Genomic DNA, 144,179 nt, shown 5'->3' with positions numbered 1-144,179 from the left:
TTAAATTTTCCCGGATTCCATTCTATTAAAGGGAATGGTTATCTATATAAATTACAACCTTGCCTGAACTCTCACTCTTCTAGTCTCTTGTTTTAGCTGTGTCAGAGGGAAGTATCTCCTCATTCTGAGGTAATATTTGGTGCAGCTGGATTCTGCAAATAGAAGAGAGAAGTGTCATTCTATTCTTTGCCTTGGGCAGCAAAAGCTCTATTATATATTTTCAGGAGTGAGTAGAGCCTGCAATTGGTAGAAAGAAAGTTTCCAGGGACTGTGCTCACAGAATAAGTTCACAGTATAAGCTAGCAGGAAATTGGCAGTGGATTCAATGGGATGTAGATACTAAGAAGAAAAGACAATTGCTGGAGAAGTGTGTCCTGAGGATTTCTCTGCACTGATGTGAGTAATTAAAAAGAAACTTTCTTAAATAACTGCATATTGCTAAAGAAGTGCATTCCAAGAAGTGCTTTGCAAGATTGGTTGGTTATAATATATCTTTATTTCAGCAAAGCATTTTACAAAATATACCATGATAGCCCAATTAATACATTTATTAAGTGTAAAGGTAAAGGTTCCCCCAGTGGTGGGTTTCAAATCTTTTTAGAACCTATTCTGTGGGTGTGGCCTATTTTGTGGATGTGGATTGGCAGTCATGTGACCGGGCAGGTATGGCCAACTTGACATCACTCATGCATGCTTAGTTGCATGACCCCCCCCCAAGCCATGTGACAATTTTTTTTGCAACTCCTATGAAAGGGGGGAGGGAAGAGAGGGGAAAACCTCCCAAAAATAGACAACTGGAGGATTAAGGGCCGAAATTAGGGAGATCGGAGAAGGCAGGACAGAGAGGAATCCAGTAGAAAGCTATCACAGGTTGGGGAAAGAACTTTGGGAGATCTGTTGAGGCAAGACAGAAGGGAATCCAGTAGGAAGCTATCACACTCTGGAGAAAGAACTTTGGGAGATCAGAGGAGGCAAGACAGAGGGGGATCCAGTAGAAAGCTACCACACGTTGGCAAAAGAACTTTGGGAGATCGGAGGAGGCAAGACAGAGGGGAATCCAGTAGAAAGCTATCACACGCTGGGGAAAGAACTTTGGGAGATCGGAGGAGGCAAGACAGAGGGGGATCCAGTAGAAAGCTACCACACGTTGGCAAAAGAACTTTGGGAGATCGGAGGAGGCAAGACAGAGGGGAATCCAGTAGAAAGCTATCACACGCTGGGGAAAGAACTTTGGGAGATCGGAGGAGGCAAGACAGAGGGGTATCCAGTAGAAAGCTATCACACGTTGGGGTAAGAACTGGGAGATCAGAGGAGGCAAGACAGAGGGGAATCCAGTAGAAAGCTATCACACTCTGGAGAAAGAACTTTGGGAGATCAGAGGAGGCAAGACAGAGGGGAATCCAGTAGAAAGCTATCACACGCTGGGGAAAGAACTTTGGGAGATCGGAGGAGGCAAGACAGAGGGGAATCCAGTAGAAAGCTATCACACGTTGGGGTAAGAACTGGGAGATCAGAGGCGGCAAGACAGAGGGGAATCCAGTAGAAAGCTATCACACTCTGGAGAAAGAACTTTGGGAGAAGTAAATGAACAAAACATATTTCAAAATTATATTTATATGCTAATAGACAAAATGTGAAGTTTTTCAGCCAGGAAATGGAAACCTAATGTACAGTTACAGGATGGCTAGGAATATTAAACGTGTAAAGGATATTGGAATTGTCCGAGATCACAAGTTAAATTTTAGTTGGCAGTATGGAATGGCTATTATGAAAATTAATGCACCTTTAGGCTCTATCAATACAAGTGTAATTTCCAAAACATCAGAAATAAGTTTCAGTATATTTTTCACTTGTCAACTTGAGAATTATGTTCCAGTCTGATCACCATATATTTTATAGAACATTCAGACATATTTAATAATATATTTAAACAAGATGGAGATGAACAAAGATTGATCAGAGGAGTGGAAATATAACATTATAGGGAGGGATTGAGTGAATTAATAGTGTTTAGCTTTTAAGATGACTAAAGGGAGATTTTGCAGCAATATTTGAGAACCTGTTATCTAAGAAAATTACATGCATACCTGGTCAGAGCAAGGTACATAAGGTATATACCAGCTAAGTATGGGAAAGCCTCCTTATTGATAAAAAAACCCCACTGTTTCTTAAAAAGAGAAACAAAACAAAATAATTCAAGCTGCTTTAGGAAAAATGAAAAATGGTCCCAGTATGGATTAAAAGCTTTTCTTCTCAAATAAATCATTCAGCTTCCCAAATGAATCATCTACTTCAACAACTCCATTCAAGGCTAATTGGAAGTTTGTGGTAAGGCTGGTCCAATGGTGTTAACAGGAAACAGTAGTTTTTGGTGACAATGATTGATGGTTAGTAGAGAATGAATGGCCCTCCCCTTTTCTTCTTCTTTCCCCATGTTTTTTCCATTCCCAAATGGAAGTGGATAGATGGGCTTTCTACTGAAAAAGACAATATCATTAGTACAGCTCTGAGGAAGTAGCAATAGCAATAGCAGTTAGACTTATATACCACTTCATAGGGCTTTCAGCCCTCTCTAAGAGGCTTACAGAGTCAGCATATTGCCCCCAACAACAATCCAGGTCCTCATTTTACCCACCTCAGAAGGATGGAAGGCTGCGTCAACCCTGAGCCGGTGAGATTTGAACAGCCGAACTGCAGAACTGCAGTCAGCTGAAGTAGCCTGCAGTGCTGCATTTAACCACTGCGCCACCTCGGCGCAGTCTGAGCCATGATAGTTCCCCATAGAATCTGGCAGAAGGGCTGATTACTGGCATTGTGAGAATGGTAGGTCCCAAAGTCTTATTAAAGTAGTGATGGAAAAGGCACTTTTGAGTCACAGTGTCAAGCAGTAATGGGTCTCATCATCTATTATGAAATGTGATCTTGATCAATGACTAGGAAAAGGAGAATACATGAATACCACATATATACTATACCTGTGATGTAATGGTCCCTTGCGTTCAAAGAAGACAAGTCATTGTGCATTTCATCTGTGAACAAAGATGGCTCTGCATTTCCACTGCAAGTTCAAAATCTAACACAATGCCTTTGCCAGTAAAGATGTCAATTCTATTCAATGAACTTCTTCTGACTTACTTCATGGCAAATATCATGTCTGTGGTACTCTTTTCTGGCTAAAAGCCACACTGCACCTTTGAGAGTTTTCTTTCTGAGATTGTGTCAAGTCTGTTCTGGAGAATGCAGGAAATGATCTTGCCTGGGATGGGTAGCAGTGAGATAACCCTGCATTTCTGCAGTCTGGCTTTCCTTGTTTTTATAGAGAACCACAATGAGGACCTCACGTAAGTCATTGGGCATCTCCTCTGTGGACCAAAAAGCTTCCAATATGTGTTGAGAAATGCCTCAAGATGTTTGGGTCTGGTGCTTTGCAGACCTCAGCAGGAATGTCATCCTGCTCTTTATTTTAGCTCATTTTCAAGATTGCTTTCTTGATCTTATTAGTCTCCCTATAGAGAGAGGTCTAGAACTTCTAAGACTGTTGTAAGACATCATGATGATCAACTGTGGATGGTCTAATGCCATGATGGTGAAACTATGGCACATGTGCCAGAAGTGGCATGCAGAGCCAGTTCTCCAGGCATGCCAGCCATTGCCCGCTCATTTGGGTTCCAGCGCACAGATATGTGCTGGCCAGCTGGACTTGGCATGCACATGCATGCCAGAAACTGGAATACCAGATGACCAGCATACATGTGAATGCTGGAAACTGGAAGCTCAGCTCTTTCAGTTTCGGTCGCTCCCCTGCATGCATGGTGGGGAGCTGCTTTTCCAGTTTCCGGCACTCTCCCCTGCGCGCACTCCCATTTTGGCACTCGGTGCCAAAAAGGTTTGCCAACACTGGTCTAATGAGTATGTTGGAAAAGTTGAAAAAGTATTCAGCCCAGTAGTTTTTTAGTTCTTTCTCATCTTTGATAAGGCTTGACCCATCAGATGACAGTTAAGAGGAAGTGTCCTGATTTAGAAGGACTATAAACAGTCTTTATGATGCTGAAGAACTCTCTGGTGGCACGCATGTCTGCATAGTGTCCCAACTGATGAGCCTTCCTCTGCCACCACTCATCCTGCATTTGTCACAGTTCTGTCCATACTTTGGACTGCAGGAGCTTAAACTTATCTTTCTTTGAGACAGATGATGGATTGTCCTGCCAGTCTGCATAAAGCTCATCTTTACAGTGGCTTAATTCATGTTCATGCTAAGAATGGTTTTCTGTTTTTATGAACACGTGAGAGGCTCCCCAGCTGCATAATTTCTCTGACATTTTTCTCCATTAATAAACTTTTCTTATGAATGCGCATAATATAAAGTCTTGTATGCCTCCTTAGTGAGCATTCTTGCTCTTCTGTGCATGGGCCCGGAGAAAAATGATTAGCAATGAGCAAATCCCTCGGTTTAATTTGAAAGTAGGTCACCAATTTCTATATGAATATGGTGATAGCTAGCGAAAGAGTTTTGCATCAGTTCACTAAAACTGGCTGTATATCATGTTTTCCAAATTGTTCATCTGGTTTTGAGTTTTGAAATTGCTACTCAGGCGAGCCCAGCAAATGCCACAAAGAGGTATTGCAAGGCTTCAATCATGATGGGTCAGATTGCAAGTTGAGTCTCGAGGGACCATCCGTCTCAGAATATGTTTGACAATGTCTCGGGAGCTACAAGTTTTGTGCAAAGAATTTATATACTGTGGTCCTTGTTAGCATTCTGATGGCCTATATTTTTTTTTATCATTTCCATTTATAGTGAGGTTAAGAAAAATGAGTCTGAAAAGTAATCATGAAACCTGGATTAAATGCAAATTAGAATACTTCATACAATAACATTTCAGGAGTTATTAGAAAATAGCAGGGGGTTGGGTAGGACTTAAAGATTAGCAGATCTGCCTTAATGCATGAAGTTTTTTTAAAGCCTTTTTCTATCTCATTCCTTCTGTGCTTTAACTTCTATGAATAGAAATTCTTTCAGCTACTTTAAAGTGTTTGATAGAGTGTTATGGCAGGAATAGGCCAACATTAAGTATATGGATCCTGTACATAAAATGCTTTTTGGAAGGCAAAGATCCTGATAGGTGAATGCCATATGGAGAAAGTTGTGTCACATAGGGATAAGTTGAGGACATGTACGTTCTCAACTTATAACCATAATTGAGCTCAGAGCTACAGTTGTAAGTTGTACCACTTGTTAAGTGGGCGCTCGTATAACTGCCCCAACTTTGCAGCACTCATTAAGTAAACACAGTGAAGTGGGTTTCTCGCCCCGTTCCAACCGGTTCGGTTGGAACGGGGCCTGCGGCGTCCTCGTGCACGTGCGCAGCGCACGAATGCGTACTAGCGTCTGTGCGATGCTCCAGCTGCTCCTGGAGGATCACGCAGGCGCTGTATGCATCCTGCGCATGCGTGGAAGCGCAGAACTCGTCAAAACCGGGTAAGGAACGCGGGCGGGTGGGTGGGCCCTTCACCGTTCCCGGAAGTTACTTACTTCCGGGTTCGCCGACCAACCGGTTCGGGGGACCGCTGCAAACTGGTTGAAACCCACCCCTGGTGCAGTGGTAAAGCAAATGTTGTGGTCATAAAGCAAGCCCCTTGTCCACAATGGGAATGCTCGCACTCACATTTGCAAACTGTTAGCGAAGATAAGTTGATTTCACCCCTGCATAAATGTGATCACATTACAGGGGGCATGCCACTGGAACTTTGAATCTAGGTTGCATCTTTTGGGGAGGTCTAAGTGACTGGTTGTAAGTCAGGGACTACTTGTATATTGGATTCATCAGGATTTTTGTGTGTGTTTGGTTTTGTAGCATTTATCCTGTTTTAGAGTTTACAGAATAGTTCAACCTAATGCAAAGCTGAAGGGCTGATTGTTATAAATATCAGAGTATGTTCTTTAGTTTCTTGTTTCTGCCAAAGAGATTTCTGATTTAGAAGAAAGTTTTGGGAATGGCAATTTCTCTGCTTTTTTTAAATATAGATTCAACAAATCCATGTTGGACTTTAGATGATGGCCATAACCTCTTTCAGAATACTTTGTACGGGGTTGCCATCTTTGTGCAGCTTAAATTCAGGCGACCATAAGAATATTTTCAAACCTTTTTATTTTCTACCATCTGGCCGTTATCCAGATTTCTACAGATTACGAATTATAATCTTAATTTTGTATAAAGACTTAGAATGCATTATAGGACATATGCCTTTTAGAAAAATATTTTCACCTTGCTGATCTTGTATAGGGTGGAAGCTAATGAAGGTTGTCAAGGAAATACCAATGTTGCAGGTTAGGGGGCAGAGGAGTCCTGTAAATAGGCAATAGCAGACCACTTCAATGTTGGTGTGAAGAAAACTGCACCAGTGTGTTATAAAATTGCCTTGAGATCAGCTGGAGTTGAGCGTAGAACATAAAGTTGGAAGGGACCTCAGAAGTCTTCTAGCCCAGCCCCTATTTGTCTCAAGGTAGGAGACTTAACACCCTGGTCAAATAGTTGTCAAGTCTACTTTTGATAATCCCCAGTGATGGAGCAGCCATAACTCCAGGAGACAGGCTATTCCACTGATTAATTATTCTCACTGTCAGAACATTTCTCCTTACTTCAATATCTCTTTAACAAGCTTCCACCCATTATTTCTAGTTCTGCTTTGGGGAATAAATCAGTCCCTGTGACAGCCCCTCAAATAGTGGAAGATAGTTATGATGTCCCACCAATCCTTCTCTTTAATAGTCTACACATATCTTGCTCTCTCAAATGCTCATCATATGATTTAGCATCTAGATTCTTAATCATCCTTGTTGCTCTTTTCTGCACACTTTCTAGGTTCTTAGCATTTTTTTTGTATTGTGGTGACTAAAACTGCACATACTGTCAGCTAGAACTCTGAGACTTTCAGCTTTCTCAAAAAACTTTTTTATTAAGTACATCAATTTGGCACAAATGAAAATGAAACCAGCTCCCACTGTTTCAGTATAATTAAAGAATAGATTATCCCCTCCCACATGGTCCCAGATCACATTGTCCAATTAGGTGTTCTGGCATCTCTTTGGCAACTCCCCAAAGTCTATGGCTAGCACCAGTGGAGATGACCTTGGTTCCCATGGGATGATCTGTTGTTGTCTGGTCTGACATTCCAGACTTCTCCCCTCCTGCAAACAGAACTGGGAAGATGGCTGTGGCAGGCTTGATCCATTTCAAAGTTGACACATACAGTATTTCGAGCGTATCCTCAGTAGTACAATATAAATTGGTGTATCACTTTATATATCTCATGACCTTGATATTATCCTACTGTTAATGCATCCCGGAACTGGATTGGCTTTTTTGGTAGCTACATCACACTGATGGCTCATACTTAAGCAGTGGTCCATTAATATATTTGGATGTCTCTCATAGTTATTTCTGTTGAGCCAGGTGCCACCAATTCTGTACCTATGCATTTGATTTTTCCTGCCTAGAGGCAGGACCTCGCTTTTGAAGGAGAATTTATTTTATTTTAGTGTTAGTCATACAGTAATAAAAATATCAGAGTATATTATGTGGAGAAATAGAGAGAAGCAGATAATGAAGGGAAAGTTGAGACCATAAATAAATAAATAAATAAATAAATAAATAAATAAATAAATAAATAAATAAATAAATAATAAATAAATAAATAATAAATAAATAATAAATAAATAAATAAATAAATAAATAAATAAATAAATAAATAAATAAATAAATAAATAAATAAATAAATGATTAAAACAATACTCAAAGCAAAGAAAAATAACCTCCCACTACTGGATGGGAGATTCTGATTGCCTGTGGAGAACTTTTAAATTAGTCAGTCCTGCCTAATTCTTTCAGTTGTACAAGCCAGCATGTTGAAGGAGGAGTTTAAAGAAATAGTTTCAAAGAAAATAAAAAGTACATATAAACAGAAATGGAAAGCTTTCTCTGATTAAGTCACAGGAAAATGGGAGAATGTATGAGTGCACACGAGAGAGATAGGTGAAGTAGCACTGACTATATATGAGCAACTCCAAAAGAAATTAATAGCTTTGAAGGTAGATCAAAAAGGAAGATGCAAGAAGCTCAAGAGATTGACAGTATTTACACTGGGAACTAGCATCTTGAATACAGGAAAATACAAGAATTTTCTATTTCTGAAATAGAAAGTTTAAAGCCTGTCATTAATTGCAAGGGAATACAAGTTTTTTTTGGATAGTACAGACTTGCTGATACACACACACACACACACACATACACACACACACACACACACACACATACACACACAGAGAAAGAGAGAGAGAGAGAGAGAGAGAGAGAGAGAGAGAGAGGGAGGGGGGAGAGATTTCTCTTTCTTTTGTGTTATTCCCAGATGTTTGTTTCGGGGAAGCTTTGTCTTTGAAATTTAGATCTTTCTTGCTTATATCAGTCTGCTAGGCATGGTGCCTCCCTTTACATTTCACTAGAGGACAAAAATTGATGTATTTTAACTTTGAAACGATGGGGGGTGGAATACATAAAAACATTTTTTTCCCTGGCACCTGCAGTTCAGAGTTTCTTGTAAGTAGGATCTCTTTCCTCTTTTTTCGTCTGTAATTCATCACTCCACCACCTTCCTTTAAGTCAGGTATAAGCAGTTGCCTTCCATTTATACGCCACAGGGGTATTATCACTGAAAAGAGTTGAAGTCAGCTTAAAAAGTCTCTTGACTTAATGCAGAAATTAGGGCAATGTATTAATGTAGCAACAGGACACCCTCCACTTAATACTTTAAACATGCCCTTACCAACATTAGAGAGGATGAAAAAAGCTGTTTATTGGGAGCAATTCTAGCTTTACTATGGAATAAGAAGAAGTGGCAAGAAAGGGAGACTTTATATATAGAAGGCATTATAGATACCTTATTGAATGATGATGAGTGTTTTGGATTATAGTGGATCTGATCACGTTTAGAGGATTAGATTTCCTTATACTGAGGAGAACAGTTTGAAAAGATCTTCTTTTTTTGGTCTCATATTTTTTTCAGAAAAATCCTTTCCCTACTATTGGAAGTGGCAAAAATTGCCCAGGGCATGTCAAAAAGTGCTAAGAAGTTTGACATTCTTAATTCTGCCAATTTCCACTTCCCTATCTTCTGCCACTTGGGTTAAAAGCACAGTGTAATTCTGTTCCTCTCCTGCCTCCAGATGTAATTTCAAAATAGGAAGAGTTTCAGTTCTTTCTCTGTGTAAGATTTATTTTCTTTTGTGACTCTTTCTTGGGCCATAAGAGGATTGGAATGCTATGCATAACAGATAAAGCATTTATAATCCTTTTCAACAAGCAGAAAATTATGTCTCCTAGTACCCAGGAATCTGACTAACACCTTGGCTTTAAATTTTTCTTACATAGTTAAATAGTTCTTGACAACTCATATTATCTCAGTTTGAAATCTGTATTGTATATTTTTTTAAAAAATATTTATTGTGTTTCTCTGTAGATTGTAGAAGTAGATTGTAGAAGTTTATTTATATGCCGCCCTTTTCCCTGGGGGGACTCAGGGCGGCTCACAACCCAAGGGGGAGGGGGAGACAAACTTTTAACATATAAGACAATACATAATTAAAAACACAACATTCATACCATTCGGGCGGGTTACAGTCTTAGCCCCAGGCCTGACGGGATAGCCAGATTCTGAGGGCAGTGCGGAAGGTCTGGAGGGTGGTGAGGGTATGAATCTCCAAGGGGAGATCGTTCCATCTAATGAAGAAGTTCTCTGCCTGTATGTACAGTATATTCTCTCTATCTCTATTACTTCCATCTCCATCTCTATCTCTACCTCTTTCATCTTTATCTCTATTTCTATCTCTATCATCTCTATCTCTATCTCTACCTTTACCTCTACCTCTATAGCAGTAGACTTATATACCGCTTCATAGGCCTTTCAGGCCTCTCTAAGCGGTTTACAGAGAGTCAGCATATTGCCCCCAACAATCTGGGTCCTCATTTTACCCACCTCGGAAGGATGGAAGGCTGAGTCAACCCTGAGCCGGTGAGATTTGAACCGCTGAACTGCTGATCTAGCAGTAGCCTGCAGTGCTGCATTTAACCACTGCGCCACCTTGGCTCTTATCTCTACTTCTATCTATCATATCTATCTGTCTGTCTGCCTGACTGACTGTCTAACTGTCTGACTATCTATCATCTATCATCTATCTATCTTTTTATCTATCTATCTATCATCTATCTATCTTTTTATCTATCTATCTATCTATCTATCTATCTATCTATCTATCTATCTATCTATCTATCTATCATTAAACTTGTATACGGTAAACCTGTACAAAAAAAAAAGAATATATATGTATAAAAATATAACACTTCAGATTCAGAACAACATAATGGACAGCATAAAATCTCAATATATAGCATAATTCCACAATTCTGAAACAACAAAACCACTCTGAAAATGCTTGGGAAAAGAAAGAAGGCATTCACCTGGTACCAAGTAAAAAGTTATTGTGGGTACAGTACTAGGTGAGCATAACTCACTAATGCCTAGCTAAATCCTTTTGCTTTGGTTCATTCTCTGTCTGCCCTGGATTCTGACCTATTGAATAAGAACACAGAAAAAGGTTCAACTGATGATCACAGACTCTTGGGAAATAAAAATGGGGAAGGGAATTTTCAGAAAGTCTAGTGCCATAATGCCTTGGTACACATTTGGAATACTGCATCCAATTTCGGTTGCCACAATGTAAAAAAGATGTTGAGACTCTAGAAAGAGTGCAGAGAAGAGCAACAAAGATGATTAGGGTACTCAAGAATAAAACATATAAAGAATGGTTGCTGGAACTGGGTATGTCTAGTCTTATGACAAGAAGGACTAGGGGTGATATGATAGCAGTGTTCCAATATCTCAGGGGCTGCCACAAAGAAGAGGGAGTCAAACTATTCTCCAAGGCACCTAAGGGTAGAACAAGAAGCAATGGGTGGAAACTAATCAAGGAGAGAAGCAAGTTAGAACTAAGGAGACATTTTCTGACAGTTACAACAATTAATCAGTGGAACAACTTGTCAGTGGAAGTCTTTAGGAAGAGATTAGATAACCACTTTTCTGAAGTGGTGTAGGGTTTCCTGCCTAAGCAGGAGAATGTTGGACTAGAAGACATCTAAGGTCTCTTCCAACTCTGTTATTCTATTCTATTCAACCCTTATTAAGACTAGCACTTAGAATTAATCTTGGAATTTGACTGGTAGTCAGTGAAGACTGTATTGTATGGGCATATTGACCATTCCTGCTTCATATTCCACTTGCCCTACTTTGACTCTTTGAAGTTTCACGTTCAAAGATAGCTGCATATATTGTGATACTAGAAAAGCATTGTTAATTCCTCAGCCAATCTTCAGCAGGGATTAGAATTATATTCTTAGTGTAACTTTTTAGCAGAGCCAACCATCCTTTTTAATAAGATTTTAGGTGAGAAATCCTTATGCGTGTAAAAATGCATTTATTTCCCTATAGTTCCCCACTGCTTTATTACTTCATTAGTGGATGTGAAAGGATGGATGATGCATAAAAAGATCTTAAAATATCCTGAAAGATCAACCAAATACAGAAGAAAAGTACAATAATTTAATTTAATTTAATTATTTCTATGCCACCTGTCTCACTATCCAAAAGTATTTGCGTGGCTTACAATACAATAAAAGCACTAATACAAAACATTAAGGTTAGCAAGTATTAGATAAGGATGTCTATATATTTGCTCATAATGGTTACTGATACAAACACAATCTGATACAAATCAGATTAAGGGGTTGGAGTCATACATGCTACTTGGGACAGAATATTTATTTCTCATAAAAAGATGTGAAAGGGAAAGATATTCCATTTGGCTCTTAGTTTTGATATCAGAAAAGAAATGTCCCAGATAGCAAATGATTAATTGTACTATCAGACGGCAAGCTCCATTCCGTTTGTTCATGTACGTATGAAAGAAGCAGAGCTTGTGATGCCATGACATTTGCTAACTCATTTTGAAAACATAGGTTTCTCTGTATTACTTTCTGGGAATTACTATCCTTCAACTGTATTGATTCCTACCAGATTCCTCAGGATTATTAGAAATATGCCTATCCCCAGGAGTGGTATTCACTTACCTTCCCTACTAGTTCGCAAATGTGAGTGCACATGTGCATGCCTTCCGCACATGTGCTTTTGGTGGAAAAATGACCTAAATGGGATACCGTAGAGCTGGGGCGGGTGGGTAGGGCCACCTGTGATTTCCGCAACCGGTTCGGCAAATCAGTCCGAACCGGTAGAATACCACCTCTGCCCATCCCCACTTAGAATTTGTTTAACTTTCTAGAGAACTTTCTACCAAATGCGTATGTGTATGTACCCTATGTAAAACTCACATATGGAATGGAAATTGGGGTCACTGAAAATGTTTGGTACAAGAGTTTTATTTTCAATAAAATATATATATATTGAAGCGATTTCTCTGTTCATAATTATGATTGACAATATCTCCTGCCCAGTATTTTGTGTTAGAACTTTGATTATCTCCAAATTTCACTGCTTTCCATGGTTTTCTAATTCAATGATTTCAGCTCTTTGTATCTTAAATCTTTTTCCTTTTGAATCATGATTTCTAAGTTTCTAATGGTTTGTCCATGATGGTTACTTCTTATGAAGTAGTAAATCATTTATTAACCCATTTTGTGAAACTTCTATTTGTTTTTCTCTTAGCTAGGTGTTGATTGGTAGCACAACTCTGGGATTCAGCTGTCTAACTGACTTTCCTGGGCTTTAGATGTACAAAATATACAGATATACAAAAATAATAACCAATTCTTACTTTTCTGAATCTTTTTCTCAGGAAATTATAGGTTTTCAAGGTTAAAATTTGGCATATAAAGATAAGTCCAAAATATATCACAAAATACACTCTGCTCTCCACACAGCTTATCTCTATTGATTGGCATTTTAGTAAAACATGAGATCCATCATGCCACCTGTTTTCCAGTGCGAATACTATATCCACAAGTGCTTCCAAGCAACATATAATCTTTTATAGAGAATGCAAGATCCCCTGAACTTATCTAACCTACTGTTTTATTTTGATTGACCCTCTTTTAATCCATTGCTGTTATCAGGCCATTTTGGGGGGGGTAACTTTGAAAAAGGAGTCTGGGTTTGGTGAAAGGGAGAGACATGGCTGGAAATCTCCATCATATTGATGAGTGCTTAGACTAGATACCCATTCAGATGGCCGTCTTGTCCAACTCAAAACCACAAATATAAGCTACAAAGCTTTGTGTAGCTAATATTGGATAAAGGTGATATTGAAGTGGACGAAAGATGTATGGACGTCACCTTTTCTTTAAATCAAGGGTAGTCAACCTTTTTATACCTACCGCCCACTTTTGTATCTCTGTTAGTAGTAAAATTTTCTAACCGCCCACCGGTTCCACAGTAATGGTGATTTATAAAGTAGGGAAGTAACTTTACTTTATAAAATTTATAAAGCAGGGTTACAGCAAATCCCTACCGCCCACCATGAAAGCTGGAATGCCCACTGGTGGGCGGTAAGGACCAGGTTAACTACCACTGCTTTAAATGAACCTTGTTTTTAAAGTATTATCTTATACATAAATAATTTTTATATAGACAGGAATAATTGTATTTAATTGCATGACAATGGGATGATAGTGTAAATGAATGGGCTCCAAAACACCATTTTGTTAAAAAAAGAGAGAGATTTTGAAAAGTAGCAAACAGGAGTCACATTTGATTCAGTGTGGTAAAATAAGTAGCATGATTGAGTATTCATTGTTATATAGAAATATGGCTCTTATGGGATAGATTCTTGCTTTTATTAAAAGCTGACTATGCCAAAGTAAAAATAGAAGTATTACTTGTAAAAATGTAGGCAGAAATATGGTCAGCAGCCCACTAAAGAAGAATTATTTTGCTCATGTCCTCTGACTATTTATTTCAATTAAATTCATGATCCCTAAAATACAGGGTCATAAAATGAATTTATTGCTGCTGTATTGAATTGGTATTACCATGATATTTTATGCTGATGTTAAGGAACTTAATATAGAAGATCTGAGTCAACAGGGTTGCTTTTTTGTAAAATTGCCAGATTAGGGCTATGAATACAGACATCTCATAATGGCTCAAATTTCACAAAGTCATAAAAGTGAAAGCTAGGACTGATTTCTCAGGATCAGTGAAGGTCTTCAAGAACTAGTTGGTGTCAACCTCAGTTTTGCTTGGTCTTTGTGTGGTAAAGTCTACATTACTCTATGAGTTCTTTTGCTTGTTTTACATTCTACTAGACATAAAAAAAACTCTGATAAAAATTGGATAGAATCTGGTATCATTCACCAGGGTTTTTAAAAATATCCTGGAAACTTCTGTTTGCTCAAACGAGAAAGATTCAGTTGTGTAATGCAGTGGCTAATTAGCTTCAGTAAGTACTGTTGATTCTCTGGATCCATGTATTAGTGCTAATCTGTCAGAAGTCTAGGCGAAGAAACACCAACACGAATACTAACACAACCTATTGTGTAGTGAGCTTCAGTTGGCAAGAACCAGACCAGCATAGCTACAACAGCATTTATTGACTTAAAATTGGAACTGGGGAACAGCAGGCAAATGCCTGTAATTTATACTCCAGGCCCATAGGGTCTTAACCAATCATAATGCTTGAAAAATCCATCCAAATATGAATGTTCAAAGTTTCCCTCCAAAACAGTTGGAGTTAACAGTGAGGCTCATCTAAAGGTTAGTCTCACTTTAGCAGAGCTTAACACAACCTTCATTGTACCTTTATTGTAAAGCTAAGTGAAAGTGAAAGTATATTTCTCCCCTATCACCTTTAGTCCAGAAGTCTAAGACTTTTGCTATGCTCCCACTGCTTCTATAGGCTAAATTCTTCTTATCTGACCATTATTTAAGCTGCTCATCCTTGTCACTCAAGCACATTGTTCATAGACCATTTCATAATCTTTAACATGCTGGATGACTCATGGTTTTCATGGAAATATATCTTTTCTCAGATATACTTCCTGGATAGTCCTGATTTATATATCATATTAATAATAGTAATAGTGGTCACCACACCTGATTTGGTGTTCTTGTCAGAGCAGTGACTATGTGACCTGAATTTGATGTTTTTGGCCCCCTTGTCATGGTCAGATCACAATCTAGTTTGAGTTTTTCAAGAGCTGTACACTCCCTGGGGAGATACAAGAGCTGTACCCCCCACCCCACAGGGAGGCAGGACCTATTAGATTGGTCTGCCCCCCATTGACGTATAGACCCAGATGGGTTCCAGAAGGAGCTGGGGGTTATAACTACAGACCTACTCTGCAGTCCAGCCAAGCTCTTAGTCACTGTTTGGAATAGGAAGGAACTGAGGCTCTGAATAGGATTGCACCCATGCGACCTCTCCTCACCCATAGACTTCTCTGTGCCCTTTGGTATACAGAGGAACTGAGAGGGATGAAATGCATTAGGAGACATCTAGAGCACCGCTGGCAGAAGATAGAGAATGAACTTGATCGAACATAGCTAAGAACTGCTACTAAGGCCTACCTCATGGCAATTCGTACAGCGAAGTGTAAATACTTCTCCATATTGCATCTGCAGATAATCACCCTGTGACCCTCTTTAAGGTGAGCCTCCTCCTCCTAGGATAGGAGGTGATTGAGGTCCACCTGAAGGGATGCACTGAGGAATTTGCAGATTTTCTGGAAGACAAAATTGTTCGACTTTGTTCCCAATTAGATGCTGGCGTAGTTGCTGGTCTGGTGGAAGCCATCATCTAACGGGGATCGAAGTCGAGTGATTTTGTCTTCCAGAGGCAGGCTCCCAGCACTTTAATGAAGCTGTGGTCTGCCCTCTTTTTAAGAAGCCATCACTGGTTGGATAATTTCTGACCTGTCTCCAATCTTCCCTTTTTGGGGAAGGTTGTTGAGAAGGTGGTCGCTCAGCAGCTCCAGAGATTTCTGGATGAAATGGATTATCTCAACCCCAACTGTCAGGATTCAGGCCTGGATTTGGGACAGAAACAGTATTGGTTGCACTTTTGTATCTCTGGTGGGAGCGGATGCGGGAATGAGGTAGCACATCCATCCTTGCTCTACTTGACATCTCAGTGGCTTTTAACACCATCAACCATGGTATTCTTCCGGGGTGGTTTTGAGGGATGGCAGTGGGAGGCCTTGTGCTATCCTAGTTCACTTCCCTCCTCTGCAGCTACTCTCAATCAGTGTTGATAGGAGGGGAGAGATACAGCCCTCACCCGTTGCTTTACAGGTTTCCACAGAACTCGGTAGTCTTTCTGCTCCTGTTCAACATTTATATGAAGCCGCTGGGTGAGATCATCTGTCATCATGGACTGAGGAAGACCTGGTTCTGCCAGTGGGTCCGGGGAACCCACAGCCAGATGGACCCCATTAAATGGCTCCTGTGATCTGCTGTCATTGGGGAGGTTGGTGGGCAGTGGGGGATACTATTATAAGATTTATATGTTATGAATTTAGCTAGTTTGACTGTCTTGGGATCAAAATGTAAAATATTTTGAATAGTTTTACTATAATATCACATCATAGAACATTATTTCTAGGAATTGACATGTTTTTATTCTTTTTCTCATGCCAAGTTGACCCGATATAGGAGAACCCAGATGTCAAATTAGTAAAAATCCCATAACATGGTACATTTGAATGGAAGCTAGGATTTATACTTTGTATCAATTGGTAAATAAAAATGATGAATAAGTAGCATTTTCTCTTTTAAGTGACAAATATTATTTGCCTAGGATTGCTCAGTGGAACTATTTACAATTACTTCTAATGACATGTCAATTTAGACTTTTAGCAATTTCATTGTTGGAACTGCTAAATCCATTGCAAACCTTATGCCACAAACACCCTATAATTACTCTTGTCATTATTTTGATGGCTTCTGGCATTAGCCACGGTTAATTCCTTGACATCTCCTTGAACAAGAGAAGATGACAATTGTTGCACAAAACAAAAGCCGTCCATTAGATCTGTTCTTCAAATATCTCCAGAGAAGGATAGATCAGGACAACTGATTCAGTGCTCTGAGGTCTGAGAAGACTATAAATTAGCAATCTCGTGTGTGTTTGAACACCAGAAGCTGAAGGAGATATGACATCTTTGCTCTCACGAGTGGCAAGAAGCTTTTATAAGAACATAAAGCCAGTCAAACTCACTTTCTAATAATTTTGGAAATGTTCAATGTAGTCACTTTATGGATATTTGAGACTGTCAGGTCTTCCATCTTCAGATTAGTACCTCGCTAGCATCCTGCCATCAAAGGCCAGGGACAAGGGACATGGAGGGACATGTAGGTAATTAACATGTGGGGAATATGATGGGAAATAGAGAGGGATGTGTTGATAATTTGACCAAGATTAGAAAGCATGGAACCTGTTTGTGCCAGCACTCAAGGACATGTGAAAATGGAATGTGGACTGTCTCAAACATCTCCGTGTTTCTCAAAACACCTCTATGTCTTCATTGCTGAAGACAAACTGGTCATGTGGGGGGGGGGAGGGCTGGGATGAGGGGGGAAATGTGTAACTTTTTCTGAGGGAAACTTTATTGCAGCCAGCAACCTTTGGTAAGAGAACCTATCACTTCAGCCAAATGGAGTTGAGAGCCTTTCTTTCCTAAGGGACCTGATTTGGGCAGGTCTGATAGAAACTTTCAAAATGGTGAACTTAATTTGACTCATTATGAGTTTTACATTCATTGGATTTCAAAAATTTCAAAGAGTCTCTTGAAAAACAAAAAAGAAAAGAAAGGATTTTTATTTATGAAAGTTTTAAATGGATTTGGAAACCACACACACACATGCACACACAAACACACAATCTATTCATGGGAGGAATTGCGACTTAACAAAGGTTGCAATTGAACACTAGAGGGAACCAAAGGACCAGGAAGAAAAGAGTTTAAAAAGTTAAGATGGCTGTAACTTTTTCTTATCTTAAAGTTTTTTTTTTACATAGGCTAAAATATTAAAAATGAATGTCTCAGAAAGTTACATATTTCAATGGATAAACTTTTAGAAGACAATGAGATTTTTTTTTAAAAAAAAACCTGTACTTGACACAGACATTATAGAATTGAAGGCATGGAAGAGAAGAACATTGGGACTACCAAAATGGGAATAAAAAAGACAAATCAAGAACAAGATCTGGACATGAAACTGTGCAGAAAATTCTGGATGATGCCTCTATGAGAACAAGAACATCTGGATGTGGAACAATTCTGCCAAGAAATCCTGGATGATGTTTCTTTATGGGATTTACAAAGTAGGCTCATGAAAGCTTTGAAGACTGCTTTTAAATGCCAAAGAGTGATAAAAGATCTAATCCCGAATCCTCTAATTCCTAATGCTATAGGAAAGATTCAAGATTGTACAAAACAAAAAGGGACTGTAAAATTGGACTTTCTGATCAGGGATAAATCATTGATTTGATATTTCTGGTAGCTTCTAGTGGACTTTTTGCTGAACCAGGATGAAAAAGATGAGGACTACTAGATTGAATACAAATAATAGTTGGCTATGGAAATATTTTTTTTATTTGTAACATTAAAAGGTGGTGAAAAGTTACTATGTTAGCTTATATTTGGTGTGGTGAAGGTTAGAAGCTACTTCTTTTATTATTACCCTTGTTGCCTTTTTCTTTTTTCATCTACTATTCCCCAGTTTTATTTTAGTTTACTTTGCACTGATTTTACTACATTTATTAAAAACTTTAATAAAATAATTCAAAAAAATTGATGAAAAAATCATTTTTATGTACAAATATTAACTAGACTTACAATAATTTCATTGTCATTTTGAATGTATGTTAATTGCATACATTAAAATGAAATTTTGTTGCATATAACATTCAAATGGTCACAACCTCCAATTGTTGTATGGAGATGAGTGGAGTGAAGAATATAATCTAATTGTTGGATGAGTGAAGAATGTTATATTATGGCGTAGACAATAGGAACATTTGTTAACAATAATTCCAGAACACTTCAATAGAATTTCATCTGGCGTGATCTCGTATTCTAAAATTACTCAGACTTATTGGATTCCAGTGGATTTATACGGAAAAATACTGAATAAATCAAAATATTAGAGATGCAAAATATTAGAGATTCATGTTCTATTTCAACATGCTTGTACACAGTAATTCTTATATTTCGGGAAGAAGTTATTGCATGTATTCATTTGAGACAAGATATAGTATTTTTATATTAATAATGTTCATAATCCTTTGAACTATTTTTTAATAATGTCACATTCTTATCACATAAAAGTCATATCAATAACTTTATTTTAATTTTGAATGTACACTAATCTGCATACATTAAAATGAAATTTTGTTGTATATAACTTTCAAAAGGTCACCACCTCCAATGGTTGGATGGAGATGGATGGAATGAAGAATATAATCTAATTGTTGGATTGAGTGAAGAATGTTATATTATGGCATAGACAATAGGAACAGTTGTTAAGAATAATACCAGAACACTTCAATAGAATTTCCTCTGGGATGATCTCATATTCTAAAATTATACTCAGACTTATTGGATTCTATTGGATTTATATTGAGTCCTTTGAACTACTTTTAGTAATGTCACATGCTTATGACATAAAAGTTCATATCTGGTCAAAGAAAGGAGATTCTTTGTTCTTCAGTATTGGAAAACTAAATACTTGGCTTCAGCTACTCAGTTGTCTGCAGAGATGACGCTATTGCTAATTCACAAATTATTAACTACTCATTGTAGATTATCAATGGATGGTACTAATAAAAATGGTCCCCATTCATTGAAATGCTTGTATAAAACATATACAATCAAAAATGGGTTTCCCACTTGATCGTCCAGTCTAGCTAAAGTCAACTACGTTTTGAATAATAATCTAAAAAAAAAACCTTTCCCTTTCTTTCTTTTTTCTTCCCTTCTTTGTTTTGCTAAACTACATCCAATCTTTTTCAAGCTTTGTCTCCTTGGTTACTATTCCTCCAATTACAGCTTTTCAAAGATTACAAGTTCTTTGGCAAATTATAGACATGAGATCCCAGCAAAGGGACAAGAACAGAGGTTCAAGAGTTTTGGAGTATGACGTTCATTCTACTCTGAACCGTTTTTTTAAAAAAATATTATTATTTGGTGGCCTAGATTCCAATAACCTCTGCTTTTCAGCTATCCCATATATGGGCTAGTAGGATAATTAGGAAGTAGTCTTTTAAATTCTTTCTCCTGGGGCGACTTATGCCTGCATCTTGGTCTTTTAATCCAGTCCCCTTGAAATGAGCCTATATTCTTGCCTTTTCCCCCCTTTTTGTATCTTTGATTCTTTCTTTCTCTGCAAGTTTATGATACACTGAAACGCATCCACAGTATATTGAAGAATCTTTTCTTTCCAGTATCCTTATATTTTTCAAAATTTTGCTCCTATTTTTGGCCTTGGGCAAATCCTTCTCTTTCTTCTTGATGATCCAAGGCAGACGAATGCAAACAAAAGCTCAAATCTGCAGTTACTTAAACCTTGTAACATTTTTCTTCTAATTTGAAATTTAATTACTAATTTGTCCCCTGCTAGAACCATTGGAGTTTTATTATTCTAATAATATTTTTCTATTCCCCATTGAATAACAAAATATTCTTTGGGATTCTCTGTGCTTTATGTGTATCCACCAAAACTCTTAATTGAAAGAGAATATTGGACATGTTGTAACTAGGTTCAATTTAGAGTTACTGGATGATAATATAAGATTTGAACCATTCTTCTGTCCTTTTCAGATATCAGAGCTATGTTGTGTTATTAAAACTTCACTGTTGTGACTTCTTGATTATTTATGTAGAAGTGGAATCAGGAAGTATCTTGGAGAGTTCAATACTAAAAATGTTCTATCCACTACATTATATTTCCCAAATGCCTTACAGAAATTCCACCAGCTCAGGTATATACTGATTACGCATTTGAAAAAATATAGAATGAGAGAGCGAGAAGGGGGAAGGGAGGGATGGAAAGAGGGAGGAAGGGAGAGGGAAGGTGACATTTCTTTTGATCATTTGATGATGACATTTCCAATTTGCAATCCAATTAAAATAAAACTGGGAGGGGGATTCATACATCATTACACTGTAACACAAGTATGTCCTCCAGGAATTACAAGCTCTGGAGCTTGCTCAGATGCATTCCCACACGGTAAAAATGAAAGCTACTTATAAATCAAGGGGTTAGTTTCATACTGCATATATTTGCGGTGAAAAACTCAGTTAGAATGTATAAGGTTGCCCTCAGACTTATCACTCAGAGAATCCTGCACAGGCACGGAGCATATTAATGGCACATAAATAAATTCAGAGCCATGAATTCTGTGAAGCAATAGCACTGCACAAAAGGATCCTCTCATCTTCACTTCCTGCCAATTTAAACTTCCATAGTTAAGAAATGAGTTCTACTGGTTGCTTGATTTACAGGGTACAGGGCAGTAATAATGAGAAAGTTAATTTCTTTAAGTACTTCTCATCCCTCCCCCCTTTTCCTTGGCATCTCTGTGCCTTGCTGTCCAATATTCTGATACTGTAGATTGAAGTCAACAGCAGCCAACTTCTGAATACAGCTAGTACAAGGCACTGTATCTATCAGTAAAGTTGTGCCTACGATTGTTTCAATATGAAATCAGGGTGTTCAGTGAAATAATCGGTTGAACAGCTTACATCAGTGGTTCCCAAACTTGGCAACTTTAAGACTTGTGGACTTCAACTCCCAGAATTCTCCAGCCAGCAGAGCTCGGTGGCTCAGCAGAGCACTGCTGGCTGGAGAATTCTGGGAGTTGAAGTCCACAAGTCTTAAAGTTGCCAAGTTTGGGAACCACTGGCTTACATCAATATATGAAACTCCATACTTTACAACTTGTTTTCATTGCCCCCTATCAGGCTGATACACAGTGCTGTTGCAATGAAGAAGCCATAACTTGCAGAATTTTGAGAGATATAAATCAAATCTGCAGAGGTGTTCCTGAAAGGAAGAAACAAGCATTATCCTTTTTTACATATGTATGATACCATGATGCATTATAAAGTGAAAGGACTTTGCAGCAAGACAGTGTGACTTTGTTTCACTTGGTGATATTTCTGCCCACTGTCCTGAAGCCTTCCTGAAGTCTGGCAAGCCTATTCAATTTAGGTGATCTGTAGTTGTGATCTGTGACCTGTAGGCTACCGTGCTGGGATATATCAGGGATAAAGTAAATGCTACCGGATTAACTTTCTAGGTTGAACCTGATACTTCTCTAATAGTAGAATAAGTTATGGAGTTCCTTGTGTTCTTTGAGCTTGGCTGCTTGTTTGCAGGTAGGTAGGTATAGCTTGACCCCCTCCTCTCTGTGGCAGCCCCTCAAATATTGGAACACTGCTATCATGTCTCCCCTGGTCCTTCTCTTCTCTAGACTAGCCATGCCCAATTCCTGTAACTAACCATTCATCGTATGTTTTAGCCTCCAATCCCCTAATCATCCTAGTTTCTCTTTGCACTCTTTCCAGAGTCTCAACATTCTTTTTATAGCGTGGTGACGGAAACTGGATGCAGTACTCTAGGTGTCTAGATCTCCTCTTTGAAGCTGGTTTCTCTCCATATATTATGCAGGTTTTATAAGATGCTGTTGTCTCCCCTTTACTAAATGTTCTAAGTTATGTATGTGTCTTAGAACATCAGGGCGAAAAATGTTATGTAGATAGAATAAAAATACTGTATATATTGCCTTGAAGAAGACAGGTTGAAACTATCACAAATAAAATCATTGTGTTTATGTATGTCATATTAAATCGTATGTTGTTGAGCCCATATTGCATGGGACAGCCAGTATATTACTTGGAAAAGTGTAAAAGTAGTACTATTTCACTGACATAACTTTTAGGTTGTTCTACAGAACTCGTGGGATCTCAGTTTTTTAGCGTTAAGATACGAATATTCTCCTCTGTGGTCCTTGTCTTTCGTTATTTGTAGGATTTTTTTCCCTCCTGTATCACTAGCATTCAGTATTGCCGTGGATGAGGAAATGATACTTTAGCTTTAGTGCAGACATTCACACAAATGTGTGACAAATTGCAATGACAGGGTTTCTTACTTGCCAAGCTTGCGATAGAATAAGAGAAATGTTGACTAGACAGCCCCCAAGGATATTTTTAGAAGAGTGCTGCTTACATATCTTGAAAAGTATTTCATAAGCATCTTAATCTCCCCTTTTCTGTTTGCTTCCATCAATATATTCTGGCATATATAAAAATAAATTAGAAGTCACCTCATACAAAAGACGTATAAACATTTCCTTTCTAAGGGTTTATATTACAGTATTACAGTATAAAGTATGTTACAGCAAGTTATTTCTATAAATTCACAAATGCATTTCTACACACACACACACAAACACACACACGCACTACAATGTATACAAACTGAAGTATCTACATACAGATACTCCTTGAGTTATGATGGCAGCTGGTAAATTTGACATCGTATGACTGCATCACTTAAGATGGCAATCCTGATAGTTCTAGTTGCTATTGTAACTCTAGGATCAAACTGGTCATTATGTGGGAAAAGGCTGAAATCCCAGGAAAAGAGTGCACATGGGGTACATGAGTACAAAGGCCAGGTAGACTCTGTGGAGTGCAGGCAGGGTGGGGAGGACTATGGGTGGATGCTGGAGAGCTTGGACAAACCAGTGATGTCCACATGTGAGCCTTGGAGAGTGTGGGTTGACTGGCGAAGGGTTTGGGTAGACTCTACACAGCATAAATTGACCAGCAGGGGCCTGGGTTGTGTGGGTAGATTGTGGGTAGCTAGGTAGCTAGGCAGATAGGCAGGTGGGTGCTGGAATTGGGCATGCATTGCAAAGTGTGAGCAGTCAGAGGGTTCTGTGGGTAGGCATGTGCTATGGAGTGTAGGTAAACAGTGGTGGAGTGCTACAAAGTATGATATCCCTGAGATCATCTTTCATAATAGGGTTCCTTGAGAGAAAAAGTGGTAGGAGCAACTTATAGGAGTAACTTGCTATCATCTGTGCCAGCTTTGACATTGGCATTGCTTGTGGGAAGCTGGCAGAGAATGTTGCAATGACTTTGACATTGACATTGCTTGTGACAAATAGGCAGGGAATGTTGCAAATCATGTGGCTGTGGGTTGGGTGGGGACACCATGATGACTGCAGCTTCATGGACTGGTTTTCAGTCCCCCTCATTCAGCATCATAATTTTGAATGGTAGTTGAACAAGTGATCATAACTTAATGGCTATCTGTATCATAACAGGCATGGTCAAGTAGATAATCATGACATTACATTTCACTAGCATAAACACACTCATACAATAAATATGAAATAATAATCACACCGGTAAGAAAACCAAATTAATGACACCTGGCACAACAACCAGTCTTAAATTTGACAATGAAGATATTGAAGGGGTAAATAGTTCCTGTATTTTAGGATCAACCATTAACAGTAAAAAAGCAAGCAGGGCAGAAATATGTGAGAGTCATGCTTAGTGGAAAATAGGGCACATGAAAGTGGACGTGCTTCATGAAACTTGGGCATGGCATGCTCTTGTAACACTATTTTACCATTGATGTGCCTATGTTCTCTTGAAAGACAGGTGATATTCGTCCATTGTTTTTGAAGAGGACCTTGACATCTAATGAGTTGTGGGCTCTCCACGGTGTGTTCACACCTGGCTATTAAGGCCTATGTGGGCACAAAATGTTCTGCCACACATGTCGGGCAGACATGTGATGGTACCACTATTGCAGCATTTGCAGCTCTGGCTTTGTGCAGTACTCGCTTCTCTTGTGCTATGGTTATCCTTCTGTCTTAAAATGTCTGGCAGCCTTTGTGGATCAAACGTGTGCCATGCCGATCGATCTTGTGCCAGGGTTTCCCAGGAGGGGTGTTGATATCCAGGGACTTGAAGGATGCTTTCAGCTTGTCTTAGTATCACTTCATTTGTCCCTCCCCATGTAATTGCTTTCCTTGAGGCAGCTCACCATAAGAGCAGCTGTTTGGGGATGCAGTAGTCTGGCATCCTTGCAACATGGCCTGCCCAGCATGTCTGGGCTTTAATCATCAGATTGTAAACTGATGACAGTCCTGCTCTGGAGAGGACTTCTGTGTCTGGCATCTTATCCTTCCACTGAATCCTCAGAAGTCTATGAAGGCAGGTCGTGTGGAAGTGCTTCAACATTATTGACAGGTATAACATTATGGAACATCTGATTTAGCTTATCCTCAAGGATCTTCAACACAGAAAAATAGAGTGCCAGGCTGTTGATTGAGCTCTAATCCAATTAAACTTCCTGAACCAATCATGTGTCTAGAGTGATGGGTTTCACAACAGTTATTTATCTATTTGCAATAATAAATTAAAGCTTATGCACCCAATGTCCCAGTGACATTCTGCAATCCTTTAAATCTGGATTGACCTGGGATATTTGAATCTTTGCCACAATGACAGAACATTTCATTCTGACTTGTTATTTTCAAGCTTATCTACATTTGCTTTTGCTCCTGACTGTAGCTCTACATTATGTGTACTGTAGTAGCTGCTTCTCCAATGGTAGTAATTTCAAATGCTGTCTTGTTAAATCTACCCATTAAGAGTTTTTTTTAAAAATGTTTTCTTTCAGAATTCCACAGCCTAGTTGATTCATATTTCAATGGATCATTTAGCCCTTCACAAAATTTGCAATGTGCCTTTTTAAAATTGAACTCTAGATGCTAGGTATTCTCGTCTTTAAGTTTGTACTTATGAAATCTGAAATACCTTGCCATCAATAATGGCTTTGGCATTATTATTATTTTTCTAGCTGAAATGAATTGTGAAGGCTTTTGTGGAGCAATTACATTTCTGAATAAGCTGTAATCTTCCCCTCACATAACACTCAGTAAAACAGGTACTCCCTTGCCAAAAAAATAATGATTTACCTCAAAATATTCTTCAAAACTGTCTGCATATAATGTCCAGTCATCTGTGGCACTATCAAACATGCTAAACTTCCCAATAAAGCTAGTCATTGCAGTGCAATCTTTTTCATGTTGCCTCTACTTCCTGTACAAGTCTTATTTGTCTGTTTGTTTTTATTGTCTTTTCTACTTCTCTGAAATATCCCAACATGGAAATGATTGTACAATGCCCTTCTTTCAGCTGTCTTGGAAGAAGTTAACATTTATGTCTTGTGAGTCTACTAAGTATGTTTTTTTCAGTGTTTGTTCTTTAGGGACACCTGTCATTTTCTTTTACTTATACTCAAAAGATTATCAGGTCATATAGCTCAAGGTCTGTTTATTTCCCCAGACTATATGCTTGTTATAACATATAAAATTGCTATGTTTTACACTGTAGCATTACAATTTCTGCACTTGCAGGAACTGACTTCCAGTAAGAGCCATCAGTCGAACATTTATTAAGTGACAGGCTGGATTTGTGCCTGGTATGCTGCAAACTCATGAATCATAGGGTAGAGATGGAAACACCTTTATTCTGTGCACAATAGGACACTTGATGGTCATCCGAGCCGAGGTGGCGCAGTGGTTAAATGCAGCACTGCAGGCTACTTCAGCTGACTGCAGTTCTGCAGTTTGGCTGTTCAAATCTCACCGGCTCAGGGTTGAGTAAAATGAGGACCCGGATTGTTGTTGGGGGCAATATGCTGACTCTGTAAACCGCTTAGAGAGGGCTGAAAGCCCTATGAAGCGGTATATAAGTCTAACTGCTATTGCTATTGCTATTGCTATTGCTATTGCTATTGCTATTGCTATCCAATAGGATGGCTGATAAGATGAAATTTGACATGATGTTAACCAGTAGCTGCCTTTTTGTTCCAAAGCTGCCACCACTGAATGTGGCTAAAAATCTGCAGACTGCTCCAAAATTAAGCTCTCGCCTTCTTTAGCAAGGAGCCAGAGCAGCAAGAAGACAAACAGGCCAGCCTTGAGCTACCATGTCCACTTTCAAAGAAAAATAAGCTACTGGCTGCTTCCAGCTGCCTAAAGTCTTAGTCCTCACTCATGCGGCTATCCCTCTTTGCTCATGTATATAAAACTGAAATGGCTTATCCAAGTCTGCTAGAATCCTGGATGTTAATCGGATAAATTATATTATCTTGGTATTTTCTAGAGGCAGCGTGAATTGGAGCATGACTGAAAAGTGATTTGTTTTTCTTCCTCAATAGATGATGCTACTTCAATAGGTATTGTTTTGGAGGTAATGTATTGAGTGTTTGACCAGCATCATCATGGCTATCTTGCAGAACCTGATAAAAGCTCAGTGACCTTGGATAAATATATGCTTCATTTTGACTGCTGAAAATCATACTTTGTTTTCTAGAAGAATAATTTTGGGACATGACAAACTGATCGGGATAGCTTTCTTGGCATGTCCCATGAAAAACACTGATTGTTCTCAGAATATCTGGATATATATATTTTCTTCATGGCCCACAGAATTTTGCCACTAAACAGTTGTGCAAATATAATCCATGTATTTGTAAATGAAGAAAATAGATGGAGATCAATCCTGTGCCAACCTCTATTGTGACATTTAAGTGATATCTGTTACTTTCAATAATATATTCACACTGTTCCATTTGGTTTTGCCTCTTAGCACTTTTCAACTTTTCCAAGTGTTAATGTGTTTTCCACATTGTGTCATGTTATATGGATTGTCCATTCTTTCAAAAGTGACTTTCTGTAATTTTCCCCATTGGCAGATCAAAGCAATTTTTGGGTACATTAGCACATTAAAATTGCTGCGAACAGTATCTTCCAATTAGCAACTTTTTAATCTGCTATATTGTTTGTCAGATTGTGACAGAGGGACAGGCTATTGTATGAATTAGCTGGCTTCTGGATAAGAAGAAAATTGTTCTTTGTTTGGCAAACATTTTTTATGGAGATCAGTAAAGCAGGAAAAGAAAATTATTAGCTACACCCTTTTCCAAGAACCAAAGTCCATATTTTTTGAAATGATTTCCATATAAAGGCTTAATAACACTTCTATTGCCCAATGAACTACTTGAACATATTAGGAATGAGTTGTTCTGACCTAGGCTTCCCAAGATCATGAAGCAGACTCCTTGTCCCGATAAAACCTCTTTTATTTAGGTTTAAGGGAATTCCTCTCCAGCAAAGTCCTGGCAAACAGTCTTTCATGAGATTTCACAACTACAGACCATTATCAGGCTTGGAGAGTTGCCAGGCTGGTATCTTCCGAATACCATGCTGTAACAGCAATTACTTGGCAAGAAGTCAGGAACAGATCTTCACCCAAATGAATTGAACTAATTGTTTCCTGCAAACTTTCTTCTCCTTTCACTCCTCTTTATTCCCTATGGGAGGGGCCATTCACTATCCACCTGTGCCTTTAGCCCAAGTCGGCCCTTGTTCCTTAGCTGTTCCGTCCTCCTGGCAGCTCTGTACATGCGCACATTGGGAACAGCCTCCAGCTGTTCTTCTGCCCCCCTGATATCTGACTCCAAAGGCAGCTGATAACTGTCGGATGGCCTTGGTCCCATCTCTGCCTCTGATGCAAAGCACTCATTAGAGCCTTCCCCAGGCTCCTGGACTGTCCCATGTTCCTCCCCAATCTCCTCACTGCCTGAGTCTGCCACCAGCTCTGCTGGAAGCTGCAACATAAGTAATGATTCTAAATCCAAGAACAGACTATATTTTGTATTTATTTGTAGCAGTCAAGGGCTAAAGAGAACATGAGCATGTCTGAGAGTTGTAAGAACAACACTTGGAAGTCACATTTGGCTGTTACGAATTGCTGGGGTGGCCTGTAATGAATTATATGAGTTTGTCTTAACTTCTCAGTTTATTTAAAATATAAACAGCATTGGCCCAACATTTCTCTTAGACTAATATTCAATTGAAATGAAGGAGGAAGAGAAACAAGCTCCTAACTAGAAAGGTAATCAAGTTAAATGTCAACATTTATAAAAAGTTTCCAGAGAAGAATAAGGCTAATATCATTATCATTACTGTTCACAGTGAAGAACATTTCTGACCGTGAACCTAATTCGTAAAGATAAATGGAGCCCTCTTCAAAGCATATCCTTGTTTAGTTAAAAATTCAGCCTCTGTCAATTGATCAGGTAGACACAGTTATATCATTTAATTATGTATTGTATATGCTATTAGTTACTTGTCAATAAACTGGACAATACTTGAGGTATAGCACCAGAAACGTTTAAAGCAAGGTGGATCAATAATTTGATGGATAAGAAAGAATATAGAGTTAAATCTTTGTCTATGTCTATGAAAGGCACAAGAAAGTAAAAAAGTAAGATTAGGGGTTTTGGGGGGAAATTCATGATTGATGGAGTAATTAACATTAAATGTACTCATGTATAAAGTATTGTAATAATTTAAGATTTAAGAGGGCAACGAAGTTGTTCTTACATATCAAGTCCAGAAGATTTGGATATGGTATGTTCAACATGTTATTAATTATGTAGCTGTGGAGATGGAGGGAAAATTTAGCAAACTATAGATGATAGCAACATTGGGTGGGATAATTGATATCTTAGAAAACAGAAATAAATTATAAAACAATAATGAAAAGTTAGACAAAATGGCTGAACTAACAATGAACTTTAACAGAGTTGTATGTAAATATTTTCTCTTAGGAAAGCAATCAAACACTTAAGTGTGGAATGGGGATAACTGGCTTGGGAATCAAATAAAAAATGCAACTTGAATACAATATCTTGTAAACATCCCTATATATAAGCATTGTAAAGTAGCTACAAAAGGGGAACTGCAATTTTAGAGAAATACAGCATAGAAAAATATGAGTCATATAGTTCCACTTCAATTTGGATTGATTAGACTCTGTCTTAAATAGTGTCCATTTTTGTCACCATATTTTGGAAAGTATTCAGAGAAATTGGAACAAGTTCAGAGATAAACAGTGAGATTGATGAAGGAGCTAGAAACTATAGTTTAGGAAGAAAGATGGAAAGAACTCAGCATGTTTACTCTTGAGAAAAGTTGACTGAGAGGGAATATTAGGCAACCCTTTAAATAACTAAAAAGATTTCATAGAAACCTCTTCTCTATCAGCACATTGAATGTAACCTACAGAAAGATGGATGAGAGATTGAGTATGAGACAAGAGTTCTTAAGAAGAAGAACAGTTTCATAGAGAACCAATTACCCACAGAAGTCAGCTTCCATTCATTGGATTGGATGTTTTCAAATGAAAGTTGGGCAGTGATCTATCAGAATGAATTGTATTGAGCAGTTAGCAAATGGAAAAGTCTAAATGCCTCCTTCCAAATCTATGAATCTGGAGACCCATTCAACTTTTAATATATTGCTTTAATCTTAGAAATTCACATGTTTTACTGGCTTTTTAGTCAAGATTTTTTAAACTTTATATTCATACCTGGTTTCATCAATCATATCCATATATGCCTCTCATAGAATCATAAAACCACATGGTTGGAAGGGATTTCAATGGTCATCAAGTTCAATCCTTTTTATCTTGCAAGGTTGACTACACCATCCACTATCAAAAACTATCCAGTCCTGTTTGGAACTTTCAATGATAATGAAGAAACCATTCCATATGGCAATCTATGCCACTGTTGGACAGCTCTTATCATCAGGTTAGAGACACCAGTGTCTCTAATCTCTACCTACATTTTAAGTTTCATACTGTTAGTTTTCTTAGCCTCTGGTGAGAATAAGTCCAAATCCTCTACAATGTGACTGCCCTTCAGATATTTGAAGACAGCTATTGTGTCTCCTCCTTTTCTTCTTCAAATTCAACATAGATAATGTAGGTCTTTGAGCCATTCCTTGTAGGATTTGCTCCCTTCATCACCTTGGTAGTCCTTTCTGGACTTGCTTTTATAGATTTTTCTTTTTTAAACTAGGCTGTGCAGAACAGTGAAGAACTGAACACATGATACCTGACTGTTGTGGCCCACCAGCTGCCAGCAGAGCTGGCAGCAGACTTGGACAATGAGGAGGTTGGGGAAGAACTTGGACCAGTTCTGAAGCCTGGGAAAGGCTGTGAGGAATGGTCAGCATTGGACACAGAGATAGAGCCAGGTTCATCTGGTATTTCCCAACTACCAGAGAGACAGCTGCCTTTGGAGTCAGAGATGAGTGAGGAGGAGGAACAGCTGGGGCCTGTTCCAGATACGAGTATGCGCAGAGCTGATAGGAAATGTGAACAACAAAGGACAATGAGTTGGTACAGGAAGCAAAACAAACATGGACTCTGAATGACCCCTCCCTGGCTGGGGAATAAATAGGAGAAAAAGGGAGGGGTGGTTGTAGCAGACAACAGTGGATGTTTCTAGAAAGTTTGCTACTTGTGTGTTTCCTGGGACGAAGACTGCCTTGTCAGAACTGAGGTTTGTCTATTTTTTTATTTAATTTGCAGCCTTCCATACAGGCCTTGCATTTATCTTAATGAACTGATAAGAACTATTGCTTCAGCTAACTCCTTGCAGGATTATTGTCAGGACTTTCTGTTGATGAATGCAGTTAATTCCTAAGGTGTGAAGGCCGGGCCAGAATACCTGACCAAGACAGAGTAGATACTTATGATTGTATAAGGGATGCAAGGAGCAAGATCACTGCCATGATGTTTGATTGACTCTGGTAATTAACACGGACAAAGATATGGTCAAAATAATTGTTCTGAAATATGAAACAGCGCAACTACCACATTGAACCAAGAATAGTACCATAGAGGGTTAGTTAACCATAATTTTTCTTCTCTCAAGGAGGGAGGGAGGGAGGGAGGAAGGAAGGAAGGAAGGAAGGAAGGAAGGAAGGAAGGAAGGAAGGAAGGAAGAAAATTCTTTCTCTTAGAAAACTATTGGTTTTACCAATGCAAAATATATTTCCAGATACTGGAAAAGTATTTTTATCCACTCTATGTTGCTGTGGCATTACAGATACTTTATTATGCATATGTAAGAAAGACTCTAAGCAGGGACCTTCTAGAGTAACTAGGCAACTAGATATAGCATAATTCATTTATTAGTCAGTGTTATTGCATCACTTATAACTTTGTGTGAAAATGACTATAAAAGCATGCCTGTGTGCATGTTCAGAGTTTTATCCTGGAATTATCAACTAACATATCCTAGTGCATTTGACATCCCTCTATAAACCCTTAATAAAACATTTGGAGTCGGTACTACTGAGTAGAAAGCTGAAATGAACCATGCCACTAACCAGCGAGAAGAGTGAAAGGGTATTAGGTCTTTTTACAGATTTTTCTCCTGTAGTGGAGAGGAAGTAGGACATAAGATCCATTCCTCATTTTAAAGCAGTACAAAATGCTGGTACAATATAACATCTGCACTCTGTAATATTCAAGTTTTAGTTTGATCTGCTTTTTCTTAGTAAAGTGTACTGTAACATTAAGATGAGCTGCTCAATTGATTTTATAAAATTATAGCACATTTTGCTTCTTGATAACCGTGAATCTCTATCTCCTGCATTATAACTGCATTATAAGGAAATTATCTTTATCTCCTGCATTATAACTTGGGTTCTATATTCTTCTATGCCTTCCTCCTCATTAGCAATAAAAAGAATTCTGTCACCTATCCTGCCAAAAGTAACTATTTCTTTATCCATGACAGAATGAATGCCAGATAGAATGAGCTATCACATGATCATTCTTGGAAATACCAGGAAAAAAGTTTCTATTCTTTAAAGAGCTCATTACTTCAGTAAGCATTCCAGGATTTTAACATTTTCAAATGACAGAAGCAAATTCTTTGTCACCTTGGGAAGTTTTTAAAGAAAATGCAATTTTTACCCACCCTCGAGTCTGTTCTGGTGAACTTTCAAGCAGATTATCTTTTCAAAATTAAATGAAACATCAACAGGTCAGAAAACTACCTTAAAAAGCAGACATTTCCTGCAAATGGAATGGACCAATTAAAATCTATACTTTTTAGTCTGTAATCTATACTCTTCAGCTCCTTTACAAACACTGGTACGTGGGTTGATTGCTGTGGATATTTTGACTAAACCCAACAGAAAGATTCGCCTGAAACATGAAAAGTTCTACAATATGTTTCAGACAGTTAAAAATTACTTTAAGACTGAATTTATTTTCATTAAGATGTATTCTGTCCTGACAAGCTGGAAGCACATGAAATACTAGAGAAGCGTAACAAATCATAGAAAAGATGAACGGTAAATGCTCAAAGAAGACACTCAATATGCAGGCCCACAATTTGCCTCAGACCTTCAAAACAATCGCTTTCTATAATGAGACATTTATCACTATAAATATCAGTATACATAAAAGATAAGTGGATGTTGAATATATGGTTTTAGCAACTGGAAATAATTTATTTTCTCTTTATTTCTCCTGGTATATTTGTTTATCAAAGGAGTGCCACTGGCTATGTCCTTGTGGAAATGGATTCTAATCAACTGCCAAGAAAATGAGACAAGTCTGTAAAAGAATGGCTTAATAGAAACTTCCATATAAATGCATTATCATTCAGTAATATCAGATATTAATGACCTGTTGAACCATTGTTTCAGAAATATTTTCCTAATCTAAAAAGAGAAACAGAATAATCACAAGCTGACTGATAAATCAGCAAATACAGGAATAACTTCTGAGTTCTTTTTGGCCTCCCAATTGAGTTTCCTTGTGGAAAGCTCGCATTAAGCATGGGAAATTCTTCCTTCCTTCCTTCCTTCCTCCCTCTCTCTCTCCCTCCCTCTCCTCTTTCCTCCCCTCTTCTCCTCTCCTCCCTGCTCTCTTCCCATCCCATCCCATCCCATCTCATCTCCTCTCCTTTCTTCCCTTTCCTTCCCACCATGCAAATAAGTCACTGCCAAGGTGGCGCAGTGGTTAAATGCAGCACTGCAGGCTACTGCTAGATCAGCAGGTCAGCGGTTCAAATCTCACCGGCTCAGGGTTGACTCAGCCTTCCATCCTTCCGAGGTGGGTAAAATGAGGACCCAGATTGTTGGGGGCAATATGCTGACTCTCTGTAAACCGCTTAGAGAGGCCTGAAAGGCCTATGAAGCGGTATATAAGTCTACTGCTATTGCTGCTAGGTGGGGAGAGAGTAAGGGTTTCTGTGTGAATGGCTGGCACAGTGCATGTGCAGAAGGACTGGCAGGAAGGGCACCATAAGGAAAGACTTTGTCAATGGGAAGGTGACAGAATGTTGGCAAACACATTAGGTCATGTGACTGCAGCTGACTGTGGCACTACAGCAGCCATGGTCAAGAGCAGCAGTAAGGGGGCCTCAATATTCTCTAATATTGTCAAATTATTGCTCTTCGATGCAGTGTTTTCTCCAATTCAGCATAATAAACAGGTCTGAGAATTTTAATAGTATTTATAGATTTTTGAACACTGAGCAATAATTAGTTAAGTGTGGGAATAATTATTAACTAATTATTACCTGGCACATTCAGAAGGAGCTATGTACTTTTATCAATCTATTACTAAGTGTGCTTACTGAAAACCACTCGGAATATTTGACTTTATGCTTCTTTTGTAGTTTCCAGTTGTTTTCTGAAGTGGTGGAATAGATTTCCATTTCTTTTGCTTTCTACTTAGGGACAGGCAAATCCATGAAGCTAAATTTGTTCAATTTCTGATGCTTTTAAGTAAGTTCCTTTCATCCAGTTTTTTTTTTTCATTCTTTGGTGAATTTGTTTTAAAATATTTGCATGAAAAGTCATGGACATGTTTTCTAATATAAAAACCATTCACTGCTTTGCATATAGAATTATTCGGTGGAAAGTGTGTATTTTCAAGTCATTTTCTTTAAAGTAGTGAAATATTTTTATGCTTACTGTTTCTTAAGAAATCTATTTGGCTTTTATTTTTTATACCCGATATTAATGTTTTATTCATCTTCTAGAAAATGTGAATAAAATTACATAATGTTTCCAGATCATATATGTTTGGAAGTATGAACTGGGGATGTTTTCTTTAAAATATCTTCCAAATGCATTTCTTCCCAGCTCTAATCTTATTCTTAGATTAGGAAATGTATAGATATACAGAATATAGTACAATAAGTAAATTGAACATTATGATAATTGAGATAATAGAAGAGCTACAGTTGAGTTGTTTTTGATTACTTATACCATACTCTAATTTCAAGATTTCATTTTATGTTGCTCTGTATCAGAAGGGAATTTTTCTTTTAGTAAGATGCTAACTGTTTTCTTGAGCAATACAGAAACCCGTGAATGAACACAGATAATAAACCAACTCTATGTATGTTGAATTACTGTTCCTTTACCTTGAGGATTTTGCCTCAAGGAAGGAATTTGCAATAACAGTTGGATCTAGGAAATCAAACCACTATCAGTATTCTATCCTTTAATGATTGTATCAGCAAAAGAGAAAAATAGTTATCTAGTCTTAATGAACCATTCTTGTTGTTTAATTGACATGTAGAAATGTCCTTTCCTGAATCTTGATAAAAGGATTTTCTTTAGCATTTATCTCCTTCCTTCCTTCCTTCCTTCCTTCCTTCCTTCCTTCCTTCCTTCCTTCCTTCCTTCCTTCCTTCCTTCCTTTCTTCTGTCTTTCCTTCCTTCCGTCTTTCCTTCCTTCCGTCTTTCCTTCCTTCCGTCTTTCCTTCCTTCCTTCCTTCCTTCCTTCCTTCCTTCCTTCCTTCCTTCCTTCCTTCCTTCCTTCCTTCCTTCCTTCTTAAAAAAAACCCTTTAATTGATATCTAAAGATTATGTACCTATTTCTGTACATAATCTTCTGTATTTCTTATATTTACTGAATGTTGACTGGAATTATTAGAATTAGAAGAACAAAGAGTTGGAAGAGACCTTGGACCTTCTAGTCCAACCTACTGTTTAGTCAGGAAACTCTATACTATTATATCAATAGAAGTTTCACTGAAATCACTATTCATCTAAATGTACTAATAAGAAAAGATCTATAACTTGATCAATTAATCCATTGTACAACGTTGAATGATAGAATCTGGTGCTCATAGACATATAATGGTATATGGCCCCAACTCCAAGGCTGTGGCCCACCCCAGGCTGTGGCCTATTCAGAACCAGGCCACGCAAGAGGCAAGCCAGTGCAGCTCAACTCACACAAGTGGTGGGCTGGTATGCCTGCACACACAGTTCAATTTGCAGTTGAGCGACATGCACATGTGTTCTGCCCTGTTGTTTGTGCAGGTTGAGCTGTGCATGCGTGCATCAGCCCACTGCTCATGTGACCAGATTCCCTTCTCCCTGCTGGTATAAGAAACAATCCATATTCTTGTGCTTGGGAAAAGATAGCTCTTAAGGGGTGTAGTCCTCAGTGTAATTTCATTTGATCAGTATAATGAATTCAATAGTGTGTCTTCTTGAAGATTTAAAATACCATGTATTCTCTTAGCATCAATGTACTGTTGTACCAGCCAAATGCATGTCTTACTGCATTGAAGCTTTTATTGCACAACCAGTCTGTTCATTCTAACTGTAAATGTAATATTATCAAAGAGTAGATGTGTTTTGGTCTGTTAAGGCTGAGGAAACAATTGAACTGCTTCCCTGTGGTGTGTGAGATGGCAAAAAAAAATATGCCAGCCCAAATTGTGCTGCACTCGTTGCTGACACTTTTCTGTTTTAACAGAATTCCGGTGAGTAGTGCTGTCCTTCTTGTTTTACTGCAGGATAAGTTGAAGAAAGTTTCATTTCTCCACTTGAAATCCCCCCCCTACTCCCACTTGAGTGTCTATCAGTAGGAAATGCATCCATTAATCACTCTTTTCAAGGTGTGGTGGAACAGGGATGGTTGCATATACAAGTGGGTCTCTAGAACATCTGGCTTTGCCATTTGAGCAGTAGCTTGATTGTAGCCTGTGAATTGTATGTTGCTGTTGCTATAAGAAAGAATGAAAAAATTGGAAAAAGCAGCTCAGCTGGGCCTTGAAATGCAGCAATGCTACCTTGAGGGCAGATGAGCTACCCTACCTGCTTGTTCTGATTGTTATGGAGCAGATGGAAACAGTATTTTTGTTTTGTTGTTTTATTTTCCCAATGTACAAATCTGCACAAAACAACCATTCATAAACATATGGCACAACGTAGGGGAACAAACCCATTGGGACAAGATTCCGGAGTCCAGCTGCATTTAAAAGACAAAGGCCACTGATTCAAGATAGCAAAGTCCACATTTTGGAGAGAGATGACCATTGGTTTGAAAGAGGGGTCAAAGAGGCCATCTATGTCAACATTGAACAGCCCTCTCTCAACAAAGGGGGAGGGAATCTAACATCATCTCTCTCCAGTCTACAACACAGTCCTTTCAACACTTCCAAGAAGGCTCCACACCCATTTGCACCACTCAGGTGACCCTGATGACACAGATAAAATTCTTGGAGTTCTCAACGACTCTCTAAAAGAATGCAATTGGTCAGTTGTTTGCAAAGAGCATAAATACTTCCGTTCCTCACCATCCAGCCAGAGCTGAAGAAGCTTCTTGGATGAGAAGCGAAACATCTTCAAAGAAAAAGCAGAAAATCCAGTTGGCTCTTGAAAAACCACTTTTGGGATTTCATTCTAAAGATAATTGTTTCCATGTGGCACTGATGAAGGATTCTCTCTTTAATTCACCATTTGATTTTAACTTGGTAGAACTCAAAAGCCTTAATAAGTTTTGGGGGGATGTGGGGGGAGGGAAGGACGTGGCTTGCAAGCTACCATTTAGTTATTCCTGCTCTAGAAGAAGAACGTACATATTTCAAGTGTTTTAAAACCAGATAAAAATAAATCTACCAGTTTACTGGCTTGTTACTCAAGAGGGTTCCATCAGGTTTTCCCCTTCCTCCTTTGCTCCTAAAACTTAAGTTTTAACATGTTAAGAGGAGTGGTCAGATAGAGGAGGAGATGAAAGAAGAAAGAATCAAGACTAAGAAGTTCATCAATAGACAAGTAGATGCTTTGAACAGCGAAATTACTTGGTGGAAGTAGGCAATAGCAGAAGCTATTGATTGCATGAATAATTTACTTAGCAATGTATTAGCCTTTTGCCTTGGGCACTGAATGTATTGTTATTGTTGTAAGAACTGCTGTGTGTTGCAATTAGAGCTTCAAAGCTCATGGTTTAGGGCCTAGGTCTCTTATTTCAATGTTTTAGCGTTCTGTTTTTCCAGCATGTGTCAGTTTAAATGTTACTTTAACATCTTCTTTGCTTCTTTTTTTATGCTGTACTATTTCTCAATCTATTTAAATCACAGCAGAACAATATATATTGGAGGTCCATTCTCCTCTATTTTTCTCTTCATTCCTGCACATTAAAGCTGAGCCACATTGCCCAGAAAATAAGCAAAACAATTTATTACAAAATTAGAAGTTGGATGATGATGTATAGATTGGAATGTTTCCTCTTCTTCCAAGTGTTCTCATGTTGTTTTCTTTTAATATTTTAATTTTACTGAGCATTACCTGTTCATGGAATCTCTTTCCTCCTATACTAAGACGGTTAGAAGGAGAATGTGCATGAATACCTGTGGCTTATCCAATTTAGACAAGAGCATGGTGGCTCAAGTGACTAGAACACTGGGCAGAAAATTAGCTAGCCTGTGTTTCAGATCCCAGAACTGTTGTGGGGCAGGATTGAGCTCTCGTCTTTCACTCCAGCTCCTGCTGTGGATATGAAAGAAGCTCCCAATTGAGTGTCCCTAGGACAATGGTGATGTCCCTGCTAATCCTTTCAACATGAGTGGAAAAAAAATCCAGTTTAGACTAAAATCCATAACAGAAATGTTTTAGAGGTCATAATGATCAGTCTGTATTTGTAATAGGTATTATAATCCTATGTAATGCTCATAAATAATAATTCAAATTTAATGAATTTAAAATATTTAAAAATAATTTATATGTCCTAGCCTGGATGCATTAATCCTAACGTCATTAATCTAGCAAAAAGAGTCTAAATATTTTATTCTTAGATCTGGAAATATTAGCAATGACACCTTTAAACAGTATTCTTAATTCTGCCTTAGTTCTACCTTCCAATCTCCTTTTAGTATCCTATACTAATATTGACTTGGCTGCCATCAATATTTTTTTAATCCAAATGATGGTATCATGAAACAAATATCTGCTGAATATATTTTTAAGGTTATGCATTATTATTATGAGGATGAGCAAACTGTCTCTAGTACTTTCAATCTGTCTTGCTTGATTTCATCAATGCTCATAAACGTCTTTATAGCTTTAAGATAAATAACTGTACCGGGAGGCAGGGCTGACAATGCTACAACACAACATGCAATCTTGGTGCTCCAGGATTACTGTCGATATCTCTGTTGCTGGATGGTCCTTTGGGACCTAAACCGTCCTGAAGAGACGGTGATAGAGAAGGGCACGTCCTGCTGATATCAGGGGCATTGAAAAGCTCCTGATCAATCAAGGAGAAGCTCTTTTCTCTGGCTACAAGAGAAGCAGCCATTAAAGCTGCAGAACATTGGGACCAACCCCTGAAACAGAAGCAGAGAAGGAGAGAAAGTGTGTCAAAATTGGTGGCATAAATTTTACTATTGGAGAAGAGAACATCCATAAAGACTTAGAGCAAAATTAAAATTAAAGACAGAAGAGAGTAAGCGACAGATTAAAATTAGTGTGTTATCTTTGTTTCCTTAACTTTGTTTTCTTTTTTTTTTGGATGGAATTCTTACAAATGCCTCTTACTTTTTAAATGGGACTGGTCTCTTTTTTCTTTCTTCTTCTATTTTTCCTCATTTTTGTATTTGTGGAGCAAGAATCTCTTTCTTTTTGTAACGTTCAGGTGGATTTCACCTTTTAAATTTTTTTTCTCTCAAACTCAGAACAAAGAAAGGGCTAAAAGAAAAAGAAGTAACACTGCCACCTAGAGGCTGGAGGCTTGGAAACACTAGTTCCTATGAACACTTATATTTTATATCTCAAAGTCCTTGACTTGGTTTACTGAAAAGAACAGTGGGAAGAGCATGATTTGTTTATACAGGGGCTCTTTGGAGTATTATAAGTAGCTGTACTGGAATAAAGAGAAAGCCTGGACTTGAAAGATTATAGTGAATTTGTTTGAAATTTAGCAATAAGCATTGGATGATTTAGTGGCAGTGTTTACAACCTGGAAAAATGGTGCAAGAGAAGGGATTAATATTGCAAATAATTATGTTAGAAATTCAAAAAGTTCTAATAATCACACAGAGAATTGACAAGAGATTTGAAATTATAGAACAAAACATAGAGTGGAGGGAAGAGTTGAGAATATTTAGAAAACAACAATGAAATTTGAGGACAGAGTTCAAAAAATTGCACAGAAATATGAACAGAGTGATAAGAAAATTGTTGACATTGGCAGCAAACCCAGAGTGGAGGGAAATGATATGTGTGAATTACTGAAAGGAGAAATCAACGAACTTGAACCCTATCCCAGACTTCAAAACATAGATGAAGAAAGGGGAGAAAATTTGGCAGAAATAATGAGACAATTTTGGCAGAAGCACCAGTGATAACCAAAGGCAAGATGATGGTAGGAACAGATGGAGGGTTTCGACTCTCTATAAGATATGGAATGAACAACAAGTTGCTAAGAGAAATCCACATAAGACTTATCAAGAAAACACTTAGAATACAGATTATACAAATGGCAAGAGATATTGGACTACACTACTACTGGATGGATACAGGATGATGAAATGAAATGTTACAATAAAATCAAGTTAAACTTAGTTAAACTTTGAGTATTATGTATAAGACAAAGTAACAATAGTTATAGTCAAATAAATGATTAACAATCATAATAATGCATTTATATTTACTAGATTGATAACATGAAATTTTATATAAAATTGTAAGTGGGACTATGGAGATGAGGTCAAAAAGATTTTTTTATAAAAAATCATGTGAGTAGGTGGACGTGACCAATTCAATATCACTCCCACCCAGCCACACTTATCCAGGTTTTGTGACTGCCTGTGTTTTCTGTGGGGAATAGGTCATGTGACTGGGTGGACAAGGCCAACTTGATTGGTCTCACCCTTAGGAAATTTCTCCTTAGTCCAACTCACAATAAAATAGCACAATAAAATAGCACTGTTCCAATATTTAGAATAGAATAGAATAACAGAGTTGGAAAGGACCTTGGAAGTCTTCTATTCCAACCCCCTGCTTCGGCAGGAAAACCTACACCACTTCAGACAAATGAATATCCAATCTCTTCTTTAAATCTTCCAGTGTTGGAGCATTTACAACTTCTGGAGGCAAGTTGTTCCACTAATTAATTGTTCTGTCAGGAAATTTGAAGCATTATTACAAAAATGGGAGAATCAAGCACCAAAAGGCACAACAAGAAACAGTGGATAGAAACTAACCAAAGAGAGAAGCAACCTAGGACTAAGGAGAAATTTCCTAAGGGTGAGACCAATCAACCAATGGAATTACTTGCCTTCAGAAGTGGTACATGCTCCATCACTAGAGGCTTTCAAAAAGAGTGAGGGAAGTACACCACAAAAGGACAGTACCAGGAACCATTAAAACAATGCAGAAAACTTAAAACAGCCATTCTTCCTTTTTTAAAAAGTCAACCCCAAAACAAATGCAGCTGAGAGGAAAACTAAGAGCAGCTTCTCAGGCTAATTGAAAGCCTGGGTGTGCTGCCAAAAGGCATTAACCCTTCCAGAACATTATTCTATGTTCTCTATGTTCTAAATTGGCTGGATCACACATGCATTAAATGCACAGCCTGTATGATCAAACTGCATAATTGTCCTCTCCTATATCTTTTCCCCCAGGAAGAAAGAAGAAATAGCCAACACTGCAGCTGCTATAAAAGATCTTGGGAAACTCCATGGAATATCAGCTGATCACTGAAGTGTTGCTGAATACTCTTTACAAATGAAAATGCTTGTAATCTTGTCCTTTTTCCTGAAGGGAAGAAATTAATCCCATCCCTAGATGGATGATTGAAGGGTTTCCCTGTCCTAATTCTGTCAGTTTCTGTTGTTTATTGATTTGATTCAGCATGTATCAGCTGCATTCCAGTTGCAATTGTTAAGTGGAGCTATTAACTGAAGGGAGAGAGAGGGGGGGAGGGGGGGAGAGAGAGAGAGACAGACAGACAGACAGACAGACAGACAGACCACCTCTCTTGCACTTTATTTTTAACAGGTTCTCCAAACTGCATAAGCAGTTCCAGCGAACCGGAGATAACTGGTTGAATCCTACCTGTAATTTGCATGTGTCATACACTTTGAATAAGAATTCTACCAAACCCTTTCCAAGTATATTTAAGAAACTACATTTCCCTGTATTTTTCGCATCACATATTCCAGTTTTCCTTTATAAGGAATAATAATAATAATTTTCTTCCAATCATCTTGAGCAGGTGTGGTTTATTCACCCAACAAGTCACATAGTCATTCTATAAACATGCCCCGTTCATATTCTAACATGTCTTTCCTGAAAGTATCTAAACCTCAGCACTTTTCAAATTCTCACAAGCAATTATGATTTATTCTTCATTGATTTTCTCTAACACTAACATTTATACCATTTGTTTCTTCAAGATATTAATATGGTCCCCATACAAATCTGTAAAATAACCCTTTTTGGATTTCTTCACTTCATTTTCATCTCAAATAACCCTATCCTTTTAGTTTGCTTTGCCTTCTTAACCCATTTTCAAAGTGTATTTCACATTTCACAGCACTAATTACTTAAATGCCATCTACAGCTCTTTTTTTATTTTATCATTCCACCAAGTATCCTTTTCACATTTCTTACTGTCATACTCCATACATTTCTGGTCTGTTAACATAATTATTTTCATTCTCTTTCATGCAATTTCCATGTGGTCTTTCATTTCACCCAGTTTCTACTTTTTCTGTCAGGAGATTAAATTAATTTCTAATGTCTTTTTATACCGAATTGGTCTTTCTCTGCCTGGATCTCCTTCCTCTCTCTCTCTTTAACTTATTTTCTTTCATGAACATTTTTCTCAAGATCTACTCTTTGCAAGGAGCCCCAATATGGCCTCTCCTGTCTTAATTATCTCAAACATTCATCATAAAATTATGTTTTTAGATTTATTTTCATTCATTTAAAAAAATAAAGGTTCCTCTCGCACATATGTGCTTGTTGTTCCTGACTCTAGGGGGCGGTGCTCATCATTTCAAAGCAGAAGAGCCAGCACTGTCCGAAGACGTCTCTGTGGTTATGTGGCTGGCATGACTAAACACCAATGGCATTTGTTTACATAGGTTTAAATCACACATTCGAAATTAACAGATCTTTTTTAACCAGATACTCTTTGACTACATAATAATTCAAATTTATTCTTGGACCTCCCAATGGATTAGTCATCTTTTTTGTTCTCTCTAGTTTTATTTCACCTATCCTTTAATGTCTATACTAGAAGATAACTTAGATCACATTCATTCAGAGTCACACACAATTTTCCCCAACATTTATTCTCGTTATTCCATGATCATCATTCACTGCAATCTAACCACTATTGTTTACTGTACTTATGGATTCCTATTTCTCTAACCATTAACTCACAATAACCTATATGACAGTAATTGATATGTTTAGGCACATATTTTTATTTCTATTTAAAATTAAGCCTACACTTTTTCTCCTACTTATTCAGATCACCTTATTTCAGATTCATTACATTGTTTTCCTTTAGTTTCATAGAGGAAGAATGTTCATATTTTTAATTTCATCTCTTTTACTTATTAATTCATAATCTTTATCTTATACTTCAGATTACAGTTTTCCATAAACTCTAGCTGTCACTTATATGGGCATATAATCTCCAGTCTCCAGTACTTGCAATTATTTTGATCATGTGAAGATTTTATATAACGCTATTCAATGTGCCCCTCCCACTTTAAGTATGTTCATTATACTGATACATACTTAGGATATGTTAATTTATTCAAATGTTTATAAATTGCCTTTGAAATGTAATACAAATTATACAGCTACCGTACAAATGTAATAAAATTAAACTGCTATCATACAAAAAGTCTGGAAAAATATTAATGTTATACATTATCTTGCTATTCAGATAGTGTTAATAAAATAGCAGTGTGCTCACTGCATTCTTAGGCTGCCCACTTAATGGTTTTGACATATATATCTGATGGTTAAGTATTTACATAGTTTATATACTTCTAGACACACATGTTAATTGGCTGCAATTAACAAAAATTTTAGTATCCTAGAATGATAAAGCAAGCTCTTTGAGGAGAGCAAACTCAAGGCAAACCACTTAGATTTGTGCAAAAACGTTTATTGCTAGTTGAGTATTGTAACAGAATCTTGAAAGTCTGCCAAAGCTACAATCTAGATGAACTATTAGAATTAAGGTGGAGTCACTCTGAGTCTTTTTCTCACCCATCTTTATCTGAAGTTTTTTTTTCTATAAGGGACTTTACTCCCCTCCCTTCATGTTCCTAGAATCTGCTATGCATTCCATCACAGGAATATCTATTTATTTCTGCAATCCAAAAGAAGATTCATCTGTACTAGTAAACCAATGTGGCCATTAGGGTAGATTTGTTGCCACATTTTAGTGCATGTTGTCTTTTAAACTGAAGTTTTCTATTTTTTTAAAAAATGCTATTCAAGTCATGGAATTTTCCTGCAGTTTCTTACCAGTTCTCATATAAAGTGATGAAACAGAATTCACTTCCAATATTTTTTGCAAAGAAAAAATAATAATTTCAGAGAAATTGTCATCAATGCAAAAAGACTGTGTGTGTGTGTATGTTCCAGCATAATTCTTGAACGCCTTGAGCAATTTCAACAAAACTTGGTATACAGATGATTTATTCTCTGGAAACGAATACTGTGTGGGTAAGACACTCCTAAAACCCCTCAGGGTGTGTGTTCTGTTAAGATACAGCCTATTGTGTCTTAAATGGCTTCTAATGTACTGCCGTAAAGTGGCTTCTACTGTGCAGCACAGTGGAGTTGCCATGGTTAAAGGCTTCACAGTACTCCACAAGGGGGCTCCCTCTGGTAAGGGGGAAAATCCAACATTAGAAATTACGTTTGGTCTGGACATTTTCCCCCTGTAAATAAATACCCAGGCAACGCTGGGTTATCAGCTAGTTTAGTGATAAAAGGGACAAGCAGTATGTTCAAATTTCCCATGCTTCCATTCAATTTTAAGGTAAGATTTCAGAAGATAGTTCCTGCTGCTGGACCTTTTCAGGTTGGATCTTACGCCCAGGGTTCAGATTAGAAAACAAATGGTGTGTAACAAAAGGAGAGCAACAAATTCAAACCACAGCAGCAGCAACATCCAGTAATTCAAGCAAAAACCAAAGTTAACTTCCACAAAGTAACTTCAAAAAACTTTCTCAAGTAACCTGAGAGTACAATAGTAAAAGGAAACTCTCCTTTGAAGAAAAAGAGCAAAACACAACTAACTTCATGAGAAACAATGAAGTTTTCAGCACATTATCAGTTGCTGTTGGTAATTAAATGGAATCCTTCTAATCAGAGGTGGGTTTCTGCCAGTTCGGCCCAGTTCAGCCAAACTGGTAGTGGAATTCAGGCCTGGGTGGCAGAACTGGCAGCGCCCCAGGGCTGCCACGAACCGGTTCTTTCACTGTTGCTTGGCTGCCACCATTTTGGATTTTAGTGATCGTGTGTGTGAAGTTCACTGTAAGTTGTTCTACGCATGCGGAACATGCAAACTGGCAGTAAGCTGGCAGCAACAAATCCCTGCTTCTAATTGAGGAAGCCTGAAGTTGAAACTAGAACCTTTTGTACACATGCTTTCCCATTCATCAACAGTTCTTGTCTACTTTCATTGAGCTAGTGGTATGAAGGAAGAGTGAGAAAATTTCTGCTAGAACATGGATCCTCAAAGTATGGCTTGCGGACGGCATGCAAACTAATTAATCCAGCCTACGCAGACTCAAATTGCCCCGCCCTTTGGCCAAGCGTAGGTCTTACCTTTGTGAGCCCCGTGGGCTGGAACTGAAAGATAAGGCCAACAATTTTGGCCTATAGAGACGTATGGAGGTAGGGAAGTGAAAAACACTGTGCAAAGATGTCCCAGGAATCAAGAAATGGGTGAAAATGGCCTGTTTTCACCTCTTCCACCTGCAGAAGACAGATAAAAAGAGAGAGAGATAGACATGCAGAGAGAGAGAGAGAGAGAGAGAGTGGGAGGGAGGGAGGGAGAGAGACAGAGAGAGATTTCTTAAGCTCCTTTGGGCTGAGAAGAATTGCTGCAAAACTGAGTTTCTTGAAGTGGACCACTAGACTCCTAAACAACTGAAAAATGATCTAGTAAAAAGAAAAGACAACCAAAAGAGCAACATGCAAACAAAAGCAAATAAAACACCCGCAGGAGCAAAACAAATTAAAGTTTAATCTGTGCATTGTGCGTTGTTCAATGGACTGTTAAATTGGCCACACCCACTCAGTCACATGACATAGCCACACCCACCCAGTCACATGCCCGTCTAGCCACGCCCATCCCCAATAATCTGAGGGACCATGAATTGGCCCCCTGTTTAAAAAGCTTAAGGACCCCTGTGATAGAATAATATTTTGGTAGTAACAACAGAAAAATAAAATATCATTTGATTTGAAGTCAACTGCAACAACAAAGAAATCAAGTTCAGCAGAGTATTCTGCTATAAAACATTCATTTATGCCTACTTGAAATTAGCATGAGATATGCTGAATACAGTGCCCTTGTTAAAGAAGTGATGTGTCATTACCATGTATTCATTATCATCAGTTAAAATATGGGAACACTAGGCAAAGAAAATACTTAAAGCTGAAATTGTATGGTATAACACTTAGCTACTATTATGATGCTACTGTTTAAGACAGTGGTAGGTGCTTCTGCTTTGGAGGCTTGTTTATATTGCTTTATTTCAAATGCTTGCAAAGTATAGGGATGTTATAGCTAAATACACATACTGTGTAAAGCCATAAGATATATTTGATTTAATTGTGTATTCTTTCTGGAAAAGTACTGCACCAAAGTATTCCGTGTGAATAAAATAAGTGTTAGGGTTTTTAAATTATAGTTTAAGGCTTAGTGTAATGGGTAAATTGAAATAATTGTGGCTTATTCAACACATGTGGTTAAGCAAACTATGATTTATTATGATAGTTGAATCAGGTTATGTTACATTTCCTCTGTCAATTATTTGGCTCCAGTCTAACCAAAGAGATACAAGAATCATGGGCACTCCAGAGGTGGGTTGCTCCTGGTGTGGCCCGGTTCAGCTGAACTGGTAATGGAATTCAGCCCTGGGTCGCAGAACTAGCAGCGACCCAGGGCTGTCACACCCTCGAACCGGTGGCGTGTGCTGTTCACTGTAAATTGTTCTTTGTGCGTGCGCAGAACAATTTACAGTGAATGCACATGTGCAATCATTAAAACCCAAAATGGTGGCTGGGCCGCACATATGCAGTTCACTGTAAATTGTTCTGCGCATGCGCGAAGAATAATTTACATTGATCAGTGCACACATGCACAGTGTGTTTCTGGCACATGTGAGGGTTGTGAACTGGCAAGACCCGACAAAAGGGTGAACGACATATCCACGCCTGACTAAACTGTGTCGCTAAAACCGCAACGTCATCAACGTGCCGACAGCAGCATGGAGACAGAAGGGCGGTTTACAACAGCGCGTCGACAGAAAGCCGATTTAACTTAAGGTAAGGGTTAGGTTTAGGGTTAGGTTTAGGGTTAGGTTTAGGGTTAGGTTTAGGGTTAACGTTACGTTTAGGGTTAGGTTTAGGTTTAGGGTTAGGTTTAGTTTTACAGCGCGCTTCTGTCGCTGCACTGTTGTTGGCACGATTCAGCGCTCATTCATCGGAGCGCTTTAGAACACACGGTTTTGTCACCGCGGTTTAGTCAGGCACGGTTTTGTCATTTGCCCTTTTGTCGGTGAACCGTGAACTGGTAGTAAAACTGCAGCAACCCATCTCTGGGACACTCCCAATCTGCTGTAAATTGGGGTTATATTAGTCAGTTAACTATAGTGTGATGCCGGAAAATATACTGTATGTAAGTTTTTAAAAATATCTTTAATTTTTTTCTTTTCTTCCTGAAAAGTTGCTTGGAACCACTCCTTTTTGGGATAATGAAGCTTGTGACGGTACCTGGAAAAGGATCTTTTTTAAAAAATTTATAAGAGCCTGAGGTGTGTTGCTCAAAGAACAATGCTTACAGTTGGATTGCCAGCAGAGTAGTGTCTCTCTTCCAAATTTTATACACCCAAGAGCCATGATTACAGAATTTGGGATTGTAAGACCATCTCAAAGGTGCACTTATCAAATAGTTGCCATGGCAGGCATGCTCATTGTTAAGAATGCAACTACTATAGTGAGTTTTTTCAGAATGAACATTGCTTGATGTCTTCTATCTTGTCCTTCTCTTTCTGACAGTCTCTTGACTATTTTACCCATTTGGGGGGTCATTTATTTAAATTATACAGTCCTACTTTATCTACAGCATTCCAGAATTTGTCACCAAGATCTTACAGATTAGAAGCTTTCCAAGTAGTAAGACTCTGAGAAAAGATTTAGATTCTGTGTTTTAATTGTTGCACTATATGCTTCCTCCCTTTTTAGGCATAACAATATCTTTTAAATATGGAAGTATTTTTTAAACTCCTTAAAATACTTAGTGGGAAGGCTAAATATGTATGTTATCTTTTTTTCCTGTATTATGTTTAACTCATCTGAAAAATATTGTCCTAACTCTCCAGATGAAGAAAGGGCTTCTCTTTTATGCATAGTTTAAAGTTGGTATTTTTCCCCAATGATGAATTGTATTTTCTGCCCAGAATTTTTTTACTTCCCCCAAATCATGATATATGAAAAGTAGAAGCTTGTCGCTGTGATGTAGTACCAAATTGTGAGGTACGGGGCAAAGAAGGGTGGAAGGCAGTTTTTTAATGGATTGAATTTGGAGATATGAACATGCTGTTTAATATTTAATTCTCCATAGCTTGGGAGTAAATGAAAAAAGCAAGAAAGGTGGTTTCCTGGCTGAAATTGGGCTGCATCCCCTGTAGAAAAACCAATAAATAACATATTTTGATCAGCCAATCTTTTTCACCAAGCCTGCAAACGCAAAAAGTCAAGTGATCATGATGAACTGGCAGCTTTTCTCAGAACTAAAGCTGGTAGCTATGGGCTCTAGTGTATTTTAATATCAATGTGTTCCAGTTACTCAATTGTATTAGAGCTGTAAATCTGATTACAGTGTTACAGTACTTTACAAAGCTGTGGCAAAAATAGGGCTTGCTGGCACTCAGAACTTAAAAAAAAAAGCTCATAAACCAGAATAGACTATAAAAAAGTAACTCCTAGATACGTCAGCATATTTCACTCAACAAACCGCTCTTCTTTTGTTCTTTTAAGTCAGCATTGATTTCTGGTGAATATATGGACAAATCCCTGCACTTTTATTGGTAAGATTTTGGAAGTGGTTTTCTATTGCTTCCATCTTAGAGCTGAAAAAAGAGAGACTGGCCTAAGGTCAGGCACATGGCTTTATGACTAAAGTGAGACTAGAACTCATAATCTCCTGGTTTCTAGCCTAGTGATTTAACCACAGCAACAAACTTGATAGCTTTCTTTTCTTCATTACAGATAATACCTAGCAAGGACTAAAATTGGTAGTAAGGCTGTACTGGTGGTTTTGCTTTTACCATCATTCTGTTCTTAAGTATATTAGTTACAAGAAGTGCTAGTTGAGAATTAGTGGGATTGTTTAAATTCACAAATAACATTCATTTATTAAATTAACACCCCCCTCCCATTTCTGCTTCATGGTAGAACATGTAACACTACTATTTTTTAGGAAGAAAAGATATATAGTAATGTAGGAAGTTATCACCCAGCCCTCTCCCAGAAAATGAAATATTCTAGGAAATATTGAAAAGGCAGAATATTTCTCTGGATGTAAAAAGAAAGAAACATGTTTTAAAAGACAGAATAGCTGCCTGTAGCTTCCTGCCCATCCCCACTTTTGTCAATGAGCCATTAAGAAGGCCAAGCTAGTCCACTTTACATAATAAAGGCTTCCCACTGCAGCTGCAGGGGGATGGGAGTAAAAGCATGATAATATTGGCCTTTTACTCAACTGACCACATGGCATCTGAGAACTCAACCAAACCTGGGTTCAAAACACAGCATAGAGAGTTGCCCCTGCATGGCCCTATGGGAGTCTGACAACCAATCAGAATACATTTCTTACACAAGAACAGGAAACAGAGAGGTGGGACTGAACAGGTTATAAAAAAGCCTAGCAAGCCCCTCCCTCAGCCCTTCTCTTCTTCTCCACCAACATTGAAGCATGTGATCACCTTTTCTGTTCAGGACTCAAACCATGTCCTGTCCAACAATAAACCATTTTTCCAAGCAGCCTTCATGTCTCCAGTGTCTTTTTCCCCACTTGGAGCTGAACTCAGAAGTTTATTTCTTTCATCAGTAAGAAACGAAACAAAACAGATTTTACAAAATATTGAAAGATATAATACTACTATCAGTGCTTAATATTTTATCTTTTTAATCTAAATAATGAATCATCTTAGAAGCATTATGCTGCAAATGCTGTGAGCATACCCTTATAATTCTGAGCCATCAGTATGCTAACTGGATATTTAGTCTTTGTCCAATTTGATAATAGCAGGCTGATTTTAGCATTTTAATACATTTTCCCTTTTGATCCACCTCATTTGAGACTGATCTCCTCACCACATCATTTCTCTATTCTTTCTCATTTTGGACATATTTTACTTACCTTTTGTTTATTTGCCAAATAGCCTCTAACTTAGAGAAAAAAGAAGAAAATGCATGATTTTATTTTAAGGCATATAGAATTAAATTTGGAGACCATTTCTGTGTAATACAATCTTAAAGGCACCATTGTTTATAGGAGTGAGATTAGTGAGATTAACCACAACATACGTTAATCCCAGCAAAGGCATTTAGGTTAAAGGGGCTCAGTGGCTAAAACGCTGAGCTTGTCGATCAGAAAGGTTGGCAGTTCGGCAGTTCGAATCCCTAGTGCTGTGTAACAGAGTGAGCTCCCGTTTCTTGTCCTAGCTTCTGCCAACCTAACAGTTTGAAAGTTTGCAAAAATACAAGTAGAAAAATAGCAACCAGCTTTGGTGGGAAAGTAACAGTGTTCTGTGCGCCTTCGGCATTTAGTCATGCCGACCACATGACCATGGAGATGTCTTCGGACAGCGCTGGCTCTTTGGCTTTGAAATGGAGATGAGCACCGCCCCCTAGAGTTGGGAACGACTAGCACACATGTGTGAGGGGAACTTTCCCTTTTACCTTAATGATCAGAAGGAAGATATCTAATAATATGATTTCAAAAACCCAAACATGATTCCATTCATAATAAAGTATGATTAATATTATCTCTGTTGATAATATTTGACACTCTTCTCTAAGGTAAGTTTTAACTAGTGACATAAATTGTGAATCAATAAAAGACTGTTAATTGGAAAGTTACCGGTTAATCTCTGCAACAGGAGAATGTTTCCATTCTTGAGGGAGGACAAGCTACCCCCATTAAAACTTTATATTGCTTTGTAAGGACTGTAATGTTTTACAGATTCTGTTAATAAGATAGGAAAATTATAGGAGAGAATGTGGAAGGTGTAAAGAGAATTGGGTGTAGCACTCAAGATTTATATTGCCTGTCTTAACCCATTGATTTCCATAGAGCTCACTGGATTTCCAGCTAGTGGATGAATATCACTCAAAAAACAAGGCTTAAAACCCATAAAACCCATAAAAACCCATAAAAATAAGCAGTCTTTTATGTTACTGAGCATACATGTATACATACATAAATGCTTTCCCATTTTGCCGATCCCCTTGAAGTCAAGTAGTGTTATTCAAAGTTCAGAAAATGGGAAATAGTGGACAAAAGAAAATAAATGCAGGAGATAAAAGAAAGACATATATACTGTATATAATTAAATCTAGTTTTTCTACCACAACACATACTTCTTGCAACCTTGTTCCTTCTACCACATCCAAATACTGATTCATTCATAGTGCTTTGTTTTTAAACTTCTTGCTCATTTACTATATCTACTATGAGTTTATTTGTCTTCTCCTTCTTCTTGATTCATCCAGTATTCCTTCATAAATTCTTTGGGATCTAATCCTTGTTCATATATGACCAGTCAATTTTGCACAGTCCACATTCATTCTTTACTACTAATTAATAACTCCATTTCTTCTTCTTTTACTATGCACTGTCCTGAAGTAAGCCCATTTCAACTGCATTTGATTTATTATTTTGTTTCTCCTGAAAAACCCAAGTCTTATTTCTACTAAGTACAGTGAGCAGAAGGATGCTTTTATAAATCAGCAAATGTGCAGTAAACATTCTTCTTCAATCATACATTTAATGACCTCCCGAGGAGTGAAAATCTGGTTTGCAAGTCTCCTGTATTGGCACTGTAGTGTGGCTTTTGTATTCACTCTTGATATTTTTTCCTTTCAAATAAGATAATAACAACTGCATTCTTTCAATAATCAAGAACAGATGAAATTTACATGCACCTGTTAAACAAGTCACAGCCACAAGCTACATCCATATTTTAACATTTCTTAACTTACACTATCTAGAACAAGGGTGTCAAACTGGTGGCCCATGGGCCAGATGTGTCACATGCAGGCCACGCCTACCCCAGCTCTGTGAAGGGAAAAATGTCATGATACATCATGTGATGGCAACGTGATGCCACGAGTTTGACACCTGTGATCTAGAGCCTTGGTTGCACAGTGGTTAAAGTGCAGTATTGCAGGCCACAGTCTGGAGTTTGATCCTGATGGAGCTGAAGGTTGACTCAGACTTCCATCCTTCTGAGGGTGGTTAAATGATGAGCCAGATTGTTGGAGACAATATCCAACTTTACAAACCACCTAGAAAGTGCTGTAAAGTGCTATAGGGTGGTATACCAGACTAAATGCTATTGCTTTCTACACTTGCTACCTTATCAATTTTCAATATTTTCACTGAATTCATAATTTCCATCATTTTTCCTAGACACTAATATATAGAATATGCCAGGCCTGCAGCCATATTTTCTTCTGGATCTCATGCCTGTCACGCTTTCTATTATTCTGCTATGCATTTTCTATTGTGGGAAAATGGGAGGGGGGATTGTACGGATTTAGATGAGATGTAGCCATAACAAAATTCTTTCTAGAAAGCCAAGGTCATCCTATGTCTCTGCACTTCTGCACCTGACCTGAACTGGATGTGTGGAAGCTGCAAGCATGGCAGTGGAAGATTGGACCATGTGATGGACTTATGGGTGTGGGTGTGGGGACAAGATCTTGAACTTTCAACTGGGTGGAAAAACTGGGAAGCTTTCAAATTCGGGTTTTCCCAGATGTACCAACATGGCTCTCTTAATAAATTACAACTTTGAATAATACTTTGCCTTGGACTCTGATTTACTTTTGGATGTTAATTGGAACCCTGACAGAATATTTGTTTTAATACTACTCTGATAAAGCACTATGACTCCTATGTATTTGTCCATCTCTCCCCTCCCCCTCCACATTTCAAGTAAGCGTTGACTCTTATCTGGACTAGTTGTCAGGGTTCCACCAATTCTCTAATAAAATTGACACTAGACCAACAACTATCTAAAATGCCTTTCTTAAATCTTGTCATTTCAACATTTTTTGTTGGAGGCTCCATCTTTACCCCACTCCCCCAAATTGTTTATTTTCAGCAACTGAGTTTTCCCTGCTGCTTTTAATCTTAATACTAGCTACCTTTCAGTACATTCTCTTTAGCATTTTCTCTGAACGTATTATGCAGTATTTTCTCATTTTTTGATAGCAATGATTATGCAGTTTTACACATGCACGGACTTTTTTCACTTCATCATTTTGCCAAGCAACTACTTTGCATACATTTACATCCATTCTTCTGTAGGACTGTGTAACATAATTCTTTTGATTCTGTTCCAAACACCCACTTTCCATTCATTGTATTGGGAGACTTCTAATCAGTGGTGTGGTAGTAAATGTTTAATAACTTGCTCTCCAGGGGAAAAAAAAATATTCCAACAGCTCACACTTCTGGCTTCATTGCTGTTGTCACACACTGAAGAACTAATCATTGTGGCTCAGCTCAGCTCAGCCCTGAACTGGCTCACAAACTCCAGAGAATTATTCTAGTTTTCCAAGCCAGTGCAAGCCAGCTACAGCATATCAGTGCTTCTGATGAAGTTTCATCTAAGATTTTAACTCAACCTTCATTTAATTCCACTTTCATCTATATTCCTTTTACATTTTTTTACATCCAATATTTGTTTAGATATCTTCACATCCATACATTGTTTGGCTTCCTTAGTCTACCTATCAGGTTGTTAGATTCTCAGTGGTTGCTGCTCCTGAGGATCCTGGCTCTGCACTGAAATATTATTAGAATAGTTATAACTCCCACAGTGATCCCCAAAGCTTTCTAAACTCCAGCACTTCAACAATGCTTGTACTGTGACTACACAAATCTGGACAACTACTATATAAGATATAAGAAGATGACAGGTGGAAAAATCAACCCATAATTCAAGGAATAATTTTAAAAAGTTCAGTTGATTATGGTACAACAGGAAAAAAAGAGAAAATAATGTGTCTATCCACGGTTCTAGTCTTGGCCTCTAAGGAAAATAAACCCACATCCTCTTTGTTGTGACAGCTCTTTAAGTTTTGGAAAATGCCTATCACATCTCCCTCAGTCTTCTCTTCCTCATGAGACATGGGTCTCCAAGTCCTTCAACATCATTGTTGCTCATCTTTGCACTGTTTTCAGTTTCTTTACACTGCTTCAGTTCCTCAGCATCTTTCTTGCACTGTGGCACCAACTTTTCACAAGTTCTATTCATTTTGTGAAAAATATATGTGGGCATTTTAGTGAATGACATTTTTCCTAACTTCAAGAGGAATCTTACTGTAGTTTGCATCAAGGTTCTGACAGAATCCCACAAATTATGCTTACAGCCATATCCCAAGCAGATGTTTCTAGCACACATATTTTTGATACAGTTGGAAGATTTTTTCATAGTGTACAGAATGCAAGCTGTCACTATGAATTAAATCACAAGCCATCTTCATAATAGAAGAGTTTTTAAACTTAATTAAGAGCGCTGTATATAAAAGTTAGTTTGTGTCTCAGGAGAGCTGGAAGGAGGTTATCAAATCTATCCTGCCTGGGTTATTGATGTGATAAAATTGTTCCCTGAAATAGTAAATGGAAAGCAGCAATGCTTTATTTAGACTAAATTAACCTGTTTATGTAAAGAAGAGGTTTAAAATGTTATGCAATAGAGTTTTTAAAGACTTTGAAAATTTGAGATTTGTTTTCCTTTCAAAATTGTATAGAAATAATAAAACCAAAATAAAGAGACAAGTGTTTTGCAATAATATGAAGGAAAAAAACATTTTTCTCTCTATCCTTCCCCCATATGTGATAATCCTGATATTTCTGGTTTGGCTGTGCCTTACTGTTTATTAATTGCAATTTGTTTTAATTGTATTTTGTATATAGTATTTATAAATTGTAAATTTATTGTATAAATTGTATTTATAGAGCCGAGGTGGCGCAGTGGTTAGAGTGCTGTACTTCAGCCACTTCAGCTGACTGTTATCTGCAGTTCAGCGGTTCAAATCTCACCGGCTCAGGGTTGACTCAGCCTTCCATCCTTCCGAGGTGGGTAAAATGAGGACCTGGATTGTTGGGGGCAATATGCTGACTCTGTAAACTGCTTAGAGAGGGCTGAAAGCCCTATGAAGCGGTATATAAGTCTAACTGCTATTGCTATTGCTATTTTTGTCTAATATTTTGAAAAACCTTTATGTGATAACTTTCATTCTCCAATCAAATAAAAGCTATATTTGTTATTTCTGAAAGTGGATTGGGTTTAAGTCCTAGCCAGAACTTCAGAAATTCATGAGGGACAAGAAGAGAAAAAAGTTTGATGTTTGCTAATATAAAAATTCCTGTTCGCACTGTATTGTATAAATGTGGTGTACGTCTAATTTGTGTGTGTGTGTATTTTACATGTTTGTTAATAAAAATCTTTTTTTAAAAAAGAAGAAAAAAAGTATCTTATCCTTCTCCACTCTTATCTTTTTTGGGGGGAGGGGCATTTTAAAGCTATTGGCTTAATGGTTATGGGGTATTTCTCATTTCTTAGCCCCAAATTTTGCTTTAACTGCTTTCTAGGGCATATATAGGGTATATAATATATACCTAAACCCAAAGGATATATTCAAACATGATAAATGAGATGAGGTAATGCTCAGATATGACATAAAGCTGCACCTGATTTCTAGTTAAGTGAGCAATGAAAGATTGTACTGAATTATATACAACTATTCTAATTTAAAATGTTGACAAAGTCAACGCCAGCAGGAGGGGCAAAGCAATTTCCCTGCTGGATGAAGCTTCCAAAAAAGGCCTGAAGTAAAACACCAGAGTTTTTTTTAAAGCTTCTGCCATGGGAAGACAATCTTCTCAAGTGGTAAGCTAATCAATGATAGGAGGATAGTATTTTTTTTAAAAATAGAAATGACTCTCCGATAAATCAGTTTCAGTCCTTGCAACATATTTGTTGTTGCCTTTCTGGGATGATGATGATAGTGGTGGTAGTAATGACTTCCAATTTAAATGATAGTTCTGCATTTTTTGGTGATCTTCTGTTCAAATATTAATCGGGCCATTCTCTCCTAAGTTTTTCAATATTAGAACTAGGTTATTTGTAGGACTGTCTATTTCTGGTTATTTCTTCCTGCCTGACATGCTCTAACAGTCTCTTCCTTGAAGCGGTCTCATCTGATGGAAACTAGGAGAAAGGGTTAGGGTCTTCTCTCTGAGTCATCTGTCCTATGGGATGATCTTTCCCAGAGATTTTATTAACTTGACCCTCTCAGAAAAGTTTAGAAAGCCTTGCTGTATCCTTGGCCATGGAGCTCATACTGCAAGGTGTATTATATATCGATATGTCTTGTGATTTTTGATGGTTATATTGAATTTTTATTTTTTGTCATTGTATACCAGCCAGAGTTGCTTTCTCAGATAGTTCAGTGGCCATTTAAATTCAATGAATATGTGAATAGGTTAATAGATTCTACAGCTTTAGGATGATCTTCTCTTTAAATAGGATTTTCCCTCATCCAATCATTTTCACATTCTAAAAATTTACACTTCAGAGACAGGAGGGCAAGAAAGAGGGGGCTTGTTACTTTTATCAGGATAACAAAAGCAGCATATTATGCCATTAGCTCCACCACTTTACTACATGCAAGTACAAAATGACAAAGCCTTACATTATGACAGGAATAGGAGGAGGAGGAAGGGAAAGAGGAAGAGGAAGAAGAAGTTGATATCTAACCCATCAAATAAGATCTTCCTTGAATTTTTAAATATACTCTCCAAATCACCAGATGCCATGCTCTACATTTGTGGAATATTTGTTCCCCTAAATAATTCAAATCTACTTTTTGGGGGGCTTAGGAACTAAAATAATCATTCAGTGCTCCATCAACTTGTCCATGCTCTCCTTTGGTTTAACAACTTACTATGCTGGATCAGAAACAACAACTGGGAGGAGAAAATACCTGTTGCGCCATCCTAGTGGAATTTTCATAGGAGGCTTACATGATACCTACATGAATGTCTTCTTGTACCAGATAGTTGCTCTTTAGAGAGAGCCAAGGTGACATAGTGGTTAGAGTGCAGTACTGCAGGCTACTTCAGCTGACTGCTACAGTTCGGCAGTTCAAATCTCACCAGTTCAAGGTTGACTCTGCCTTCCATCCTTCCGAGGTGGGTAAAATGAAGACCCAGATTGTTGAGGGCAATATGCTGACTCTGTAAACGGCTTAGAGAGGGCTGTGAAAGCACTATGAAGCGGTATATAAGTCTAAGTGCTATTGCTATTGCTATTGCTATTTATTCATCCAGGACTTAAAAAGTCAATTACTTATTTTATGCTACTCCTTTAAAAAATCTTTCTATTTCATTTTGTTGGAAGAAATGTCCTTTTGGGTGAAGTTCCAAGTGGGGAAAAAAGACACTGGAAACATGGAAGCTGCTTGGAAAGGTGGTTTGAGGTCCTGGGGGGAAAGGTGATAACATACTTCAAGATGTTGGGTGTAGAAGAATTAAGGGCTGAGATGCTGAATGTCCCTGGTTTTATGCTCTTTCTGGGACCCACTGCAGAGCTTTCCATTCCTGTGTAAGAAATGTATTCTGATTGGTTGTCAGACTTCCAGGGGGCGGGAGGAGGTCTTAGCTAACTTTGTACACTATCTCCCAGCCTTGTTTGACTTCCTTATTGATGATGTAATCTTCCCAGGTGCCATGTGGTGAGATGGGTAAAGGACTAATACTATCATAACTTAATCCCATCACTCTGGAGCTGAAGGGGGTAGCTCTTTGTTATGCAGAGTAGACTGGCTCAGGCCTTAATGGCTTATTGACAAAGGTGGGGGTGATGAGTTTCTTCGTCCCTTTTAGGGGGAAATATTCTGCCCTTTTAATATTTCTCAAAATATTTCATCTTCTAGTAGAGGGGTGGGTATTAACTTCTTACAATTTGTTACTGATTCTTTCAAAAGAGTTCAGTCAAGCTGAGATACTGATACTGAGACACTGAATAGCATGTAAGTTCCTCAAAAATTAAATCCAGGTCATTTAACTTGGATAACTTTCCCCTTTATAAATAAACTTTATTGTTTCAGCCAGTTGTATGAGTGTTACTGGCCATAAAGCATTACCGTAAATACTGCAGGTTTCAAAATTCCATACTCAGGTAAACAGGCTCAATCACAATAAAGTAGCACACATTTTTATGGGACATTTAATAATCAACCCCATACTGTACATTAATTATGCCAGCAGGCAGTAAATGAAATAGCCAATACAATACCAAGTGATTTTTTTGGGGCAGTTCTACTGACGGCATATATATATATATGGAATACTGCATTCAGTTTTGGTCACCATGATGTATAAAAGATGTGGAAAGAAAGAGAATACAGAGAAAACCAACGAAGATTATTAGAGGACTTGAGGTTAAAACATATAAACAATGGTTGCTGGAATTCGGCATGTCTGGTTTAATGAAAAGAAGGATTATGGGTGACATGTTTCAATGTCTCAGGAATTTGATGCCACAAAGATGAGGGACTCAAGTTATTCTCCTAAGCACCTGAAGGCAGGATAAGAAGCAATGGATAGAAACTAATCAAGCAAAGAAGCAATCTAGAACTAAGAAGAAATTTCCTGACAGTTAGAACACGTTGTGAATGCTCCAACACTGCAGGTTTTTAAGAAGAGACTGTACAACCATTTATCTGAAATGGTATAGGGCTTCCTGTCTAGGACTTGAAGATTTCCACGGTCTCTTCCAACTCTATTATTCTATTCTATTCTGTTTTAAAGTCTGGAAACTGAGACATATATCACCTTGAAATCACTTTGAAACCATGGAGATTTTTCACTTCTCAGAAATGGGATCCATGTACAGATGGTACATTAGAATTTGTAAATTTTATTGTGTTTCTTTAAATTATTTATGAAAGTATTTGAAATATCTACTGTTTTTACTGTGGGGAAAACATTTCTCTGTTCATAGAACATTGCCCCACTTATAACTAGTAGCTGCAAATAGAAGAAATTAAAATTCAGATGCAGATATATTTTTGGCCTTGAAATACTCAAGGGAGCCTTCAGACCCTGAAGTACCTTCACAGACCTAAATCTTTCAGTGCCAGCTGTATATGAATCCCGAGAGAGTCACACAGCTCCTGCCCCTTAGATTTAAGTCATCTGAATTTTTGGTTTTTTTTCCAGAGTTGTAGAGTACTCTCAGAGAGCTTTAGAAGAGAATAAATGGCAGATCTTGTTAGAATTTTAAGAAGTTGTGGGACATTGCTTTTTACAGGAGCTATTCTAATCAGCATTGTCTTTCCAGAAGATCAAAGCAAGCTTTGATAACTTAAGTGGAGATGGTAATGGTTTACCAATTGGCAACATACTATCCTCTACTCTCTCAACATACTATCCTCTACTCTCTCTCTCACACACACACAGACATAGAAAGGAATGTATTGTAACAGTCTTTTTTAAAAAAGAAAGTTATGAGAAGTTTCAACATTCAAAAGGGGGTGGTGAAGGTATTAGTGCTCTGGTTATGCTTGATGTTCTCCTTTCTTTAATTTTGTATTTTGTTACTATACAAATAAAATGACATTATATTGTTCGGTGTTCAATTTGCCAACTGAGAAAAGAACAATTGGGTGTGTCTCTATAATTAGTTTTATGTTCTGGTGTATTCATGAACCAACTTGTAAATGTATTAGGAACAAGGAGAACACATACAATGTATGAACACATACAAAAGAAACAATTTTGCTAAGATTATTTAAAAGATGAACATAAGATTCATTGATTATTTTACATAAAATGTTTATTTACTATGGTCTTTTATTGCACTTGAGCGGCTGAACTCACTACTTCATCATTACTTTTATTTGTTTGGAAACAAACTATAAGCTATGTAATTTTTAAAGGAAAAAAATCTGGGCTGCATTGTTAGAAATGATTTTTGTGCCTCTGAATGATAAAATAACAGAGTAGGAAGGGACCTTAGAGATCTTCTAATTCAACCCCCTGCTCAGGTAGGAAGCCCTACCATTTCAGGCAAATGGATCTCCAATCTCTTCTTTAAAATATCCTATATATTTGCTGTTACTGGATGTTGTGCAAATAAAATTAATATTTTCAGAAAACCCTCTATAGTCAGTGTAGTCAGTGAATGGATGAGGGAGGAACAGGATCAGATACTACTGTACCTTCATAACCACAATGATACATATGTCTATCCTGATATATTTCTTTGAAATTAGCATTACTATGAAGTGGTTTTATGTGTTTACCAATCTATGTCCAAATTAATAAAAATGGGTGGAGAATATTGAAGAATATATATATATATATAGCTAATAGATGCTCCCAATTTCTTGAACTTATCCACATACATACTGTACAAATTAGTTATATATATAAATTATATGCAATATATAGTTAAAAGGCTACAAGAAGCAGTCTGCAATTTCTTTTTTCTTTTGTAAGAAATCAGTGCATCTTTTAACAGTGAAGTACAAAATGAAGCTGAACCAATCAAAAGTTGGCTAACCTAAAAATATCTTCTGAGTTTAATATTTTTGAAAATTGCTTCTAGATTCAAGTCTTTTATAAGACTCAGCTAGATAAAACTTTTATAGCCAAGTTATAATACCTTTCCCCTAAGAAGAAGAAGACAATAAAATATGGAATTGCAGTGGCATAAAGAGTAAGCAGTTTTAAGAAAGAAACAAGATGATGTCCATGTTCAAGGACAAGAAAAACATGGGCATTTTGTGCTGAACCCAAACAGTATTTTAACTAGGTTTCTGTTAAAAATCATTGTGGTACAGATGCATCTTCTAATCTCTGTAAAATACATACAATTCAGTGTCTCTTTAGAGAAATGTTTTATTTATCTTTCCCATATCTGTTTATTAGATGAGAATATGGTCTCTAAGGACATTCTTAATTTCAAGCACCCTAGGAACATAATTTAGATTGGAACTCCAGTCATGCAACTTTATTACATGACCCATTCACATTTTAACCCACTAGCATACACCAAAGAGCTGTACTTAAAAGTATTGGATTTATTTGGTTTGTTTTTTTCCTCCTGCATATAACATTTGTTCATATTTCATATTTTCAGACTTCTTTTTGAAGAGCAAAAAATAGCAGCAGAGTAAATATCTGAAAGTTTTCTCATATCAGTGGTGGGATTCAAATAATTTAACAACTGGTTCTCTGCCCTAATGACCAGCTGGGTAGGCGTGGCTCAGTGGTCATGTGACCATGTGGGCATGGCCAACTCAACATCACTCATGTCGATGGGCTCTTTGTCTTAGCTGTTACAATGTAATAAGGGTTAACTGGAGAGGCAGTTTCTGTAAGCAGAACAATAAAGATTAATCTAGAAACAACACCAGAATGTTTCCTTCCTGCCTTCCTTACAGAATTAGCCCTGCAAAGTGGAAAAAAACAAAAGGAGGGGTCTTCCAACAACTGGTTCTCCAAACTGCTTAGAAAGTTAACAACTGGTTCTCCCGAATAGGTGCGAACTGGCTGAATCCCACCACTGGATCATATACAGTGTTCACTAATGAAATGATATGTCAAACTTTATGAACAATGATACAGAGAGTAGGATTCACTGGCTATTTCTAATAAAGAATAGATGAAAATACTAGGATCTTTAATGGAAATAAAATCTTCCAACTAATTAATTAGGTAAAGATAGGAGCGTGATGACCAGATTTATGAATTAGCTAATTTATTTATTTGAAAGGATGATAAAAAAGCTTCAAATTGAACTTTGCAACTAAGATAATATAGAAGGTATGATTCAATGGAAGAAAATATAAACAATATATACACTGAGACCAAACACAATTCCTAATTTCAGATGCAGACACTTGAAGATTGGTGATGCGCGACCAGGAAAGAAATCTTAAGATGCTAATAGATAATAATGTCAGTGTAGAATTTCTGCTGCAACTGCAAATTCTACTTGGGGATCATTAGACCTGTAGTGGTGCAGTGGTTAAAGTGCACTATTGCAGTCTAATTTTGCTGACTGTCAACAGTTCGATCCTGACCAGCTCAAGGGTGACCGAACATTCTATCTTTCCAAGGTCAGTAAAATGAAGACTGAGATTTGCTGGGGGCAAAATGCTGACTCTGTAAACCACTTAAAGAGGGCTGTAAAGCACTATGAAGTGGTATAGAAATCTAAGCACTATTGCTATCATTAGAAAAGAACTGAAAATAAAACAGAGTTTATCAAAATATTTTTTATAAAATCTGTCCTGCAGTTACAAATCTGTGCTGTGCAGAATCCTCTGGTTACTACAGGTCAAGAAAAATATTGGAGGAATGGAAAAGGTATAAAAAAATTAATATTTTTCCTATAGTATATAAACAAATTATAGAGCATGGGATGTTCACCATTTAAAACAGCCAAGAAAAGCAAGACAATTAATGGGAGCTAAAGCTATTAGTGGCTACTATGATCAATAATCAATATTTTCTGGTATTAGAGACAACTTGCCAACTGTTGGGAATAAAAGCAGGAGAATATTATTGCAAGCATGCTTTGCTTGTGGACTTCCAAGAGATATTTGGTATAAAATATTGAACTAGATCATACCATAAAGATCCATGCCATCGAAACCTAGCTTATGCTACCTTTTGTTTCTCAGCAACATCTATTTTTTCATCCCCTCCCAAAAAGCTGCAAAGCATAATGTCAAATCTAGTAAACTCAATCCTGGTCTTTGCTTTGTATCCCATAACACTTTAACTCACAGTTTTTCCTTTGCCATACAAATTTAGATATATCTTTTTGCCATTGCCATTCTAGGCAAAACATTCATTTTTGTCACAAAATTTTTTCCCAAAGTGACAATTTTAATTTGTAAACAACCTGTAGTCATTATTCAACAAAGAAATTGGTCAGTAATTTCTTTTTAAAGTTAGATGCTGGGCCACTTTAGGGATTAATGCTATATGGTCTGTTTCCAGCTTTCATAAATCTTTCCATTCTATAAAAGAATATTCATTATTTATTGTAAAGGTTGTAAAAGTTCATACTCAAAACATTTATAATAAGAAGCTGGCAGACAATTTGGACCAGGATTTTCCTGTTTTGGTCTTTTTCATAGTTTCACAAACTTCTCTTATTGTTATAAGTCCATTCAATATTTTTCTCTGAGTCTCTGAAACTTTCTGTAAAGTCTGTTCATGTAAATATTCATAGTCCTTTACTTTTCTAAGTAATTTCTTTTTATATTTCATTCTTGTAACTTTAGTATCGCTTTCCTTTCCCTCTTTTTTTGCAACATACTGCATGTCAACCATTTCTCCAGTTTATATGCAAATTCAAGATTTCTTTGAATGATAATGAGCTGAGATATGAAATGAAAAGATTGATTTTGTATTTTAAGAGATGGCGATGTTATTAAAGTGGTACATACTTGCTGGGAAGAAGGAGGAAGTTACTTTTTTTTCTTTTTTGCTCCCCCAATTTTCCATTTGTTACTTTTTCTTGTTGATCTTTTTAAAGCTTGTATTACTTTTACCTGTTCATTGTACTCTTTAACAAAAAGCATTTTTTTAAAAAATCCTCAGTTTGTCACTATCTCAACTACACAAGGACTGAAGCCGCTGTAGGATTTCAGATTACAAATAATACTCTATTTGCAACTGAACTGGAGCAGCAATTCTTCTGAGATCTTGTCAGCCAAACCCCTTAGCTGAAAAATACTTTCTGCTTGATAGTGTCATCACAAACAGGTGACAGATTTCAAACTGAGGTCGTTCTCAACTCTAGACAGGAAAGCTCAAAATTTGACTCCAGGGAACTTCTAAATGCATACAATGTGCTAGATGAGTGCAATGGGCCAGCTGCTCCTGCCTTCTGTATCATATAATGGTCAACCAGATGCATTCAAAAAGCTCATTATGGGAGATAAGACTGTTAGCCTTATTCAAGGGTTACTTCTCAGCTCTGGAAAATTGAGGAAGCTGTCTGCGACTCAAGACCTTGTTTAAAGTGTCAAGTTTTAGATGGATTTAGAGTGCTTGTCAGGTCTCGAAATGTGAGTGGAGTATCTGTCCTTTACTATATGGAAGAGAGGGAGATTCATGAGGGTTGATTGTGTTACGTTTACCTGATATGTTAGTGTAATACAGGTGAGACTGTGCAGTGCTTTCCTTGAATAACCTGTGCAATGGATTTCATAAGGATTTTGAAAATAACACATTGAGGACAATATTTTTCTCAGAAGAGAGGGCAGAGGTTGAAGGGAAAAAAGCTGTAAAGAGAATTAGATTGCCTACTTCAAACTGCAACTGTCTTTTTCTTCCCTCAAATTGTGCAGATCCCTAGATAATTTTCTCTGTACAGTCATAGATCCTTCTGGCAACACAAAGGTGCACGACTAGTCTTTTCTAACTTTGATGACAGTACAAAGGTTACAAATCAACTGTGGAACAATGTTTGATATGCATTAGCATTAAAAATATTTTCTACTGTATTCCTCTTATACTTTTTTATTCTTTTAGCCTCCCATTTTTTATTGCAGAACACATTCTCTACTATTAAAAATAGAAAATGATCCAAAGCCTAAATTACAATTTAAGAGTCTCATTAAAAAAAATGAAATTCAAGAGGTCTCTTTAAGGTGACTTAAAAGAGGGAAGTTCATGAGAAGATATCTCACATCAGCTTATGTCCTACAGAGCCGTGGTGGTGCGATGGTTAAAATGCTGTACTGCAGGATACTTCTGCTGACTGCCAGATGCCTGCAATTTGGTAGTTCGAATATTACCAGGCTCAAAGTTGACTCAGCCTTCCATCCTTCCGAAGTGAGTAAAATGAGAACCCAGATTGTTGGGGGAAATACGCTGACCCTGTAAACTGTTTAGAGAGAGGGCTGTAAAGCACTGTGAAACAGTATATAAGTCTAAGTGCTATTGTTATTGCTACTGATGGATAATGTTCAGATCAAGATCTAGATGATTTCGGTCAAGACTTTCAGCTCATTTTAAAATTTCTCCCTACTGAAAGCAGCTGGGGACGGGGAAGAAATTAGCTATACCAGTCTTAGGTTGGTTTAGTTGGGAGATCAAAAGCAGATCTGTTGAGGGGAACCTTGGATACAAATCCACTTGATGCCAATTAGGGAGTAACATGTTTGTGGCTTTATGCCAGGTCCTATCAGCAGAAATGCATCTGGCAATAGTCTATTGCTTCTGAGTTTTGGGTTGGCGAACCTAGGAATTCTATTGCAACACATCTCCCTCTGCTAAGGGATCAGCACCTGGGCAACAGACAGAATACAGTGTTAAGTCAACAACACAGAGTAGTACACACCTGCCCGATACATTATTTCCTTCAGATTTAAATTATTAAGCCTATTTCCTTAACAATGACTTCACAGCTATTCTTAATGAATTTGGCTAGTCAAGTAAGTTTTATTTCATTCATTTTTGTTTTGTTTTTTTTTAAACCAGGGTTTTACAAGCTAACAAAGTAGACACATTGAGTTTATAATAAGTAAGGCAGGATTTGTAACTGAACAGGAATTATGTGACTACTCAGGTATGCACATAAGCAAATCATGTAAATTTCAAAACTATTACGGCAGTCAAACTTCTTGGATTCCTAAATAAGGTGCCCAATGAAATGAACAAGGTGCTTTAATATTTCCTCTCTCTTACACACACACATACACACACACGAGAGAGAGAGAGAGAGAGAGAGAGAGAGAGAGAGAGAGAGAGAGAGAGAGAGAGAGAGAGAGAGAGAGAGAGAGAGAGAGAGAGAGAGAGAGAGAGAGAGAGAGAGAGAGAGAGAGAGAGAGAGATATGAAATACTTCTTAAATACAAAATATGGCAAGATAGAATCCTACAAAGAGCATCATTTTTCTGTGACTGTATGAAATTACCTGCTATTCCATTGTTTATTAGCATAGATATCTTAAATTATGATCTACCACAAAGTAACAGAATATAAAATACTGGAGAAAAGCTTGTATAATGCAATAATTTCTTCTGAATTTGTTGCCACGCACATCTCGAGTAATAAATTGTAGTTTGCTTGCTCTTGCTGATCATAGATGATCAATCAGTTTTCCAAAGTACACATAAAATGCAAGGACAACATCCATATTATGAGTTCCTGAATGATTGGTAATCCTGTTGCATGTTATGTTCTACTGGAGCATTATCTCTACAGAGATGAGACTGGCACCCATTTTCATAAGGTCCTGAACACCTGGTTTTACCAATGGGCTTGGAGAACCCAGAGTGGAATGATTTTGCTCAAGCAAAAGACCATTGATGGCCAACCTTTTAGATACTGAGTGCCCAAACTGCACATGCACATGCTCTGCACAGCAGAGACCTGAAGAGCAGCTGGCTGGTGGGAGGTGGGGCATCCCAACACCAGCAGCATGGCAATAGGTAAGATCTTTTACTTTCAAAAGCTTCTCTTTCATTGTTTGCAGTGAAACAGAAGCTTACAAAGAAATGCCACAGAGATCTGACCTGGGGGCAATGGTGCACATGCCAGTAAAGAGGGCTCTGCATGCCATAGGTTCACACCACGGCAATAGACAGTCACCTTTCTTGCATAGAAAGTGGTGCAGATGCCAGGCAGTGTAGCAGGGGGTTATGTTGGTCTTTCAAGATAGTCCAAACAAGAAATCAATTCTAATACTACCTTTATTGTAGGATACAGTAATAGAATCTTACAAATTCAAAATCATTTCTCCCCTTCCCTGCCTTTATTTTTCAAAGAACTAGGGAAAGTTCCTTCGAGATGCTTTCTCCACCACCATTGCTTTTGTGAGCTGAGATGTTTCTTGTTTGACTGTTTCCTACGTTGTGACTCCTCCTGTCAAAAGTGGCTTCGGTCAGGTCAGCTTCAGGGTTGACACCTCCTCTCTCCCAAGCTTTTTGAGAAGAATGGGCTTGCATTCCAGAAGCCATGGAAGAACTGAAAGACAATGCAAAGTCCAACAGATACTCCATTCCAGCAAAGGCATTGACAGCCTATAGCTAACTAGTTACACATTTTCCTGCCCATCTCCAACACAGATTGCGTGGCAATGTTTCAGCATATAATACTGTACCAGAATGTCAGCCAGCAGAACAATCCAACTAAAGTCAAGGTGGCTAAAGGGTGGCTAAAGAATTAGCTATAGCTGTGGCAAACATACTTATAAGGCAAAGGGAAAAATAAGTGGATATAGCATTCTTTAGGATTTACTGTAGATACATCATGGATATAGGAACAGACACATAGTATAAGTGTAGTAAAATATATAGCATAGGTTTAGTGATATGAATTATGTTATAAGAAATAAGTAATTATCTTAAAATTAAAATCAAGCATTTTTGATAAAATAAAACTTCCTTTGAAAAATCGGGAAAGCAACAACTTTTATTCTTCTCACACATCCGCTAGAGGGTCTACATTGCAGGTGACTAATCCTGCTTAGAGTACTACAACCATTACTATCAAACAAGGTCCCTAACACAGTTCATTATATACCTCAATGAAATTGAACATTGACTCTCTCCTTCATCTAGAGTAGAAAGCATACACGGGAAGGCCATGTTTGCTCCAACTGAGCTAGCAGTTTCCCTCAATACAGATTGATGTGGCAGAAATAATTGCCCTTGGCAAAAGACTCCCTCAATTCAGTTTGTCATGGTGTTCAAAGATGTAGGTTCAATCTTGGATATTCTTTGGAATTTGAGAATGTGATATTTTCAAGACTTTCCACTGATGATAGAAATGTTGGAGCCTTCATATCTTGGGCCAATATAGGGAAGTCAAAACATTTTACCACATATGAAATTGGAACAAACCTGGAATAATAATTAAAATAAACATATGCTTAATTCTTTCATTGCCACATATGACTTTACTGATTTTTTTGTAATTCTCCTTATATACAGTGTGCAATTTTAATCTGCATTGTTTTTTAAAAAGGCTTTGTCAGTGTCACATTCATTTCTATTTCATGGCATGAAGGTTTCAGTTCTGTTGAGGGCCACCATTGTTGGACTATGCTTAAGGATCAGTTGACCTTGATCGAGATCTTTTTGAGAGAGATTTGGACGTGGCCTTTCTACCAGACTTCACAAAGACCCAGTTACTAGCACCAAAGAACATTAAAAAGAACATTCATCTCCATCTATTCACACAAAAGAACATCTGACAAAGGTACAATCCCTGAAAGGCTCATGAAGGGGTGGTTGTCTTTAAAACTCACCCAGGAGCATTTATGTGAAAGGACCTGAAATAGGAATATTTGTAGGTCAAGTATTAAAAATGGTAATTTGCATTAGACATGGTTATTGGGTAATTTACATCAACAGCTATGTGAATTAGTGAATTAGTGGAAGATGCATTCAGAGACCCCTTAAATTTAGAGATGTTTGTAAATCACTGTGGCCTTTTTATAAAGAGATCTTTTTTTAAAAAAAAATAGAAATCTCATCAGATTGAAAATCTGTTCAACTACTATAGCCAAAAAAAGAGAGAGAAGGTAAACAGGATTTTGATGGACCAGAATATTCTTGGATTAGTCTTCTGAAGGATTTGCTGTTCCAAAAACAGTCAGAGTCTTTTTTGGCCTAAATTCCAGTACTGTTGTGTTAGTCATGGCTATGACAGTTAAGTGCTGTTAATTCACTATCTAGGAAAACTTTCTGCCAATCTGTTTCACATTAGCAACAAAGCAGGGACAAGAACTCTTGTGACGAGTAAAAAGATTAAGTCCATAATGTTCTTTGGTTATTAAAAGGTCTGTGTAAAGGCTGTATCATCACAATAAACCTGATTTGATTAATGGCTCCTGGAGTTTTTACATTGAAAAATAATAAAGATGGGAGGGAAATGGATGGGGTCCCAGCTGGTGGAAAATAAAAACTCACAGCAGGTCTGAAGCATAATTGTTCTACAAATATTTATGCAGGGTTTAAGATTAATATGTGCATGTGTGTGGGGGTGTAGAATAAGAATATCATCTTTGAAGTAGATTCTGGATGTCACTTCACCACATTCTCTCAAAATTTGGAAATAAACTTCTACAAGTTTTTATTTCAGAAAAAGAAGAAACTTCTTCCTAGCTATTTGCTTTAATATGCAAAGTAAAGATGAATTGACTGTAAGGCTGCAAGTAAGGGATGGCAGTCAGGAAATAAATATTCTGTTTTCTGTTATTATATTTTCTCTCTACTCACTGAATTGGTTCCCATTCATCTACTTGGAATTAACAGGTAGCTTGGGAGGTAGTATGTATAGTTTGGCTATGGAGAAAAGCAAGAGAGTAGGAGAGAAAGTTGGGGGAAATAGTGTTGCAGGAAAAAAAAACTTTTCAAGATCAATTTCTAGATCAAAATTTAGCTATATTTCTTTCTCTGGCATTTAAGAGGAAACATGTAATTGAGAATCTCAGTTTTTCCTACAGAAAAACTAGGGCTAGGAAAGGTTTTATGATACCTCCAGTATAAAGAAATATCTCATTTCCAAGTTCTTGTCCTTATTTGCTCTGAAGAAGATATATTTCCAACTGTTCCATCTGAGACTCCCTCAAAAGTGTTAGATTGTTTCTACCTCACCTTTCTTTTTATTCTGATCCATTCTTTGCCTTTCTTTTTTTCTTTTATTATTCCCTGTAGGAGAAGTTCCAGTACAGATCAAGGAATAAATGGACAATAATCTAAGCATACATAGATCGATGGGCTGTTGGTTTGAGCTCCGAGCTTGGCAATTTGGATGCAAACTTTTTTTGTCACCTTTCAATGAGACATCATCAGTGTACTTTGAATTGTGCTCCTTTGTCAGTACACTGGCCTTTAAATACCTTTTTTATGTGATGCAAATTAGCATTAGTGTTGTTTGTTTGGGTACTTCTGAATCATGATCTGGTTTCAGACTGTTTGATTGGCTGGCTGTTGTTACGGGTCCGATTTCTTGTGTATTGATTGGTTATAATTTTGTTGCTGCATAGTCAGATACCTGTTTGTTCATTTTAAATGCTACCTTTAGGATTGTGGTTGATGGAGCCACAGTTCTTTTGTACTCAGTGATTGGTAGACCAGATCAATGTCAATATGTCTGTTTATTGACTTATTGGTGGAAAACCAGGCTTCAAGGAATTCTCTTTCTGTCCTTGATTTTGCTTGGGTTACAATCTTCTGAATCTTCATGGACGGACATGAGGGATACCGGGTCAGGTCTTTTGATGGCTGGGATAGCTTTCTTCCTGTTGGCCAACACAGATCTTTCACAGTTTCTGTGAAAAGCAGCAACAGTGAAAGCAGAAGGTTTCAAAGGTGATGAAACATTTGCAACCAAATTGTCAAGCTTGGAGCTCAAACCAGCAGCCCAGCTACCAATCCGAGCTACTAATATTCGAATACAACAGTTCACTCTGAATTGGATGTGAGGTGGTAGCTGTCTCCAATCATGGTGGGTTTTTTTTCCCATTTTTCCTGCATTCTCCACAGGACATGCTAACTAAAATTGTGTCTGACAACCTTTCCAGCCACAGGCTGCATGATTAACAGGAGCAGTAGTGGGTCTGTAATTGCTTCCCCAGGGATTTAGACAATCTGGGCACTGGAAGTGATGGAAGTCTGTAGTGCTAGACATCTGATGTTCTCATGTATTATTGTTGAAGAAACAACAACCTTTTGTTTTCTCAGTTAACTCTGCCAAGTAATCTCCAGAATCTGCTACTTCTCAGAAGCCCATTTTTGGGAGGAGCTCTACCATTGGTGGGTTCCTACTGGTTCAGACCAGTTTGGCATCCTGGGTCGCTGGAACCCTCCCATTTTTGGCCAAGCAGTCCTCAGGAAAGCCTCCTGGGAGCAAAAATGATACTCAAATGCTAAAAAAAAAGTAAAAGAAAAGTTCCCACCATCACACAGCACAGCTGATCATTACAATGTTTTTTTTTTACTTTGTTAAGCATTTTTTACTACTGGTTTGGGTGAACGGTAGCATATTTTACTATTAGTTCAGGCAAAACAAGCCAAACCGGTAGAATTTTACCCCTGGGTTAGTCTTAGGTTCTTATGATAATTCACTGTAGAAAAACGTCATTGTCTCCAGCAAATTTGATTGCCAGCATCAAATTGGGGTTTCAGCATTAAAGAATGATGCTACATGAATAAACCGTTGAATGTTCACTGACCTTAAAGGGCCAAATAAAAAAAAACAGGAAGGCTTGTCTAAAGCACCTGACACCTTGAGTACTACACAGGAACACTGTGTAGGAACATTGGCAAGAGGCTCACAACACAGCTAGAAATGCCAAGAGCTAGTGAAGAACCATCTACTTCTTCATTCTAACTCTTCATTTTAATGAGGTTTCCCCCTCCCCGCCAATTCATGCTTAATGGGTGGACTTAGTAGCTCTTCATAATGAATTGGAAAACATGCATTATGAGTAATCAAAACAACCAAAAGCCAATCAGGGTCTTTGGTAAGGGGGGGGGAGCATTTAACAAATGGCACTTCATAGAATGTACCCATTTAGCACTGGTAAATAGTGATATTAAGCAGGGGTAGGCTGCTATGGGTTTGTCCGGGTTCAGGAGAACCCGTAGCTAATGTTATGGCTGGTCCAGAGAATCTCCAAATCCCACCCGTGGCTGGCCCTTCCCATCCCTCTCCTCCCATCCTGCCTTACCCCCCCCCCCCCCCACCCAAGAGTCTCAACGTAGCCCATTTTGGATGCAAGCTAAGTGCAGGGTCTGTGTGGAGACTCAGAGAAGGGAGAAAATGGGCGTCCTGGAAGTTCTAGAAGACCAGAAATGGGCCCGTCGGGAAATGTTTCTGGCCTCTGGAGGGTCTCCGGATCCCAGGAAAGGACATTTTTGCCCTCACAGAGGTATGAGGAAAGCCTCCAGAGCCTGGGGAAAGTGAAAATGCCCCTCCCCCCTGGCTGTGGTGCAGGAGGCCAATTAGGCCTAACCCACCATGGCCACGCCCACCCAGGAACCACGCAGAGAACCCTTTGCTGAAATTTTTGAAGCCCACCCTTGATAGTAAGTCCTGATGGTCAGCTTAGTTGCTTTCAAGTAATTTTCTTTTAGCATTGCCTTTAGACAGCTTCCCATAATGCATTTCCTTTCTGTCAAGATACCTGAAGGGAAAAATGTTCTGATAATCTATCACTAATGCTTTTCATGGCAGTATTAAAATAGATGGATGAAGAAGATGATGATGATGATAATCACAAAGATGTCCTGTCAAAGTCCCCTCCTCCCTCAAGTTATCCCTGCTGCTGCATTTTCTTTCCATGATGACTTCATTTCTATTAAAGGCAGACCAAATTTCCCTTCATTAGGCACCTTGCTGATGCCACCTGCCACTCTGTCACTTACAGTGAATGGAAGAGACCATCACATTTTGCTTTGACAGATTTTGGTGGAAAAGAAAAGGCAGCTTAGCTGGAGCACCTGTTCTCAAAATAGTAAGAATGAGATTAGCATTACCCCACCCAAATGCATACTGCAGAGAACAGGGGTTTGGGGAATAATCAAATGATGACTGCTAGGAGGACATATTTCCCTATTAAAGATCATCACTTAATTCTTTGACTCAAAACTTATATCTATATGTATCTTCCAAGTAGGTAGAAAATGCTCAGGTTAAGTGCCGGTGCTTATGACTAGAGTAACAGGGAAGCTGAAATATCTCTGTTGTGATATCGTTCATTCTTGTATTGTCTGAAGCAGGAGAAGTAAATAGTGAGGGGAGAGAGAATTGAGGGCTTAAGAAAATAGATTGCTTTTAAGCTGCCTTTGTGCCTAAAAGAGGAGAGTATCACCACATGCATCTTTCTCCCTGTTGATACTCTATTATATAAAATGGAATACTTGACCGGCTGGATAATAAAGACTTTCTGCCGTCACAATAGACTAGCTATGCCATGGCCGCATTTTGAGAAGCCTTCTGAGACTACTTATGATCCACATCTTCTTGAAATCAATGTGAGAAGGTTTATGAACTTCATTGAGTTTTTTGGATCAAGCTCCACATGGGATGTCAAAAATGCAGGCGTGTTCTGTACAACTACAAAACTGCTCAAGCGGCAGGCTCCGTCCATGTTGAAAAGCAAGGCTAAAAAAAAAAAATCAATAACAGCAGCAGCTCTTGCTTAAAAGAATCGGATTCCTGATGATTGGCCTTGAATTACAAGTTGTGCCCCTAAGTGACAAGCCAACCAATTACCACATAGTGAAGCACTACTGAAATCTTGTCTAAAGCCAGGAGAAAATCTGGATAGGAACCAACTGCCTCAGCTGGCATTGCAGACCAACAGCAGATTAAGTGGTAAAAATTCCTGCAGGATGAAGATGGAAGTTCCACATATTTTGACATTCCTGTAATAAAGCTATATTAAAATGTACCTTTATGTTTTGTAGAAAAATGAAATTCAGTATTATGGGGAAAAAGAAGTAGATGTTTTAGCTTAGTCTCTTCTTCCTTCTTGATAAGCTAGTTAGATCTGTTCAGTGTGTGATATTAGTTTATTCGGAGGATCAGAGCAATCATGCAATTTTCTATCAGTAATGCTTAATGCATATCAGCAATGTGCAATGTATATCAACAATGGCTAGGCATATTTTGTTCCTTGACAAAATCATCACACCCTGTTTTGCACATAGAGATTGATTGGAGTCCAGATATTTAGCATTTGAATGTTGGATATATTCCATCTCATTCATCAAATTAAAGGATATGGGATAAACTATATGGTGCTATTTTCATAGTAGAGTCTGTCTATTTATCTACCAATCTTATATCATTTCTTGAGTATATCAACTGATGGTAAGAACTTATTTTATATTCAAATACTTTGTCTAGAAATATGAAACAACTTGCGTTTTTCTCTAAAATAAATGGCAACATAATAAAGAATAGTCTAGTAGCAAATTGAGATTTCGTTTTTCTTATTGTAATCAGCAATCTTCTGTGTTGGAATAAAAAAGAAAGGCTTTGGGCTCAAGTATGTATCAAAATTAGAATAAGGTACCTTGATACTGGCAATTATTATTGCCAATTCGTATTCCCTTTAACTAGTATTTAAGTGTAATAGTTGAGTTAATATCAACACCTTTTCATTTTGCTCCTCATTATGGATATTTATCACAAAAGAATTTCAGAAGGCAAAACATGGAGATAGAGAAGAATTAGAACTCATTCTATTGATCAATCACTGGAAAACCAGCTAAATTTATAACAAGCAGAGTGCCAAGTTATCCAAACACTAATTTGCAGAAATCTGCTTTATGTGACGTGGGGCCTTTTTATAACCCTGTTTACCGTAATAAATATTTATACAGAAGAAAGACTGTATTTCTGTCTCATTTCTATCTCAAAATCTCCATTTTTAAAAAACTTGAAACCCATTGCACTAGCATTTTGAAGACTTTATGGCAAAATAATATAATAACAGACAACGTGAACATAGATTGCCTGAGACCAGAATGGTTCTTTGTACTTTCTGCTCCATTAATCATTTAGAACTGACTCCAAAATTATGTAGAATTAAAAGAATTAGAATTGTACATATTTATATGCATAAAATAAAGTGATTTGTCAAGAAGAACCAAATACATATTCAGTTAAGGCAGAAAATATCCAACTTGCCACCTCTTTCATGTTGAAAATGAAAGTCCTCTGATATAAAGTTGGTAAAAGGTTATATGTTACATTAAGACCTATACCACCTACAAATATTGGAAATCATGTAGTGTTTTGAAAAATTACAATAGATCAGAAAGCAAAAATGAGCATGCTAGCCCTCTTCATTAATTCCAGTTATCGTAAACCATCCAATTCGGAGCTGAGATCTCTTAAATGCATTAATCTGCTTAACAAAATGTAGCAAACTGATGTCCATATTAGGAAACATGCTTGTTCTTTCTACTTGTAGAGATCTGATACAACCTGATCAGCTAAAAGAGAAAACATGGAATTGTGAGAAATCCTGCTTCCCTTTGTAGGAATTTAGCACCCACCCCTCTGCTAGGAAAATTAGATATTTTAGGAAATATTAAAAGAGCAGAATATTTTCTCTAAAACGAAGGGGGAAATTCACTCTTTGTCAATGGGCCATTAAGGCCTGGGCCAGTCTATTCTACATAATGAAGATCTACCTCCTTCAGGCAGAGCCTGAGGAGAAATTGCCAAACACCCTTTCATTACATCATCACCCAGCAAGGCTCAAACCAAGCCTGGGACACAGACAACCTGTAATTTATCCCTGCATGTCCTCATGGGAGTCTGACAAGCAATCAGAATACAAGTCCAAATTCAAAAGCCCAGAGAGAGCATAAAACCCAGGCTCTCTCAGCATCTCTGCCCTTTTTTGCCCAGGAACTCAAACCATGTGATGCTGTCCACCATTAAAACCATCTTTCCAAACAGCCACCATTGTTTCCAGTGTCTTTCTCCCCACTTGGAACTGAACCCCAGATGGACATTTCTTCCAACACCTTACCCTCAACAGTCTTGTTAAGATCTTTTATTCAGACTTAATGCGCATGGTGGCTACGGAAATAAACTTCCATTCTAGGAAGATAATGCAAGCATGTAGGCATTAATTAATTAATTAATTAATTAATTAGACTTATATACCACTTCATAGGGCTTTCAGCCCTCTCTAAGCAGTTTACAAATTTTTTAGCAAATTGAGTCAGCAACTTGCCTCCACAGTCCGGGTCCTCATTTCACCCACCTCAGAAGGATGGAAGGCTGAGTCGACCTTGAGCCGGTGAGATTTGAACCGCTGAACTGTAGATCACAGTCAGCTAAAGTGGCCTGCAGTACTGCACCCTAACCACTGCGCCACCTCGGCTCTTTCTTTGTTGAAAGGTTGCTTGGATTACAAGTCTCATCAGTACTGATCACCTTGATTTAAGAAGAAGAAAGACAATAATATATATATATTTTAAGTGAATCAATGTGAGAATCCTTTTGTGATTCTTTTTCCCTGACTGATGGGTAGACACAGTATAAAAACCCTGGCTTTCAGCTAACCAGGAAGATAAAAAGAGACAGAAAAAAACCCACATCTTTGTGTTGACCCCTCCAGCCCTATTTCTATTTCTGTTCCTGAATTCTCACTTTCCTTTAAAGCTTTTGCATATTCCAGAAAAAAGAGCTTATTTAACTTTCTTCTTCTTTTTTTTTTTTTGCTATTTGCCATTAACATGCTTTAATTGTCTTGTTCTTCAGTAATATCCTATCATTTACTCTGGAGTATGTTTGGTAACCCTTTTAAAAACTGTATTCACTCTGGGACATGTTATTTTTAAATACGTTTAAGTACTTTTTACTTAAAAGCTCTCATCTGCAAACTGGTCCCTGCTGGGTGATCCCTCCTTTGTGTGATTATTTATTTATTACAAGTATTTCTTCTAATAAGCCCAGTGGCTCCCGGTGGTCTACAAAAACAAAGTAAAACCACTTACATTGCAAGTAAGGGTGTTCAAAGTATTCTACACATTAATCATTATGTGCATGGCATAGTTTAAACAAATAGTTGTGGAGAATAACTAACATGCAACTGTTCTTTTCCTGCTGTGGACCGGAATGGACTTTTGCTCCCATTTTCAAGGAGCAATCATAGTATTGCCTGAAGCACTCAGTAATAACATTACAACCTCAACTTTTTAACTTTTATATCGGTACTTAATATGTATGTACAGTAAATAATAGATTTTGGAGAAGACTCCTATGAGTCCTTTGGACTGCAAGGAGATCAAACCTGTTAGACCTAGAGGAGATCAAACTTGACTGCTCTTTAGAAGGCCAGATCCTGAAGATGAAACTCAAATACTTTGGCCACCTAATGAGAAGGAAGGGCTCACTGGAGAACAGCCTAATGCTGGGAACGATTAAGGGCAAAAGAAGGGGATGACAGAGAATGAAGTGGCTAGATGGAATCGCTGAAGCAGTTGTCGTGAGTTTAATTGGACTCCAGAGGATGGTAGAGGACAGGAAGGCCTGGAGGAACATTGTCCATGGAGATGCGATGGGTCAGACATGACTTCATAACTAACTAACAACAACAATACTTAATATGTATTAGCTATTTCTATAAAAATTATATTTAATCAGTAAAGCCCCAAGTCAAAATTTCATTTTTTTCATCTCAAGTACAAAATCTAGAAATGGTTTCCAAGTTGAAACAAAGTTGGCTATTTTATTTTCTTTGCTTAAAGCAGTTAATTTAGTTATCTCTCCTGGTTCCATTATTTTTCTAGCCATTCATCCATTGTGGAAATTAAATCATTTTTCCATTTTTATGTGTGCATAAATTGCTGCTGCCTATAACAGCAAAGTTCCAGATTTTTTTCAACTTTTGTCTATTAAGACTAAAATAAAAACCTCTAGTTTTTTATATTCACTTTAAGAATCTTCTGCACTAAAATATGAATTGTAGTCCAATATTTCTTTGTTTTAACACAAATCCACCAAAGATGGCAAAAGGTTTTCTTATTTTCTATATCTCATTACCACTCTTTTTCTTCCTTTAAGATACTTCATTTTAGGAGACTATATGACACCAAGGTATAACATGGTGGTTGGTAACAGCATTATGTAGTAATAGCCTTAGTGGTGCAGTGGTTAGAGTGCAGTACTGCAGGCTACTTTTGCTGCCTGCCAGCTGCCTGCAATTTGGCAGTTCAAATCCCACCAGGCTCAAGCTTGACTCAGCCTTCCATCCTTCCGAGGTAGGTAAAATGAAGACCCAAATTATTGGGGGCAATAGGATGACTCTATAAACCACTTAGAGAAGGCTATAAAGCACTGTGAAGTGGTATATAAGTCTAAGCGCTATTGTTATTTAATTTGAATTGGTGAGAGTTTCACTTTGATAGGTATTCAGATTAATAACGGAGGAAGAATGAAATCTTTTTAAAACGTTTGAATAAAGAAGAAAAAATACATGGCAAATTTGTCTATCACTTCAGCTCATTTTGAAGAAACTTCAAAAGACCAGGTACTTCCATGTTATTGCAAAGAAAACTATATAAAGTCACCAGAAGTTAAGCTTTGTTTAGAGGCATCTTTATCTTTTACTGAAAGGTAATATTGATATTTAAAGGAAACAAGTTAAAATAAACAAAGCTTACAAAGGATACTGGCTAGTGACAATAAGGAACAAAGGATAATGACACAAATCATTGACAGTGTTAAGTGAGTTGTGCCACTGCAGTGACAGCCTTTGTTTAAAAAATGCCGGACTGATAATATTAAAATCCCAACTGGGACTCTGTTTTCAGGCGGTTTGTTTTGTGAGTCACTGAAGGTCTGAAACTATAATGGCATTGTACAACCATATTGTCAAGGAGGACCATTATGTTAAATTTCTGAAGAGTAAACAGCTTTTACATTCGGAAAGAAGCCTCTTAAGGGCTCTCCATCTTTCTTATTTTTGTTTTATTCATTATTTATACTATCTACCCCTTGTGGGATCTGCTGTAAGAAATAACTATTCAGTATGAATCCAAGCAATGAAATTTGGCTCCATGGAGATTTTTTTTCAGTTGCTCTTAAAAAAATACTATGTAGTAGTGCTGGCCAGCCAGGATGGCTCTGAAGGAAATCAAATTCATATTACTTCTAGTATAATTATTGACCACATTAGTAGAAAAAATGACTGGGTAATACTGTGCTTTAGGGCATTAATCTTGCTTTAGGGCAGGGGTTCAAACTCAGTTTAATTGAGGGCCACATCAGAGCTGTGGTTGACCTCAGGGGGCTGGGTGGGCATGGCTGACTGGGTGGGTATGGCCAATTGGATGGGCATGGCCAGCTTGATGCCACTCACTGGATGTGGCTGACTGGGTGGGCATGGCCATTTGACACCCCAAACTGCTGGCATGTTTCCTTTTTGCACTGGGTAGACTAGGCTAAAGCTAAGCTGACCCAATATTTCCTCTTTGCATTGGGTAGACTGGGCTAAAGCCATGCAGGCTAGCCCCTTACATTTTGCAGGACAGCCCCACAGGCTGAATCTGATCACATCATGGGCCAGATGCAGCCTGAAGGTCTTGTGTTTGACATTCCTGCTTTAGAGCATCCTATTGGCATCTTCCCTGGAGAAAATGGAATACCTGAAGATCCCTTTTCTGGCCTGATGCATTGAATAGTACTTATAATAGGTAATATGGATGGGCACCGAGTCTACTCGATGTTTAGACTGGATTTGGCATTTTTATCCACCTACTGAGTCTTAGCTAAGGACCTGGGATGGACCGATATTATTTGATGGTGTTAAAGATATTGTCGCAGGATCTAAGCTGTTCCAAGTAATGTTGCCATTTGCAATTGACTGATGCTGATTTTGTCAATGCTGATGGTGCTCAAGTAGCTGCCCAGATGTTTTGAGATTGTGCTCAAGACGCTTATTAATTACTATTGGTACTATCTTTGCTTTCGTTTGCTATTGTTATTCTACCTCTAGTTGCAAGTTTTTGTATTTTGTAATTTTTCTCCAGTTCTTTCTCTTCTATTGACCAGGTATGGTCACATCCATTGTCCAGACTTTTTTTTTTGTCCTTCTTTTTGACAATAGTTAAGTATGCAGAGTTATGTGTTTGTCTGTTTGAATTCTACATTACTTCATTTTCTATTGCTTGGTATATTTTGAGGTCCTACCAGTTCTTGCTTGCAAGACAATGATATTTCCTGCAGATATTTCAATACAACATTGTTGCTACTTTGTAATGATAGTGTTTGTAGATTGCACACTCTTCTTGCAGCACCTATTTCTTCAGTTTGTTTGCAGAGACAGCATTTGTTGTCTGTTGCTACCTTCTCAATTATGGCTTTCTATTTATATGTATTTAAGTCTGGGTCTTGTGAAGTCAGAATTAGCCTCTCTGTCTTTTAATTCAATTTTCTCATTCCTGGCCAGTTCCAAGTTTTGTTATTATCGGATTTGCCTCCTTTCTTTATAACATACTAACTGTGTAATACTTTGCCTTGCCATGCCTCTTTTCTGGTCTACTTTGATCTTTTTTGTAGGCCAATTCGATTTCTCCTGTACACAGTAGGCCTTCTTGGCGTACTAGCTTCAGTATATCTTCTTCACTATTTTTCAGATACCCTTGTTCGTTTTTCAGATGTCTCGTGGGCTTGATTCATTGCCAATATTTTTTCTAGTCTTCCTATCTATGGCGTTTATTTCTGCTTGAGTCTAGTTCTAATGTGTATCTAATAACTAGAACTGACCAGGTGTTAATTGCCTTGATGGTATTTTTTCCCCTGTGTTTGAACTTTAAGATCTTCTTCACTCTTTTTGACTTTTTGACTATTCACTTCTAACTTTTTTCTTGACTTCAGTGTGCTTGATATTGTCAGCTTGAAGGATGCCTAGATATTTGCAGTGCTCAGTTCATCCAGACTTTTGATTTTATTTCCATAGGGAACCCCGCTTCCTTTAGTTTTCACTATTTTCCCCCTTTTGATGGTAAGGGCGGCAAATGGTCCAGTGTAAACTTCATTGCAATGTCTTGGTTGTCGATAGGAGTAGTGCTGAGCAGCAATTCTATTTCAGATGAAGTTTTTCTATAAAGCTTCTGATTGTCCGGGTATATGAGGTGGAATAGCTTGTCAGATATTTTTGATGTTTGATAGCCTGAGTTTTTCAGTATTATTTCCAGAGGAATCACTGCAATCTCAAAGAGTAGTGGTTATAATTCAGACTCATGAAAGATTCTTCTCTTGATATTAACTTCCCCCAGTTTATTACCACTGACCAAAGTTTCACTTTATTAGAGATGTCATGTTGGCACACCTGGGAAGACCCATCACCATTGTATCTTCCATTGTGCTATCAGTCTTGATACAAAACTTTTGATGCTTCTCCTGTCTCCTGTTATTTCTAGGCACTTGATTATCCAATCTTGTGGTAGGGAGTCACATGCCTTCTTGTAACCAATCCATGCTACATTCTGTGGATCTTCCCTCTCTTGCAGGTTTCCAGAATCATCTTGCTAATAAGGAACTGATCTTTTGCTCCTCTGCTGTTTGGATGGTTTTCTTTCTCTTCAAATGGAAAGAATTTGCTTTCAACTAGATGCTATTGGTCTATATCAGCTACCATATTTGAAAATGGTTGGTAACCAGGTAATTGATCTTACTTCCCTATGCTTGCCTCCTTTGCTTGGTCTTCCATTATCAGGTAGATTTTTTTTGCAAGATATTAGCCTTTCTTCAATTTCACCTCCTTGCAATATGCAGTTAAACTCCTTGATAATGAATAGGGGTAGACTAGTTAGATGTTTCAACCAAAAAAGCATGCAGTGCATCTTCATTTGGGGATGACCAATCCTTGATTTCCCTTGCCCCTTTCTCCAACATTTCTGCCATTATTACAAGTTCTTTCATTTCAGCTTTATTATTTTTTTAATAATTCTGATCCACCACCTTTATCCAAACTGCATTCTTGTATTTATTTTGGTTATCACATAGCTGCACCCAGAATTGCACTGTTTCTTCTTTGTAAGGTATTGACTGGCTCACTGCAGTCTCTCCATTAATGTATTGGTAGAAATGTTTCTGATGTATTATTATTTTAAAAAGTAGATGAAGGGACTCCCCAGGGAGAGGTACAAACACTCAAAATGATGACTGTAACTATTTAATCAAAACCCAGTCTTTTTTATGTGGGTCATATTTGCAGCTCACCATTTTTTGACTTCCATCTTGATATATTTTTTTGGACCCCCTTATGGATACCTCTGGGACTACCCAAGCTTTCTTATTGATGCACCTGAATGTTCTTTGTCCCACATTTCCTTTTGTTTTTTAAAAAAATGGAGCCATTTTTATTTCAGAAGCACACAAAAAGATTCTGAAGAAGACTTTGCTAATTTTCTGCATCATTGGCTTAGCTCTAAAATGTTACCATATTTTGCTCCTGGGGCAAGATATTGAACTGAGAGTGGTTCATTCGGATGACCATAATCTGTTTTTGAAAACACTGGATTGACAAATGTATGTAGGTCACAACAGGGTTCTTTTGTACCTTACGTGTATAGAATAGAGAGAAAGTTTTCTAGTTTTTTGCATCTTCAGTGGTATTTATTATTAGTGTTTCTATGTGGCCAAAGGAGCTCCAAGGGGTATGCAAGAAGAGTTAAGTACATCCAAACAACAGCAAATAATCTACCTTATAGTAATCAACAGATGACTGACTCAGTAAAACATCTTAGCTATTTGCTCAGTAGCCAGGCAACTGCAAACACTTAATAGGTAGGTAGGTACATAGTCAATCCTAAATTGCAAATAACGAAATTAGTAAATATAAAGCTAGACAATATTCACTGTATTGGATATCAGTATACCATAAATTAAATTTAATTTTTAACTCATTCCACTATATCTATTATAGAAAAACACCTCAATAGTGCCAGTTCTTTTGGGAGCTCAACACTGTACTGTATGTAATTAAACAGGCATTTATATCTCCTAAGTCCAATAATTAAACTATAATAACCCTTTGATAGAATTTATTGAATGATATTTGAGGCTAATCTACAGTGATTTTAATCATATCAAATGCAGTGATGATGATGATGCAGTTTAGAAGATCAATTGATTATATGTGGAATTCAACTTAAAGGATATTTGAGGCAAAAAAGGCACTAAAAGAAGAGTAACTAATAGTCTTTGGGAAATTATCACAACATTCCATTCAATGATGGAAAGATGAAGAGAATGACTAATATTAGGATTAAGATTTAGTTTATTTGTATGCCGCCCTTCTCCGGGAGGTACTCAGGGCGGCGAACAACTCAAAAGGGGAAAAAGGGAACATAAAACACAATACACGTAATTAAAATAAACAAGAATCATACAACCATACAAGTTGAGAGGGGAGGGGAACTCATCAACCCCAGGCCTGCCGGCACAGCCAGGTTTTGACGGCTTTCCGGAAGGCCTGGAGAGAGGTAAGGGTCCGAATCTCCATGGGGAGTTCGTTCCAAAGGGCCGGAGCTGCCACAGAGAAGGCCCTCCCCCGGGTAGTAGCCAGGTGGCATTGGCTGGTGGACGGAACCTGGAGGAGGCCGACCCTGTGTGATCTAATGGGTCTTTGGGAGGTAATTGGCAGCAGGCGGTCTCTCAAGTACCCAGGTCCAATACCATGAAGGGCTTTATAAGTTACGACTAGCACTTTGAAGCATATCCAGAGACCGATCGGTAGCCAGTGCAGCTCGCGGAGGATAGGTGTAACGTGGATGTACCGAGATGCACCCACAATCGCTCGCGCGGCTGCATTCTGGACTAATTGGAGTCTCCGAATACTCTTCAAGGGCAGCCCCATGTAGAGCGGAAAATGGGGAAGTTCAAGATAATATCTAGTTATAGAAAGAGAAAGCAAGAAGAGAAAAATTAAGACTTTTGGCTGCAGCCAGGATGTTGAAGCTTCCTGATTAAGCTAAAATGATTTAGCATTCACAAACATGATTATGTTTGTCCATTGTGTTCAAAGAGGACCTTGACATCTAACAGGTTGTGGGCTATCCACGGTGTGTCCGCAGGTGGCTGGTAAGTCCTATACAGGCATGAAATGCTTTGCCACATGTCGGGCAGACATGTGTGGGCACTATTGTTGCAGTATTTGCAGCTCTGTGTCAGGGTTCCAAAGAACACCCCCAACAAAATAAAACTCTGAGGCTCGTGTTTCCTCAAAGTTCCACTTTATTAGAGATGTCATGTTGGCACATCTGGGAAAACCCAAATCTGAAAGCTTCCAGGTTTTCCCACCCAGTTGAAAGTTCAAGATCCTGCCCCAACACCCACAAGTCCATCACTTGGTCCAATCCTTCACTGCCATAAAGACAAATTCCTCCCATCCACATCCGCCCAGGTGCAGGGACAAAAGAGACCTTGACTTTCTGAGAAAGAATGTTATCATGGTTACACATCACATACACAAGTCCGTATAATTCCCCCCCCCATTTTCCCACAGTAGATAATGTGGCAGGCCTGAAATACAAAAAGGAAAGACAGCTTGCATGTCTGACACTGGCTTTGCCCAGTGCTCGCTTGTTTTGTGCTACGGTTGCTCTTCTGTCCTCAGATGTCTGGCAGCCTTGGTGGATCAGCATGCACTATGTTGAACGATCTTGTGCCAGGGTTTCCCAGCAGGTGGTGTCACTTTCCAGGGACTTGAAGGAGGCTTTCAGTGTGTCTTTGTATTGCTTCCTTTGTCCCCTGTGCGATCACTTTCTTTGAGACAGCTCACCATAGAGGAGCTGTTTGGGGATGCGATGGTCAGGCATCCTTGCAACATGGCCTACCCAGTGTGTCTGGGCTTCATCAGCAGGGTGTGAACCAGTGGTGGGTTTCAAATTTTTTGGGAACCTACTCTGTGGGTGTGGCCTCCTTTGTGGGAGTGGCTTGCCGATCATGTGTTCTCTCTCTCTCTCTCTCTCTTTTCTCTCTTTCCTTCCTTTGTCTCTCTGTCCCTTTTTTCTTTTTTCATCTCTCTCTCACTCTTTTTCTTTCTTTTTTCTTTCTTTCTGTATTTATTTCTTCCTTTCGTTCTCTTTCTCTCTCTGTGTGTCAGTCTGTCTGTCTGTCTGTTTGCCTGTCTGTGTGTGTGTGTGTGTGTGTGTGTGTGGCAGTGGTGGGTTTCAAATTTTTTTAGAACCTCTTCTGTAGGTGTGTCCTGCTTTCCGGGTCCACTGGTGGAACCTCTTCTAACCGGTTCGGTAGATTTGATGAACCGGTTCTACCGAATAGGTGCGAACTGGTAGGAACCCACCTCTGGTGTGAACTGATGGCAGGCCTGCTCTGGAGAGGACTTCTGTATCTGGCATCTTGTCCCGACACCGGATCCTCAGTATTCTCCAGAGGCAGGTCATGTGGAAGTGATAAGATTTATACTCCTTGCAGATAGCTGGTCATTTGCATTCTTTTAGCGAGTCATTGAGGCCACCTGGAGGTTTATCTGTGTCGTCTGGGTCACCTGAATAGTGCAAATGAGTGTGGAGCCTTCTTGAAACTATTGAAAGAACTGCATTGTAGACCAGAGATAGATGATTTTGTGTCCTTCCCCCTCTGTGAAGAGAGGGCCGTTCACTTTTTGACATAGATGGCTTCTTTCAAACCAGCGGTCCTCTGTCCACATTTTCTCTCTCAACACAGTGGGAGGGATATGGCATCATCTATCTCCAGTCTACAACACCATCCTTTCAACAGTTCCAAGAAGGCTGCACTATTGCACTATTCAGGTGACCTTGATGACACAGAAAGTCAAGAAAGTCCTCTTGAAAAAGCACCTTTGGGACAACCCAATGCTCATTTAATGTTTAATAAAACATTGTACTGAATTATGTAAAGCGAATATGTTTGGGACTATAATCACAAGCCCAACTTAATGGAGGACCTTCATAGACATTTGCTCAATTGGTGACATACAATGGCTGGAGAAAAGGAAACTTGCATCAGATTATTTAAAGGAATCTATCTCAGTGATAAATCAAAAGCTGGCGAGCTGAGTGATTGAGAAAGCTCTTTCTAAAACTACCCCAATTTATTCCACTTTTCCTTTTTCCTTTTATAGGACATTTCTGCTCTGAGGTAAAATAATATTTTTAATTCAAGTAGTTCTACCTGGAAGAAATGGGGAAGAAAAAGGAAGAAATGAAAAAGAGGTTAAGGTTGGGCCAGTTGAGTAATTTGGATTAATCATAATATTTCTTTTAGGTTGAACAAAAGGATTTTCCAGATTCATCCTTTTGATTAAGAAAAGAGGTTCCAAGGAAGAGGAAAAAGCCTATTGATTTGTCAAAAGAAATAGAAAGACACCATCTTATTTAGTACACCATAACTCTACTTGGTAATTTCTTTTTATAGTTTTCAACTTTTTATTTGTATCACACACTAGTATTAAAGCTAACTTCCTAAAGACTATGTTGTTGCTTCCTTGATGTGCCAACTGCAGGGGCTTAACAACAAAGTTGGATGATAGGAGTAAGCTTCCAGTGAGAGTTATAGTGAATTATGAAGGTAGAATTTCTTCTTCCTTCTTCCTAGAACTGTCACATCTGAACAGTGTTGCCACTTTTCACATTAAGCAAACACTTTTCCCATCCTGTCTTCTTCGCACAATTTCTGACCTGTATAGGTAATTCCTCTAGCATGCAGATGGACTCACCAGCATTTAATTTTCCTCACAATACAATGTCACACCCAATTTAGTGGCATTTTCTGTGATACTCCTGTGTTCTGCATTAGAGAGTCCAGCAGTGTCATTTATAAGAAAGCTGAGCCCATCCAGGTGGATAGCTTTGACAATTTTAATTCCATCACAAAAAAACCCTAAAAGAGGTCTAAACCTCATTTCAGCTCTCACTGTTCACAGTGGGATCTATGTCCCTATCATTTCTCTGAAGCATGTGGGTGGCATTAGATGTATGAAATTATAGTATGTTTGTATTTATGTATGAGAGAGACTATCTATCTATATCTATCATCTGTCTGTCTGTCTTCAATCCATCCATCCATCCATCCATCCATCCATCCATCCATCCATCCATCCATCCATCCCACATATACAGTATGTGTAAATTATATGTGTTTGTGTATGCACAATTCAAATAGCTCTTCATGCATTTATGCATTATCCACAAGGTGGCACTTTAGCTTCATAGATGTTGATGCTTGATGTTAACTCAGTCCACAGATGTTCAACTGAACTGCTTCATGGTTTTTTTAAACTTTGTTTTACTTTTTATTAGAATAAAACTATGTGAAGCTGCAATTGTTCCATTTAGAAGTGATAAAAACTATTATTATAAAGGATAAAGGTAATGTTGAATTTGTTTCAGTCCTGCCATAAAACAGGACACACTATTTGAGAAATCGACCCTTAATGAACACCTTTGAATATTGGATTGAAGACTGACACGTTCAGGCCTTTTAACTTGAAGATCTTTGGAATCAGTCATGGGTATATCTTTGTGACTGGTTTCCTGTCACTTATAAGATCTTCCATTTGGTGTCTAATTAGCTTCTTTCAATGAGATTGTTTTTTAATCTCCCACTCTCAGCTGGCTGGCTATGAATAACTGCTTTCTTTGTGCAAGCAATTTTGCTGTACTATCTCAGTCCTTTGGGAGACCATTCTTCATTGACATGCAGTGTAATATTTCTGAATGATTGAACCTTATTATGTTCCCTCCTGCTTCCATTGTCAAGTTAGTTCTAGTTTGGTATTCTATTGGAGGACATATTTGACTTTGTCAAGCTGCAATGGATAAGGCACCTTGAAAAAGCCTTCTTTGCTTGCATCTTTCAGAGTCACTACATGAAACTCTTACAATTAACTTCATACTTGTAGCTGTTATTTTTTTGCTGGATGTTTCTTTAACTTCTTACCGCTAAGTTAAAAAATGGATCAATAATGCTTATTTTAAAAAGTTAAATTCCTCCTCTCCACCTAAATAAAATATCACTGTAGCTAATGAAAAGAGAAAATGCAAACTCAATAAAATTATAAGATTAAAAGGGTGGCATGATCCAAATATGAATAGTTTGGCTTGGAGAACAAACCTTATTGTATATAATGTACTCATCCCATTTTCCAATTTTATTGTCATATTTTATGCAAGTGCTACTTTACAGTTATTGGGGCAACATTTCAAAATTTTTATCTTGAACTGTAGGAGTTTAAACTGTACAGATTTTAAATTATTCTATTTTTTCTAAACAAATATTTCCAAACGCATCTGTTGATACTACCGATGTTATAAATATTTGTAAATAAAGTGACTTATGAAACTGAAAATTGTCTTATATTAATCTTAGTGACTATGCCATTTCTAAGATGTATATTTGTTTTAAAATATGCATTTCTTCACATATACCCAAAGAAGTTAAATTTATTAAATACTAATTTGCACAGCTAGCATTTGCTTCTAATTTATTTTTGGTCAAGTTAGTACCCTCACAGCTTTGTATACAATGATAATTCTTTGTGATAATTCTCTCAGGAAAATCATGATACTTAACCATAAACCTATGAATTAGTTTTCTTTCTGACATAGTTATCAGGGCTATGCAAAGCTGTAGTATCTTATTTTTTGCTTTAATGAACAGCAGAGAGATCCAATGCTTGTAGGATGTCTGAAGCATTTCTTTCAAATCATTTTTGAAAGGTGCCAAACTCTAATAGTTTATGTTCTACATTTTTTCTCTGGTGATGTCTTTAAAAAGATTAACTATTTGCTACATGGGAATTAGCTGGTATGTCCTTCTTGTACAGAATGAATCATACCAAAATTGAATATAAGAACTTAGCACAACACAGAATTTCTGAACAGGACTCTGTAATACATTTGTCATCATCTTTAGCATAAAAATATTAGGTGATAAAATATTTGGGTTCATTCACACATTGTAAAAGCCAGTTTGTTTTCATCTGTTCCAAAACCTAAGGTGAAGCCATTCATGCATAGTACCCTTTTATATGGCAAACCATCAATGTTCTTTCAGTGTATTTTCCTTCCTGGTCAAAGTTGAATTTCTATATTCCACATGCATTTACCTTCCACCTATGTTTAATTTGTTGCATTCTGATATTTCAAAACAGATTTCTATTTTATGAAGTTAAACTGATTGAGGTCCACTATATTAGAAGTATAGTAGGAAGGTAGATAGGTTTGGAATGACAGTAAACGTTCAACCTCTTAGTTATGGATCTCTTAGAATAGCCATCGATGTATTTATTTCCTTCTAGTAACTTCTAGTGTCCACCATTCATCATATTATTTCCAAATATAAACAGACAGTTTTTCAATGGGAAGGATTTTTTTCAATTGCTTTCCAAATCTTAAATCAAATCCACCGGAGCCCTTAATCCATTTAAAACTTTCTAAAGCCAATACCTATAATTATTTTGCTATACATCCCAAACATGTTTTACAAAACTTTATTATAGTTAAAACTTTGTTTAAAGCATTGAAAAAAACTCACCCAGTGATTTCAATTTGACCTACTGATCTGAAAGTTCTCAATCTTTAAGCAGAAGCAAAAATACATAAATAAATAAAAATCCAGTGGGATTAAGAGATAAGTCTAGAGTTTATATAAACTACATTAATGGTTATAAACTTAGTGATATCCTCTGACTTTCAGTTGATCACAAACTGACTACAAAAGTGCAATAATTTTAAGGTTCCACCACAAAAGCGCGTAGGACAAAATCGCGCTCGACAAAAGCGCGCTGTGACGTCATCACAGCGCGACGAAAAAGATCGAAAAATTGTAAAAATAAAGCGAAAACCTTACCCTAAGCCCCCCAAACCTAACCCTAAACCTAACCCTAAACCTAACTCTTAACCTAACCCTAAACCTAACCCAAAACCTAACCGTTAAAGTAACGAAAAACCTAACACTAACCCTTATCCTAACCCTAACGCTAACGCTAATGCTCTAAAGCTAACCCTAACCCTTAACCTAACCCTAACCCTAACCCTAACCCTAACCCTTACCTTTATGTGAATCGGCTTGCTTTAATTTAATTTTTATTAATTTTTATTTGAATTTTTCGATCTTTTTCGTCGCGCTGTGATGACGTCAAAGGCGCGATTTTGTCGATCGCGCTTTTGCCGTCCGCGCTTTTGACGGGTCACGAATTTTAAGATCCCTCTTTCTCTAGAGAGTTTTCAGCAGCCTGAATTCATAATTTGAAGTGCTGTTTTTAGTTGCAATGTTGTCTCTCTATTCTAGGAGCATCAGTTCACCATGTTTCTCACCAGAAATATTGAACACAGAGCTGAACATTGGAGAAAGAACCTTAACTACTTTTTTCCTGAAATAGAGCTAGTAAATTGAATACATCAACCATTCTCAATCTATCCATATATATTGTTCTATGATTGTACTTCAGAGGATACATTCTTGGTGATATCATTTTTCACTGATAATTGTACTTGCCAACAACCAATCTGCCACTTTTCTTCCAGTCCTTACAATGCTTCAATGCCTTTTTTTCTTTTAAAGAAAGAGGTAGAGAGAGGGTGAAAAATAAAAACATACATGTGGTAGGCAGCCAGTTTGTCAAGGTAGTATAAAGTGCTTAGAGAAATAAGCAACAATTTAAATTGGGTCCACCAGCTATTAGCAACTGGTGCTGCCACTTTGAAATAGATATTCTTCAAATGTTTCAGGTTTATCCTATCAGATGTCTAATATCTGCATTTTGTTTTCATTTTCAGTTTTTAGCTTGTATGTAAAAGCAGTTCTTAGTAGAGTATTACATTACCTTAAACCAGGCAATAATCAGGATATAGATGATTACCTTTAAGGCATTCTGGTCCAAACAGACTTGCAATTTCTCTAATGCTGACAGAAAACTTTCACCTCTTGTTTAAACAGAAACCAAGAATCCAAGAAAACTGACTCACAAACTACCAGTAACTCCTTCAGGGGAAATATGGTCCAATCCAAATGAACAATTTAAGATAATTTAAGTTCAAGTTATTTGGATTTAACCTAAGCTTATTTAATCAGATCCATATAGAGATGGAGGAATTGGGTGGCTATAACTTTGGCTTTAGTACAGAAATCTACGTCTGAAAGAATAGAATTCTTTATTGGACACACAAGGAATTTGTCTTTGGTGCATACGGTCTCAGGGTACATAAAAAGACAAGATACATTTGTCAAGAATCATAAGGTACAACACTTAGTGGTAGTCATAGGGTGCAAATAAGCAATCAGGAAACAGTCAATAATGCAGCCTTAGTGAATAGTTTGACAATGTTGAGGGAATTATTTGTTTAGCAGAGGGATGGCGTTTGGGAAAAATCTGTTCTTGTGTCTAGTTGTCTTGGTGTGCAGTGCTCTATAGCATCGTTTGGAGGGTAGGAATTGAAACAATTTATGACCAGGAAATGTGTATTCAGAAGGTCTATAGACTTTTGGGATGCAATTAATACTTTGGAGTACTGGGAATGAAGGTGGGATTTCCCACAGAGAGAAAGCATCAAATGCTACTAGAGAATAAATTATAGTTCTCATAAATGTCATGAATTCAAATGGTTAAATTAATTAAACATTTTCGTTGTTAAAAGAGGCCCATTAAGTGTTAGAGATATGAATGTGCCAAGAGCCCTCTGGCTCCTTGGTAAAATAAAATTCAATTTGACCTATAAAAATAAAATGTGAGAATCTGGATGACCTTACCTGATTTTCGAAACTGAAGCTAAGAAGGATGAGGCATGGATCAAAGACTTTCAGAGTGGATTGGATTATGGATTATCTAACATCCAAGGAGGTAGCAGTAGTGATCCATCTCTAGATCTTTACAAAGAAAACTGTGTGTCTATGTCTGTCAAATTACTAGCAGCTGAATTCCACTTGAAATAGATTTTATTACTTCACTAGTAAAAACCAAAAAGATGAGAAGATGTTTTCTATTAGAGCAATCAGCTTATTGTCAAACCAGAATAATATATCTATTGGGAGTAATGCATATAGTGCTGTAGCTATGCACTCTCTTTAAGTCCTTCAAAATTGTTTGTAAACTCAGTTGTCAATTGGGACTAGGTACTTTGAACATATTATTTTGATTCTTCAAAATCCCCAACTTTTAGTTTGTTCTTGAGTTTAGTTTGAAGTTCTGGGATCTGCTTACAAACCTTTAAATCAATAATGGTTCCACATGCTTTGGGTGACCAATTTTCATATCTTCTCTGTTTTATGGATGCTTTTTAAATTTTATATTTCTGTATCTTTTCAATTGGTTATATTTTAGTTCTGCTATTCTAGCTTTAAGAAGATAATCAGCTGCTAATTTTCCCTTGTTTTATTTTCCCCCTTTTCTTTTTGTACTACTTATACTGCTGAATTTATTCATGGCCAATTTCTTTTTAATAAAATGACAAGTATACCTCTATATTTCTTTTCTTCGTGCTCTTCTGCCCTTGACTTTCCCACTTCATTTTCCATTGTTGCTCTAATGCTTCCTCAACATTGCTTGATCCTTCCCTGCCACTTAAAAAATCCTCAATTAAAAGTGACCTTTATCTGGCTAAAAACATACATTATTTGAATTTCTTTGTGCTTCTCAAATTTGAAGTGCCCAATACTGTGAATTGTTATGTCTAGCACTGTCCTTAATTACTGCTTATAGCCTGGTATTCTGACATTAAAGCCCATAAAGATGTTCTTTCTGCCATTCTTTTTTAATTTTTCCCTTTTTTTCCATTGTGGAATTTAAGGATTACTCATCCATAAGAAATGTTTAAAATTCATATGAAAGTGCTGTAAAGGGAAGGAAGTGTATACTAAAGCAAGAAAGACCCCTCCTGTGCTGAGCCTCTCCCAGTTTCAAAATCTATATACACTATTACTAAAACTAATAGGGCAGCATTTTTTGAACTGGGGTACCTCAAATGCAATGGTTTTCCCAGTTGCAATGTATGGCTGTGAAGTTTGGACGATAAGAAAGACTGAGAGCCAAAGAATTGAGGCCTTTGAACTATGGTGCTGGAGAAGACTCCTGTGAGTCCCTTGGATGCAAGGCGATCAAACTGGTCAGTCCTAGAGGAGATAATCCTGACTGTTCTTTAGAAGGCCAGATCCTGAAGAGGAAACTCAAATACTTTGGTCACCTAATGAGAAGGAAAGACTCACTGGAGAAGAGCCTCATGCTGGGAAAGATTGAGGGCAAAAGAAAAAGGGAACAACAGAGAATGGGGTGGCTGGATGGAGTAACTGAAGCAGTCAGTATGAGCTTTAATGGATTCCAGAGGATGGTAGAGGACAGGAAGGCCTGGAGGAACATTGTCCATGTGGTTGCTATAGGTTGGACACGACTTTGCAACTAACAACAACAGCCTTAAAGTTGCTAACTTATAGAATGTGTCCAAAATCAGAATGAGGGAATGAAATATAGAAAATGTCACTGTTTCAATGTTACTGGTTTCTTGGATGCTGTGGGGTTATTGCTGCTGTGATCACACAGTCTTTATTTTCAATCCAGCCAGCCTCACAATCCCTTACTCCCTTCTACACCCATCGGCAAGGAATTGACTCATTATGTGGCTCTTAAAAAAAAAAAAAACTTTAGGGTGCATAAAGTCCGGGATATTTTTATTGTTTTATGTATCCTTTCAATGGCACACAAATGTGCACGTGTATGTCCTCTTTCTTCAGGGAATTAAGGCACATACATAATGTCAGAATGACCACATCATGCCTGCACTCTGAATTCATTTTGGTATCAGTCTGCCATGAACCTTGGAGGGAGGGAGAGGAAGGGGAAAAGTGAAAGTGAAGAAAGTAAATGTGCCCTGCTTGAGACAGCATTTTAAGGTCACCTTGTAATGAGAAGAATGCAGCTGCAAGCCAGCCTACAATCATAGTGGCCATTTTGAAAACATTTTCAAAATTGATTGGATGATGGAGAACCAGCAATGGAAAATGCCCAAGGTGGAAAAGTTTTCATTTGACGTTTTGGCACGCAAATTTCAGTTCAGGTTTTGCTCTATTGTATTTCACTTTGCTTCTAGTAAACTATTCCTTTCTCAACATTATGGTGTTAAGGATTGTTTTTGTGGCATGTCTGTCACATAGTGTTCCATTATTTTATATTTTTATGCAACATCCGTGTGAGGTAGGTTGGACTGAAAGTCACCAAATGAACTCCTGTGCCTGAAGATAGAGTAGAAATTGTATCTCTCTGATGTCAATCCAATACATTAACCACTACCACAATCAAATATATTAGCCACTACCATTAACCACCTTAGTACTTGCGCAGTCTGTTTCATTTTTTTTAGTAACTTCCTTTTGTGAAGCTAAGGGTATCAGAGGTCAGGTAAACTGGTCCCATCAGGAAGTCACATGATCCTATTTTTAAAATGTTTTGACAGCCTCATAAAACTTTTTGGAGAAGCCATCAGGAATTCTAAGGTCAGAATGGCAATGTACAATATTGTAGTAAAAAATAAATTAAATTAAAACATTGTTAGCATAATTATATCATGTTAAAGTGGGGGGGGGAGATGTCATGGTTAAGAGATGACACCAAACACCAGTGATTAGTGTTACCCATCCAATAAACTGGACAGAAATCATAATTAGACGAACTAATTCTACTTTATTAAAAAGCTTTATCTTAATATTGAATAGCATAATCTTGAAAATCTGAAGGTACAAATCCCCCACCACTACTTTTAACCATCTAATCGATTGGAGAAAGCCTTCCTAGCTTTTTTCTCTGACTGTTAAGCCCTTGGGGATTCCTCCTTTTCTCACCTGGTTGTGTCTTAGGAAGCATATCTTTCTCGCTTCCCACCCAAATGATTCGCACATCATATTACAATTATGTCCATGATATCCAAATTCAATTGCTTAGAAAGCAGATTGGCTACATGCAGATAAGAGGTGGGTTCCTAGTAGTTTGACCCACTTTGGCTAAGTGGGTAGTAATTTGGCCAGCCACGCCCCTGAACTGGTTCTCTTGTTTTTCGCTCCTGTGCATGCGCAGAAGTATTTTTTACCTACTGCACATGTGTGTGCCTAAAACGGCCACGTGCCCAAAGTGCAATCCAGAGCGAACCAGCAGTAGAAGAAGCCAAAGCCCATCCCAGATGCAGATATTGGCACAGATGACCCGTCTGAAACCCTGAAGGCAGAAAAGTCATTCGTTTGACTTTTGTCTAAATGTTAGACAACATTTGATTGTCTGTCTCATTAAAATGGATTGTCATAGAATAAAGAGGTGCAGGTAGGAAATGGGAATGCACAACTGATTTCTTGGATATCTTAGAATTCATAATCCAGCCACACTCCAGATTCTCTGATGTAAATTAACTTGTTACTTACATTTCTCCTAGAAAATTTGCAGCAAAAGATTAAAAATAATTTAAAAGCTAGCCCTGAGTCCAATTATTAAAAGGGCTACTCAAACTGGAAACATAGCTTATTGCTCTTCAAGTTAGTCATTTGTAAAGTCCCTGATTTCAAAATTCATAAGATGAAGAAAAGGAAAGGGAATCATTTGCTACAAGAACTGGCAGCAAAATCTGGGACAAACATTTAATCCATTTTATTCAAGTCAAAATCTACTGCATCCACAGGATTATGTTATTTCTGTAGAAATCCTGGGCATTGGAGGAAAAGTTTGGTTTAAGAATAATAGAAACTACATTTAAACCTGCAAATTAGGGTCAGCTCATTAGGACAGCACAAATGGAAGTTAACAGCTCATCCCTTGTTGTTCCCCTGAATTATTTGTTGAGGAATATAGGAGATATTGAATTCTTTGCTGAGGATTATAGGAGAAAAGTAGTCTCTTGCTTCCCAGATGTTTCTTATTCTTGTCAGAACTTCAACATTCCTAAACGTTTTCCCTCTTTCTTTGTAGTACAAACAATTGAAATCTCTAATCAATCTATCCTGAGCTGCTCATTGTCTCTGTAGGAACTGTTTCTCAGCAACATGCTTTTCATCTAAATTCCTCATCTCTTCTAAATCTTATTGGAAAGGACTGAATGTGCAAATTAGGAACTTCTATGTATTGCACACAAGATAGAATTTATTTAGACATAGCTTCTCAGCATGAAGAACAAGCAAGGTTTTTATTGGCAGGAAAAAAACCTCAGTTTGACTTTGCACACGACTCCATTTAGAACTGAACTTTAGTCATTTTGTGGGCAAAGCATTCAAATGAAGTGGGAACATACATAGCTTTAGTCCAGCCTGTTAAAATTCAAATTGATAACCCAAAGTCATTGCCCAGGTGTATCTCTTAAACCTAGAAACTGAAAAACAAATTTAATCAATATTCAGAAAGCCCTTGGAGGAGGAGGGCATAATTGTACCTAGGAGAAGCACTGCAACACACTGATTCTTCCAATTAAAAAGGGTAACAATAATAACAGGTGCTTTATGTAAAACCTAAAAGTAGGAAGAATGATGATCTCCACCTTTCCCATGGATATTCTAATCTGGCCAACGTCCTATGGAGCCATGGCAGCGTAGTGGTTAGAATGCAATATTGCAGGGAAAACTCTGCCCATAGCCTGGAATTCAATCCTGATGGCGATCAAGGTTGACTCAGCCTTCCAATTTTCCTAGGTTGGCAAAATGAAGACCCAGATTGTTGGGGGAAATGTGCTGACTTTGGAAACCACTCTGCAAGTGCTGGAAAGCAGGGGTCCGCAATCTCCAGTCCGCAGGTTGTGATTGCTGATGAATCATGTCCTTTTGCTTAAAGTATCGAGCAATAAGTATAACATTATTTATATTTCTGCTTGGTACAACATGATCACTCAGCTTAGGGCTATCTTCCCCAGGGGTGGGCTGCTAAGGATTCGCTAAGGAGAACCCATAGCTAATGTTATGGCCAGTTCAGAGAATCTCTAAATCCCACCCCTGGCTGGCTCGACCCACCCCTCCCAGGAGTCTATATGTGCCCATTTTGGATGGGTACGAGGTACGTGCAGGGCCCACCTGGAGGCTCGGGGAGGGGGAAATAAGGGCCTCCTGGAAGTTCCAGAAGGCTGGAAACGGAGGGCCTCTGGATCTTGGGGATGGCAGTTTTTGCTCTCCCAGAGGTTTGAGGAAAGACTCTGGAGCCTGGGGAAGGCTAAAATCCCTCCCCCCTGCCATGGTGCAGGAGGCCAACTAGGCCAGGCCTACCATGGCTATGTCCACCCAGCAAGTGGGCAAAATTTTGCTGAAATGTTTGAAGCCCACCTCTGATCTTCTCCTCTTTCTAGATAGTATCATCTGGTCTCTCACTTATTTAAGACTATTACAGTGTTTTGGTTGTGGCTTTTGAAATGCAGGATGCCCAGAAGCCTCTCTATTCCAAAGAGTAATCTCCTTGCTATAAAAATCTTGGTGTCTTCTTTCTCATTTTCTAAATTCTTTAGATCACTTCCGAAGAATGATTAAGATGTCTGCTAAAAATGTTCAAAGCTCTAGCTAATTATGATGTACTGATTAATTTTGCTAGACAGCTATGGCAGCTCTAATGAATATTAATTTTTTTTCCTAGGACAGAAGCTGTTGGCAAGAGGAACAACTTTTCCTGCATGGGTAACAAGTGTGGCAGAAAGTACAAGGTTGATCATCGTATCCTTAATTCCTCCGGCTGGTGCTTTCAATTCATTTTTGTAGCAAGGACCTATAAATGGGAAAATATACACAAAAAAATGGCTACAAATTATGTATCTGGCTTTACTTATTAATTAAAATTACCTTTCCATTTTTTTCATATTGACTATGGATAACAACCACAATGAAAACAACAAACAATTGTTAGCAGTCCTGTTGTATGTAAGAAATGTTAGGAATAGCATTCCACTTGTTAGGAGCTGATTAATGATGACATTGGAAACAACATGCGTTTCTGAAAATAGTACATTTAAACAGTAATATATAACTTCTTTTTCTTCGCACGTTGCATGTATATGGATGTTTCTGTAGTTTGATAATTCTCAGCAGGTACATAAGAGAAAAAATATGAAAAAAGCAACATTCCACCATCCAAATATTTATTCATGTCTTTTGGTGTGATATATTAAGTAGCTGAGATAAGATTAGTAGAAGTTGAATACACTTATTGTGGCTTGATGCTTCCGCAAACGAAACCAAAAAAATTAATTGTGCTTCTTCTGTGATGTTACTGTTTTGTGCCATGTTCCCTGAAGCTTTCAAAGATGATTGTCTGTCCGTCTGTCTGTCTGAATAAGCTGGTTCCCAAAAGGTTCTTCTAGAATCATCTCCCATGGAACAGAATGGAAACAGATGTATTAGAATTAGATTGTGTAATTCATTGCTACACATTTATTAGACTTCATATATGAAGTCTCCATGTTACTGATATTATGGCTGTGGGCCAACCTCTCTTTGTTAGATAAATGGCTGACTAATAGCCCAGCTGATGGGAACTAATGTCTTGAAAATCACTGAAAATCTCATTGTGTTTGAATGAAATAACTTTCACAGTATCTGACAACTCCCTTCAGAAGGGAGGCGATAGATATAATGAGCATTTGATAAGTGTGTAAAGAAGCATGACATGAAAATAAAATATTAAATATGATTTCAGATTACCACTAAAATATTATCAGAGGATATATTAATATTGTTCAAATTATGTTCCAAGGAACACTTTTTTTCTTTTAAAAAAAGCCGCTCTATGTCAGAAAAACAAAAGCTCTAGGATATCATAATCAATTGTACTAATTGCTGAGATATCTTTGAACCACCATTACTTGGAAAGATTTGATGTCCAAATGCCACATAGAGAAATGGTATTTGAGGGGAAACTCTGGAGCACTGGGAGAATAAATCTATTTCATCAAGGCCAGTCTGCTGTTAGAATGGGTTGGCACAAATGAATGTGGATGAGGCATTACAATAGTAGTGTAGGAAGCCACCCCCTCCCAGAAGAATGAAATATTTTTGGAAATATTAAAAAGGCAGAATATTATATTTCCCTAAAGGAGAAAGAGAGAGACATGCTCTTGGAGGCAGAAAACAGTCCCCAAATCTTTTTTAATAGCCCCCAGCAGATATTTTGTGCCCATTGAGAAAGATTGGGCCAGCCTATCTACAAAACAAAAGACCTTCAGGTTCAGGATGATGGGATTAAGACATGACCCCTCAGGATATAATAGGATTAACCCACTACCATCTTGCAGCAGAGCTACCACATTGCACAATCTCCTGGGGATAGTGTATCACCATCCAGGCTTCAACCAAACTTAGCTCAGACAGCCTACAGAGCCAGCTATGACCCCTACAACAGCCAATAGAATACATGTTCTTGCACAGAAACAGGAAGTTCAAGTGCAAAGCCCAAGAGAAGATATAAAAGCCCCTCACTTTTAACTCCATGTGGTCAGCTGCCCAGAATCACATGTGCTTGGTGGTTCTGCTTCATCATTAAACCATCTTTACAATCAGCCTCCAAGTTTCCAGTGTCTTTCTCCCAGCTTGGACCTGAAAAAGGTGGATATTTCTTCCAACAGTAGATTGTAGGGAGAAGGCAGGGTGTAAAAGAAAGCAGAAACTTAATAAACTGTAAGCAGTAAGAAAAACAAGCATAGTATTAGTACAATCAGAAGAGAAATAGTGGCTTGAGATGCAGTGTTTATCGGGATTATGGCAAACATAATGGGGAAAGAAAGATTAGCTTGTTTTCATTCCTATCAAGTTCCAATTGAAATTGTTCCCCTCCAACCATCCATATAAACCCCATCCATTTTGTGAAACCTTACTCAATATAAATAAAGAAAAGGTAATAATTTTCCTCCCCTTCCCCCCTAATTCTTTATACTTTATATCCAATGCAGACTTTTATCCATAAATCGTGGAGGTTTTGCCAATTGTATCACGTGGCTCATTAAGACTGGATAATGGGAGCTTCAAATCCTAGAAGAAGCTCAGATGAGAATTTCAGAAGTATCTTAGTGGTTACAACATGTGATTCCATCTAAAGTACATGAGGCATTAACTGTACAAAGTTTGATGGATGCAATCCAGTTCTACTTTTTACAGTACTTCCAGACAGAGGAAAACAGCTGTTCTTTGGAATACATATTTTTCTATGCTTTGTAAATTCAGTTCTTGATTTCAGTCATATAAAAATGTTAGTTAATCATCAAGATATGCACTTCAGAAAGAAAATTTCATGTAGTTTAAATTAGCCTTTTTAAAAAATGACAGAAAATGAGATTGAATAAACTTTTAATTGAAATGACATAAAAGTACCATGGAGTAAGAATAGATTTGAGCTATTCAATATTTTGGTATGGCTGCAATATAACCAATATTTTGTTTAATCAAGTACAATGCATTACAGTGCACAAATATTTAATCACATATTTAATTAATCTGTTGGCCGTCAGCTCCCCTAAGACTTGGCTTACAACTAGGAACCAAGATACTGTATGTAAAACACTTCGATATCATCAGTGCTAGAAGAGAGTGGGGGTTAATTCTGTTTTATATACAAGTGGTTTGTCCTGTCATTTTTCTACAGTGCCAGTAAGGATGAGAGTCTGTTGAATTCAGCCATGCAAGGATTGGAAGAAAACTATGAATTAGCTATCTCTGTTGCTGATCCCTATCCTCTCTTTATCATCCCAGCTCTCCTAAGGGTCTATCTCAGTGATGGCTAACATTTTCAGGACTGAGTGGCCAAAGCATGCACAAATGCACATGTGCATGCCCCAAACCCCAAAATGCAATGCACGCCCCCATTCATGCACCCCCTGTGCATGTGTGTGCAGCCCCTCCAGGTGCCCTGCCCCTGTGCATGCATGCACTTCCTGCATAAGCAGCCATATCCCCACATGTTCCTCCCCGTGCATGCGCAGCAGACATCCAAAGACCACCTGGCTGGTGGGATGCGCCACCTCTGACATGTGTGTCATAGGTTCACCATCACGGGTTTATCTCGTTATTGGAATAAGGGAGAATATACTACTTTAACTGGTATAATTAAGGATAACTTAAGATGTCTTATGGGCTGGCAATAAGATGATAAAAAAAATGGGGACAAGGCTATAAAAAAGAGAAGTTACCCAGGGCATAGTTACTTTGAGGTTTGGTGTCATTGAAGACAAAGTTTAAGACTGGGCCACCTCATCAGATATATAAAACATTTAAATAAATTGACTTCAGGGTACTTTCTGTTTTTTGAATGTTTACAGCCAGTAGAGCTTTGTTGTCATATAACTCTGACAGGTTGCTGAATTGTTTCATATCTCTGTTATTTGTTTCTGATATTGTCATGGTTGTTAGGGAAACAACAGAATCTTCCATAAGGCAAATGAAAAGAAGGAAGAAAGAGAACTATATTATCCTTTTCACTGGTAAAAATTCAGGCAATTAATGTGTTGATTTCATTAACTGTTTTCACTTTTCACAGCTGACTCTGAATACTAGAAAGATAAATGATCAAAGTTTTGGAAAGACAACAATCTGATTTCCAATTTAAATAACACAGTGATCCTCATATTACATTACATTACATTTTACAACTGAGAATAGGAGAAGACTTTTAATGATGTAGTAGGTAGCTGGAGGGATAAATGAGTTTGTCCAGAACATATCATTTCTCAAGTATAATCAATTAGTTTCCTAGCAATTAGAGCAGTCTAAGTTTGGTTTGTCCTGTTCTTTTTAGTATTAATTGAACAATAGCCTCAAACTAAATAGCATGACAGCTTGCTGTTGGAATTGCTTTATTTCTAGCATGGGGGTCATGTGAAAAGGTAAATAGATTCTTTCTCTTACTTTATCCCCCATATTTATACATCACTGGCATCAGAAGGTCGGCAGTTCAGCAGTTCAAATCCCTAGCACCACGTAATGGAGTAAGCTTCCATTACTTGTCCCAGCTTCTGCCAACCTAGCAGTTTAAAAGCATGTAAAAAAGACAAGTAGAAAAATAGGGACCACTTTGATGGGAAGGTAGCAGCGCTCCGTGAGGTGTTTAGTCATGATAGCCATATGACCACGGAGACGTCTTTGGACAGCGCTGGCTCTTTGGCTTGGAAATGGAGATAAGCACTGCCCCTAGAGCCAAAAAGATTCAAACACATGTGCAGGGGAACATTTACCTTTATTGTGATATAAACATGAAGTATCTGTGTTGCTGAGAACCTGTTTGTAGCCTGGATGTCTGTTGGATGTTTTATAATCTATCTCAGTAGATACCAAATCAAGTACAAGAAAACAGAAGTAGAGAAGTGGCACAATTGAAAGGAATGCAGGTTTTGCTGATGTGTTTATTTGCGGATTTGGGTGAAACAAGTTTGGCACTGGCAGAACCTGTCGAAGGAGAGTGTTCCATAATGGGAATGACCAAGTCAGAATCTCTTTTTCCCCACCTTCTCATAGTAGACTACTGTGAAGGCATCCTATTTTAAGATGCGCCCAACCTAGAAATTGAGAAACAAATTAAACCAATAATCAGAAGGCTCTTGAAGGAGGGCATAATTATACGCAGGAGAAACACTGCAACACACTGATTCTACCAATTCAAAAAGGGTGACAATAATAAAAGGTGCTTTATGCAAAACCTAAGAGTGATGAAGAATTGTTCATATGGATATTCTAAGCTGGCCAACATGCCATAGAGCCGTGGCAGGGCAGTGATTGGAATGCAGTATTGCAGGCAAAACTCTGCCCACAGCCTGGAATTCAATCCCGATGGCAATCAAGGTTGACTCAGCCTTCCAAACTTCCTAGGTTGGCAATATAAGGACCTACATTGTTGGGGGAAATTTGTTAACTTTGGAAACACCTCAGAGAGTGGTGAAAAAGCAGGGGTTCCCAGTCCCCAGCCCGTGGCCCAGTACAGGGCTGTGGTTATTGGGAACTGGACCTCACAAGCAGTGGGTGAGTGTTCAAACATGCAAAGCTCCCTTTGTGCAAGCAGTGGGCACATGTGCAAAATCCTCCCCTCTCTCCCACCTTCACTGCTGGTCCACAGAGCCAGAAAGGTTGGCGATTGCTGTTGTAAAGCACTATTGGAAGTACATAAGACTAGTGCTATTGGTATTGCTGCTGCTATCTCTTGAAGGAGGGTGTTCCATAATGGGAATAATGACCAACTCAGAATCTCTTTTTTTTCTCCTTCTCATACAGTGAAGGTATCCTATTCTAAGATGCGCCCAACCAAGAGGAAGAAGCTAAAACAGCTAGAAAATCCCAGGAATGTATCCTCTATGTTTCATGTCTCTCATCTTAAGAGAATGAAGAAAGTTTAAAATGAAGTGCCTTCTCATCATTCTTGTTCTGACAGACCACTTTTATCAACTGCTTGCTGTGCTTCTATGCAATAGATCAGACTTTGAGAAACTGACACTTCCATCATATGAGCTCCAACTTCTGCTGCCGTTGTGCATATCCCAGTTGAAAAATGATGCACTAAAATTACAGTGGGGATGCTGATCTCCAAAAGTCCTCCAAAGGTCCACAAAAGCAAAAGAACAAGAAATAATAACAATATACCTTGCTTCGCTCAGCACTCATAATGTCGGTAAATTGCTGTCTTCCTTTTTTTGAATGCATTACTCTAACAGTGGCAGAATCTTTGTTTCAGAGAAATAAGAATACAAAATATGAAATACCCAGGGGCTATTGCACCCATACACGCCTTTCCTGTTTCCAGGATTTTATTGTAGAGTGTAGTGGAAACTTATGTTTATGACTTCCATTGAGTTTGAGTCTAAGCTGGGATAAAATCTGGAGTAATTTTGTTAAACATGCTGAAACTTTGGAAATGAGACTATCATGACATTTCAGACATGTAGGTTCAATTGAGATGTCAAAAACACCTTTAGGAAAGCAGTGCAATTAATATTTAGCCTGGATCCTTTTGTGCCTTAGTGTTGTAGTTCAGGTGTTAGCTTTCATGGAATTCTCACTCTAAAACCACCTCTGGGCAATGCCTATTATGGTGCCTTTTGTGTCCTTCTAACATCAGCTCGGACATCCATTCCTGATATTGGAAAGAGCCAACTAAGATGGAAACGAAATTCATTCTGACCTATGACCTATTCAAATAACATTCTGGTCTCTGGGGTAGTACATCAGGAACCATATGAAATGTTATTTTTCTTCATATTGATTCTTCTGGAGAATTAACCCATGGTTGTTTTTCTGTGTGCATATATGTCAGAAATGGGAACAGTCAAGTAATGGTGACAGTTTCCATAATAATATTATCACACAAAGAATACGTCTAGCTGTACGGTTTGCATAAAAATGAAACCTTTGACAGGGAGCCAAAACAGCTTTCTCTGCATGGAGAAACTCTCATTCTGCATTTTGTCATTTCTAATGTTGCTATGAAGGATTTATTGAAATAGCTTGACAGTTTGGCATATTTCACTGACATTAATATAGTCATGTAACGCTAAAGTGGTGAAGTGTTATCTACCAATGCTGTTATCCTTTAAGGACAACTTTACTGAATGAAGTCCATCAAAGTTAGGAAGGTAGACAATGGGGGCAAGAGGGAGGGAGGGAGATAGAGATAGAAAGAGACCAACTATGTTGTTTCCATTTTAACAGCTTCCACAGGTGGGGGGTGGGGAATGACGTTAATTGACAGCAAGCAAAAAGCAACTGAAATCAAACCATAATAGCTCAGAGGACTCTCTCGCAGCATTTGTTCTAAAGTTCACTACTTTGGAGATGCTGGCTGCACATTGTTCTCTCAAATGGAAGGGCACTGTGCATACAAAGAGTTTGTAGTGATGTTTGATTGTGGAAACAATGGATCCCCCAGGAAATGTCAAATGGGGGCATGCTGGGGTAGTACAGGTAATGAAAAACATGACAGGTTTTAACTAACCTCAGGATAAATGTCAGCTTTAATGGCTGGCAGTTTCAAAATGAGATGCCTATAGTTAGCCTTTAGTACTTGAATCAGAGCATATAAATAAGACCCTGGGGGTTGCCACTGGTTGATAAACAATCACACTGGATTAATGGAGCTTTGATGAACAAATGCCACCACCTATTTAAACTTTGATTCACTCGGAACAAAAATTGCAACCAGGACAACGGAGTGGAATCTATTGTGAGCTTGAAATTATGGAGCCGAATATCCAAGCACACGTATTTCATACAAAGTAATCGTGGCTGTCATATTGTGTACTTTTGGTTGAAATGAATGAATTGAAAATGGTAGTAGTTCTTTTTTTTAATTTGCAATCGTTTCCTGTTTCATAGGGGAACAATGCTTAATTGCAAATTGGTATCTGAAAATGTTCCAGTAGGTTATGACACTGGGCAATTTTAACTGGACTGAGGGGGCTAGGCAGGGCTGGAGAATCTCAAGACAAACTTCTAGCAATAGCAATAGCACTTAGATACTGCTTTACAGTATCTCTCTAAGCAGTTTTACAAAGTCAGCGTATTGCCTCCAACAATCTGGGTCCACATTTTACCCACCTCAAAAGGATGAGTCAACTTTGAGTCTGATGAGATTTGAACTGCCAATTGCAGGCAGACGGTAGTCAGCAGGAGTGATCTGAAGTACTGCACTCTAACCCACTGCTCCGAGGCTCTAAAAGGGAGCTTTAGACCTAAAAGGTCTAAAAGGGACCTTCAAAATAACTGTAGCCATTAAGGACATATTGAGGGACAAAGGAAAGAGGATTGTATAGCTATTTCTCCCTGCCTCAGTGTGCCTGAGTCCTGCGGGGATCACCCCTACCTGGAGCATAGGCAGGAGATAGAAGAGGTAATGATAATGTGCAGTTTTTGGCTGAGGCACTAGCTGACTTGGAAGAGAGAAATATTTTTCTCTATACCTTACTTTGTTCCAAAGCTACTTTCACCTTGCTTAAACCCAAGATAAATATCCCCCTGCAGAGCAACCAAGGTCATTACCTTGGCTCAATTTTATCCCAGTTGTCTGATTAACAGTCTTCACACTTGGTCATGGACCACCTTGGCTAGGACCTAGAGAAATGCCCGGCTCTCAAGCTGTGGCCTCTGCTAAGGTGCAAGAGATTCTGTGTCTAAATCTTGCGGTGGCTATGTTTGCACGCCCCAAGGTGACTTCACTTCTATTTGTGCTATTATTACCCCTTTGAGATCAGATCTCTCCTGAATAGGAAACTTGCAACAAATGCCAGGGATGAAAGTAAGTATCACAAACTTTTTCAAACATAAATTGGAAGGAGCACTTTGAACCTTGAGTGAGTACAGCACCTTTTTGCTATTTAGTTAGGCAGCCTTTCTTTTTTCTTTCTTTCTCTTTTTAAAGACCTGCCCTGGCCAAGGAAAAAAAAAGAGGTAAGACTTTCCAGAATTACATTAATTTGATAGCATCAACTCCTTAAAGGCACAGTATCATTTTTTTCCCCAGATGAATTTGAATTTTGAATTTGAATTTATTTGTATGCCACCCTTTTCCCTGAAGGGACTCAGGGCGGCTCACAACTCAAAAGGGAGGGGAAATACAAACAGAGTTACAAAAAAACATAAAAAACCATACATAGTTAAAAGCACAACAATCATACCATTCGAGTGGGGCAGCAAGTCTTTAGCCCCAGGCCTGTCGGAACAGCCAGGTTTTAAGGGCTATGCGGAAGGCCTGGAGGGTGGTGAGGATACAAATCTCCACGGGGAGTTCGTTCCAGAAGGTCGGAGCAGCCACAGAGAAGGCTCTCCTCCGGGTAGTCGCCAGTCGCCACTGGCCGGCTGATGGAATTCGGAGGAGGCCTAATCTGTGGGATCTAATTGGTCTAGTGGAGGTAATTGACAGTAGGCGGTCTCTCAAGTACCCAGGTCCAATACCATGAAGGGCTGAAGAAGTCTGAAAAATGAAAGGCTGCTTTAATGATTAGCAAAGGGATGCTGTCCTCAAGCAAAGTCTGAAGAATATTTGAATTATTTTTTAAGCGTTTTCAGGTCAAATGATGTCAAGACTGGGCAGTTGCAAAAACACCATGGAATAAGGTAATTGTGTGGAAACTGAACGGACACGTCCATGTAGATTCTAAGGGTCAAACTCCACTTAAAGAAGCTTTGTATGTGAAAAATCAGAAGTTCTGCTTTATTCAAGGAATTTAATATCCTTCCTAAGATTCATTTATTAGGCATGAGGTATTAAGACAAAATCATCATCATTATCACCACCACCACCACCACCACCACCACCACCACCCATATTGGCCTGTGGTTAATGTTGTTACATTCCTAATTTTTGTTGTATGATAATGAAGAACTGAAACCTTGAACACTGTAGCAGCATTTACCAATTTCACTACAGGCTGAAGTTGCTTTTTACTACCTATATACTGTTTGAAAGACTTTGGTTTTATCATAATCTTTGCTCTGATTACAGCTGCATTTGGGTTCGGTAGAAACTAGCAATACTGATGGAGTGTTTTTCTTTTTAAAAATATAGTCTGGGGATTTGTGTGACTATACATATTTCTGTACAAGCCACCAGGTTGTATTTTTTTTTGCCATGAAAGAAATGGGTTAAAATATATATATTGTAATATGCTATTGTGGTTTACCCTGGTGATAACAGCACAATTATTTTTAAAGATTTGGTTTTAAAGTAAAAAAAAAATGTAGAAAAAAGTGGAGAGATGAAATAGCAAAACAGGGAAAGGGAATAAGAGGCAACCAGGATCCAATTAGGACTATGCTTTGGATTCAGCTCACAGGAGATACTACAGAACTGTATTTATGTATTTGTTTATTGGACTTATGTGGCCACCTATCTGATATACAATAACCCAGAATTGCTTATAGCAACAGCAATAAAAATGTAAAAATAAGGCAGTAGTATATCATCAAACTTTGTGCCACTGCATCATAATAACATCATTCCAGATGTATATTTGCTGAGCTCAACCATCCTAATCCAGAACTTGCAGAATAGTTAATACTTCCTAGCTTTCTGGATGGTTAAAAGGGTAGAAGCTCTTTGGATCTCAGAGGAAAGACTGTTTCATATGGCTTTGGGCATTATACAGAAATTAGGGTTAGACTCATCGGAGAAGAGCCTAGCGCTAGGAAAGGTTGAGGGCAAAAGAAGAAGGGATGACAGAGAACGAGGTGCTGGATGGAGTCACCGAAGCAGTAGAAATGAGCTCAATTGGACTCCAGAGGATGCTAGAGGACAGGAAGCCCTGAGATCGCAATGGGTTGGACACAACTTTGCAACTAACAACAACAACAATAACAGAAGTTATGTGTTCTAGATTTTGCCAGATGACAACATCTCCAGGAAGGATTTCAAAGTGAAATAAAATCCAGTACAGTAGTCTACTATTGTTGTTAATGTCCGTTCTCACTTTTATGTGAGAATATAATTAAAATTACTATAGGGTAATTAACACTGAATTATAGCTTTAGCATGTTAATAGCAATAGCACTTAGACACATATACCACTTCACAGGGCTTTACAGCCCTCTCTAAGTGGTTTATAGAGTCAGCATATTTCCCCCAACAATCCAGGTTTTTATTTTATTGACCTTGGAAGAGTGGAAGGCTAGTCAACCTTGAGCCAGTGAGAATAGAACTGATGGCAGTTGGCAGAATTTGCCTGCAATACTACATTCTAACCACTGCGGCACCACAGCCCTTAATATTAATATTTCTGCTTTATAAGACATTGTAACAAATGGAAGTACAGTAAACATATCTTTTATATGATTTACTGCAGTCTTTTGGTATTTCCATTAAATAGGTCTATCCATTGGAATTCTTATTCCTAAGCATTTGTGATTTAATTTTATTATTCAGTAGATTTTTAGGAACCTAAAAAAATTAGATGTATGTATGTATGTATGTATGTATGTATGTATGTATGTATGTATGTATGTATTGTGTGTGTGTGTGAACTGTATCTCTGTTACCTTGCCTTTAACCCAGATATACCTCCAAATATTAAATATTCTGCAATCATTTGCACCCTGTTGCCTTAAAAAGTACATTTAGTGTAATGTTATCTTAACTTTTATCTTTACATTTTGTGTAATTTGTCTTTAATTAAATTATAAGCCTATGGGCAGGAATTTGCTAAATCAGTAATATATGCCTCATAAATACTAGCTGCTAGAATGCATGAGTATAATGATTTTGGTTGTATCATTTAATATTATAAAACTTGGCGAACATGTTGCTTCAGGCTCTCCTTTCTTTACTTTCTAGAAGCCAATAATGTGAGAACTGAAATGATTTTTTAAAACTCATCATCATGAACCAAGGGAGAAGTAGCATACTTTATTTAAGTGGTCTTATTTCCCCCAATAAAGTAGGATAGATCATGTCTATTCTATGGGACCATTCAAAGAAGATATTTAAGTCAGCCAAATATCAAACCTTTATAAAACATGATAATGCATATTTTTATAATTAAAGGATACATAGAAAATAGCTTAATATGAAAAATTCCTAGGTATAAATGCCTTTTTGTTCATAAACACACATGCACCCAGCTGTTCTCCAGATTCCCCGAGGTTATCTTCTCTTGTTCGTCAGCATCCAAGTATTTGTTATTTGTCGTTATATGTGCTGTCATGCTTGGCCATAATTCCTATTCTAGCTCATTTCATGCTCTGTTCTCTGTGGTCATTTGCCTTGTCTGAGGTGTGAATTACATTGAATTGTTTTCGGGGACTTGGAAGATATAATTCTGAGGCTTACAAGAGTTATAAAGTTATGCACTCTTTCATAGAAATAAACCCTCCTGAGCACTGTGGAGGTTACTGTTATTCAACATGCTTATTAGGATTACCAGCTTCTCCTTTTATAAGATATTGAAATGTTACAGCTCAGTGTGGAATAATCCTTAGAGAGTTGATGCTGTGGAAAGTTTAGCTGTGCTGGTAGATTGAAGACCATGAGCAAGATCCCTTATAAAGCTTCTAATACTTACTCTCAGGCATATAACTGTGCAGTTTCTTCCTCTCCTGAATTTTTTTTCCAAAACCTCTTTCCCATCAAATTCCTTCTCTTCCCTTCCCTTTCCAAGATATATGTGCCTATATACATACATACAACTTTGAGATTTGCTTGTACCAACATTAACCAAACAGCTAAGATCCCAACAAACTAGGGGGAAACAATAATGGGGTCCCTAGAGAAAATGAGTCAGGAATGACCTTACTAATTGTAGGCCAATCAACCCACTGAACATCATTAAGAAATTAATGCCAGGAATCTGTTTACTGAACTCCATATCTCAGTAGTAGATGAATGAATAATTAATCCTGAGCAAGCAGGTTTTCAACCAGGATGATGTACTGTAGTCCATAGTTTAGCACTACAGCCTCTGGCCAATAAATATACCAGTCATTCTGAGCTTACTTTATATGCAGCCTTGATTGATTTTAAAACAGTGTTCAATTACATGTCTTGGATAACACTCTAGGACAGTGACGGTGAACCTTTTCGGCACCGAGTGTCGAAAATGGAAGACGGGCGCATCTGAGCCCAGAAATCCGAAGACCAGCTGGCCAGTGCACATGTGCATGCTGCTCAGGCAGTGCGAAGACCAGCTGGCAGCACACATGCGTGCTCTGGAAGCCAGAAGAGCAGCATGTCCACAGAGAGGGCTCCAAGTGCCACCTCTGGCTCACATGCCATAGGTTCACCATCACAGCTCTAGGATGTTTCGGTTGATAGCAATAGCAGTAGCAGTTAGACTTATATACCGCTTCATAGGGCTTTCAGCCCTCTCTAAGCGGTTTACAGAATCAGCATATCGCCCCCAACAACAATCCGGGTCCTCATTTTACCCACCTCGGAAGGATGGAAGGCTGAGTCAACCCTGAGCCGGTGAGATTTGAACCGCTGAACTGCAGAACTAGCAGTCAGCTGAAGTAGCCTGCAGTGCTGCATTTAACCACTGCGCCACCTCGGCTCAATATATAGGCAAATAAATAATTGTTGCCAATTCATAAGTTATATGAAAAAAAATGTTTCAAGGTAAGATGCAACTCAAAAGGGGATCTTTCAGATTTCATCCAGACATCCTAGGGGATGAAATACGAATGCATTTAGTTCCATTTTTGAAAGCATGTATTAACTGTCAAACCTGTGTGGATCTGGATGGGGAGGAACAGGCTCAAACTCAATCCCTTCAAGACGGAGTGGCTGTGGTTTCCGTCATCCCAATTTGTGCATCTTGTTCCATCTTTGATGATAGGGGGAGAAATTTTAGCCCCCTCAGAGAGGGCCCGCAATTTGGGCGTCCTCCTGGATACACGAATAACATCTGACAGCCCTGACCAGGGGGGCCTTTTACCAGGTTCGCTTGGTACGTCAGTTGTGCCCCTTCCACAGATCGGGATGCTCTGTGCACAGTCACTCATGCCTTCATCCTTTCTCGCCTGGACTACTGTAACGCTCTCTACATGAGGCTGCCCTTGAAGAGCACCCGGAAGCTTCAACTGGTCCAGAATGCGGCTGCGTGGGTTATCATGGGGGCACCTAGGTGCTCCCATGTTACATCCCTTTTAGGCAGCCTGCACTGGTTGCCGGTTGTCTTCCAGGTGAGATTCAAGGTACTAATTATGACCTTTAAAGCACTCCATGGCTTAGGCCCAGGGTACCTGCGAGACTACCTACTGCCACCGGTAGCCTCCCATCGTCCAGTGCGATCCCACAGAGTTGGCCTCCTCAGGGTGCCGTCAGCCAGACAGTGTCGGCTAGTGACACCCAGGGGGAGAGCCTTCTCTGTGGGAGTGCCTTCCCTCTGGAATGAGCTGCCCCCAGAGCTTCGTATAATCCCCGACCTCCGGTCCTTCTGACGCGCCCTAAAAAGTTGGCTTTTCCAGCAAGCCAGCCTGGCCTGAACAAAACAAAATAAAGATCTAACTGGCTGGTATTTTACAAAAAAAATATATGAATGTGATACTATGGAAGATGTTTTCAAAGGAATAAAATAGACACATTTGACATCATACAAAAAAGTCAGCATCGAAGGCTAGAAAGCCCTTCCTATTGTTAAAAATTAAAAATAAGACAAAACAAAATTCAGAACATTTAAATTTTGGCATGCAGGCAACATGTAACAACAAAAAAAGGTAAAAAAGTAAAGAAGCCGTAAGCAATACAATGCTATGACTGTTAATTCACTGTTAATTCAGTGATTAACAATCACTGTTAATTTTAATTCGATTTTTTTTAAAAAAAAGCCATTGTCAATTTTAATTGGGTTTGGGATATTCTATTTAATTTTTTTTAACTTTTGTATTATGTGTTTCTTTTAATGTTGTATGCTGCCCTGAGTCCTTGGGAGAAGGGCGGCATATAAATCTAATAAACCTAAACCTAAACCTGAAGCTGGACTGGCCAAAGCCATCTTGGAGCTTCAGTACTGCCATACTGGAGCTGAGAGATAGGGAGGGGAGATTAGAGATAGCTGGGGTTGTGTAGTCAAAATAAAATACTTTCTCTTGGGAACTAAGGACGTTCTCACATCTGGCCAGAGAAAAGAGGAGTGATGACACCAGACCAACATAAACTGCCTTGATTGGGCCATATGACTGATTGTTTGGAATTGAAGGAAAAGCTTTCACTTTTAATTAGGTGAAAACCGAGGGACCATTCAAAGTCGGTTTTCAGCATGATATTTACAATAAAGCTATTCTTTGAGGAATCTATCTTCCTTGAAGTTTTGCTTGATGTGGAACCTTGACATTAACTCTTTGTTTAAAAGTTCAGAAAGAGGTGACACGTACACAAACTATCTGACAAACAGCTTCCAATGCTATTTTATGAAGATGATGGACTTTTCTCTTTGTTTTATGTAGGAATGAAGCAAGCTCTAAGAACCTTGGAATCCTACTGTAAAGAAGAACAATTGGTTTTTATGTAATAAATTCAGACTTTTAGTTTTCTCTAATAAAAGGTAAAGATAGAAAGCTGATTGTCACAAAGTCATCTATCTTAAATACAATAACCTTAGTGGCTCACAATAACATCCAATAAGCAAACAAACAAAGATAAAACAACAGTCTGACACCTTCCAAAGAAAACATCACGCTTCCCACCACAGCAATACCATATCCCCATCCCCATCAGAGGTGGTATTCAGAAGGATCTGACCAGTTCTGGAAAACCAGCAGTGGAAATTTTGAGTAATTTGCAGAATTGGTAAATATCACCTCTAACTGCCCCCCCCATCTATTTTCTGCCTCCTGAGTTCCAGCTGATCAGGAGGGAATGGGGATTTTGCAGTAACCTTCCCATGGAGTGGGGAGGGAATGAAGATTTTGCAGTAACCTTCCACTGCAGTGGGGAGGGAATGGGGATTTTACAGTATCCTTCCCCTGCCATGCCCACCAAGCCATGCCCACCAAGCCACACACACAGAACCGGTAGTAAATTTTTTTGTACACCCCCCCCCGCCCACTGATCCCCATCCTAGCCCATCATCCTAAAAAAATATGGGCCTTCTTTTTTAGGGAGGAAGTTGATCCTCCTTGTTCATTTACTGTCATTTGTGTCCAGTTTTTGCAATTCAGATAGGAAGCTCTCCTTCCATATCCGTAGTATGGATACATCAGGAAGGTACGTATGTTAACATAGCTCTGAAAATATGTCCCGCCTTTTTTCTCCATTTCACTATTAGCCTAACTGATAATCAGAAACAAACTAATCAGAGTCAGATATGGATAATACTTAGATGAGAAACCATTAGGATCTCTGGGCCCTAGAAACTAGAACGTTAGAGCAAAAAATAATGGAAGAAGACAATGTCGAACTATTTCTATATTGTTGTCCTACTTCTATACTTTTACCAAATCATGGATTCTGGATGCAAAGACGCTGGTATCTTTTTACTATTTTCCTACCCTGCTGAGTACAGGTAGTCCTCAACTTACGACCACAATTGAGCCTAAAATTTATGTTGCTAAGCAAGACATTTGTTGAGTGAATTTTGCTCCATTTTAAACCTGTCTTGCCACAGTTTTTAAGTGCATCACTGCAGTTGTTAAGTTAGTAACATGGTTGTTAAGTGAATCCCATTGACTTTGCTTGTCAGAAGATTGCAAAAGGTGACCCCAGGGCACTGCAATTGTCATAAATATGAGTCATTTGCCAACTGTCTGAACTTTGATCGTGTGACGATAAGGATGCGGCAATGGTCATAAGTGTGAAAAATGATCATAAGTCACTTTTTTCAATGATGTTATAAGTTTGAACCAGGGGTGGGTTTCTCACCCCGTTCCAACCGGTTCGGTTGGAACGGGGCCGGCGGCGTCCTCATGCATGCGTGCGGCGTGTGCGTGCACACGTGCGGCGCACGCGTGCGTACTAGTGTCTGTGCGATGCTCCAGCTGCTCCTGGAGGATCACGCAGGCGCTGTATGCGTCCTGCGCATGCGTGGAAGCGCAGAACTCGTCAAAACCGGGTAAGGAGCGTGAGCGCGCAGGTGGGCCCTTCATCGTTCCCGGAAGTTACTTACTTCTGGGTTCGCCGACCAACCAGTTCGCAGGGACCATCGCGAACCGGTTGAAACCCACCCCTGGTTTGAACAGTCACTAAGTGAACTGTTGTAAATCAAGGACTGTACTCAAAGCTATCCACAGTGAACTAAAAATAGAATGTTCAAACCTCAAATTAAACTTAGCATTAGATGGTCAGCAATAGACAAGCACTGTCTGAAATTTGTAAGGAAAAAGGGAAAGAAAAAAGAGAATATCTGAAACGATGTAATATCTGTAACTTCTTTTAGATCATATTGTTTGAGTATGTCAGAGAAGAAATGACAGAATGGTAGGAAACAGGAAAAGAGAAATTGTCAGGAAAAAAAAGAGAATAAAAGAAAATGTGCATGCACACTAATACCACTTACTGCATTTTCAGTCTTGCCTGTTATGCAACTGCCAAACAATGGCCCTGCAGAATGTGACCAGCGAGAATAAAATAGTGGCTCTCTTTTTCCATAGTATTTTTAGCAATGATATGTATCCTCCTGACTGCGCCAATTATGCTGCAAAGTCGCAAGAAAATGCCTACATCACCAGCTCTTGAAAACACAAATTGGTCGGAAATAGGAAAATCTCATTAGAAAACCAACTCAGCTCTGTAGCAATAGATGTCGACAATTATGGTCTCTAACAAGTCATCTGGTTGCATATGGAACTGAATGTCTATCACACCTCCATCACCTTAATTAATCCAAAGTTGTTTTTTTTTTTTTTTTAATAAAGTTGCAATCTCCCATACTTCTATTTTCAGTAAAGGGCAATGTTAGACAATAAACTGCAGAGATGTGAGCAGTTACTGCTATAATAAATGAGGCCAATTGGGTATCATAACATTCTCTCTCCCCCCCTTAATGCAGGTTGTTGAGAACATGGCAGACATAATGATGATTAATCACATATTCTGCAGTTTTTCTATATGCAATTGTGGGGAGTATCGAAAAAAGAGCTGTAATTTTTACTACAAAATGCCAAATGGCATCATCTGGTTTTCAATGTTTATATCTTTTTAAAAATATATAATTATTATTGCCTGGAGCATTTATTTTGTTATGTAAATAAGGAAAAAAACATCAACATCACAAGCCATACCAGATTAAGTCAGTCTTTTAATTTTTCACCTTTGGTTTCTTTCTCATTTTGAAATAGATGGGGTCTTTGAAAGAAAAGGACAGTAGCTTGCAAGTTGACAGAAATATACCATGAATTCATTTGACTCTTGTAAAATGTTTGCTATTTTCTAGATCTTTGTTGTAATGTCACTTCAACAGGGTTGAAGTTAATGAATATCTTTGTTACATGATTCATATGCTTGGCTAACTATATGAATCATTAAGCAATGTTAAGCGAACAGAAGTTATTTGGTCTTTCAAATAATACAGACTCAATTCCGATATTTCTTTTCATCAAGAAAAGTGGAAGTTTTGAATACAAAGCTGGTTGCAGCTCTGGAAAAGATTCTAAATTATTATCTATGGAAAACAATATGCTTCAGGTTGGGCCAAAAGAACTGTTTGATTTCAGTGTTTCAGTGATTTATTTCATTGAATTAGAATTATAAAAACTGAATTATTCAGCTTGTTTCACAAAAAAGGAAGTAATGTAAGAGATGTTGTCTACAGAGGGGAAACTGTGATGATGGACTCCAGTAAAGTAGTAGTTTCAGATTAACAGAGTTGGAAGGATCTTGTAAGTCATTTAGTCCAGCCCCCAATCCATGCTCGATATCCTACACCATTTCTGACCAATGGCAGGTCAGTCTCTTCTTGAAAGCCTCCAGTGATGAAGCTCCCACAACCTCCGAAGGCAAGCTGTTCTATTGGTTTTCACTGTCAGAAAGATGCTCCTTATTTCTAGGTTGAATCTTTTCTTCAAGTAAGGTGTGGTCTTACTTGAATATGGCTTGAATTATTACTTGAATATGAATTTGGCTTTATAGAGTGGTATTAGTATGTCATTTGATTGTATCCCTCTGTTAATGCAATTTAGGATTTTTTGGCTGTCACCGCACACTGCTGGCTCATATTTAATTGATTGCCAACTAAGACTCCAAAATCCCTCTCATAGTTACTGCTATTAAGCCAGGTTTCACCCAGTCTATATGTGTATGTTTGGTTTTTCTTGCCTAAGTGTAAGGTTTTACTTTTCTCTACATTGAATTTCATTTTGTTAGTTTCCCATGAAGGACAGAGTGCATTCAAGAAAGGAGAGGCCGACAAGAGGCAGCACAGTCCAAAGTTGGATAGGAGACAGAGGTATAGATTAAGGATAGTCACTCACTAGAATCTCACAGGGTACATCCGTAGACTGGGAATAGTAAGGGTTTTATCTGGCAAGATTCTGTCTGCTATATGTAAGCAAATAGACCAAATTGTTCCAGCTTATTCTTGGCTTAGCTTGACAAGTAATTCTGAACTTTCAATAAAGTCTATGATCTTTCTCTTCAGAGCTGTACTCCATTTTTTTTGCCACCCACAACAACTCTACGAGTAGAGAAACTGGAGGAACTTTATTTACTTGATTCTTGTAGGGAATGGAAATTTTCCCAAAACTTTTTGAAGGTATAGACAATGATTTCTCTTAATTTTTGCAGGAAGAAGTGAAATTCTTGCACTCTTCTCAATAAACACCATCCTTTTCTTCACTTCCAGTTTTTTTTTAATTTTTAAACAGTGGGTTGGCCACTGTTTTGCATCCTCCACAATACAGCTGTATGTGTGGTATTCTGTCTGTGTGGGAATAAATTGTTGGTACCTCTAAAAATTGAGAGAGAGGGAAACCAGAATGTTTTGCAAAGGATTTTTTTTTATTTAATTGAGAAAAGAAAGAAAAGGGGAATTCTCAGAAGTGGGGCCTTTGTTTTAATCTTCAGGGAAGTTCAATTTTCTGACAAACTTTGTTTGAATTCTATTTATTCTTCCCAATAATGCTGAGATTGAAACTGTCACATTCGCCTCATTTCTACCTAGTTTGAAAGGAGTCATTTTTCGGATACTAAGTCTTGAAGATGCTCTGTAGAAGGAAATGATAGCAGTATTGAGACTATTATAATTGATTGTTCCTCCTGATCAAACCACTCATACCCTGTATTTAATTGGTTTAAACTGGGAATGTGGTAATGTCACTGGGACCTCAGCCTAATCTTAAAGACCTCTGTGAGGACAGTTAATACCTCATGAATAGATAACTATTATTTTTAAAAAGTAAAGACCCTCCATAGTCTACTCCATGTAGCTTTTTTGGCAGCAATATAGTGTGGTTTTCTATTCCCTTCAATTTTTTTTAAATCTTCTGAGATTAGCCTATAGCACTGCAATTAATCAAACCTCACTTAACTTTTTAAAAGCAGCCAGGATAGGATGCTACCTTCTATAGATTGTCTCTAAGTAATTAAGCATGGTGTTTTGTAGGGAAAGAGAAAGAGCCAGGGAGCTGTCAAAAATAAGGGTGATGTTGGTTAAAAAGAATGGAGCATGACACCATTATTTTCTATGAATATTTAGGATTGTACAATGCAGAGTGCTTTGAGAAGGAAATATCTGAAGCTACATATACAATAGATTTGTAAGTTGTGTTGTGGCCCACCAGTGGTCAGCAGTGCTGGCAGAAGATTCAGACAGTGAGAAGGTTGGAGAGGAATATGGGCCAGTCCTGGAGTCTGGGGAAGGCTCTGACAAGTGTTCTGTATCCGAGGCAGAGATGGGGCCAGGGCCATCTGACTGTTATTAATTGCCTTTGGAGTCAGACATCAGTGAGGCAGATGAACAGCTGGAGCCTGTTCCCAGCATGCACATGCACAGAGTCGCCAGATGATGGGAACAGCTAAAGAACAAGGGTCAAATTGGGAGTAAGGCCATAGATGGATGGTGAATGGCCCCTCCCATAGGGAATAAAAAAAGAACGAAAGGAGAGGCAGGAGACAATTAGTTCATTCCTGCATTCGTGCCAAGTATTGCAGCATCTGGCCATTCTCCAAGCCTGATAAAGTTCGATAATTGGAAACTATATTGAAAGGCTGAGGGAGAAGAAAGACTTTGCTAGAGAGGAATTCACTGTAAATTAAATAAAAGGGGTTTATGTGGATGAGGACTCAGTTTTGTGCTGCTGGGGAAGCCTAGGTCAGAAGAAGATGTGAGAAACTAGGTCCACCATGAAGATTCAAATTAAGCAATTTATTATGAAAAGCCTAAGCACAGGAATTTTCTCAACTAATAGTCAGTACCTGGTTGGACTAAGATAAGGGCAACGGCAATCAAGAAGATGAACTTAATTCACTTGCGGCTAAATATTGATTCTAAAGTGGTGCATCTTTCAACTTCTCCCTTTGACTCTGAAAGTACTTCTCTTACAATATTTCTGTAAGTGGTGATGATTTTACCTTTTTCCAAAGGGACACTTTACAAGGTATCTTTCCAGACAGATTTGCAGTATTGTGCTTTGAGGCATGATGAAGGAGCTTATTTTCACGAAAACAGCAGCAACCAATCATAAAACTGAAACTACATGATTCCCAATCTACCAGCCTTTCTTTGTTAAAAGATTAATTTTTCAAAGTTCCAGTTCCAGGGAGTCCGTTCAGTAACTGAGGAGAAAGAATATTGTTAGCCAATATTATTAGACTCCAGCTTGTAATCTCTTGATAATAAGGAGAAGTTTTGATAATATAAAAGAGATGGATGAGTTTCCCACAGTAAAGCTGGAACTCATTTGCTGAAGTTTAAAGGGAATAGTTAAACATTTGTTATAAATGTGTTGCCTTCTAAAGTTTTGTTGGCTAAAATGTCAGTGCAGTTTCATTAGAAAATTACAGCAAGAGGAATTAAACCAGAATTCTTCCCCCTTAACTACCAGCAGCATTAAAGCAATATGTAGAAATGAAATGCCATAATAAATCAGTTAATCACTTTGGCATTGTCAAGCTGTTTTGGGGTATTAGATACTAATATTTTATCTACTTTCTTGAATTTAATGGGATGTACTCTGCATTAGATTACACTGGGAGTCCTTTTGATTTTATTCTAATAATTTTTAAGATAGCCCCAATCTTTTAGTTTATTATTAAGGAACACTTGCTCTCTTGAGAAATGCTCTCTCTTTCTCATTATTCATTCCCTCTTCCCCAAATATAGCCCTAGAAATTCTAGTGTTCTAGTGAGAATCATTAAAGAGCCTTACTTCAGTTCATGGAATGGACTCAAATCGCATTATAAAAATATTGAAAAGGCTGTTCTGTCAGTCTTCAAGAAATTTCTCTTCACAACAAAGGCAGACCCATTTTATGCTCATTTCTTCTTCCCTCTTTACCACAAGGCAATTGAAAACAAAAGTACATAAAAAGGGAGCCTACTAGCTGGATAGCTGCAGAGTAAAATAGCAAAAATGAAGACACAGACATACTCCTGAGATGACATTTGGTCAGCTGGAAATCTGGAACTTTTTAAAGAGTTCAGCCCAATAATCAATACATGCCTGTCCATAAAAAGAATCACTAAAGGAAGTTCTCAAATAGATTTTTGTCACAGTTTTCAATCACAGTTTTGGAAAATTTGTAGACCATTAGGACACAGCAGGATTTTCATTGTACATTAATGCCTTACAGATTATTGAAACTTTATATACAAATTGGACTATTTAAATATTATGTGACTCTTAATGTTACTATATACTTTTTGTGCACATTTCCCCACATACTGCCGCTTTTGAAGACTATTCTATTCTATTCTATTCTATTCTATTCTATTCTATTCTATTATACTCTACTCCACTCTAACCCATATATCACCATGGCTCATATATGAGTCATAGTGGTACAGTAGTTAGAATGCAGTATTGCAGGCTAACTCTGCTCATTGCCAGGAGTTCAATCCTGAATAGCTCAAGGTTAACTCAGCCTTCACACACATACGTGTGTGCACACACACACACACAATAGATACATAATAGATGATAGAAATAGTTAGGTAGGTAGATACATAGAGGTAGGTAGGTAGGTAGGTAGGTAGGTAGGTAGACAGACAGACAGACAGACAGACAGACAGACAGACAGACAGATAGATAGAAAAAAAAGACAGACAGACAGACAGACAGAAAGACAGAAAGACAGACAGACAGAAAGAAAGAAAGAAAGAAAGAAAGAAAGAAAGAAAGAAAGAAAGAAAGAAAGAAAGAAAATAGGGCTTATAGATTCAGGCTAGCATTTTGTGTGTATGAGTTATGTTTTCATTAATTCATGCAAATTATAGGGCAATTAGTATTTCATGTCTGAGACTTATAATCAAAATCAGACCTTGCTTTTGTCTAAATAGTAAATATAATATTTCTAAAATAGTACAGAATGTACTCTATTAATGGCTCTAATCCTGAATACTTCCTTTCTGCTGTTAAAAATCTGAAAATTATAAAAAAGTGACAAGAGAATAGGGAATCAAAGAAGACTGTAAACCTTTAGTCATGGAAGCATTAATGTTGCAGAATTCTCATCATTCAACAGTAGTTTAACATCTCCAAAACTCTGAAAAACAAAACCGAAAGAAATAAAGAAAAAAAAAAGAAAGGTATTGTAAGCAACAAAATGTTTAGTATATACAGTATTTATATATTCATGAAATCATCATGAAATCATTTCATGTTGCTAAAGAGACGTGAAATTTATATCAAAGGCAAAAAACAGAACATTCCACAACTATGTTCATGATTTAGTGTTTTCTGTTTAGTGTATACTGATAACTTATGACCTAGTCTCAAGAGTCGCATTTTACATTCATTTTTGTCAAATAAATTATTGTCTTTAAAAAACTGTCTTGAACGCCTTATCTCATTTTGGATTAATGAATTATCAATTAAAGAAATACAATAGAGTTGCCCATGTGGACCATGTTACACCTGCTGAATACCACCTCTGGTTTCACTCAACAACCTCACAAAGGAAACGAAAGCAAAATCATCTTGTTATCTTTTCCACCATTAAAAGGCATATTTTGTGATAGGAAATGATACATTTTAAAACTATTTCTAGCAATGCAAATTCTAAAAATAGAAAAACAAATTCAATTGGGCTTTTTGTTACATATATTTTTTTGTCCTTTATGCTAGACAAAGAGAGCAGTAAGCTAATAGAGCCCCATTCTGTGAAAATTGGAAAATGTTTTTTTAAGATTTCTCTGACATCTGAATTTCTACCAACCAGAAGAAAACTGTAATTTACTGCACCAACAAATGATTTTAGAAGAGGCTGCAAACCTGCTAAAAAGTCAGTGTTTTTTTAAAAAATTGAATTCAATAGAACTGACTTAATTGAATTAAGAAATTTGTAATTCAATTGTGGAACAGTGCACATGATTGAAAAACGATACATTTGTTTCATTATTTTAAACTATCTCTTCAGCTTTAAGATGAGTGGAATAATTACCTTAAATTCTTAATGCCAGGTATGCTTCCAGATTTCTCATGAATTTTGCATAATGCTAAAAACTATATTGCACAATCCAGTGGGAACTCCTTGTGTTCTCATGAAACTCTCAATCATTTTAATAATGCTTGCATAGGAAAAATCATTGGGAGATCACGCTCACTGAAATTGCTGTCCTTCATGTAAGTACAGATTGATCCTCATTTGTAACACTCAGTGGATATATGAGAACAGCAGCTTTAAATCATTCTTCCTTCATATTTATAATCAATAGCTTTGAAACCTCTGAAAACTTTAATCACTCCTTGGTGGACAATCTACATACTAAAGAGTTCCTCGTAGTATTCTTTTTATTTTATGAGAAATGTGTAAAACTTCAAAACACAAGGTGGAAAGGAGTTTGATAAATACTTTTACATATTCCTTTGTGTTTGTCTCTAATTGGCTGACTTTTATTTAAAAAAATGTATGTGGGTGTTTAAAAATGTGTGGGTGTTTAAAAAATTTAATTCAGCTCTTCTAAGGCAGAATTTCCATTGAGCTACTCTAGTGAAAAGAAATGAATACCCACTTATGCCATGGCCTTATATATAACATACCATATTATTGAAGAAAACATTGTTCAGTAAGTGTTACTTACATAGCCACATAAAAAAGCAAAGTATTTTTCCATGAGTGTGAAAACTTTGAATTAAGGGATCAACTAATCAAGATCAGTGTGATCTTGATTAATTGCTCTCTTAATTCAAGGTTTTCACACTCATGAAAAAATACTTTGCTTTTTTATGTGGCTATGCATATGCTTTGTTTCACATACTTGTTAAATAGAAATAGTTATAGATATGCTTATAGACTTTTCAGCAGGTTTATGATGTATAAGCCTCGTTCACATGTAATACTAAGTTATAATGTAATTTTCTCTTTTACTTGGTGTGATGACTAGTTTCCAGTGGAGAGAAGTTGCATTTAATGGTAAGGGCAGGATGAAGATTGAATTAGATAGATCTACATGCATCTTTATTTTTAAAATTCTATTCATATCGAAAAGTACTTTGAACTCCCCCCTCCCCCACTTAGATTCACAATTCTATCTAATTCTTGGGGATTGCCCAGGCAAGTCCCTGCAGCTTTCTTTGCAACATTTTTCACAAGTGGTTTCCCATTGCATATTTTAGGCTGGAGAGACTAACTGGTGTAAAGCCATCGAAGTGGCTTTGTGCCTAAGATGAGACTAGAGCTCATGGTTTCTTGTTGTAGCCTGATGTCTTAACCCAGGGATGTCAAACTGGTAGCCCACTAGCTGGATGTGTCATGCACAGGCCACGCCCATTCCAGCTCCACAAAGGGGGAAAAAAGGTCACGAACATCACGTGACAGCAATATGATGCCACAAGTTTGGCATCATATTGCTTAAACAGTTTGGCATCCATGGCTTAAACACTACATCAAATCATTTCTCACTTTGAATTTACTAAACATTAAGACTGAAAAGGGCTTAATTGTCTTAATAAGAAACAGCTGTAGAATAATTTGATTAATATCAAGCACTAAACACTATTTTTAATCTTTTTTTTTTAAAGAGTTTTCTGCTACACTGTAAATATACCCGGGCAACAGTCAGGTTAAATTCTTTGGAGACTTCCATCACATTGATCTTTGTATAGTTTTGTACCTGAATAACTACACACTCCATGTTTGGCAGCTGAACTCATTTATTTCTAGCTCAGCTGCAATGTATTTTGACCCTTATATATTTTCCTTGAAAAGCCACAGTTCTGTAAATATATGTTTGTTTGTTTTTGCTTGGCTTATAACACTCTTTGCTCTTGAACCTTAACCAATCTTAAGCTGGTTTAGCAATTTTTTTTTTAGTGACTGGAGTTTTGGCTTCTTGTTATAGGAACTTCTCAAAATCTTTTTCTCATGCATGCAGACAAATCCACCCAGCTCATTAAACAGCAGCATATTCCCCCCTCCCCGGGTTTAGGCCTATAAATGTCCTAGTTGCTTGAAGAAAGTAGTGTACTTCTGCTAAGCTGTCCAAAACTCCTCTTCTCAACTTTTTTTTTTCAAAAATGGATACTGTAAGATTATTTCAGACTATTAAAAATCAGTAAATTACAAAAAGGTAGAACGGATTGTCCCAAGAACACTTAGTAACTTTTAGATTCATTTCTTTTTGCTTTTTAAAATGATATATCAAGGAATTTCCTCCCATTTTATGTTCCTGGAAATGTTCATATGAATAGATTGGGCTGAAGATTGTGCCTTATTTCACTTGACTGTGATTTATTCAATAAACCACGTTTAACCAAATAGCAGCTTAGCAACGATGAGCCTTTCACTCTGAATTTAATAGTGAAGTATGATTTAAAACCAGACACTGTTTCCATTCCCCAATCTGGCTGCTAGTCCAAATCAACCACCATAGCAGACAACCTGGAGACCTTTTACTATTTAAATGTTGAAGTGGTCAAATTCTTCCACATTATAATATTTAATGAGTCTGAATATTGACTTTCTTTAAAAAAAATATTTCAGTTGCAGCAGTTGTAAAGAAAATAAATCCCATGAAATAACAACATAATACTGTTGCCTACATTATAGGATTGAAGCAGTGAGCAGCTGTACCACATAATCTAAATAAGCTTAGTGTAGGTAGGGTTTGACTAATCAAAAACAGGTGGACTATTTGAACACAGAGGGCAGTAAGATGAATGATGTTTCAGGGTTTGGCAGCTAATCATCATAAGAAGATCATTTACAGCAGCTGGTAATTAAAGATCCTATCTACATGAGCAGAAAATGATGTGTTTGGGGATAGAGCAGGCTTTTATTTTTAACCAGAGCAAAGCAACTTGTCATTCTGAGAATGAAATTTCATTTTCATAATAGCTTGGAAACAGGAGCAAAAGCAGATCTTCCCATCACCGATTATTTCTACTTTATCTAGTGAACATAAACTAATAATTATGAAACTGGATGATAGCCAAGATTTGGAAACAGTCTATAGTTCACCTCTAGGTTGATGGATTCACTCAAAGCCAAACAGTTTCACCATATTTGTTAACAGAAGAATGAGCTGACTGGAAAATACATTGCTGGCAACAAGCTTAGGTTGTTTTCCTAAAGAGGTCATTGATTGCATCAAATTGTTCTTGTACAATATCAACCTTGAAATGCATGGAATCATTTTAGACATACTATGCCATTATATTCAAAAGGATGTACTTCAGGCACATTGTACAACTGGAGGCCGAGTGTCAAACCCACATCGTAATGGCATTGTCACATGATGTATCATGACTTTTTTCCTTCGTTAAACCGGGCGTGGGCATGGCCAGTGTGTGATGCATCAGGCTTGTAGGCTACAAGTTTGACTGCCCTGATGTACCATATTCTCTCTATTTTTTATGTTAGACTATTTGATAGTATCAAAAAATTGTTTCAAATCCCTCTTTTACTTCATTAAGAGGTCATCTGATTTTTTTTTAAAAGTAAATATATGAAATGACAATTTACCTTTAAAAAAAGCTTGTTTAAGGTAAGACTAGTAGTTTAATTATTAAGTTTCTATTTGGGGGAAATTGCCCTAAAGGATGTGATGTAAAATCCATGTGGTCTTAAAGAAACTTATCTCATATACAATCTCATTAAAAAAAAATGAAAATAGTATGAATGAGAATAGAAAGTATATATTTTGAATTACTAACCAACACAAATGGAAGATGGAAATTCTAGGCACATTAACCTGAAATTAAATCCTGTTGCTTGGAGAAATGAGTCATTTTCTTTCCAGTGATTTAACAGAATTTATAGCTTTATCTAGCCATCACTGTGGTGATATATGATTAATGAAGAAAAAATATATTGCTAGAGTGATAGCTGTATGATGCTTAAGGATATATAGATAATTTGCTTCAGAAAATTTTCCTTCCTTCCTTCCTTCCTTCCTTCCTTCCTTCCTTCCTTCCTTCCTTCCTTCCTTCCTTCCTTCCTTCCTTCCTTCCTTCCTTTGTTTTCCACCCTTTTTACTGATCCTTAAAAGGAACATATTCTACATATGTTACAACAAAACATTCAATAATCCTAAATAATGTGTGCTTTATTTAAAATGTATCAATTAATATTTATTAGATTTGGAGTAACATTTGCCCAGTATCCTTTTCCCAATGGAAAATTTTCTTGGAAAATCAGGCACATAGCAAAGCAACCAACTAAGCTTACATGAAGTGACCAGAAAGATGTGTTGTGGATTTTTTTTTCTTTTGTCTTTTTGAAGTATGTGGCTTTTTAGATAAACAGTGGACTAAATCTTGCCTTGAGCTCTATACTTTGTTTGGACTCTTTCTTTGGAAAATATTTTCCTATTTTTAATTAGGGTTTGGGTTTTTTTTTTATAAGAAGAGATAACGACAAAACAAGAATATTTCTAAAATTCTAAGTATATGAAACCAATTTTGAAAATTAGTCTTAAATATTTGGACCATAAAAAGTATTCACTGCTTTTTTTAAAATTGAACTGTAGAGAAACAACAAAATTAGTTATTACTGAATTTATATCAAAGTAGAAATATATTGCTTAGGGGAAGAATAGAAAGTCAGCTGTTGTATCTTCTATTCTTAAAAGTGTTCTGAAGGTCAGAACTGACATTTGCTAGAATTGTCCATCCATCTGTGAGTGATCAGCCTCTATAAGCGTTACAGGGTTCATCAATTATAAGACAAATATATTTAGTGATGTTTGGACAACATGTATTGAACGTAATGAGATACAACATTAGATGTGATCCAGGAGCTTGTACAGTATATAATGCAGCAATCTGAAAGAAAATTGCTCACAGGAGTAAGTAAGCAAGCTCTCATTACTGATATATTCTAGTGGGGATAAAGTCAGGCATTCAGTGAAGGTTGAAGAAATAAGGGATAAGACTCCAAAACTATAACAGCACATTTGTCTATACTTTACCTCCCCCTACGTTTTGCTTTGCTCAAATCTATTGTCTATAGCCCTTATATTAAAATTCCTTTAAAAAGGTTTAAATCTCAGAAGAAAAAACTATATATGTTTGTGTGTGTCTGTGTGTATGTGTGTGTGTGTGTGTATGTATGCATATATTTATGCATGCATGTATGTATGTCACTTTATCTATCCATAAATGTAGAGCATTGTGGTGCCCTAGTGGTGAAGACACTCGCCTCCCACTTGGAAGGTTGAGAATTCAATCCTAGGTAGCAGCAGCTATTTCTCTCCTAGAACGCAAAGAAAAAAAATCTGTTGTGAACTCCATGTGGTGTCAGGAAGGGCATCAGACCAGTAAATGCTCAGCTCCATCCAGTTGCCTTGACCCTAAAACAAAATTAGGGAATTACAAGGTCATTAAAATGGGGAGTTTATTCATAAATAACAAAGATTTTTCTATATGCATATATGCATTGTCTGTCTGTCCATCTGTCCGTCCGTCCATCCATCCATCCATCCATCCATCCATCCATCCATCCATCCATCCATCCATCCATCCATCTGTTTAACGATCAACTGTTAAAAATGTCAGGAAAACATGTGTACTTTCAAATTGCAAACCTATCTAATTACAGCAATAGCAATAGCACTTAGACTTTATACCTTTTCACAGTGGTTTACAGTCCTCTCTAAGTGTTTTACAGAATCAGCATATTGCCCCCAACAATTTGGGTTCTCATTTTACACACCTCAGAAGGATGGAAGCCTTGAGCCTGGTGAGATTCGAACTGCCAAATTGCAGGCAGCTGGCAATCAGCAGAAATAGCTTGCAGTACTGCACTCTAGCCACTGCATTACCGTGGCTCTTAAGCAGAATTAGCTCATCAGGTCAGGTTTACCTGAGGGAGTGACAAATCCAGATAGGAAATATGACTAGCTATATAAATTTTCTTCAATTTAAGGCTATAGTAACAGAATTTTGCAAGTTGGATAGTATACTTCTTCCCCATCACCTTTATAGGCCAGGAAATTAGGAAGGGTCCATTCTTAGATGTTTGCCATGCCCACATATCTTTCATAGGCTAATCTTCCTCTTGTTTGACCATTCCTCTGGCTGTGGTTTCTCTTCAGGGACTTTCCCACATGCAGAGAGAGAGGGGTGGGGGGGGGGAGAGAGAGAGAGAGAGAGAGAGAGAGAGAGAGAGAGAGAGAGAGAGAGAGAGAGAGAGAGAGAGAGAGAATCAAATCACTGAATCTATATTTCAGGCACAGGATGTTTTGGTTTTTATTTTATTTATCAGATGCATAGAAATGCCCATCTCACAAGCCTGACCAGTGGTGGTATTCAGCCGGTTTTGACAAGTTCAGGAGAACTAGTAGTGGCGAATTGCAGGTGATATGCCCACCTATTCTAAGCCACACTTATGCACACAAGCCATGTGAGAGAGCAAAGTGCATGCACGCATGCCCACATTTTCAGTGTGCGGTAAACTGGTGGTAAAATTATGTGAAACACACCTCTGAGCCTGACTCTGGGTGGCCTACAATAAACAACTAGTTAAAACAAAACAACAGTTAAAAACAACTAAATACAACTAAAATAAAAGTAAAACTGCTGGAGAACAGATCAACATCCCACATACAGCGTAAGTTTTACTTTTTATCAAGGTGTCTTTTAAGCAGTGTCTTTTAATGTCTTCAGTATACATTCATATTAGCCATTAATCACTTTAACAGTTCTGATCTAGGTATGAGCTGAACCAATCAATCTCTGCTTCTAACTAATCTTGCTACTTATTGTACACTTGGGCAAGAATAATGTTTCTGGTTGCTGTGCTCTTTTCCTATCATAAATTGTATGCATAAATATAAAAAATGACCCCCAAAATTATCTTCCCTGTCAAGACACCTCAAATAATTTACTGAAATGGCCACCTTATTTTGCCTAATAAGATTAGCCAACCCTTCTATATCTGTTATCTTTTCAATATCAAACAGTTGATATATTGGCTAAATTTGAACCAAGGAATCCATATGTAAGACATATATTATGAAGCCTAACATACATTTAGAAGTATTTATAGTTGTGATCAACACTGAGAATACCTTGTCTGCCTTAATAGTGCCATTGTTGTTAAGAGTATAAATTTTAAGAGGGTAGCATTTGCAATGTGATACCCTTGACTGAGTTTTCTCTAACCTTCTTATAAATCTCCATTTTGTGCAAAATATGGAAAGTAGAGACTTTTTAAAGCCACCATTTAGCACAGAAATACTCCTTTCCATTTTGTATAATGAAGAAAAGGAATTTCCTTCAAGGAATCCAAAAGCTAATGGTTAGTTATTCTTATCTGAATAGTGAATCAAGTTTCTTTAAGCAACTATGTTTATAGCCAGGGGATTTTTCTCCCTTAAAAATGAAGCGATATTCATTTCTTTATTTAGAGCAACTTCAGAGGGATGCAGTTTTCCCCAAGGCTTAGTAACCACCCTAACTTTTTATCTAGTAATTCAATGGTTTTTTTTTATACTTTTGAAAAGATCCTGTGACCACGCAGAAAACTGTCTCTTCTCCCACAAAAACCACTTTGAAATACGGGTCTTAGACTAGGTTGAAATTGCTTAGATGATGCTCTGATTATAGTACCTTTCAGACAGTAACAGACAAAACAGCCTAGAGCACTCAGAATGGCTGGAGAATTGCATAATAAAGCAAGAGAAATTATGTTGTCTAGATTGCTTAATGGGACAAATTTTCACATAAAATTTCCCCTTACAGACCAATGACTGATCCTTTAATTCAGTACCTCTGATTCAGTAAATTTAATTTGACCCATGGCCACTGGATAATGTATATAATGCCACCAATGTTTCCATCACCTTGTCAGCAATGGCTATTCTCATGTTCAAGATTATGCTTGTTGAGTGGTTTAATGGGAAGAATTATAATGGAAATTGCATATAATCTTTGTTTATTAATTTTTCTGTCCGCCACCTTATATTCGAAGATGAAGGGGGTGGATGGATTGAAAAAAGTTTTTTTTTAACTATAGAAGGAGCTGAGTAGCCTATGCATTGAGAGCTTAATTTGTCCTGAAACCCATTTTTATACTTTCAAGATTTTTCTGTAAGTAATAAAAGCCAAACCCAGTCCATATCTGCACACAATACAAGTTGGTTTATTTTTCCTTATTGACCAGTCAATCCCCATTCATAGGGCTACCATATATAGGCTGAAAACACCCAAAAGATTTCCAAGTAGCAGAACTTTTTAAAATCTCTTTGCTCTTATCTAGTGGCCATCTGGAGTTTTGCAACCCAATATGGTAGCCCTATTTATTATCTACAAATAATAAAAAAAAGGCTGAGCGTCAAAGAATTGAGGCCTTTGAACTATGGTGCTAGAGAAGACTCCTGCGAGTCCCTTGGACTGCAAGGCAATTGAACTGGTCAATCCTAGAGGAGATCAACCCTGACTGTCCTTTAGAAGACCAGATCCTGAAGATTGAACTCCAATATTTTGACCACCTAATGAGAAGGAAGGACTCCCTAGAGAAGAGCCTAATGCTGGGAAAGATCGAGGGCAAAAGAGGGAGGGGGTGACAGAGAATTAGATAGCTGGATGGAGTCACCGAAGCAGTAGGCACGAATTTAAATGGACTCCAGACAATGGTAGAGGACAGGAAGGCCTGGAGGACATTGTCTATGTGGTTGCGATGGGTCGGACATGACTTTGCAACTAACAACAACAACATTTATTATCTATAATTAAAAATGATCAATTTTTAAAACAAAAATTGCATTAAGCAATGTTGTCAAAGAGAACAAGTGTGTGTAGCTTTGTTGAATGAGATAGAGACTTTTGGTAAAAGATAACAAGATATAAACTGAAGCAGTGGAGATCAGTCTCCTAGGAAAAATAAACTGGTTGCTAAGCAACACAACTAAGCATGTGATACTGAAACTCTTTATATACTAGTTCCTGGAACTTAGTTGTCTGCACTTAGTGACATCTTGAAACTCAGGTTTTTTTGCGCATTTACTTTTTGAAATGAAAAGTATCATAGGAGAAGTTCCTTCAGAATGTCTTTCCTTGAGGTTTGAAATACTGAGAGTTGTGGAGGCTGCAGAACATGCGAGATATGCTTGCATAATGAAAGAAAGGGAATTTGCATATACCATGTTACTAAATCAGTGCAGCATTTTTCTAAAAATTCTCCTCTTCCTTGAAATAATTCCTAAAGCAAATTCCTCTTCATGACTGAATGTGAGGTGGTAGAAAGAAAGAAAGAATGCTAATTTATTTTCCTATTATTAAAAAAAAATGGAACTTAATTTTGCAGCCTTGCAGCAATCATTTCAGCTAAAAAGATAAACTCTCATATATTTGGGTAGGGGATGGCAAATCCTTCTCTCTAAAAATTAACTCAGCCATTCCCATAAATCTGCCCATATGCACACAAAGTGCATATTCATGCAATGCATATATTGCAGATAGCAGACAAGCAGCAGGGTTCATACTGTCTGGTTTGTGATTAGATTCCTTTCTTTTGAAGTATCCTAGTGAACTTTATGCATTGTGATAAGTGCTGGTTCGAGAGATTGCCATTGCTTTCTGTATCAGAAATTTGTTTTTTTGTGCTAACTCACATTTTGTAAGTTTTGTATCACCCTTAGTTATTTGAAGGGACATTGTGGCTCAGTGGATAGATGCGGTGGCTCAGTGGCTAAGACGCTGAGCTTGTCAATCAGAAAGGTCGGCAATTTGACAGTTCGAATCCCTAGCACTGCATAATGGAGTGAGCTCCCGTTACTTGTCACAGCTTCTGCCAACCTAGCAGTTTGAAATCATGTAAAAATGCAAGTGGAAAATAGGAGCCACCTTTGGTGCAAAGATAACAGCATTCCATATGCCTTCAGCATTTAGTCATGCCAGCCACATGACCATGGAGACGTCTTCGGACAGTGCTGGTCTCTTTGAGAATAAGATTGAGAATTTTCAGACTGGTAAGTTTTGCTGAAAATCCTTTAAGTGCTTTAAAAAAAGTTTAACTAAGCTTAACGATTTGTACTTTTTTGGAGCAAAAGAATGATTATTGTTGGCTTTAGAAAGTTTTAAATGGATTAAGGGCTCAGATGGACTTAAATCAAGTCTTTGAAATCATTTGAAAGAATCCTTTCTCATGGGAATTTTTATTTTGTTTATTTTTACTCTGAAACTGATGACTTTCAAGGTTGGATAACTGGAAGACACCAGATTGCTCCCATAAAAGATGTATTTAATCTAAGAAGATTTTTGAGATATTTATTCTATTTAAAAGAATGTGGTGGCTGAGCAACTACGGCATCGAGCTTGTCGATCAGAATGGTTGGCAGTTTGGCAGTTCGAATCCTTAGCGCCATGTAATGGAGTGAGCTCCCGTTACTTGTCCAGTTTCTGCCAATCTAGCAGTTCAAAAGCACATAAAAATGCAAGTAAAAAAATAGGGACCACTTTTTTGGAGGGAAGGTAACAGTGCTACGTGAACCTTCAGCATTTAGTCGTGCAGGCCACATGACCACAGAGATGTCTTCGGATAGCGCTGGCTCTTTGGCTTTGAAACAGAGATGACCACCGCCCCCTAGAGTTGGGAATGACTAGCACATAGAGGGGAACCCTTACCTATCTAATTCTGTACTAGAATTAGAAGATGTTATTTAAAAAAATGACTTATAGGTGAATTTAAAAGTTACATCTTATGAAGCGTGAATGTTTGAAGAGTATGAATGAAATGAAATTGGATGATGACATAAATTCTAACCCTAACCTTTGTAATATAAAAGATGGCTTCCAGGCCTGACATACTGAGTGTTTGCTGATTAATATGTAGAAATGAAGTTTTTAAGATGGGCTTATAGAGAACGGGGTGAAGGGTGGAAAGAAGAGATGTTTGGTTCTAAAAACAATAATAAATTGTTAATGTTGATTATAATTGCTGGGGAAGAAAAGGAGATTTCTTTTATTTTTCTTTCCATTTTTTCTGCACTTTTTATTAATTTTTTAAAATGAATTTCAGTATTTTTTTAAAAAAGAAGTGTTCCATTAGTTTCTCTTTGCCTGTTTTAAAAAAGGAAATGTTAAAACAATGCCTGTGAATTACATTTCAATTAAAATAATTTCTTTTAACTAAAATATAATATGTATAGAGATACCTGTTTATATGAAATAAATATAAGCACAATCCCAATAACTGGAAGGAGAAAAGGTAGCTGAAATTCAATAAATTATAATCATTAGTGCTCAACAGTCTAAATTCAAATGCAAATTAAGTGCATTAAGTGAAGCAAAAGATAAATATTTGTTCTACATTAATATAATGAGTGAATGGATTACATTGATAATTAAAGTTGAGATGAATAAGAAGCTAGTATGGTAGGTCTTGATTTCAATTGTGATTATTTTAGTATGCCTGGGACCATAAGAAATTGGGCAAGCTTTAAAAATATTAGCTTTGAGGATAAGTGGGATAGTGGGGCATAAAATTGGAATAAAACAATGAAATGAATTCTTAAGAAGATGTGGGGTCCTTGATGCTGTCTGACCTATGTGGTTTTCTTGTAGAGGTTTCATTACCAAGCTAGGTAACATCAGCAGTACATTAAAACTTTTGCTGCAAGTTAAAAAGTTTGAGACCCACTAAATAAACTTCATTGGTCTCCTTATAATTTGAGTCACTTTTTTGTCACCAAGTGACAAAACATCTATTACATATTCGTTATCAATCATTTCTCCAATCCATCATTCTGCATTATTGTTTCTGTCTTCCAACAATCTGTAGGAATTGCAAATAAAAGTATCCTTGATAATTGGTGACTGGTTGACTTGTAACTTCTGCTAAAATATCAGCACAAGAGAATACATAATGCTTCTTGGTAATTTTGCCTCCTTTTCCAGTGTATTCTGGAAAATTTGTTTTGTGTCATATTAGGTTTCTTTAGCATGCCACATTATCTGTTATATCATGTAATAAAACATGACAGATCATTCCAGTGTGAGCTGTTTGAACATGGCCCATCTTGGAAGAATGGAGAATATGTTTTGACTGCAAAAATATAACTTAAGAAGTTAAGGATGTAAGGCAGAAGGAAAATAAAGAGTTTTGCACTGGGGTGAATGAAACGTAGTATAAGCCTTCAAAATCTTAAGACTTTGTGCCCTCTACAAGTACATTTTGCAAGTAGGTAAAAGATAAAATAGACTAGATAGTATACAGCAGCTTTGAAGACTTCTTGTAGTTTTTTTAATTGAGTGACACAAATTCTTTATACCGATAGGCTACCATTGCTTACCATTCATATCAAGCCATTCTTGACATTTGTGTGATCAAAACTAATATCTCTTTATATGTCAAAATCCATTGTGACACATGTTCCCAGGCTTTGTTTATGATCATGCACTTTCCCGTTCCCGGCCCTGGTAAATATCTCTGTACTCAAATTACTTTCAAACAAACACTGAGGCACATAAAGTGTTCCTTAGAAGACACAGATAGTGAATTTAACACAATAGCATTTGGACAAACAAACAATGCAAACTCAGGGTAAACTGCTCCAAACTCAATTGCAGAAAATACAACTTCAGCAACAGAGCAGTCAATACCTGGAATGCTCTACCCTGACTCCATTGTTACATTCTCAAACCCTCACAGCTTCAACCTTAAACTGTCCACTGTGAACCTCACACCATTTCTAAGAGGTCCATAAAGGGGGTATGCATAAATGATTTTTTTTCATCTATACTTCCAAGAAAAGACCAACATTCAATGATGGAGCAAAGGATTTGAGAAATGAACCGCTTAAGAACTGATGTTATCAAAAGAACGTTGGCTTCCTAGACTATGGTATGCATTACCAACATGAAGAACTACTTGCAAGATATGAATTGCACCTCACAAGAACTAGAAAGAATATGTTCGTTAAACAACTGGCTCATCTTATCAAAGGGCTTTAAACTAAAATTAATGAGGGATGAAGAGCAATCTTCATGAACTTTAGAATACCAAGCAAAAACCAGTAGATAACCAATCACCTAAGGAGGTAGGGAGTAAAGAGAAAGAAGAAATTTTAAAAGGAAAACATAATGAAGTAGAGAGTGATGGAAAGGACAGAAATCCAACTTACAGTTTAGGAGATATAAGGTTTAAGGTTTGAGGTTTGTTTTATTTATATGCCGCCCTATTCCCTGCGGGACTCAGGGTGGCGAAAAACCCAAGGGGGAAAGGGAAACACAAAAGTACAATACAAGCATTTAAATATAGCCAACAGCCACATAGATCGAGAGGGGAAGGGAACTCATCAACCCCAGGCCTGCCAACACAGCCAGGTTTTGACGGCTTTTCGGAAGGCCTGGAGAGAGGTGAGGGTCCGAATCCCTGCGGGGACTTCGTTCCAGAGGGCTGGAGCTGCCACAGAGAAGGCCCTCCCCCGGGTGGTAGCCAGATGGCATTGGCTAGTAGACGAAACCCGGAGGAGGCCAACCCTGTGTGATCTAATGGGTCTTTGGGAGGTAATTGGCAGCAGGCAGTCTCTCAAGTACCCAGGTCCAATACCATGAAGGGCTTTATAAGTGACGACTAGCACCTTGAAGCATATCCGGAGACTGATCGGTAACCAGTGCAGCTCACGGAGGTTAGGTGTAACGTGGGTGTACCGAGGTGCACCCATGATCGCTCGCGCGGCTGCATTCTGGACGAGTTGAAGTCTCCGACTGCTCTTCAAGGGCTGCCCCATGTAGAGTCCATTGCAGTAGTCCAGTCTTGAGGTCACGAGGGCGTGAGTGACTGTTGCGAGTGCCTCCCGGTTCAGGTAGGGACGCAACTGGTGCACCAGGCGGACCTGGGCAAATGCCCCCCTGGTCACAGCCGACAAATGATGTTCTAATAAGAAACGTATCCAAGACTTATAAAGGACTCAGATGCTTATACACTAACACTCAAAGTTCAGGGAACAAACAGGGCAAACTTGAAGCATTAGTACATAAAAGCAGATATGATATCGTTGCTGCTACTTTTTGAGGAGGATAACAATTTAAGTTATTCATAACTTTCTCACAATAACCCCCTTATTGACATTGTGAAAATATTGAACCAAATCTATTTTACCTGACAGCAGTTTCCCAATATATCACATAACCTTAAGCTCTCTGCATTTAAGGCATCCATTATATTATCCATAAGTTGGCTTTCAAAATTTTAGCCTTCAGATATTTATGAAATAAATGCTTTGCTCAGTGACCTAAGTCAATAGCACTGGATATTGGGCAATGGAATAAGAGAGGAAAATAGGGGGAAAATAAAAATGGATCATAGAAGCTTTTTTGATGGGGATTTACAAAAAAAAACATATCTTAAAATTCCTTAATAGTATTTATAGGATTCATTGGTTTATCCTCTGTATCATTATCAGGACATTTCACACAAAAATCTAGGTCACAAAACTATAGAAAGATTTCTTGAGTAATGTATTATTTGAAAATTTCAACTAGTACAAGCTAGACCCACATATGGAAGCTGGATTTATTTATTTAAATTTATTGGTGACTGGACTTGATACCTTCATAACCATATACTTATGCATACTGTATGTCTGATATACAATATGCATGCATTTTTACATATGATTAACACCTGTTATGAGAATGAATATGTTTTTAAATGTGATTATCCATTTTATTCATTAGAAAAGCACATGCCAAAATAAAGATGCTATAGAATGATTTTGCCATCTGAGAAAGAGAGTCAGGACAAGGTTATAGTTTCAAATGAGCAACCCATCTTCAAATCACTTTTAAAAGTCTTTTCCTCTCATTGGAATAATTGTATGCACGCAGACCCTAGTATTTTTTAATTTAGATGTTGGAATCAGATGGGGGATGCCCTTCTATGAATGCTACTCACATAATCTCAGCAAAATATTTTTAGATCATATCAAAAGGCACTCACCGTCACTCAGCTTACTGGAAAATTACTACAGCAGCTTCATCCTGTGTTGCTTTGAATACATGTCTGTTAACCAAGAATTCAACTGGAATTTCAGAGCAACGCTGTACCAATGAAAGCAAAATATCTAGCGCCAGATACAAATTCTGTAACTGAAGTCCTTGACTTTCTTTATTCAGGTGTGTATAGAATGACCTGCTCTTCTTAGAATTTGTTCCAGATATTTACAGAGTCTATTGTTTTTTTATTTGTATAGTTTTGGTAGTGAAGGTAATGACAGATTTTATTTTCCTGGGCTCGAAGATCACCGCAGATGGGAAGACTGCAGCCAAGAAATTAAAAGATGCTTGCTCCTGGGGAGGAAAGATATGGCAAATCTAGACACCATACTAAAAGGCAGAGACATCATCCTGCCAACAAAGTGCATATAGTCAAGGCTATATTTTTCCAACTTGCAGTGTATAGATCTGAAAGTTGGACCATAAGAAAGGCTGAGTGCCAAAGAATTGAGACGTTTGAACTATGGTGCTGGATAAGACTCCTGCAAGTGCCTAGGACTGCAAGGCGACCAAACTGGTTAGTCCTAGAGAAGACCAACCCTCACTGCTCTTTAGAAGGCCAGATCCTGAAGATGAAACTCAAATACTTTGTCCACCTAATGAGAAAGAAAGACTCATTGGAGAAGAGCCGAATGCTAGAAAAGATTGAGGGCAAAAGAAGACGGGGACTACAGAGAATGAGGTGGCTGGTTGGAGTCACTGAAGCAGTAAGCGTGAGCTTAAATGGACTCCAGAGGATGGTAGAGGACAGAAAGGCCTGGAGGAATGTTGTCCATGGGGTCATGATGGGTAGGACATGACTTTGCAACTAACGACAAAATTGTTTTTGTATGGTGCATGATGTAATGACACGTTTTGTTTAAGAGCATAGTCACATAGATTCACATTGATTTAGGCAGAGAGAGAGAGAGAGAGAGAGAGAGAGAGGGAGAGGGAGAGGGAGAGGGAGAGACAGAGAGAGAGAGAGAGAGAGAGGGAGAGACAGAGAGAGAGAGAGGGAAACTGGCCCAAGGTCATTCAATCGGCTTTGGTGCCTAAGAATAACTATGTCTCCTAGTTCCTAGTCTTGCACCTAAACCACCCTGGCTCTCTTTGGGAGTGGGGTACAATAAACTGCAACCTGAGGGCATAGCTAAGCAATTAAAAGAAATGGGACAGAAAACTATCAGGGAAATTTGCTTAAAATTAGCATGTGTCTATTCACATTTAAATGCACATTTTAAAATAAGGACAACTCTTTTGTAGCAGTGGTATTTGTCTCTGCTGTCAGTCAGTGCCAAGCTGTCTCCATTTAAATGTTTATTGCATTCAGATTCTGAAAAGCTTACTAAAGGAATATTTTGAATGACAGAGATGGGCTGAGAAGAGAGGCTATATTTTACTCAAAATAAAGGGGGAAAAAACAGACTAAACAATGTACACATACAAAACACAAAATAAGACTAGAGAGCAATAAAACTTACAAAACTTAATTGGAATCTACTTTCACTTGCTTTGGAAATCAGATATGATTTATGTTTTGGAGAGCTTCAAATAGGCAGAAAGGGACTGTGACAATGCTACATGCTTTATCTTTATCTTTATTACAGCTTTATAAGAAATATATTTTCCCAATTTCCAGTATCCTGGCTACTGATTCTTATTTAAATGTATGGACTTTTTTCAGGAATGACAATATGGCTTCTTGGAAGATGCTTCAGTGGGTTATTACTGAATTCAAGCAAGTTTACAACCATTTTGTAGTGCTGTGATTGTCTGTGGTTTCCACAGATTTCCAGTAATCAGATAATCCACAGGGACTCAGATTATTTGACATTCTCTGCATTGATCCAAGGAAGTTTGCTACTTGAGGTGAAGCCTTGCGACAATTATTTTAAAAACTGGATGGCATGCTTCAAACATACCTTGTCCTCATCAACATTTGGGCACATTTTGAATGCTTGCATGAACAAAATTGCAAACCCAGGTTTAAAAATAAATATTAAGGTAAAGGTTCCCCTTGCATATATGTGCTAATCATTCCTGACTCTATGGGGTGGTGTTCATCTCCATTTCAAAGCCAAAGAACCAGCTCTGTCTGAAGACATCTCCATGGTCATGTGGCTAGCATGACTAAATGCCGAAAATGCTGACTTAATGCATGGAATGCTGTTACCTTCCCACCAAAGGTGGTTCCTATTTTTCTACTTGCATTTTTACATATTTTTGAACTGCTAGGTTGGCAGAAGCTACTCAGCGTCATAGCCACTGACCCATTGCATTCCTTTAAAGATAAATATGATATCATCCTAAATTGTCTTTGCTTTATTTTAGAAACTAACCTGCAAGGTTTTTCCTATCCTATCCCTTTTTCAGTTGACAAGCAACCTTCAACAATATTGATGAGCAAATATTGAAATAATCTCTATTCTTGGGGATAAAGTCAAGAAGTTTTATTAGTACATTATGTGATCTCTTCAGAAGTAGTGGAGACTCAGTTTAATGAGCAGGATTTCCAATAGGCAAGGAAACATGCTCTACTTTAGTGGTTCTTCAGCTGTTTGACCCAATTAGCCATTTTCCTGGTCTCAAATTATGTCATTACCCCCAGAAAAAAATCCCAGACATTTGGGTTTTGCACAACTATCTCAACAGTAGCAGTCCCAAGCTGGATCCCCAAATTGCAAATAAACAAGTATAAATTGCTCCATTACCCCAGAATATCTCTAAAGTACCCCTTGGGGGTAATTACCTACAGAATAAGGAACTACTGCTCTAGTTCTTCAGTAGCTCTTTTTATACCACTCCTGTTTTATCTACAATTATGTGGGGATGGATAGATTTGTCTGTTTTATCATATCCTTGTTCAGATTTTTAAAATGTTTTTTTTCTACATCTATATTTCTTTCTTTTCTACTTGTGATAAAGCATGAACATCGCTCATAATAAAAAAGAACCAATTGGCATTCTTACTCATGTGCACAAGCCAAATTTAATAGGTAATGCTATTCCTAGCATAGGGAAGGTCATAATGTCCCTTGCTATTGTGCCCAGCTGTAACTAGCTTTCAAAGATAAAAAAACTGTCAGAAAAAAATTGAGTAACAGAGCCATAACTGAGTGTACTTTTACATCCTACAAAACTTTCTGCCTTCAGACAATTTTCAAGTGGTTCATTATTCAGATGTTTTCAGTCTCATATTCTTTGCATCTTTGTTAGGAAAAAAAAACACCCAAATCTTTGCCCTTATTCCCATTTGCAATTTTCAACTTACTAGAGATATGTTTCAAATCTCTTTCTACTGAAATCTATGTTTAGAAATCCGGATTAGGTGGGACAGAGAAAAACTAGTTTAGCTCTTGTTCTTTCACTACCATATTTTTCAGAGTATAAGACACACATTTTTCCCTCAAAAAAGAAGGTGAAAATCTGGGTGCGTATTATACACTGAATGCAGCATTTTTTTGCCCATTGAAACCCCACCCTCTTTGCAAAAATGGACATGCAGAGGCTTTGGAAGGCTTATAGAGTGCTCCTGGGGTCTGGGGAGGACCATTTTTCTGCTTGTTTTTGTTCCTCAGCCCCCAGGAGCACTCTAAGAGCCTCCCAAAGTTCTGCATCCCCTCTTTTTTCCCCTCCAAAACATGAAGTGTGTAGAGGGTTTGCACTGCAGAGTGCAAAACCTTTTTTTAAAAATTTACCTCTTCAAAATCATGGTGCGTCTTATACTCCGGTGCAACTTATAGTCTGAAAAATACAGTATTTCTTTCTGAAGTCCAGTAGCCTTTTAAAAAGCTCTTTTGGGATAACATGACCTGGTTGACTGAGAATCTTCACTGACAGTTATTGCCTGACTTATCAACTAAACTTCAAAATAAATGGAAACTTTACTTATATTTTCCTTTCAAGGGTCACAGTTAGCAATTGATAGAAACACAAAATGAAAATGTTTGGTATAAATGCTGATGTTTCTGTATTTTTTCTGTTTTTGAATACATTATGCATTCTAGCATGCAGCTTTGTTGCAATTATTTATTCTGATGTCTCTGTGTGTGCATATTTATTTTAAAGCTTTTACAAGTTATTAATTATTCTTCCAGTTCATTTGTTATTTGCACTATTTATATGCTGTAGCATGTTAAAGATTATGTGTTCATTGTTTTCCATTTTTACTGAATCATGTTCTTAATACTCAGATTTTATTTATTCTTTCTAAGTGTAATAATTCCATGTATAAAGTGTCTTTGTTTTCTCACACAAATAATGATCATTTTGCTCAAAAATCAAGTGAAAATCAATCACTGGTCAATCATTTAAAATGTACTCTGACACAAATCCAAGAAATGGATCCCTTCATTTTTTAACTGTTTTGATACATTAGTTCTGATAATAATAAAATAGATGAAAGAGACAACAACAGCTATGTGTCTATCCCAAACTAATCTTTGCCTGTGATCTATAATACACACACACACACACACACACACACACACACACACACACACACACACACACACTATGCTGCTATTTTCCCTTTTTCCTTAGATGCAAGCATTTTATAAAAGAAAAACACAGTTTCATGATGGAGTTTGATAATGACGGATACTATAAAGAGAAATGAAATCAGGTGATATTTTCTTTTACATGAGCGTTCCAACATTTGCACTGCCTGAAGGATATAGAGATCCTTAATAAAATATAAATATTCACTAATAATTGATTGTGTGTGTGTTTGCAGGTATTCTATAAGAACAAGAACCTTGATTTCAACCCCTGCATGTCAGTAGAGTTAACTTGAGTCTAAGGTTATAAAGAAATTATTTAGTGCTCATCCATACTGAACTAAAGGAAACTTGCTTTTTCCTGAGTAAGAATCTATTCCTGAACTTCCAGGTTGCCCATGGGGCCTTTTTTTGCCCTCCTGAAGCCTCGGGGGCCTCCAGAGGGGGCAGGGAAGCCATTTTTGCCCCCCCAGGCTCCTAGAAAGTCTCCATCATGATGGAGGGTCCATCATGAGCCACAAGTAAGGGGGATGGCTGGGGTCATGTGGGCATGCATGCAGGGAGTTGTGCCCATAGTATTATGGGTGTGGGCATGCCCGCATACAACCCCCCCTGTGCTCCCCCCACTTTTGGCACGTGATGGAAAAAAGGTTAGCCATCACTGGTCTAAGGAATTAAGACGGCAGGCTACAAACCATATGTCAGTGAATTCTAGTTTAATCTTTGGCATGAAAGCTAGCTGGGTGATTTTGGGCCAATCACCAGAAGATTTTGAGTTGTAGTTCCACCTTAGGCATGAAAGCGGGTTGGAATGACTATGGGCCAGTCACTCACTTTCTCAGCCCAAACTATTTTCCTTCCTGCTCAGGCAGGAAGCCCTATACCATTTCAGACAAATGCTTGTCCAGTCTCTTCTTAAAAAACTTCCAGTGTTGGAGCATTCACAACTTCTGGAGGCAAGTTGTTCCACTGATTAATTGTTCTAGGAAATTTCTCCTTTGTTCTAGGTTGCTTCTTTCCTTGATTAGTTTCCATCCATTTCTTTTTCTCCTGCCTTCTGGTGCTTTGGAAAATAAATTGACCCCCTCTTCTTTGTGTCAGCCCCTCAAATATTGGAACACTGCTATCATGTCACTCCTTTTGATAAACTAGACATATCCAATTCCAGCAACCTTTCTTTATATGTTTTAGTGTCCAGTCTCCCAATCATCTTTGTTGCTCTTCTCTGCACGCTTTCTAGAGTACATCTTTTTTATATTGTGGTAACCAAAATTGCATGCAGTATTTCAAGTGTAGTCTTACCAAGGCATTACAAAGTTATATTAAAACACTTCATATGATTTTGATTATAGATTATTTATAAATAAATAATAATAAGTGGAAAAAAATAAATGTCACAAATCCATGTTTATTCAAAAAATTTATAACAGACTTACAGTCAGTAATAAATGAAATAATATCTTACCCGATCAAAGAAATTTATCCATTTTGGCAAACTCCATTGACTTCTCCATTCCTCCATGCTGGCTAATGCCAAATCTTTCTCTCTTTGTTCACACAATACTTTGCTAAGTAATCATAGGTTGAAATAATCTTCCATAATTTTTTTGTTTATCCATTAATCATAAAAGGAATAACTTTGCTTTTGATTCATTATTAAATTTTAAAATTTTAAAATCCTCTGTATAGGATCCTCTGTATATCTCCAGTTTTTTTTAAAAAAAACTTTTTTTGCATGTCTACCAAGCATGATAAAATGTCCCTTCATGTTGTTAACATTTTCAACGTATATTTGAAGTGTCTTTATTTTAGATAATTTTTCTGGTGTCATGTAGCAATGCATCATTTTGAAAACATTCTCTTTGAGATCATAACATAATATGATTCTCAACCCTTTTAACCAGCTTTTTAAACATCTTATGAATGCATTATTAATGTCAATAAAAACATACTAAAATAAACAAACTTTGTGTTTGTTATTTTGGTATTTTCAGTAATGCATAACTCAATCAAAAGCAAATTCTAATTAGTAGCAATCAGCCAATAAGTATTCTTTACTTGCAGTCATGGGACAATATGATGTTAATTTAAACTTAAAGCACACCAACATTTATAATTTTAGAGACTCTCATCAAAAATTTTCACAATGAGAAATCCCTTGAATAGGTATTGAGATCAGGAACAATTTATATATTCTTCACTTACTCACAGAAAGGATTCTAAATGTAGAGTACATTTATAAGTCTTTGGCCCATTTCCATGATTCAGCTAGAACAATTAACTAGTAAAATATTTTTTTGCTTTACAGCATCAAGCTACTTATTGAAATAATATAGTAATTAAAATGATCTGGTAGCTGTTAAGTTTCTTTATTCTGTGGCACTGCTTTCATATTTCAAAATAAAATTTTCATACGACTTATATTTAGTTTACAAACAGAATAATATTCTATAAAAATTAAATAACATAAAATATTCTGCTGGATTAAA

Source organism: Thamnophis sirtalis, unplaced genomic scaffold (assembly GCF_051295495.1).
Source record: "Thamnophis sirtalis isolate CommonGarterSnake01/CBP01778 unplaced genomic scaffold, rThaSir2_p1.2 scaffold_11, whole genome shotgun sequence".
In the NCBI taxonomy this organism is placed as follows: Eukaryota; Metazoa; Chordata; class Lepidosauria; order Squamata; family Natricidae; genus Thamnophis; species Thamnophis sirtalis.
This window is presented reverse-complemented; position numbering follows the sequence as displayed.